The sequence below is a fragment of the Pseudophryne corroboree genome, assembly GCF_028390025.1.
Source record: "Pseudophryne corroboree isolate aPseCor3 chromosome 3 unlocalized genomic scaffold, aPseCor3.hap2 SUPER_3_unloc_9, whole genome shotgun sequence".
Taxonomy (NCBI): domain Eukaryota; kingdom Metazoa; phylum Chordata; class Amphibia; order Anura; family Myobatrachidae; genus Pseudophryne; species Pseudophryne corroboree.
The window spans coordinates 1,901,830-2,046,008 of record NW_026967585.1 but is presented as its reverse complement, the minus strand read 5'-3'; the positions used below and the strand labels follow the sequence as shown (position 1 = coordinate 2,046,008).

Sequence of the window (144,179 nt, the reverse complement as noted above, 5' to 3'; positions counted from 1 at the left end):
CATTTCCCCTTCTGTATATGTAATGTATGGTGTAACTAGATCTGACTCCTGTCACTCTCACCAGTAATAATGTTACTTATACATTTCCCCTTCTGTATATGTAACGTATGGTGTAACTAGATCTGACTCCTGTCACTCTCACCAGTAATAATGTTACTTATACATTTCCCCTTCTGTATATGTAACGTATGGTGTAACTAGATCTGACTCCTGTCATTCTCACCAGTAATAATGTTACTTATACATTTCCCCTTCTGTATATGTAATGTATGGTGTAGCTAGATCTGACTCCTGTCATTCTCACCAGTAATAATGTTACTTATACATTTCCCCTTCTGTAAATGTAATGTATGGTGTAACTAGATCTGACTCCTGTCATTCTCACTAGTAATAATGTTACTTATACATTTCCCCTTCTGTATATGTAACGTATGGTGTAACTAGATCTGACTCCTGTCATTCTCACCAGTAATCATGTTATTTATACATTTCCCCTTCTGTCTATGGAACGTATGGTGTAACTAGATCTGACTCCTGTCATTCTCACCAGTAATAATGTTACTTATACATTTCCCCTTCTGTCTATGGAACGTATGGTGTAACTAGATCTGACTCCTGTCATTCTCACCAGTAATAATGTTACTTATACATATCCCCTTCTGTATATGTAACGTATGGTGTAACTAGATCTGACTCCTGTCATTCTCACCAGTAATAATGTTACTTATACATTTCCCCTTCTGTATATGTAACGTATGGTGTAACTAGATCTGACTCCTGTCATTCTCACCAGTAATAATGTTACTTATACATTTCCCCTTCTGTATATGTAACGTATGGTGTAACTAGATCTGACTCCTGTCACTCTCACCGGTAATAATGTTACTTATACATTTCCCCTTCTGTATATGTAATGTATGGTGTAACTAGATCTGACTCCTGTCATTCTCACCAGTAATAATGTTACTTATACATTTCCCCTTCTGTATATGTAATGTATAGTGTAACTAGATCTGACTCCTGGTATTCTCACCAGTAATAATGTTACTTATACATTTCCCCTTCTGTATATGTAATGTATGGTGTAACTAGATCTGACTCCTGTCATTCTCACCAGTAATAATGTTACTTATACATATCCCCTTCTGTATATGTAATGTATGGTGTAACTAGATCTGACTCCTGTCACTCTCACCAGTAATAATGTTACTTATACATTTCCCCTTCTGTATATGTAACGTATGGTGTAACTAGATCTGACTCCTGTCACTCTCACCAGTAATAATGTTACTTATACATTTCCCCTTCTGTATATGTAATGTATGGTGTAACTAGATCTGACTCCTGTCACTCTCACCAGTAATAATGTTACTTATACATTTCCCCTTCTGTATATGTAACGTATGGTGTAACTAGATCTGACTCCTGTCACTCTCACCAGTAATAATGTTACTTATACATTTCCCCTTCTGTATATGTAACGTATGGTGTAACTAGATCTGACTCCTGTCATTCTCACCAGTAATAATGTTACTTATACATTTCCCCTTCTGTATATGTAATGTATGGTGTAGCTAGATCTGACTCCTGTCATTCTCACCAGTAATAATGTTACTTATACATTTCCCCTTCTGTATATGTAATGTATGGTGTAACTAGATCTGACTCCTGTCATTCTCACTAGTAATAATGTTACTTATACATTTCCCCTTCTGTATATGTAACGTATGGTGTAACTAGATCTGACTCCTGTCATTCTCACCAGTAATCATGTTATTTATACATTTCCCCTTCTGTCTATGGAACGTATGGTGTAACTAGATCTGACTCCTGTCATTCTCACCAGTAATAATGTTACTTATACATATCCCCTTCTGTATATGTAACGTATGGTGTAACTAGATCTGACTCCTGTCATTCTCACCAGTAATAATGTTACTTATACATTTGCCCTTCTGTATATGTAACGTATGGTGTAACTAGATCTGACTTCTGTCATTCTCACCAGTAATAATGTTACTTATACATATCCCCTTCTGTATATGTAATGTATGGTGTAACTAGATCTGACTCCTGTCACTCTCACCAGTAATAATGTTACTTATACATTTCCCCTTCTGTATATGTAACGTATGGTGTAACTAGATCTGACTTCTGTCATTCTCACCAGTAATAATGTTACTTATACATATCCCCTTCTTTATATGTAATGTATGGTGTAACTAGATCTGACTCCTCTCACTCTCACCAGTAATAATGTTACTTATACATTTCCCCTTCTGTATATGTAACGTATGGTGTAACTAGATCTGACTCCTGTCACTCTCACCAGTAATAATGTTACTTATACATTTCCCCTTCTGTATATGTAACGTATGGTGTAACTAGATCTGACTCCTGTCATTCTCACCAGTAATAATGTTACTTATACATTTCCCCTTCTGTATATGTAATGTATGGTGTAGCTAGATCTGACTCCTGTCATTCTCACCAGTAATAATGTTACTTATACATTTCCCCTTCTGTATATGTAATGTATGGTGTAACTAGATCTGACTCCTGTCATTCTCACTAGTAATAATGTTACTTATACATTTCCCCTTCTGTATATGTAACGTATGGTGTAACTAGATCTGACTCCTGTCATTCTCACCAGTAATCATGTTATTTATACATTTCCCCTTCTGTCTATGGAACGTATGGTGTAACTAGATCTGACTCCTGTCATTCTCACCAGTAATAATGTTACTTATACATATCCCCTTCTGTATATGTAACGTATGGTGTAACTAGATCTGACTCCTGTCATTCTCACCAGTAATAATGTTACTTATACATTTGCCCTTCTGTATATGTAACGTATGGTGTAACTAGATCTGACTCCTGTCATTCTCACCAGTAATAATGTTACTTATACATTTCCCCGTCTGTATATGTGACGTATGGTGTAACTAGATCTGACTCCTGTCACTCTCACCAGCAATAATGTTACTTATATATTTCCCCTTCTGTATATGTAACGTATGGTGTAACTAGATCTGACTCCTGTCATTCTCACCAGTAATAATGTTACTTATACATTTGCCCTTCTGTATATGTAACGTATGGTGTAACTAGATCTGACTTCTGTCATTCTCACCAGTAATAATGTTACTTATACATTTCCCCTTCTGTATATGTAACGTATGGTGTAACTAGATCTGACTCCTGTCATTCTCACCAGTAATAATGTTACTTATACATTTCCCCTTCTGTATATGTAATGTATGGTGTAGCTAGATCTGACTCCTGTCATTCTCACCAGTAATAATGTTACTTATACATTTGCCCTTCTGTATATGTAACGTATGGTGTAACTAGATCTGACTTCTGTCATTCTCACCAGTAATAATGTTACTTATACATATCCCCTTCTGTATATGTAATGTATGGTGTAACTAGATCTGACTCCTGTCACTCTCACCAGTAATAATGTTACTTATACATTTCCCCTTCTGTATATGTAACGTATGGTGTAACTAGATCTGACTCCTGTCATTCTCACCAGTAATAATGTTACTTATACATTTCCCCTTCTGTATATGTAACGTATGGTGTAACTAGATCTGACTCCTGTCATTCTCACCAGTAATAATGTTACTTATACATTTCCCCTTCTGTATATGTAACGTATGGTGTAACTAGATCTGACTCCTGTCACTCTCACCGGTAATAATGTTACTTATACATTTCCCCTTCTGTATATGTAATGTATGGTGTAACTAGATCTGACTCCTGTCATTCTCACCAGTAATAATGTTACTTATACATTTCCCCTTCTGTATATGTAATGTATAGTGTAACTAGATCTGACTCCTGGTATTCTCACCAGTAATAATGTTACTTATACATTTCCCCTTCTGTATATGTAATGTATGGTGTAACTAGATCTGACTCCTGTCATTCTCACCAGTAATAATGTTACTTATACATATCCCCTTCTGTATATGTAATGTATGGTGTAACTAGATCTGACTCCTGTCACTCTCACCAGTAATAATGTTACTTATACATTTCCCCTTCTGTATATGTAACGTATGGTGTAACTAGATCTGACTCCTGTCATTCTCACCAGTAATAATGTTACTTATACATTTCCCCTTCTGTATATGTAATGTATGGTGTAACTAGATCTGACTCCTGTCATTCTCACTAGTAATAATGTTACTTATACATTTCCCCTTCTGTATATGTAACGTATGGTGTAACTAGATCTGACTCCTGTCATTCTCACCAGTAATCATGTTATTTATACATTTCCCCTTCTGTCTATGGAACGTATGGTGTAACTAGATCTGACTCCTGTCATTCTCACCAGTAATAATGTTACTTATACATATCCCCTTCTGTATATGTAACGTATGGTGTAACTAGATCTGACTCCTGTCATTCTCACCAGTAATAATGTTACTTATACATTTGCCCTTCTGTATATGTAACGTATGGTGTAACTAGATCTGACTTCTGTCATTCTCACCAGTAATAATGTTACTTATACATATCCCCTTCTGTATATGTAATGTATGGTGTAACTAGATCTGACTCCTGTCACTCTCACCAGTAATAATGTTACTTATACATTTCCCCTTCTGTATATGTAACGTATGGTGTAACTAGATCTGACTTCTGTCATTCTCACCAGTAATAATGTTACTTATACATATCCCCTTCTGTATATGTAATGTATGGTGTAACTAGATCTGACTCCTCTCACTCTCACCAGTAATAATGTTACTTATACATTTCCCCTTCTGTATATGTAACGTATGGTGTAACTAGATCTGACTCCTGTCACTCTCACCAGTAATAATGTTACTTATACATTTCCCCTTCTGTATATGTAACGTATGGTGTAACTAGATCTGACTCCTGTCATTCTCACCAGTAATAATGTTACTTATACATTTCCCCTTCTGTATATGTAATGTATGGTGTAGCTAGATCTGACTCCTGTCATTCTCACCAGTAATAATGTTACTTATACATTTCCCCTTCTGTATATGTAATGTATGGTGTAACTAGATCTGACTCCTGTCATTCTCACTAGTAATAATGTTACTTATACATTTCCCCTTCTGTATATGTAACGTATGGTGTAACTAGATCTGACTCCTGTCATTCTCACCAGTAATCATGTTATTTATACATTTCCCCTTCTGTATATGTAACGTATGGTGTAACTAGATCTGACTCCTGTCATTCTCACCAGTAATCATGTTATTTATACATTTCCCCTTCTGTCTATGGAACGTATGGTGTAACTAGATCTGACTCCTGTCATTCTCACCAGTAATAATGTTACTTATACATATCCCCTTCTGTATATGTAACGTATGGTGTAACTAGATCTGACTCCTGTCATTCTCACCAGTAATAATGTTACTTATACATTTGCCCTTCTGTATATGTAACGTATGGTGTAACTAGATCTGACTCCTGTCATTCTCACCAGTAATAATGTTACTTATACATTTCCCCGTCTGTATATGTGACGTATGGTGTAACTAGATCTGACTCCTGTCACTCTCACCAGCAATAATGTTACTTATATATTTCCCCTTCTGTATATGTAACGTATGGTGTAACTAGATCTGACTCCTGTCATTCTCACCAGTAATAATGTTACTTATACATTTGCCCTTCTGTATATGTAACGTATGGTGTAACTAGATCTGACTTCTGTCATTCTCACCAGTAATAATGTTACTTATACATTTCCCCTTCTGTATATGTAACGTATGGTGTAACTAGATCTGACTCCTGTCACTCTCACCGGTAATAATGTTACTTATACATTTCCCCTTCTGTATATGTAATGTATGGTGTAACTAGATCTGACTCCTGTCATTCTCACCAGTAATAATGTTACTTATACATTTCCCCTTCTGTATATGTAATGTATAGTGTAACTAGATCTGACTCCTGGTATTCTCACCAGTAATAATGTTACTTATACATTTCCCCTTCTGTATATGTAATGTATGGTGTAACTAGATCTGACTCCTGTCATTCTCACCAGTAATAATGTTACTTATACATATCCCCTTCTGTATATGTAACGTATGGTGTAACTAGATCTGACTCCTGTCATTCTCACCAGTAATAATGTTACTTATACATTTGCCCTTCTGTATATGTAACGTATGGTGTAACTAGATCTGACTCCTGTCATTCTCACCAGTAATAATGTTACTTATACATTTCCCCGTCTGTATATGTGACGTATGGTGTAACTAGATCTGACTCCTGTCACTCTCACCAGCAATAATGTTACTTATATATTTCCCCTTCTGTATATGTAACGTATGGTGTAACTAGATCTGACTCCTGTCATTCTCACCAGTAATAATGTTACTTATACATTTGCCCTTCTGTATATGTAACGTATGGTGTAACTAGATCTGACTTCTGTCATTCTCACCAGTAATAATGTTACTTATACATTTCCCCTTCTGTATATGTAACGTATGGTGTAACTAGATCTGACTCCTGTCACTCTCACCGGTAATAATGTTACTTATACATTTCCCCTTCTGTATATGTAATGTATGGTGTAACTAGATCTGACTCCTGTCATTCTCACCAGTAATAATGTTACTTATACATTTCCCCTTCTGTATATGTAATGTATAGTGTAACTAGATCTGACTCCTGGTATTCTCACCAGTAATAATGTTACTTATACATTTCCCCTTCTGTATATGTAATGTATGGTGTAACTAGATCTGACTCCTGTCATTCTCACCAGTAATAATGTTACTTATACATATCCCCTTCTGTATATGTAATGTATGGTGTAACTAGATCTGACTCCTGTCACTCTCACCAGTAATAATGTTACTTATACATATCCCCTTCTGTATATGTAATGTATGGTGTAACTAGATCTGACTCCTCTCACTCTCACCAGTAATAATGTTACTTATACATTTCCCCTTCTGTATATGTAACGTATGGTGTAACTAGATCTGACTCCTGTCACTCTCACCAGTAATAATGTTACTTATACATTTCCCCTTCTGTATATGTAACGTATGGTGTAACTAGATCTGACTCCTGTCATTCTCACCAGTAATAATGTTACTTATACATTTCCCCTTCTGTATATGTAATGTATGGTGTAGCTAGATCTGACTCCTGTCATTCTCACCAGTAATAATGTTACTTATACATTTCCCCTTCTGTATATGTAATGTATGGTGTAACTAGATCTGACTCCTGTCATTCTCACTAGTAATAATGTTACTTATACATTTCCCCTTCTGTATATGTAACGTATGGTGTAACTAGATCTGACTCCTGTCATTCTCACCAGTAATCATGTTATTTATACATTTCCCCTTCTGTATATGTAACGTATGGTGTAACTAGATCTGACTCCTGTCATTCTCACCAGTAATCATGTTATTTATACATTTCCCCTTCTGTCTATGGAACGTATGGTGTAACTAGATCTGACTCCTGTCATTCTCACCAGTAATAATGTTACTTATACATATCCCCTTCTGTATATGTAACGTATGGTGTAACTAGATCTGACTCCTGTCATTCTCACCAGTAATAATGTTACTTATACATTTCCCCGTCTGTATATGTGACGTATGGTGTAACTAGATCTGACTCCTGTCACTCTCACCAGCAATAATGTTACTTATATATTTCCCCTTCTGTATATGTAACGTATGGTGTAACTAGATCTGACTCCTGTCATTCTCACCAGTAATAATGTTACTTATACATATCCCCTTCTGTATATGTATTGTATGGTGTAACTAGATCTGACTCCTGTCACTCTCACCAGTAATCATGTTATTTATACATTTCCCCTTCTGTATATGTAACGTATGGTGTAACTAGATCTGACTCCTGTCATTCTCACCAGTAATCATGTTATTTATACATTTCCCCTTCTGTCTATGGAACGTATGGTGTAACTAGATCTGACTCCTGTCATTCTCACCAGTAATAATGTTACTTATACATATCCCCTTCTGTATATGTAACGTATGGTGTAACTAGATCTGACTCCTGTCATTCTCACCAGTAATAATGTTACTTATACATTTGCCCTTCTGTATATGTAACGTATGGTGTAACTAGATCTGACTTCTGTCATTCTCACCAGTAATAATGTTACTTATACATATCCCCTTCTGTATATGTATTGTATGGTGTAACTAGATCTGACTCCTGTCACTCTCACCAGTAATAATGTTACTTATACATTTCCCCTTCTGTATATGTAACGTATGGTGTAACTAGATCTGACTTCTGTCATTCTCACCAGTAATAATGTTACTTATACATATCCCCTTCTGTATATGTAATGTATGGTGTAACTAGATCTGACTCCTGTCACTCTCACCAGTAATAATGTTACTTATACATTTCCCCTTCTGTATATGTAACGTATGGTGTAACTAGATCTGACTCCTGTCACTCTCACCAGTAATAATGTTACTTATACATTTCCCCTTCTGTATATGTAACGTATGGTGTAACTAGATCTGACTCCTGTCATTCTCACCAGTAATAATGTTACTTATACATTTCCCCTTCTGTATATGTAATGTATGGTGTAGCTAGATCTGACTCCTGTCATTCTCACCAGTAATAATGTTACTTATACATTTCCCCTTCTGTATATGTAATGTATGGTGTAACTAGATCTGACTCCTGTCATTCTCACTAGTAATAATGTTACTTATACATTTCCCCTTCTGTATATGTAACGTATGGTGTAACTAGATCTGACTCCTGTCATTCTCACCAGTAATCATGTTATTTATACATTTCCCCTTCTGTATATGTAACGTATGGTGTAACTAGATCTGACTCCTGTCATTCTCACCAGTAATCATGTTATTTATACATTTCCCCTTCTGTCTATGGAACGTATGGTGTAACTAGATCTGACTCCTGTCATTCTCACCAGTAATAATGTTACTTATACATATCCCCTTCTGTATATGTAACGTATGGTGTAACTAGATCTGACTCCTGTCATTCTCACCAGTAATAATGTTACTTATACATTTCCCCTTCTGTATATGGAACATATGGTGTAACTAGATCTGACTCCTGTCATTCTCACCAGTAATAATGTTACTTATACATTTCCCCTTCTGTATATGTAACGTATGGTGTAACTAGATCTGACTCCTGTCATTCTCACCAGTAATAATGTTACTTATACATTTCCCCGTCTGTATATGTGACGTATGGTGTAACTAGATCTGACTCCTGTCACTCTCACCAGCAATAATGTTACTTATATATTTCCCCTTCTGTATATGTAACGTATGGTGTAACTAGATCTGACTCCTGTCACTCTCACCAGTAATAATGTTACTTATACATTTCCCCTTCTGTATATGTAACGTATGGTGTAACTAGATCTGACTCCTGTCATTCTCACCAGTAATAATGTTACTTATACATTTCCCCTTCTGTATATGTAACGTATGGTGTAACTAGATCTGACTCCTGTCATTCTCACCAGTAATAATGTTACTTATATAATTTCCCTTCTGTATATGTAACGTATGGTGTAACTAGATCTGACTCCTGTCACTCTCACCAGTAATAATGTTACTTATACATTTCCCCTTCTGTATATGGAACGTATGGTGTAACTAGATCTGACTCCTGTCATTCTCACCAGTAATAATGTTACTTATACATTTGCCCTTCTGTATATGTAACGTATGGTGTAACTAGATCTGACTCCTGTCATTCTCACCAGTAATAATGTTACTTATACATTTCCCCTTCTGTATATGTAACTTATGGTGTAACTATATCTGACTCCTTTCATTCTCACCAGTAATAATGTTACTTATACATTTCCCCTTCTGTATATGTAACGCATGGTGTAACTAGATCAGACTCCTGTCATTCTCACCAGTAATAATGTTACTTATACATTTCCCCTTCTGTACATGTAACGTATGGTGTAACTAGATCTGACTCCTGTCATTCTAACCAGTAATAATGTTACTTATACATTTCCCCTTCTGTATATGTAACGTATGGTGTAACTAGATCTGACTCCTGTCAGTCTCGCTGGTAATAATGAGGCAGATGTATTAACCTGGAGAAGGCATTAGGAAGTGATAAACCAGTGATATGTGCAATGTGATAAAGGCACCAGCCAATCAGATCCTAACTGTTAATTTACATATTGGAGCCGATTGGCTGGTGCCTTTATCACCTTACACATATCACTGGTTTATCACTTCCTTATGCCTTCTCCAAGTTAATACATCTGCCCCCCTGTTACTTATACATTTCCCTTTCTGTATATATAATGTATGGTGTAACTAGATTTGACTGCTGTCATTCTCACCGGTAATAATGTTACTTATACATTTCCCCCTCTACATATGGAATATATGGTGTAAACTAGATCTGACTCCTGTCATTCTCACTGGTAATAATGTTACTTATACATTTCCCCTTCTGTATATGAAACGTATGGTGTAACTAGATCTGACTCCTGTCATTCTCACCAGTAATAATGTTACTTATACATTTCCCCTTCTGTATATGTAACGTATGGTGTAACTAGATCTGACTCCTGTCATTCTCACCAGGAATATTGTTACTTATACATTTCCCCTTCTGTATATGTGACGTATGATGTAACTAGATCTGACTCCTGTCATTCTCATCAGTAATGATACTTATACATTTCCCCTTCTGTATATGTAACGTATAGTGTAACTAGATCTGACTCCTGTCATTCCCACCAGTAATGATACTTATACATTTCCTTTTCTGTATATGTAACGTATAGTGTAACTACATCTGACTACTGTCATTCTCACCAGTAATGTTACTTATACATTTCCTTTTCTGTATATGAAACGTATGGTGTAACTAGATCTGACTCCTGTCATTCTCATCAGTAATAATGTTACTTATACATTTCCCCTTCTGTATATGGAGTGTATGGTGTAACTAGATCTCACTTCTGTCATTCTCACCCATAATAATGTTACTTACACATTTCCCCTTCTGTATATGGAACATATGGTGTAACTAGATCTGACTCCTGTCATTCTCACCAGTAATGTTACTTATACATTTCCCCTTCTGTATATGTAACGTATGGTGTAACTAGATCTGACTCCTGTCATTCTCACCAGTAATAATGTTACTTATACATTTCCCCTTCTGTATATGTAACGTATGGTGTAACTAGATCTGACTTCTGTCATTCTCACCAGTAATAATGTTACTTATACATTTCCCCTTCTGTATATGTAACGTATGGTGTAACTAGATCTGACTCCTGTCATTCTCACCAGTAATAATGTTACTTATACATTTCCCCTTCTGTATATGTAACGTATGGTGTAACTAGATCTGACTCCTGTCACTCTCACCGGTAATAATGTTACTTATACATTTCCCCTTCTGTATATGTAATGTATGGTGTAACTAGATCTGACTCCTGTCATTCTCACCAGTAATAATGTTACTTATACATTTCCCCTTCTGTATATGTAATGTATAGTTTAACTAGATCTGACTCCTGGTATTCTCACCAGTAATAATGTTACTTATACATTTCCCCTTCTGTATATGTAATGTATGGTGTAACTAGATCTGACTCCTGTCATTCTCACCAGTAATAATGTTACTTATACATATCCCCTTCTGTATATGTAATGTATGGTGTAACTAGATCTGACTCCTGTCATTCTCACCAGTAATAATGTTACTTATACATATCCCCTTCTGTATATGTAATGTATGGTGTAACTAGATCTGACTCCTGTCACTCTCACCAGTAATAATGTTACTTATACATTTCCCCTTCTGTATATGTAATGTATGGTGTAACTAGATCTGACTCCTGTCATTCTCACTAGTAATAATGTTACTTATACATTTCCCCTTCTGTATATGTAACGTATGGTGTAACTAGATCTGACTCCTGTCATTCTCACCAGTAATAATGTTACTTATACATTTCCCCGTCTGTATATGTGACGTATGGTGTAACTAGATCTGACTCCTGTCACTCTCACCAGCAATAATGTTACTTATATATTTCCCCTTCTGTATATGTAACGTATGGTGTAACTAGATCTGACTCCTGTCACTCTCACCAGTAATAATGTTACTTATACATTTCCCCTTCTGTATATGTAACGTATGGTGTAACTAGATCTGACTCCTGTCATTCTCACCAGTAATAATGTTACTTATACATTTCCCCTTCTGTATATGTAACGTATGGTGTAACTAGATCTGACTCCTGTCATTCTCACCAGTAATAATGTTACTTATATAATTTCCCTTCTGTATATGTAACGTATGGTGTAACTAGATCTGACTCCTGTCACTCTCACCAGTAATAATGTTACTTATACATTTCCCCTTCTGTATATGGAACGTATGGTGTAACTAGATCTGACTCCTGTCATTCTCACCAGTAATAATGTTACTTATACATTTGCCCTTCTGTATATGTAACGTATGGTGTAACTAGATCTGACTCCTGTCATTCTCACCAGTAATAATGTTACTTATACATTTCCCCTTCTGTATATGTAACTTATGGTGTAACTATATCTGACTCCTTTCATTCTCACCAGTAATAATGTTACTTATACATTTCCCCTTCTGTATATGTAACGCATGGTGTAACTAGATCAGACTCCTGTCATTCTCACCAGTAATAATGTTACTTATACATTTCCCCTTCTGTACATGTAACGTATGGTGTAACTAGATCTGACTCCTGTCATTCTAACCAGTAATAATGTTACTTATACATTTCCCCTTCTGTATATGTAACGTATGGTGTAACTAGATCTGACTCCTGTCAGTCTCGCTGGTAATAATGAGGCAGATGTATTAACCTGGAGAAGGCATTAGGAAGTGATAAACCAGTGATATGTGCAATGTGATAAAGGCACCAGCCAATCAGATCCTAACTGTTAATTTACATATTGGAGCCGATTGGCTGGTGCCTTTATCACCTTACACATATCACTGGTTTATCACTTCCTTATGCCTTCTCCAAGTTAATACATCTGCCCCCCTGTTACTTATACATTTCCCTTTCTGTATATATAATGTATGGTGTAACTAGATTTGACTGCTGTCATTCTCACCGGTAATAATGTTACTTATACATTTCCCCCTCTACATATGGAATATATGGTGTAAACTAGATCTGACTCCTGTCATTCTCACTGGTAATAATGTTACTTATACATTTCCCCTTCTGTATATGAAACGTATGGTGTAACTAGATCTGACTCCTGTCATTCTCACCAGTAATAATGTTACTTATACATTTCCCCTTCTGTATATGTAACGTATGGTGTAACTAGATCTGACTCCTGTCATTCTCACCAGGAATATTGTTACTTATACATTTCCCCTTCTGTATATGTGACGTATGATGTAACTAGATCTGACTCCTGTCATTCTCATCAGTAATGATACTTATACATTTCCCCTTCTGTATATGTAACGTATAGTGTAACTAGATCTGACTCCTGTCATTCCCACCAGTAATGATACTTATACATTTCCTTTTCTGTATATGTAACGTATAGTGTAACTACATCTGACTACTGTCATTCTCACCAGTAATGTTACTTATACATTTCCTTTTCTGTATATGAAACGTATGGTGTAACTAGATCTGACTCCTGTCATTCTCATCAGTAATAATGTTACTTATACATTTCCCCTTCTGTATATGGAGTGTATGGTGTAACTAGATCTCACTTCTGTCATTCTCACCCATAATAATGTTACTTACACATTTCCCCTTCTGTATATGGAACATATGGTGTAACTAGATCTGACTCCTGTCATTCTCACCAGTAATGTTACTTATACATTTCCCCTTCTGTATATGTAACGTATGGTGTAACTAGATCTGACTCCTGTCATTCTCACCAGTAATAATGTTACTTATACATTTCCCCTTCTGTATATGTAACGTATGGTGTAACTAGATCTGACTTCTGTCATTCTCACCAGTAATAATGTTACTTATACATTTCCCCTTCTGTATATGTAACGTATGGTGTAACTAGATCTGACTCCTGTCATTCTCACCAGTAATAATGTTACTTATACATTTCCCCTTCTGTATATGTAACGTATGGTGTAACTAGATCTGACTCCTGTCACTCTCACCGGTAATAATGTTACTTATACATTTCCCCTTCTGTATATGTAATGTATGGTGTAACTAGATCTGACTCCTGTCATTCTCACCAGTAATAATGTTACTTATACATTTCCCCTTCTGTATATGTAATGTATAGTTTAACTAGATCTGACTCCTGGTATTCTCACCAGTAATAATGTTACTTATACATTTCCCCTTCTGTATATGTAATGTATGGTGTAACTAGATCTGACTCCTGTCATTCTCACCAGTAATAATGTTACTTATACATATCCCCTTCTGTATATGTAATGTATGGTGTAACTAGATCTGACTCCTGTCATTCTCACCAGTAATAATGTTACTTATACATATCCCCTTCTGTATATGTAATGTATGGTGTAACTAGATCTGACTCCTGTCACTCTCACCAGTAATAATGTTACTTATACATTTCCCCTTCTGTATATGTAATGTATGGTGTAACTAGATCTGACTCCTGTCATTCTCACTAGTAATAATGTTACTTATACATTTCCCCTTCTGTATATGTAACGTATGGTGTAACTAGATCTGACTCCTGTCATTCTCACCAGTAATCATGTTATTTATACATTTCCCCTTCTGTATATGTAACGCATTGTGTAACTAGATCTGACTCCTGTCATTCTCACCAGTAATCATGTTATTTATACATATCCCCTTCTGTATATGTAACGTATGGTGTAACTAGATCTGACTCCTGTCATTCTCACCAGTAATAATGTTACTTATACATTTGCCCTTCTGTATATGTAACGTATGGTGTAACTAGATCTGACTTCTGTCATTCTCACCAGTAATAATGTTACTTATACATATCCCCTTCTGTATATGTAATGTATGGTGTAACTAGATCTGACTCCTGTCACTCTCACCAGTAATAATGTTACTTATACATTTTCCCTTCTGTATATGTAACGTATGGTGTAACTAGATCTGACTTCTGTCATTCTCACCAGTAATAATGTTACTTATACATATCCCCTTCTGTATATGTAATGTATGGTGTAACTAGATCTGACTCCTGTCACTCTCACCAGTAATAATGTTACTTATACATTTCCCCTTCTGTATATGTAACGTATGGTGTAACTAGATCTGACTCCTGTCACTCTCACCAGTAATAATGTTACTTATACATTTCCCCTTCTGTATATGTAACGTATGGTGTAACTAGATCTGACTCCTGTCATTCTCACCAGTAATAATGTTACTTATACATTTCCCCTTCTGTATATGTAATGTATGGTGTAGCTAGATCTGACTCCTGTCATTCTCACCAGTAATAATGTTACTTATACATTTCCCCTTCTGTATATGTAATGTATGGTGTAACTAGATCTGACTCCTGTCATTCTCACTAGTAATAATGTTACTTATACATTTCCCCTTCTGTATATGTAACGTATGGTGTAACTAGATCTGACTCCTGTCATTCTCACCAGTAATCATGTTATTTATACATTTCCCCTTCTGTATATGTAACGTATGGTGTAACTAGATCTGACTCCTGTCATTCTCACCAGTAATCATGTTATTTATACATTTCCCCTTCTGTCTATGGAACGTATGGTGTAACTAGATCTGACTCCTGTCATTCTCACCAGTAATAATGTTACTTATACATATCCCCTTCTGTATATGTAACGTATGGTGTAACTAGATCTGACTCCTGTCATTCTCACCAGTAATAATGTTACTTATACATTTGCCCTTCTGTATATGTAACGTATGGTGTAACTAGATCTGACTCCTGTCATTCTCACCAGTAATAATGTTACTTATACATTTCCCCGTCTGTATATGTGACGTATGGTGTAACTAGATCTGACTCCTGTCACTCTCACCAGCAATAATGTTACTTATATATTTCCCCTTCTGTATATGTAACGTATGGTGTAACTAGATCTGACTCCTGTCATTCTCACCAGTAATAATGTTACTTATACATTTGCCCTTCTGTATATGTAACGTATGGTGTAACTAGATCTGACTTCTGTCATTCTCACCAGTAATAATGTTACTTATACATTTCCCCTTCTGTATATGTAACGTATGGTGTAACTAGATCTGACTCCTGTCACTCTCACCGGTAATAATGTTACTTATACATTTCCCCTTCTGTATATGTAATGTATGGTGTAACTAGATCTGACTCCTGTCATTCTCACCAGTAATAATGTTACTTATACATTTCCCCTTCTGTATATGTAATGTATAGTGTAACTAGATCTGACTCCTGGTATTCTCACCAGTAATAATGTTACTTATACATTTCCCCTTCTGTATATGTAATGTATGGTGTAACTAGATCTGACTCCTGTCATTCTCACCAGTAATAATGTTACTTATACATATCCCCTTCTGTATATGTAATGTATGGTGTAACTAGATCTGACTCCTGTCATTCTCACCAGTAATAATGTTACTTATACATATCCCCTTCTGTATATGTAATGTATGGTGTAACTAGATCTGACTCCTGTCACTCTCACCAGTAATAATGTTACTTATACATTTCCCCTTCTGTATATGTAACGTATGGTGTAACTAGATCTGACTCCTGTCACTCTCACCAGTAATAATGTTACTTATACATTTCCCCTTCTGTATATGTAACGTATGGTGTAACTAGATCTGACTCCTGTCACTCTCACCACTAATAATGTTACTTATACATTTCCCCTTCTGTATATGTAACGTATGGTGTAACTAGATCTGACTCCTGTCATTCTCACCAGTAATAATGTTACTTATACATTTCCCCTTCTGTATATGTAATGTATGGTGTAGCTAGATCTGACTCCTGTCATTCTCACCAGTAATAATGTTACTTATACATTTCCCCTTCTGTATATGTAATGTATGGTGTAACTAGATCTGACTCCTGTCATTCTCACTAGTAATAATGTTACTTATACATTTCCCCTTCTGTATATGTAACGTATGGTGTAACTAGATCTGACTCCTGTCATTCTCACCAGTAATCATGTTATTTATACATTTCCCCTTCTGTATATGTAACGTATGGTGTAACTAGATCTGACTCCTGTCATTCTCACCAGTAATCATGTTATTTATACATTTCCCCTTCTGTCAATGGAACGTATGGTGTAACTAGATCTGACTCCTGTCATTCTCACCAGTAATAATGTTACTTATACATATCCCCTTCTGTATATGTAACGTATGGTGTAACTAGATCTGACTCCTGTCATTCTCACCAGTAATAATGTTACTTATACATTTGCCCTTCTGTATATGTAACGTATGGTGTAACTAGATCTGACTTCTGTCATTCTCACCAGTAATAATGTTACTTATACATATCCCCTTCTGTATATGTAATGTATGGTGTAACTAGATCTGACTCCTGTCACTCTCACCAGTAATAATGTTACTTATACATTTCCCCTTCTGTATATGTAACGTATGGTGTAACTAGATCTGACTTCTGTCATTCTCACCAGTAATAATGTTACTTATACATATCCCCTTCTGTATATGTAATGTATGGTGTAACTAGATCTGACTCCTGTCACTCTCACCAGTAATAATGTTACTTATACATTTCCCCTTCTGTATATGTAACGTATGGTGTAACTAGATCTGACTCCTGTCACTCTCACCAGTAATAATGTTACTTATACATTTCCCCTTCTGTATATGTAACGTATGGTGTAACTAGATCTGACTCCTGTCATTCTCACCAGTAATAATGTTACTTATACATTTCCCCTTCTGTATATGTAATGTATGGTGTAGCTAGATCTGACTCCTGTCATTCTCACCAGTAATAATGTTACTTATACATTTCCCCTTCTGTATATGTAACGTATGGTGTAACTAGATCTGACTCCTGTCATTCTCACCAGTAATCATGTTATTTATACATTTCCCCTTCTGTATATGTAACGTATGGTGTAACTAGATCTGACTCCTGTCATTCTCACCAGTAATCATGTTATTTATACATTTCCCCTTCTGTCTATGGAACGTATGGTGTAACTAGATCTGACTCCTGTCATTCTCACCAGTAATAATGTTACTTATACATATCCCCTTCTGTATATGTAACGTATGGTGTAACTAGATCTGACTCCTGTCATTCTCACCAGTAATAATGTTACTTATACATTTCCCCTTCTGTATATGGAACATATGGTGTAACTAGATCTGACTCCTGTCATTCTCACCAGTAATAATGTTACTTATACATTTCCCCTTCTGTATATGTAACGTATGGTGTAACTAGATCTGACTCCTGTCATTCTCACCAGTAATAATGTTACTTATACATTTCCCCGTCTGTATATGTGACGTATGGTGTAACTAGATCTGACTCCTGTCACTCTCACCAGCAATAATGTTACTTATATATTTCCCCTTCTGTATATGTAACGTATGGTGTAACTAGATCTGACTCCTGTCACTCTCACCAGTAATAATGTTACTTATACATTTCCCCTTCTGTATATGTAACGTATGGTGTAACTAGATCTGACTCCTGTCATTCTCATCAGTAATAATGTTACTTATACATTTCCCCTTCTGTATATGTAACGTATGGTGTAACTAGATCTGACTCCTGTCATTCTCACCAGTAATAATGTTACTTATACATTTCCCCTTCTGTATATGTAACGTATGGTGTAACTAGATCTGACTCCTGTCATTCTCACCAGTAATAATGTTACTTATATAATTTCCCTTCTGTATATGTAACGTATGGTGTAACTAGATCTGACTCCTGTCACTCTCACCAGTAATAATGTTACTTATATATTTCCCCTTCTGTATATGGAACGTATGGTGTAACTAGATCTGACTCCTGTCATTCTCACCAGTAATAATGTTACTTATACATTTGCCCTTCTGTATATGTAACGTATGGTGTAACTAGATCTGACTCCTGTCATTCTCACCAGTAATAATGTTACTTATATAATTTCCCTTCTGTATATGTAATGTATGGTGTAACTAGATCTGACTCCTGTCATTCTCACCAGTAATAATGTTACTTATATAATTTCCCTTCTGTATATGTAACGTATGGTGTAACTAGATCTTACTCCTGTCATTCTCACCAGTAATAATGTTACTTATATAATTCACCTTCTGTATATGTAACGTATGGTGTAACTAGATCTGACTCCTGTCACTCTCACCAGTAATAATGTTACTTATACATTTCCCCTTCTGTATATGTAACGTATGGTGTAACTAGATCTGACTCCTGTCATTCTCACCAGTAATAATGTTACTTATACATTTCCCCTTCTGTATATGTAACGTATGGTGTAACTAGATCTGACACCTGTAACGCTCACCAGTAATAATGTTACTTATACATTTCCCCTTCTGTATATGTAATGTATGGTGTAACTAGATCTGACTCCTGTCATTCTCACCAGTAATAATGTTACTTATACATTTCCCCTTCTGTATATGTAACGTATGGTGTAACTAGATCTGACTCCTGTCATTCTCACCAGTAATAATGTTACTTATACAATTCCCCTTCTGTATATGTAACGTATGGTGTAACTAGATCTGACTCCTGTCATTCTCACCAGTAATAACGTTACTTATACATTTCCCCTACTGTATATGTAACGTATGGTGTAACTAGATCTGACACCTGTAACGCTCACCAGTAATAATGTTACTTATACATTTCCCCTTCTGTATATGTAATGTATGGTGTAACTAGATCTGACTCCTGTCACTCTCACCAGTAATAATGTTACTTATACATTTCCCCTTCTGTATATGTAATGTATGGTGTAACTAGATCTGACTCCTGTCACTCTCACCAGTAATCATGTTACTTATACATTTCCCCTTCTGTATATGTAACGTATGGTGTAACTAGATCTGACTCCTGTCATTCTCACCAGTAATACTGTTACTTATACATTTCCCCTACTGTATATGTAACGTATGGTGTAACTAGATCTGACACCTGTAACGCTCACCAGTAATAATGTTACTTATACATTTCCCCTTCTGTATATGTAACGTATGGTGTAACTAGATCTGACACCTGTAACGCTCACCAGTAATAATGTTACTTATACATATCCCCTTCTGTATATGTAATGTATGGTGTAACTAGATCTGACTCCTGTCACTCTCACCAGTAATAATGTTACTTATACATTTCCCCTTCTGTATATGTAACGTATGATGTAACTAGATATGACTCCTGTCATTCTCACCAGTAAAAATGTTACTTATACATTTCCCCTTCTGTATATGTAATGTATGGTGTAACTAGATCTGACTCCTGTCACTCTCACCAGTAATAATGTTACTTATACATTTCCCCTTCTGTATATGTAACGTATGGTGTAACTAGATCTGACACCTGTAACGCTCACCAGTAATAATGTTACTTATACATTTCCCCTTCTGTATATGTAATGTATGGTGTAACTAGATCTGACTCCTGTCATTCTCACCAGTAATAATGTTACTTATACATTTCCCCTTCTGTATATGGAACGTATGGTGTAACTAGATCTGACTCCTGTCACTCTCACCAGTAATAATGTTACTTATACATTTCCCCTTCTGTATATGTAATGTATGGTGTAACTAGATCTGACTCCTGTCATTCTCACCAGTAATAATGTTACTTATACATTTCCCCTTCTGTATATGTAATGTATGCTGTAACTAGATCTGACTCCTGTCATTCTCACCAGTAATAATGTTACTTATACATTTCCCCTCTGTATATGTAACGTATGGTGTAACTAGATCTGACTCCTGTCATTATCACCAGTAATAATGTTACTTATACATTTCCCCTTCTGTATATGTAACGTATGGTGTAACTAGATCTGACTCCTGTCATTCTCACCAGTAATAATGTTACTTATACATTTCTCCTTCTGTATATGGAACGTATGGTGTAACTAGATCTGACTCCTGTCACTCTCCCCAGTAATAATGTTACTTATACATTTCCCCTTCTGTATATGTAACATATGGTGTAACTAGATCTGACTCCTGTCATTCTCACCAGTAATGATGATACTTATACATTTCCCCTTCTGTATATGTAATGTATGGTGTAACTAGATCTGACTCCTGTCATTATCACCAGTAATAATGTTACTTATACATTTCCCCTTCTGTATATGTAATGTATGGTGTAACTAGATCTGACTCCTGTCATTCTCACCAGTAATGATGATACTTATACATTTCCCCTTCTGTATATGTAATGTATGGTGTAACTAGATCTGACTCCTGTCATTATCACCAGTAATAATGTTACTTATACATTTCCCCTTCTGTATATGGAACGTATGGTGTAACTAGATCTGACTCCTGTCACTCTCACCAGTAATAATGTTACTTATACATTTCCCCTTCTGTATATGTAACGTATGGTGTAACTAGATCTGACTCCTGTCACTCTCACCAGTAATAATGTTACTTATACATTTCCCCTTCTGTATATGTAACGTATGGTGTAACTAGATCTGACTCCTGTCATTCTCACCAGTAATAATGTTACTTATACATTTCCCCTTCTGTATATGTAATGTATGGTGTAGCTAGATCTGACTCCTGTCATTCTCACCAGTAATAATGTTACTTATACATTTCCCCTTCTGTATATGTAATGTATGGTGTAACTAGATCTGACTCCTGTCATTCTCACTAGTAATAATGTTACTTATACATTTCCCCTTCTGTATATGTAACGTATGGTGTAACTAGATCTGACTTCTGTCATTCTCACCAGTAATAATGTTACTTATACATTTCCCCTTCTGTATATGTAACGTATGGTGTAACTAGATCTGACTCCTGTCATTCTCACCAGTAATCATGTTATTTATACATTTCCCCTTCTGTATATGTAACGTATGGTGTAACTAGATCTGACTCCTGTCATTCTCACCAGTAATCATGTTATTTATACATTTCCCCTTCTGTCTATGGAACGTATGGTGTAACTAGATCTGACTCCTGTCATTCTCACCAGTAATAATGTTACTTATACATATCCCCTTCTGTATATGTAACGTATGGTGTAACTAGATCTGACTCCTGTCATTCTCACCAGTAATAATGTTACTTATACATTTGCCCTTCTGTATATGTAATGTATGGTGTAACTAGATCTGACTCCTGTCACTCTCACCAGTAATAATGTTACTTATACATTTCCCCTTCTGTATATGTAACGTATGGTGTAACTAGATCTGACTTCTGTCATTCTCACCAGTAATAATGTTACTTATACATATCCCCTTCTGTATATGTAATGTATGGTGTAACTAGATCTGACTCCTGTCACTCTCACCAGTAATAATGTTACTTATACATTTCCCCTTCTGTATATGTAACGTATGGTGTAACTAGATCTGACTCCTGTCACTCTCACCAGTAATAATGTTACTTATACATTTCCCCTTCTGTATATGTAACGTATGGTGTAACTAGATCTGACTCCTGTCATTCTCACCAGTAATAATGTTACTTATACATTTCCCCTTCTGTATATGTAATGTATGGTGTAGCTAGATCTGACTCCTGTCATTCTCACCAGTAATAATGTTACTTATACATTTCCCCTTCTGTATATGTAATGTATGGTGTAACTAGATCTGACTCCTGTCATTCTCACTAGTAATAATGTTACTTATACATTTCCCCTTCTGTATATGTAACGTATGGTGTAACTAGATCTGACTCCTGTCATTCTCACCAGTAATCATGTTATTTATACATTTCCCCTTCTGTATATGTAACGTATGGTGTAACTAGATCTGACTCCTGTCATTCTCACCAGTAATCATGTTATTTATACATTTCCCCTTCTGTCTATGGAACGTATGGTGTAACTAGATCTGACTCCTGTCATTATCACCAGTAATAATGTTACTTATACATATCCCCTTCTGTATATGTAACGTATGGTGTAACTAGATCTGACTCCTGTCATTCTCACCAGTAATAATGTTACTTATACATTCCCCCTTCTGTATATGGAACATATGGTGTAACTAGATCTGACTCCTGTCATTCTCACCAGTAATAATGTTACTTATACATTTCCCCTTCTGTATATGTAACGTATGGTGTAACTAGATCTGACTCCTGTCATTCTCACCAGTAATAATGTTACTTATACATTTCCCCGTCTGTATATGTGACGTATGGTGTAACTAGATCTGACTCCTGTCACTCTCACCAGCAATAATGTTACTTATATATTTCCCCTTCTGTATATGTAACATATGGTGTAACTAGATCTGACTCCTGTCACTCTCACCAGTAATAATGTTACTTATACATTTCCCCTTCTGTATATGTAACGTATGGTGTAACTAGATCTGACTCCTGTCATTCTCATCAGTAATAATGTTACTTATACATTTCCCCTTCTGTATATGTAACGTATGGTGTAACTAGATCTGACTCCTGTCATTCTCACCAGTAATAATGTTACTTATACATTTCCCCTTCTGTATATGTAACGTATGGTGTAACTAGATCTGACTCCTGTCATTCTCACCAGTAATAATGTTACTTATATAATTTCCCTTCTGTATATGTAATGTATGGTGTAACTAGATCTGACTCCTGTCATTCTCACCAGTAATAATGTTACTTATATAATTTCCCTTCTGTATATGTAACGTATGGTGTAACTAGATCTTACTCCTGTCATTCTCACCAGTAATAATGTTACTTATATAATTCACCTTCTGTATATGTAACGTATGGTGTAACTAGATCTAACTCCTGTCACTCTCACCAGTAATAATGTTACTTATACATTTCCCCTTCTGTATATGTAACGTATGGTGTAACTAGATCTGACTCCTGTCATTCTCACCAGTAATAATGTTACTTATACATTTCCCCTTCTGTATATGTAACGTATGGTGTAACTAGATCTGACTCCTGTCATTCTCACCAGTAATAATGTTACTTATACATTTCCCCTTCTGTATATGTAATGTATGGTGTAACTAGATCTGACTCCTGTCACTCTCACCAGTAATAATGTTACTTATACATTTCCCCTTCTGTATATGTAACGTATGGTGTAACTAGATCTGACACCTGTAACGCTCACCAGTAATAATGTTACTTATACATTTCCCCTTCTGTATATGTAATGTATGGTGTAACTAGATCTGACTCCTGTCATTCTCACCAGTAATAATGTTACTTATACATTTCCCCTTCTGTATATGTAACGTATGGTGTAACTAGATCTGACTCCTGTCATTCTCACCAGTAATAATGTTACTTATACAATTCCCCTTCTGTATATGTAACGTATGGTGTAACTAGATCTGACTCCTGTCATTCTCACCAGTAATAACGTTACTTATACATTTCCCCTACTGTATATGTAACGTATGGTGTAACTAGATCTGACACCTGTAACGCTCACCAGTAATAATGTTACTTATACATTTCCCCTTCTGTATATGTAATGTATGGTGTAACTAGATCTGACTCCTGTCACTCTCACCAGTAATAATGTTACTTATACATTTCCCCTTCTGTATATGTAATGTATGGTGTAACTAGATCTGACTCCTGTCACTCTCACCAGTAATCATGTTACTTATACAATTCCCCTTCTGTATATGTAACGTATGGTGTAACTAGATCTGTCTTCTGTCACTCTCACCAGTAATACTGTTACTTATACATTTCCCCTACTGTATATGTAACGTATGGTGTAACTAGATCTGACACCTGTAACGCTCACCAGTAATAATGTTACTTATACATTTCCCCTTCTGTATATGTAACGTATGGTGTAACTAGATCTGACACCTGTAACGCTCACCAGTAATAATGTTACTTATACATTTCCCCTTCTGTATATGTAACGTATGGTGTAACTAGATCTGACACCTGTAACGCTCACCAGTAATAATGTTACTTATACATTTCCCCTTCTGTATATGTAATGTATGGTGTAACTAGATCTGACTCCGGTCACTCTCACCAGTAATAATGTTACTTATACATTTCCCCTTCTGTATATGTAACGTATGATGTAACTAGATATGACTCCTGTCATTCTCACCAGTAATAATGTTACTTATACATTTCCCCTTCTGTATATGTAATGTATGGTGTAACTAGATCTGACTCCTGTCACTCTCACCAGTAATAATGTTACTTATACATTTCCCCTTCTGTATATGTAACGTATGGTGTAACTAGATCTGACACCTGTAACGCTCACCAGTAATAATGTTACTTATACATTTCCCCTTCTGTATATGTAATGTATGGTGTAACTAGATCTGACTCCTGTCATTCTCACCAGTAATAATGTTACTTATACATTTCCCCTTCTGTATATGGAACGTATGGTGTAACTAGATCTGACTCCTGTCACTCTCACCAGTAATAATGTTACTTATACATTTCCCCTTCTGTATATGTAATGTATGGTGTAACTAGATCTGACTCCTGTCATTCTCACCAGTAATAATGTTACTTATACATTTCCCCTTCTGTATATGTAATGTATGGTGTAACTAGATCTGACTCCTGTCATTCTCACCAGTAATAATGTTACTTATACATTTCCCCTCTGTATATGTAATGTATGGTGTAACTAGATCTGACTCCTGTCATTATCACCAGTAATAATGTTACTTATACATTTCCCCTTCTGTATATGTAACGTATGGTGTAACTAGATCTGACTCCTGTCATTCTCACCAGTAATAATGTTACTTATACATTTCTCCTTCTGTATATGGAACGTATGGTGTAACTAGATCTGACTCCTGTCACTCTCCCCAGTAATAATGTTACTTATACATTTCCCCTTCTGTATATGTAACATATGGTGTAACTAGATCTGACTCCTGTCATTCTCACCAGTAATGATGATACTTATACATTTCCCCTTCTGTATATGTAATGTATGGTGTAACTAGATCTGACTCCTGTCATTATCACCAGTAATAATGTTACTTATACATTTCCCCTACTGTATATGTAACGTATGGTGTAACTAGATCTGACACCTGTAACGCTCACCAGTAATAATGTTACTTATACATTTCCCCTTCTGTATATGTAATGTATGGTGTAACTAGATCTGACTCCTGTCACTCTCACCAGTAATAATGTTACTTATACATTTCCCCTTCTGTATATGTAATGTATGGTGTAACTAGATCTGACTCCTGTCACTCTCACCAGTAATCATGTTACTTATACAATTCCCCTTCTGTATATGTAACGTATGGTGTAACTAGATCTGTCTTCTGTCACTCTCACCAGTAATACTGTTACTTATATATTTCCCCTACTGTATATGTAACGTATGGTGTAACTAGATCTGACACCTGTAACGCTCACCAGTAATAATGTTACTTATACATTTCCCCTTCTGTATATGTAACGTATGGTGTAACTAGATCTGACACCTGTAACGCTCACCAGTAATAATGTTACTTATACATTTCCCCTTCTGTATATGTAACGTATGGTGTAACTAGATCTGACACCTGTAACGCTCACCAGTAATAATGTTACTTATACATTTCCCCTTCTGTATATGTAATGTATGGTGTAACTAGATCTGACTCCTGTCACTCTCACCAGTAATAATGTTACTTATACATTTCCCCTTCTGTATATGTAACGTATGATGTAACTAGATATGACTCCTGTCATTCTCACCAGTAATAATGTTACTTATACATTTCCCCTTCTGTATATGTAATGTATGGTGTAACTAGATCTGACTCCTGTCACTCTCACCAGTAATAATGTTACTTATACATTTCCCCTTCTGTATATGTAACGTATGGTGTAACTAGATCTGACACCTGTAACGCTCACCAGTAATAATGTTACTTATACATTTCCCCTTCTGTATATGTAATGTATGGTGTAACTAGATCTGACTCCTGTCATTCTCACCAGTAATAATGTTACTTATACATTTCCCCTTCTGTATATGGAACGTATGGTGTAACTAGATCTGACTCCTGTCACTCTCACCAGTAATAATGTTACTTATACATTTCCCCTTCTGTATATGTAATGTATGGTGTAACTAGATCTGACTCCTGTCATTCTCACCAGTAATAATGTTACTTATACATTTCCCCTCTGTATATGTAACGTATGGTGTAACTAGATCTGACTCCTGTCATTATCACCAGTAATAATGTTACTTATACATTTCTCCTTCTGTATATGGAATGTATGGTGTAACTAGATCTGACTCCTGTCACTCTCCCCAGTAATAATGTTACTTATACATTTCCCCTTCTGTATATGTAACGTATGGTGTAACTAGATCTGACACCTGTCATTCTCACCAGTAATGATGATACTTATACATTTCCCCTTCTGTATATGTAATGTATGGTGTAACTAGATCTGACTCCTGTCACTCTCACCAGTAATAATGTTACTTATACATTTCCCCTTCTGTATATGTAACGTATGGTGTAACTAGATCTGACACCTGTAACGCTCACCAGTAATAATGTTACTTATACATTTCCCCTTCTGTATATGTAATGTATGGTGTAACTAGATCTGACTCCTGTCATTCTCACCAGTAATAATGTTACTTATACATTTCCCCTTCTGTATATGGAACGTATGGTGTAACTAGATCTGACTCCTGTCATTCTCACCAGTAATAATGTTACTTATACATTTCCCCTTCTGTATATGTAACGTATGGTGTAACTAGATCTGACTCCTGTCATTCTCACCAGTAATAATGTTACTTATACATTTCTCCTTCTGTATATGGAACGTATGGTGTAACTAGATCTGACTCCTGTCACTCTCCCCAGTAATAATGTTACTTATACATTTCTCCTTCTGTATATGGAACGTATGGTGTAACTAGATCTGACTCCTGTCACTCTCCCCAGTAATAATGTTACTTATACATTTCCCCTTCTGTATATGTAACATATGGTGTAACTAGATCTGACTCCTGTCATTCTCACCAGTAATGATGATACTTATACATTTCCCCTTCTGTATATGTAATGTATGGTGTAACTAGATCTGACTCCTGTCATTATCACCAGTAATAATGTTACTTATACATTTCCCCTTCTGTATATGTAATGTATGGTGTAACTAGATCTGACTCCTGTCATTCTCACCAGTAATGATGATACTTATACATTTCCCCTTCTGTATATGTAATGTATGGTGTAACTAGATCTGACTCCTGTCATTATCACCAGTAATAATGTTACTTATACATTTCCCCTTCTGTATATGTAACGTATGGTGTAACTAGATCTGACTCCTGTCATTCTCACCAGTAATAATGTTACTTATACATTTCTCCTTCTGTATATGGAACGTATGGTGTAACTAGATCTGACTCCTGTCACTCTCCCCAGTAATAATGTTACTTATACATTTCCCCTTCTGTATATGTAACATATGGTGTAACTAGATCTGACTCCTGTCATTCTCACCAGTAATGATGATACTTATACATTTCCCCTTCTGTATATGTAATGTATGGTGTAACTAGATCTGACTCCTGTCATTATCACCAGTAATAATGTTACTTATACATTTCCCCTACTGTATATGTAACGTATGGTGTAACTAGATCTGACACCTGTAACGCTCACCAGTAATAATGTTACTTATACATTTCCCCTTCTGTATATGTAATGTATGGTGTAACTAGATCTGACTCCTGTCACTCTCACCAGTAATAATGTTACTTATACATTTCCCCTTCTGTATATGTAATGTATGGTGTAACTAGATCTGACTCCTGTCACTCTCACCAGTAATCATGTTACTTATACAATTCCCCTTCTGTATATGTAACGTATGGTGTAACTAGATCTGTCTTCTGTCACTCTCACCAGTAATACTGTTACTTATACATTTCCCCTACTGTATATGTAACGTATGGTGTAACTAGATCTGACACCTGTAACGCTCACCAGTAATAATGTTACTTATACATTTCCCCTTCTGTATATGTAACGTATGGTGTAACTAGATCTGACACCTGTAACGCTCACCAGTAATAATGTTACTTATACATTTCCCCTTCTGTATATGTAACGTATGGTGTAACTAGATCTGACACCTGTAACGCTCACCAGTAATAATGTTACTTATACATTTCCCCTTCTGTATATGTAATGTATGGTGTAACTAGATCTGACTCCTGTCACTCTCACCAGTAATAATGTTACTTATACATTTCCCCTTCTGTATATGTAACGTATGATGTAACTAGATATGACTCCTGTCATTCTCACCAGTAATAATGTTACTTATACATTTCCCCTTCTGTATATGTAATGTATGGTGTAACTAGATCTGACTCCTGTCACTCTCACCAGTAATAATGTTACTTATACATTTCCCCTTCTGTATATGTAACGTATGGTGTAACTAGATCTGACACCTGTAATGCTCACCAGTAATAATGTTACTTATACATTTCCCCTTCTGTATATGTAATGTATGGTGTAACTAGATCTGACTCCTGTCATTCTCACCAGTAATAATGTTACTTATACATTTCCCCTTCTGTATATGGAACGTATGGTGTAACTAGATCTGACTCCTGTCACTCTCACCAGTAATAATGTTACTTATACATTTCCCCTTCTGTATATGTAACGTATGGTGTAACTAGATCTGACTCCTGTCATTCTCACCAGTAATAATGTTACTTATACATTTCCCCTTCTGTATATGGAACATATGGTGTAACTAGATCTGACTCCTGTCATTCTCACCAGTAATAATGTTACTTATACATTTCCCCTTCTGTATATGTAACGTATGATGTAACTAGATATGACTCCTGTCATTCTCACCAGTAATAATGTTACTTATACATTTCCCCTTCTGTATATGTAATGTATGGTGTAACTAGATCTGACTCCTGTCACTCTCACCAGTAATAATGTTACTTATACATTTCCCCTTCTGTATATGTAACGTATGGTGTAACTAGATCTGACACCTGTAACGCTCACCAGTAATAATGTTACTTATACATTTCCCCTTCTGTATATGTAATGTATGGTGTAACTAGATCTGACTCCTGTCATTCTCACCAGTAATAATGTTACTTATACATTTCCCCTTCTGTATATGGAACGTATGGTGTAACTAGATCTGACTCCTGTCACTCTCACCAGTAATAATGTTACTTATACATTTCCCCTTCTGTATATGTAATGTATGGTGTAACTAGATCTGACTCCTGTCATTCTCACCAGTAATAATGTTACTTATACATTTCCCCTTCTGTATATGTAATGTATGGTGTAACTAGATCTGACTCCTGTCATTCTCACCAGTAATAATGTTACTTATACATTTCCCCTCTGTATATGTAACGTATGGTGTAACTAGATCTGACTCCTGTCATTATCACCAGTAATAATGTTACTTATACATTTCTCCTTCTGTATATGGAACGTATGGTGTAACTAGATCTGACTCCTGTCATTCTCACCAGTAATAATGTTACTTATACATTTCCCCTTCTGTATATGGAACGTATGATGTAACTAGATCTGACTCCTGTCATTCTCACCAGTAATAATGTTACTTATACATTTCCCCTTCTGTATATGGAACGTATGGTGTAACTAGATCTGACTCCTGTCATTCTCACCAGTAATAATGTTACTTATACATTTCCCCTTCTGTATATGTAACGTATGGTGTAACTAGATCTGACTCCTGTCATTCTCACCAGTAATAATGTTACTTATACATTTTTTTTATTATTATTATTATTATTATTATTATCCTTTATTTATATGGCGCCACAAGGGTTCCGCAGCGCCCAATTACAGAGTACATGTGCACGTAATCAAAACAGGAAAACAGTGACTTACAGATGAAGGCAATAAAGGACAAGTACAGGGTAACTAAGCATAACTACACCAGTAAACGGCATACAGATAAATTCCAAGGTGACCAAAAAACTGCATGATTTGGGCAGTTGAGTATTAAAGTAAGAAAAGGATAAGCACATGAGGGAAGAGGGCCCTACTCGTGAGAGCTTACATTCTAAGGGGAGGGGTAGACAGACAGGGGTGACACAGATGGGGTACATAGAGAGCATGGAACAGGGGGTTAGGATGAGATTTGGCTGGGTTTGGTAAAGAAATGGGTCTTGAGAGCCCGTTTGAAGTTTTGTAGAGAGGTGGAGAGTCTGAGGGGGAGAGGTAAAGAATTCCAAAGGAAGGGAGCAGCACGTGAAAAATCTTGGAGATAGGAGTGGGAGGAAGTAATCAGGAGACAGTAGAGCCGGCGTGCATTAGCAGAGCGAAGAGGACGGGTGGGAGAGTAAAGGGAGATAAGGTCAGAGATGTAGATGGGAGAGGAGTGGGTGAGAGCTTTGTAAGTGAGAGTGAGAAGTTTGAATTGGATTCTGAAGGGGAAGGGAAGCCAGTGAAGGGCTAGTAGGAGAGGGGAGGTGGATGTAGTGCGTTTGGTGAGGAAGATGAGCCGAGGAGCAGCATTGAGGATAGACTGGAGTGGAGAGAGGTAATTGTCAGGGAGGCCAATTAGGAGGAGATTACAGTAGTCCAGTCTGTAAATAATTAGTGAGTGAATAATGATCTTAGTGGCATCCTGGGTGAGAAAAGGTCTGATCCTGGAAATGTTTTTGAGATGAAAATGACAGGTTTGTGAGAGGTGCTGAATGTGTGGTTTGAAGGAGAGGGAGGAGTCAAGGATTACACCAAGACAGCGTACTTGGGGGCTAGAGGAGATAGTCGTGCCATCAATGGATAATGAGATTGTGGAAGGAAGGCAAGCAGGTAGGTTCGCTTCTTCTCCCCTTAGTCCCTCGTGGCAGTGAGTCTGTTGCCAGCAGATCTCACTGAAAATAAAAAACCTAAAATAATACTTTCTTTTCTAGGAGCTCAGGAGAGCCCCTAGTGTGCATCCAGCTCAGCCGGGCACAAGATTCTAACTGAGGTCTGGAGGAGGGTCATAGTGGGAGGAGCCAGTGCACACCAGGTAGTCCTAAAGCTTTCTTTAGTTGTGCCCAGTCTCCTGCGGAGCCGCTATTCCCCATGGTCCTTACGGAGTCCCAGCATCCACTTAGGACGTCAGAGAAATCTTGGATAGGAGTGGGAGGAAGTAATCAGAAGACAGGCGAGTTGGCGTGCATTAGGATATGGACCTGTTTCACTAGGACATGGTATCATGGCCAACTGGCATCACCCACACCTGGAGCTCAGCTAGACATTTAGTATTGGTATTGTTTTCAGTACCCGGAGCAAAGACTGTATATCTGTATAGCAGAGGTAAAGGAGGACATGATGTCTTATTATTTCACCCAATAGCAGCATGTATATTGAAAAAAAAAACAAAAAAACACAGGACATAGGATAAAACCTGAAGGAACAATGCAGGAAAATGGTGAAGATGAATATACTCCAGCACAGGAGTTCTCAAACTCGGTTCTCAGGGGCGCACACAGTGCATGTTTTGCAGGTAACCCAGCAAGTACACAGGTGTATTAACTACTCACTGAAACATTTTAAAAGGTCCCCAGGTGGAGCTAATTATTTCACTTGTGATTCTGTGAGGAGACCTGCAAAACATGCACTATGTGGGCCCCTGAGGACCGAGTTTGAGAACCCCTGCTCCAGCAGATTAAAATGGTTCCCCACATGTGTGATGTCTACTGTGTCCAACAAGAGCTGATTTATTAATCACTCAGAGCATGCAAATGACTTCACACCTCTATGAGTTCTCTCATGTCTAACAAGATGTGATTTCCGTGTAAAACCTTTCCTACACTCAGAACATGAAAATGGCTTCTCACTTGTGTGACTTCTCTCATGTCTAACAAGACAGGACTTGTGTGAAAAACCTTTTCCACACTCAGAACATGAAAATGGCTTCTCTCCGGTGTGACTTCTCTCATGTATAACAAGATATGACTTGTGTGAAAAACCTTTTCCACACTCAGAACATGAAAATGGCTTCTCTCCGGTGTGACTTCTCTCATGTATAACAAGATTCGATTTCAGTGAAAAACATTTCCCACACTCAGAACATGTAAATGGCTTCTCTCCGGTGTGACTTCTCTCATGTCTAACAAGAGTTGATTTCTGTGCAAAACATTTCCCACACTCAGAACATGAAAATGTCCCCTCTCCGATGTGATTTCTCTCATGTATAACAAGACATGACTTGTGTGAAAAACGTTTTCCACACTCAGAACATGAAAATGGCTTCTCTCCGGTGTGACTTATCTCATGTTGAACAAGATGTGATTTCCGTGTAAAACATATCCCACACTCAGAACATGAAAATGGCTTCTCTCCGGTGTGACTTCTCTCATGTTGAACAAGTTGTGATTTCCGTGTAAAACATTTCCCACACTCAGAACATGAAAATGGCTTCTCTCCGGTGTGACTTGTCTCATGTTGAACAAGATGTGATTTCCGTGTAAAACATTTCCCACACTCAGAACATGTAAATGGCTTCTCTCCGGTGTGACTTGTCTCATGTTGAACAAGATGTGATTTCCGTGTAAAACATTTCCCACACTCAGAACATGAAAATGGCTTCTCTCCGGTGTGACTTCTCTCATGTATAACAAGATATGACTTGTGTGAAAAACCTTTTCCACACTCAGAACATGGAAATTGCATCTCACCTACCTTAGCTGGCTGATGTGCAATAAGCTTTGTGTTCTGTGTAAAACATGGTGCATCTATAGAACAGGAAAACACTGTATCTACTGTCAGAGCTGTAACAGATGCACCAATATCAGAGTGATCAGGAGAACATTTCCCAGGATCAGAGGGATCAGCTGATAGAGCTGGATGTATAATTGGGGTAATGGGGTTATCTCCTGGAGAATCCTGTCTACTGTCATTATCTTTTATGTCACAATCCGGGGATAACATTAGATGTCCTTCTGAGATGTTCCTGCTTGTGTGTCCATCTGCTGGAAATAAAATACATTTTGGAAATGTGAATTTTCATAAAACAATTAAAATCTTGTAAAGATTATGATCAAAACTGGAAAATTACTATAAAATAGTGATGAGCGGATTCGGTTTTACTCGGTTTTCAAAACGGCATCTTATTGGCTATCCAAAACACGTGACAGCCGTGAGCCAATAAGATGCCGTTTTGAGAACAGAGTAAAACCAAATCCGCTCATCACTACTATAAAATGAGTAGACAAGACCCAGGGTGTTACATGGTACAATATATAATTCTGTAACAGACATTTTATCCAGTACTGTATTTCTGGCATTGCTTTTATGTTTATCTTTAAAAGAATACTAGGAAGCTTGGACAGGAGTGTTACGAACACTGAGAGAACATGTGGGATTACTAGAGGTGACATGGGCTGTGCAGTAATATAACATCTCCTGTGCATACATTTAGGTAACACTGAGATCATGTGGGATTACTAGAGGTGGCATGGGCTGTGCAGTAATATAACATCGCCTGTGCATACATTTAGGTAACACTGAGATCATGTGGGATTACTAGAGGTGACATGGGCTGTGCAGTAATATAACATCGCCTGTGCATACATGTAGGTAACACTGAGAGATCATGTGGGATTACTAGAGGTGACATGGGCTGTGTAGTAATATAACATCGCCTGTGCATACATTTAGGTAACACTGAGATCATGTGGGATTACTAGAGGTGATATGGGCTGTGCAGTAATATGACATCGCCTGTGCATACATTTAGGTAACACTGAGATCATATGGGATTACTAGAGGTGACATGGGCTGTGCAGTAATATAACATCGCCTGTGCATACATTTAGGTAACACTGAGAGATCATGTGGGATTACTAGAGGTGACATGGGCTGTGCAGTAATATAATATCGCCTGTGCATACATTTAGGTAACACTGAGATCATGTGGGATGACTAGAGGTGACAAGGGCTGTGCAGTAATATAACATTGCCTGTGCATACATTTAGGTAACACTGAGATCATGTGGGATTACTAGAGGTGACATGGGCTGTGCAGTAATATAACATCGCCTGTGCATACATTGAGGTAACACAGAGATCATGTGGGATTACTAGAGGTGACATGGGCTGTGCAGTAATATAACATCTCCTGTGCATACATTTAGGTAACACTGAGAGATCATGTGGGATTACTAGAGGAGACATGGGCTGTGCAGTAATATAACATCGCCTGTGCATACATGTAGGAAACACTGAGATCATGTGGGATTACTAGAGGTGACATGGGCTGTGCAGTAATATAACATCGCCTGTGCATACATTTAGGTAAAACTGAGAGATCATGTGGGATTACTAGAGGTGACACGGGCTGTGCAGTAATATAACATCGCCTGTGCATACATTGAGGTAACACAGAGATCATGTGGGATTACTAGAGGTGACATGGGCTGTGCAGTAATATAACATCTCCTGTGCATACATTTAGGTAACACTGAGAGATCATGTGGGATTACTAGAGGAGACATGGGCTGTGCAGTAATATAACATCGCCTGTGCATACATGTAGGAAACACTGAGATCATGTGGGATTACTAGAGGTGACATGGGCTGTGCAGTAATATAACATCGCCTGTGCATACATTTAGGTAAAACTGAGAGATCATGTGGGATTACTAGAGGTGACACGGGCTGTGCAGTAATATAACATCACCTGTGCATACATTTAGGTAACACTGAGATCATGTGGGATTACTAGAGGTGACATGGGCTGTGCAGTAATATAACATCGCCTATGCATACATTTAGGTAACACTGAGATGATGTGGGATTACTAGAGGTGACATGGGCTGTGCAGTAATATAACATCGCCTGTGCATACATTTAGGTAATACTGAGATCATGTGGGATTACTAGAGGTGACATGGGCTGTGTAGTAATATAACATTGCCTGTGCATACATTTAGGTAACACAGAGATCATGTGGGATTACTAGAGGTGACATGGACTGTGCAGTAATATAACATCGCCTGTGCATACATTTAGGTAACACTGAGAGATCATGTGGGATTACTAGAGGTGACACGGGCAGTGCAGTAATATAACATCGCCTGTGCATACATTTAGGTAACACAGAGATCATGTGGCATTACTAGAGGTGACATGGGCTGTGCAGTAATATAACATCGCCTGTGCATACATTTAGGTAACACTGAGATCATTTGGGATTACTAGAGGTGACATGGGCTGTGCAGTAATATAACATCGCCTGTGCATACATTTAGGTAACACTGAGATCATGTGGGATTACTAGAGGTGACATAGGCTGTGCAGTAATATAACATTGCCTGTGCATACATTTTAGGTAACACTGAGAGATCATGTGGGGTTACTAGAGGTGACATGGGCTGTGCAGTAATATAACATCTCCTGTGCATACATTTAGGTAACACTGAGATCATGTGGGATTACTAGAGGTGACATGGGCTGTGCAGTAATATAACATCGCCTGTGCATACATGTAGGTAACACAGAGATCATGTGGGATTACTAGAGGTGACATGGGCTGTGCAGTAATATAACATTGCCTGTGCATACATTTAGGTAACACTGAGATCATGTGGGATTATGTTAGGGTCTCCTGCCCTGTGCTGCCACGTCGTCATGGCAACCGGGAGACAAGTGCTAGCGGAGTAACCTGAGCGCAGCTGATACTCCGGTTCGGGTCTTTTGCTGTGCAGTGGTTACAGGCTCTGTGCACGGCAGGGGATCCGGTGCTGGTTTTTGTGCTCACAGTCTGTGAGGTCTGAGTGGGGCGTGGACAGCACCTGCTTTATAAGGCCTCTTCTCAGGTTAAGCAGATGCTGCTGAATCTTTGTTGGTTAGTCAGTTCCTGAAAGTTAGCCAGTACTGTGTAGCTTTGTATTTGTTGTTGCTTACTGCAAATAGGCCTGGGGATTTGGTACTACACTCTGCCAATCCAGACCTAGCAGTAAGACTGGAGTCAGTCGTTTAACCTGCTGGGGTTCTTTTGCTACTCTGAACTTAGCAGGTTTGCGGCTGTATTCTCAGACTGCCTGCCTAAATCCTGTCTCACTGTGCAAGGTGTTCAGGTATTCAGTTTAGTGGCAGTAAGCTGAACCTGTGCACTGCAAGTGAGGATTAGGATTGTGGAGACTCTCCTTGTGTCTATCATTCCATCTCTGACCAAGGAGTTTACTGCCACACCCGTTGGTAACCCTTTAGGGTTTTGCTGTTGCCCTTAGCAACAGCATTTCGGGTTCTCTTCGGGTATTAAAACACAACATCTTGCTTTTTTCATCTGAGCATTCCTAATAATAGGGAGACACCCAGTTTCTTAGCCTCTGGGCTTCTCTGTTCACTTTGTGTTTATTTTGTTACCCTATCACCTTCTGTGTACGTAATGTCATATTCCCCAGTCTGTCTGTGAGTTCATTTGTTTTGCATCCCTATCCGTTCAGACACCAGTACATTCCTGCAGGCACTGGTGTGCATAACAGTTCAGACACCAGTACATTCCTGCAGGCACTGGTGTGCATAACAGTTCAGACACCAGTACATTCCTGCAGGCACTGGTGTGCATAGCCTAATACTCCTGTTGAAATTTTGTGGGAATATGGAGCATACCCCTCAAAATACGTTGCAACAGGTGGTCGATCAGGTGCAGGTCCTGACTCGACAATTTAATGATTTGTCCATTAAAATGCACACCTCCCAGGCCGCTGGCGGAACTCCCGCAGCAGCAGCACCTTCAGGGGTTAAGGAACCGAAAGTAAATCTCCTGGATTGTTTTTCTGGAGATCGCTCGCAGTTCTTTTGTTTCAAGGAGAGCTGCAAGCTGTACTTCCGGCTTAGGCCTCAGTCTTCAGGGTCGGAGATTCAGCGAGTGGGCATAGTGATTTCCTTGCTACAAGGAGACCCACAGGTCTGGGCATATGGGTTGCAGCCTGACTGTCCGTCGCTTAAAAGTGTTGATGCTTTTTTTACGGCACTGGGCATGTTGTATGATGACCCTGACAAGACGGCCTCAGCCGAAGCTCAGATTTCGATCCTTAAGCAAGGGCGAAGGCCAGTTGAGGTTTACTGTACGGAGTTTCGGAGGTTGGCCCATGATACCCAGTGGAATGACCCAGCCCTGAGACACCAGTACCGAAGAGGTCTTTCTAACCAGATAAAAGACCAACTGGTACAATATCCCTTGCCTGATAGCTTGGATCAGCTCATGCAGTTATCTATCCGGGTGGATAGACGGCTGAGAGAGCGTAGGTTTGAAAGGGAGACCGAGGCTTCCTTCTTTCCCAAAGGAACCTCAGACTCTGAGGAATTTTCCGAGGAGCCTATGCAGATTGGGGCTACCCGCCTCTCCTCGCGTGAGAAGACGCGGAGGAGACAGCAGGGGTTGTGTTTGTACTGTGGGAATAAAGGTCATGTGGTAGTATCATGCCCAGAAAAGCCGGAAAACTTCAGGGCCTGAGGGTGATGGGAAATATCCTGTCAGGCCAGAAGTCAGAATTTCCCAAGAAGACTTTTATCATTCCGGTGACCTTGAAGATCCTCGGTCAAACTGTCAAGACTGAGGCCTTTGTGGACAGTGGGGCCGACGGGCTTTTTATGGACCGCCAATTCGCCCTGAAACACTCTGTTCCCTTAGTACCCTTGGCATCGGAAACTGAGATTTGTGGGTTAAACGGGGAACCATTATCCCAAGGTAAAATTACCTCTTGCACTAGCCAGATTTCTTTGTTTATTGGAGCCACACACTCTGAAAAATTGTCCTTTTATGTGACTGTCTGTACTTTTGCCCCATTGGTGTTGGGGTTACCCTGGTTAAGGACCCACAATCCTCAATTTGACTGGGTCTCTGGGGAGATTCTTAGTTGGGGTACTGATTGCTTCAGGAGTTGCTTGAGCCTTCCAGTCAGGCTCTCGCAGCTAAGTTTGCCAGGATTGCCAGGGTGTTATGCAGATTTTGCGGACGTGTTCTCCAAAAAAGTTGCAGAGGTACTACCTCCCCATCGCCCCTATGACTGTGCCATTGATTTGTTGCCAAATGCTAAGCTTCCCAAGAGCAGGTTGTACTCCCTGTCACGTCCTGAGACTCAGGCTATGGCAGAGTACATTCAGGAGAACTTGGCTAAGGGATTTATCAGACCTTCACAGTCTCCAGTTGGGTCGGGGTTCTTCTTCGTGGGTAAAAAGGACGGTTCGTTGCGACCCTGCATCGACTTCAGGGAATTGAACCGTATCACGATTAAAAACTCATACCCACTGCCTCTCATTTCGGTCTTGTTTGACCAGCTTCGTACTGCCACCATTTTTTCTAAGATTGACCTACGCGGGGCGTACAATCTAATCCGAATAAGAGAGGGGGATGAATGGAAGACTGCCTTTAATACCCACTCAGGGCATTATGAATATTTGGTGATGCCTTTTGGGCTCTGTAATGCCCCGGCAGTCTTCCAGGATTTCATGAACGATGTACTCAGGGAATATTTGGATAGATTCTTAGTTGTATACTTAGATGACATCCTAATCTTCTCCCATTCCCTGGAGGAACATCGGAAGCATGTACTCTTAGTCCTCCAGAAACTCAGAGACCACCGGCTTGGGGCGAAGCTGGAGAAGTGCGAATTTGAAGTTCAGCAAATCGCATTTCTAGGATATATTATCTCCCCAGAAGGTTTCCAAATGGAGGGTTCCAAGGTACAGGCAGTCCTGGATTGTGTGCAGCCCACTAGTTTGAAGGCGCTTCAGCGTTTCCTGGGCTTTGCGAATTTTTATAGACGATTTATCGCTGGATTTTCGTCTATAGTGGCGCCCTTGGTGGCACTCACTAAGAAAGGGGTGGATGTTGCTCACTGGTCTTGTGAGGCTAAAGCGGCTTTTGCCCGTCTCAAAAGGGCATTTGTCTCGGCCAAGGTGCTGCGACACCCAGATCCAGAGCGTCCTTTTGTGGTGGAGGTGGATGCCTCTGAGATGGGTATTGGGGCAGTGCTCTCTCAGATGGGAGTGTCTGATAATCGCCTTCATCCCTGTGCTTACTTTTCCCGTAAATTTTCGCCTGCCGAGATGAATTATGACGTGGGTAACCGGGAATTGTTGGCTATTAAGGATGCACTCGAGGAGTGGAGACACTGGCTTGTGGGGGCTAAGTTTGTGGTCTCAATTCTCACCGACAATAAGAATCTGGCATATTTAGAGTCAGCGAAGCGTCTCAATGCCAGGCAGGCACGATGGGCTTTGTTTTTTGCTCGCTTTAATTTTTTGATAACATATCGCCCTGGGTCAAAAAACATCAAGGCTGATGCGCTCTCGCGGAGTTTTGCTCCAATCCAGGAGACCACCGAGGAGCCGTTGCCCATTGTGTCCCCATCATGTATTAAAGTGGGCATTACCCAGGACCTCTTGTCATTAGTCCTTAGAGCACAGGAGCAGGCTCCTCCAGACCTTCCGGTAGGTCTTTTGTTTGTGCCTCCTAGGTTAAGACAGCGAGTGTTCCTGGAATTCCATGCCAAGAAGTCGGCAGGTCACCCGGGTATTGCCAGAACTCGGGAGTTGATATCTAGGGCGGTGTGGTGGCCCTCGGTGGCTAAGGATGTGGATCAGTGGGTTCGGGCATGTGACATCTGTGCCCGAAATAAGACTCCTAGAGGGGTTCCTGTTGGCCCATTACATCCACTCTCTATCCCATCTAAGCCATGGACCCACATTTCAATGGATTTTGTGGTGGACTTGCCCAAATCCTCGGGGATGACAGCCATCTGGGTTGTCGCTGACAGGTTTTCGAAGATGGCGCACTTCGTTCCACTGGTTGGGCTGCCATCGGCCAGACGCCTGTCTGAATTATTTATGCTGCATGTTGTGCGTCTCCACGGGTTGCCACTTGATGTGGTCTCTGACCGCGGATCCCAGTTTGTGGCCAAATTCTGGAGGGCATTTTGTTCCGATCTCCAGATTTCTGTCAGCTTGTCGTCAGGCTACCATCCGCAGTCTAATGGGCAGACTGAAAGGGTGAACCAGTCCTTGGAGCAGTTCCTCAGGTGTTATGTCTCCAAGTGTCAGACTGACTGGGTTGCTCATCTGTCCATGGCGGAGTTTGCCTATAACAACGCGGCTCACTCTGCTACAGGGATTTCTCCCTTCCTTTGTGTGTATGGGCATCATCCTAAGGCCAATTCTTTTGACCCCCTGGACTCCACGCCTGGTGGTTCCTCTGTGGTTTCTGTCCTTAGAGGTATTTGGAGGAAAGTGAAGAAAGCCCTTGTGTCTGTGTCATTAGTGACCAAAAGGGTTTTTGATAAGCGGAAAAGACCCTGCAGCTTCAAATTAGGAGACTTCGTCTGGTTGTCTACCAAGAATTTGAAGTTGAGACAGCCATCTCATAAGTTAGGCCCCCGGTTCATCGGCCCTTATAAGATCACCAGGGTAATCAATCCGGTGGCATTTCAGTTAGACCTGCCCCGTTCTTTGGGTATCAATAAAACATTTCATTGTTCCCTTTTAAAACGGGCGATTAGTAATCCTTCTTCCAGTGGAAGACCTTCTCCTCTTCTGATACGTGGCCAGGAGTTTGTTGTTGAAAGGATTCTTGACTCCAAGATGGTTCGGGGTTGGCTGTCATTTTTGGTGCACTGGAAGGGGTATGGCCCGGAGGAGCGGTCGTGGGTGCGCAGTTGTGATCTTCATGCCCCCAGACTGATACGCTCTTTCTTCTCGCAGTTCCCCGATAAACCCAGTGGTAGGGGTTCTTTGACCCCTCGTCAGAGGGGGGGGACTGTTAGGGTCTCCTGCCCTGTGCTACCACGTCGTCATGGCAACCGGGAGACAAGTGCTAGCGGAGTAACCTGAGCGCAGCTGATACTCCGGTTCGGGTCTTTTGCTGTGCAGTGGTTACAGGCTCTGTGCACGGCAGGGGATCCGGTGCTGGTTTTTGTGCTCACAGTCTGTGAGGTCTGAGTGGGGCGTGGACAGCACCTGCTTTATAAGGCCTCTTCTCAGGTTAAGCAGATGCTGCTGAATCTTTGTTGGTTAGTCAGTTCCTGAAAGTTAGCCAGTACTGTGTAGCTTTGTATTTGTTGTTGCTTACTGCAAATAGGCCTGGGGATTTGGTACTACACTCTGCCAATCCAGACCTAGCAGTAAGACTGGAGTCAGTCGTTTAACCTGCTGGGGTTCTTTTGCTACTCTGAACTTAGCAGGTTTGCGGCTGTATTCTCAGACTGCCTGCCTAAATCCTGTCTCACTGTGCAAGGTGTTCAGGTATTCAGTTTAGTGGCAGTAAGCTGAACCTGTGCACTGCAAGTGAGGATTAGGATTGTGGAGACTCTCCTTGTGTCTATCATTCCATCTCTGACCAAGGAGTTTACTGCCACACCCGTTGGTAACCCTTTAGGGTTTTGCTGTTGCCCTTAGCAACAGCATTTCGGGTTCTCTTCGGGTATTAAAACACAACATCTTGCTTTTTTCATCTGAGCATTCCTAATAATAGGGAGACAACCAGTTTCTTAGCCTCTGGGCTTCTCTGTTCACTTTGTGTTTATTTTGTTACCCTATCACCTTCTGTGTACGTAATGTCATATTCACCAGTCTGTCTGTGAGTTCATTTGTTTTGCATCCCTATCCGTTCAGACACCAGTACATTCCTGCAGGCACTGGTGTGCATAACAGTTCAGACACCAGTACATTCCTGCAGGCACTGGTGTGCATAACAGTTCAGACACCAGTACATTCCTGCAGGCACTGGTGTGCATAACAGATTACTAGAGGTGACACGGGCTGTGCAGTAATATAACATCTCCTGTGCATACATTTAGGTAATACTGAGATCATGTGGGATTACTAGAGGTGACATGGGCTGTGCAGTAATATAACATCGCCTGTGTATACATGTAGGTAATACTGAGATCATGTGGGATTACTAGAGGTGACATGGGCTGTGCAGTAATATAACATCGCCTGTGCATACATTTAGGTAACACTGAGAGATCATGTGGGATTACTAGAGGTGACATGGGCTGTGCAGTAATATAACATCGCCTGTGCATACATTTAGGTAACACAGAGATCATGTGGGATTACTAGAGGTGACATGGGCTGTGCAGTAATATAACATCGCCTGTGCATACATTTAGGTAACACTGAGAGATCATGTGGGATTACTAGAGGTGACATGGGCTGTGCAGTAATATAACATCGCCTGTGCATACATTTAGGGAACACTGAGAGATCATGTGGGATTACTAGAGGTGACATAGGCTGTGCAGTAATATAACATCACCTGTGCATACATTTAGGTAACACTGAGATCATGTGGGATTACTAGAGGTGACATAGGCTGTGCAGTAATATAACATTGCCTGTGCATACATTTAGGTAACACTGAGATCATGTGGGATTAATAGAGGTGACATGGGCTGTGCAGTAATATAACATCGCCTGTGCATACATTTAGGTAACAGAGATCATGTGGGATTACTAGAAGTGACATTGGCTGTGCAGTAATATAACATCGCCTGTGCATACATTTAGGTAACACTGAGAGATCATATGGGATTACTAGAGGTGACATGGGCTGTGCAGTAATATAACATCGCCTGTGCATACATGTAGGTAACACTGAGAGATCATGTGGGATTACTAGAGGTGACATGGGCTGTGCAGTAATATAACATCGCCTGTGCATACATTTAGGTAACACTGAGAGATCATGTGGTATTACTAGAGGTGACATGGGCTGTGCAGTAATATAACATCGCCTGTGCATACATTTAGGTAACACTGAGAGATCATGTGGGATTACTAGAGCTGACATGGGCTGTGCAGTAATATAACATCACCTGTGCATACATTTAGGCAACACTGAGATCATGTGGGATTACTAGAGTTGACATGGGCTGTGCAGTAATATAACATCGCCTGTGCATACATTTAGGTAACACTGAGAGATCATGTGGGATTACTAGAGGTGACATGGGCTGTGCAGTAATAGAACAGTCATACTAGTGGCGCCTCATTGGCCTCGGAGAGCTTGGTTCTCAGATCTCCGCGGATTACTCACAGACAATCCTTGGCCGCTCCCGCTACGTCCGGACCTGCTATAACAGGGTCCGTTCTTTTACCCCGATTTAGCGCTGCTGCGTTTGACGGGGTGGCTGTTGAGACCGCCCTCGTAAGAAGAGAGGGCATTCCAGAATCGGTTATACCAACCATGTTACGAGCTAGGAAGCCAGTTACGGCAGCTCATTATTACAGAATTTGGCGTGCCTATATAGGTTGGTGTGAAGCTCGGAAGTTTCCGACATCATCTTTCAAGTTATCCCGTCTTTTTTGTTATTTCTACAGACGGGGTTAGATGGAGGACTGCGTTTATCTACACTAACGGTGCAGGTATCTGCTTTGTCAATTTACTTTCAAAGACGATTGGCTCTATTGCCGTCTGTACACCTTTCTGCAAGGTTTCCTCAGAGTACAGCCTCCATTCATTCCACCTACAGCACCATGGGACTTGAATCTGGTTTTAGATTTCTTACAGTCTTCATATTTTGAACCCTTACAACAAGTGGATATTGAGTTTCTCACTTGGAAAACAATTTTTCTCCTAGCCGTAGCTTCGGCAAGGCGTGTTTCAGATGTGGGTGCCTTGTCATGCAAGCCACTGTATTTGGTGTTTCCTGATGACAGAGCAGAACTTCGGACGAAACCCGCTTTCTTGCCAAAGGTAGTGTCATCTTTTCACATCAATCAACCAATAGTAGTTCCTGTGTTAACAGAAGATTCCGGAACTTTGGATGTGGTACGCGTTTATGTATCCCGAACATCTACATTTCGTAAGACGGATACGTTGTTTGTTCTCTATGATGCTGCCAAGATGGGTTGGCCAGCTTCTAAGCAGACCTTATCCAGATGGATTAAACTGACCATACGTCAGGCTTACCTTCATGCTAGGTTACAGCCGCCTACATCAGTAGCAGCTCATTCCACACGTTCTGTGGGAAATTCATGGGCAGCTGGTCGTGGGGCTTCTACGACGCAGCTTTGCCGTGCGGCTACATGGTCATCAGTGCACACGTTTGTGCGTTTTTACAAGTTTGATACGTTTGCGCCATCAGCATCTGGCTTTGGCCGCCTAGTGTTACAGGTGCCAAACAACTCTCCCGCCCATGTGGGAAGCTTTGGTAAGTCCCAAGAGTACTCCAGTGACCCCTAGTGGATGATAAAGAAAATAGGATTTTGGTACTTACCAGGTAAATCCTTTTCTTTGAATCCATAGGGGGCACTGGACGCCCACCCAGAGCAGTTTTACCTGGTTTGTGGTAAGTTCAGGGGATGTTATGGTAACACATTCTCACCGACTAGTTCAAAGTTCTATCGGTTATGGTGTCAACTGTTTGTCAGTAACGTTATGTGTCAACTTTATTGTTGTCCGTTATGTTATATGTAATTCTCCATTGTCAACCCCTCTATAGCTCCTGTCCGGCTCAGTAAAAAACATTGAGGTACTCTGGGATATGGAGGGGAGTTCTAAATTTAAATATTCAGTGCCCTGTTCTTGCTAAAGCCATCCATATCCCAATAGTACTCCAGTGACCCCTAGTGGATGAAAAAGAAAAAGGCCTCCTCTACCTGCTCAGGAGGAGTGTCCGAAATACGTAACAAATCCCGTATGGCCTCAATCATCAACTGCACCCCCTTAGCCAGTGATGCCGTCCCCCATGACACATCCCCGTCACCGTTTGCAGTGTCAGAATCTGTGTCCGTGTCATCCTGCATAATCTTGGGAAGCGCACGTTTGTGAGAATGAACAGCAGGGGACCCCGAGGGAGCAGTATCAGACTATACCACCATAGAGGATTGCAATACCTGAGTTGCATGCTCAGTTCTTGTAAGCCTTTCAGAAATCTGAGAAATAGTCCCGCTAAGAGAGGCTAACCACTCCGGTTCTCTAGCTGGGATCTGTGCTACAGCAGTGCAATCCTGATTACATGGGATGGGATCTTCCTGAGAAGATAAATCCTCTGCAGCATATGAAACAGAGTCTCTAGACACCACTCACCCCACATACAAACAGGGTACTGGGCAGACAGTCCCCCCCCCCCCCCCAAGAATGGCAAAGAGACACAGAGATTGGAGCCAACCCACACACAGCGCTATTACAGGTATAGGGAGACCCTAAACCAACGCTGACTGTGTCCCTTGAAAGGTGAAACAGTCTTACACAGCCTCCCCTCCCTTCTACAACCCGCTTGTACTGTACAGATAGCTGGAGTTGCACTGGAGGGACTGCTCTTCCACTTGCATCCGACTGCAGGCAGGAAAATGGCACTGAAACGCTGCTGGGTCCGCTCTGAGAAGCTCCGCCCCCTTAATGGCGCTGTCTTCCCGCTCTTCATAGATTATACTGGCTTGAGGTTGTGTGTGCTGGCTGAGTTCCGCAGACCCCAACAGGCTGTAATGGTCAGTGTAGGGTCAGGCGCTGGCTCAGGGTGCCCCTCACAGCGTCACACCTAGGTAACGCTGAGCCATCTGGGAGCACAGTTAATACTGCGCTCATACCCTGTAGCCGCCATCTTCACACCGACCCCCCTGCTTGTTAGGGGGGGGGGTGATTCACTCGTCACACTTCAGATCTGCAAGGGGGTGGCGGCATGCTGCTGGGGTGAGCGTTCCCCTGCGGCTGGCAGCGATCTATCCCCTCTGGAGCTCAGAGTCCAGTCAGCGGAGACAGTGGCTCAGACCCCGCAGGGAAGACACTGCTCCCCCCTCAGTCCCTCGATGCAGGTAGACTGTTGCCAGCAGCCTCCTTGTAAAATAAAAACTCTAAGAAAAACTTTTACTAAGAAAGCTCTGTAGAGCTCCCCTAGCTGTGACCGGCTCCTTTGGGTACATTTTCTAAACTGAGTCTGGTAGGAGAGGCATAGAGGGAGGAGCCAGCCCACTCTATTAAACTTTTAAAGTGCCAATGGCTCCTGGTGGACCCTTCTATACCCCATGGTACTAATATGGACCCCATCATCCTCTAGGACGTTAGCGAAAAGACAATTTGTCCATCGAGTTCAACCTATTTGTGGTTTCCTGTGCAGTATTATTTTTTAACTAAATTTTGTCTGATGCTGATGTCAGCCGTTGTGTTTATTCCTTTTTTTTAATAACTATAGTGCGTGACTACGCACCATAACCCTGGATATACTTATCCATTAGGAATTTATCCAACCCATTCTTAAAGGTGTTGACCGAGTCCGCCATTATAACTCTCAGGCAGGGAATTCCAAACACGTATTGTCCTTACTGTGAAAAAAACATTTCCCCGCTTTGTGCGTAATCTTCTCTCCTCTAACCTAAGAAAGTGTCCATGTGTCCTCTGTGCTGATCTTACCAAAAACAGGTCCCGCGCAAGCTCTGTGTATTGTCCCCTTATATATTTGTAGATATTGATCATGTCCCCTCTTAGTCTCCTCTTTTCCAGTGTAAACATGCCTAGCCTAGCAAGCCTTTCCTCGTATTCCAGAGTCTCCATGCCCTTAATTAGTTTGGTCGCCCGCCTCTGAACCTTTTCTAGTTCCAGGATATCCTTTTTGTAGTATGGTGCCCAAAATTGTACACAGTATTCAAGATGTGGCCTCACTAGTGATTTATATAATGGGAGTATAATACTCTCGTTCCTTGCATCAATTTCCCGTTTTATACATGCTAATATCTTTTTAGCTTTCTTTGCTGCAATCCTACTTTGGGTACTACTGCTTAGTTTGCTATCTATGTGAACACCTAAGTCTTTTTCCAGTACAGAATCCCCTAATATTACCCCATTTAGTATGTATGTGTTATTTTTGTTCTTGCTACCACAGTGCATTACTTTACACTTGTCTGTGTTGACGCTCATTCTCGATTTGGCTGCCCATGCTTCTAGTTTAACCAAGTCGTTCTGAAGACTCAGCATCCCCCTCCGTATTTATAACCTTACACAATTTGGTATCGTCTGCAAAAATTTACACCATGCTCCATAGACCTTCTGACAGGTCGTGAACAATAGTGGTCCTGGTACAGACCCTTGTGGCACACCACTTAGCACTTCAGTCCAATTTGAAAATGATCCATTGACCACAACGCGCTGCTCCCTATTATCTAACCAATTTCTGACCCAAGTGCATATTGTGCTCCCTAGCCCCATTTCTTGTAGCTTGTAGATAAGTCGCATGTGTGGTACTGTGTCGAAAGCTTTGGCAAAGTCTAAAAAGATTACATCCCCCTCCTTACCCTGATCAAGGTTCGCACTTATGGTTTCATAAAAGGCAAGTAAGTTGGTCTGACATGATCTGTCCTTCACAAATCCATGTTGATTCCTTTTTTTTTTTTTTTTACTTCAAGAATTTTATTGAGAAAAAATATAAATTTTTATGGGGTACAGAAAAGGAAAGAGGGGATGAGTAGTACATCATACAACATGGTATATAGGTATACAATAAAACATAAATCAAACGGAGGGGTACAGGAGGGGGGAGGGTAGGGAGCATCCAGTAAATCCAGAGTGCTTGTACTCTCACGGGCTAGAGAGGAATCAAGTGAACCTTCTCGAGAAATAGAGGGACAGAATACGCCCAACAGTTATAGATGTAATACTAGAGATCCTAAAGCGATAGTACGAGGAGGGAGAGAGAACCAATAGCGTTACAAAGAGAAACCTAGAATCCAACATAGTGAATAGAGGCTATTGAAGAGAAAGAAAAAGGAGGAAGGTATGTAGGAATGTGCAGAGGGCCCATCGATACATTTATAGGAGAAAGTGTTGGCTGGAATAATTGGAGGAGGAATCTCAGTAAGCTGGTACAGCAACTCTTTACTCACTGTCCGGTTGTTCAATTAAACTAGTCTGAGGAGGGTCGCTTGGAGAGGGGTTGCGAAAGTAATGGGAGCCCTCGCCAGCCGTAACAAACTGCTGCCACAGAGACCAATTTTTTCTTGGAGAGGGTAAACTGTCGGGAGGGGGGAAATATTCAGTTTCCATAAGAAAGTGGTGATTCGTTTTGTGGATTACCTTTAGTAAAGTAGGGGGCGCAGGTTGTTTCCAGAGTTGGGCCAAGTTAGAGCGAGCGGCAATTAAAATATGACCTAGTACATATCTGCTAGATGGGGGGACCGACGAGGGAACAATATGTAATAACGCGAGGGCAGGGTCCGGGGTTAGGTGAGTATCGAGAACTCTATTAATCAGGTCAAAAACTTCAGACCAATAATTAAGAAGGTGTGGGCAGGACCAAAATTTGTGGAAGATGTGTCCCACAGAGCCACAAAGCCTCCAACATTTATTACTGCAGGAGGGCCAAAATCTGTGCAGTCGGTCGGGGGTCAAATATATTCTATGGATTAGTTTTATGTGCATCTCAGTGTGGTTCAGGCATCGGGACATGGAGTGGGAGGCTAAGCAAACTTTTCGCCAGTCAATCGGAGATAGCGTCCTGCCTAAATCTGATTCCCATTTCAATTGTGCATTAGATTTGGAAGGGGAAATAGGAGTAATCAGTAGTTTATACCAGAATGGGATATCACCTCTAGATTTATTTAAGGAGAGACAAGACAAAAGCAGTTGTGAGGTCATGTCCGATGACAGCGAGATATTGGGAATCGATCTCCACCAGTGTGCGATTTGCAAGTAGTGAAACAGTTCTGAAGTGGGTAGAGAGAACTTAAGTTGAAGGGCTGGAAAAGGCAATAGAGAGAGTCCGTCGAGAAGAGCACTTAAACATGATATACCTGCGTGTTTCCATTTAGAGAGATTCAGATGGGGTATCATCTTTGTGAGTGTAGTGATGGAGATCTGGGTGAGACAACTGGTAGGGGTCTGTAGAGTGGCAGATAGTTTGTCCCAGGATGTTAGCGCAGCTTGTGTGGAAAGGCAGGCCGGAGCCTATTGGGAATGCAGAATAAATCTGCAATGGGCAGCGGGAGGGCTCGAGTCTGTTCAAGGTCCACCCAACCTATCTGGGTGTTGACATCGAAATAGTGTTTATGAGAAGCCAGAAGACAGGCTTCCTGATATAGGAGGATATTAGGTAGATATAGACCTCCTAGTGCTTTAGGTAGAACTAATTTAGAATGTGCCAGGGAAGGCGGCTTCAAGGACCAAACATATCTAGTCACTATAGAGGAACAGGTCCGGAGGGCCTTCTTTGGAAAGTTATATGGAATCGTGCGGAACAGGTACATTAATTTGGGGAGAAGAGACATTTTAAAAGCAGCCATACGGCCTAGCCAGGAGACCTCATAGGAGGCCCAGGATTTCGCCAGGGCCTCAAGCGTCTCTATTAGAGGGGAGAGATTGGAAGTGAAAACATCGGGAGTATGGGTCGGGATGTTAATACCAAGGTATTTTATCATGAGGTTCTGCCAATTATAGGGGTAAGATGATTGGAGGGCTGGCAAGGAGTGGTAAAGGTTGATGGGTAAGGCGTCTGTCTTAGTGGTGTTGAGGTTATAATAAGAAGCCTGGCTATATGCATCTAAAGTAGAGTGTAAGAGAGGAAGAGTGTGGATGGGATCAGAAATAAACAGGAGAACATCATCCGCAAAGAGACTTAGTTTGTGTCGGGAAGATCCAAATTGCAATGCTGGAAAATGGGGATTATTCCGGGTTGAGATGACTAGAGGTTCAATTGAGAGGACAAATATTAGGGGAGAGAGGGGACACCCTTGTCTAGTACCATTGGTGATTGGAAAGGAGTCGGAGAGGAATCCATTGCTGAGCACCCGGGCCGTGGGGGAGCTATATAGCGCCAAAACAGAAGTCAAGATACGATCTCTAAAGCCAAAACGAAGAACTTCACGCATATACGTCCAGTTCAGTCTATCGAAGGCCTTCTTGGCGTCTAAGGACAGAAAGAGAAGGCCTTGGTCATTTGAGAGTGAGTCAATCAAGTTAAAGACCCTGCGCGTATTATCTGACACTTGTCTCCCAGGCACAAAACCAGTTTGGTCCGGGTGCACCAGCAATGGAAGGAATTGGTTAACGCGTGTCGCAATCAGCTTGGCATATAGTTTAATGTCACAATTGAGCAGTGCTATAGGACGATAGTTGTGTACGTAAGCCAGGTCTTTGCCAGGCTTGGGGATGGTGACTATACGTGCTTTCAACAGTTCTGGTGGGAGGGTGCCTAGACTCGAGAACGCGTTGAATAGGGCAGTCAAATGGGGGGTAAGAATATCGTGGAAAGCAATATAGAAATCAGCAATAAACCCGTCAGGGCCAGGGGCCTTATTTCGGGGAGAGGTTTTAATAGCTTTAGAGATTTCAGCAGGGGACCAAGGGGCATTAAGTGATGACAACTGCTCCTGGGTAAGAGTGGGAAAGGGAAGATCATCTAGAAAAGAAAGAAGAAATAGAGAGAGGAGTGGGTTGGGGAGTTGAGGAGTCATCCAGCAAGTTGTAGAGTTTGGCATAGTATTGTGCAAAGAGGTTTGTTATGTCCTTAGGGTTTAAGACTTTTTGTTTTGAGGGGGAGTAGAGAAATTTAATTTTGTTTCTAGCTTGTTGGGCTCGTAGTTTGCGGGCTAGCAGTCTACCAGATTTGTTACCTAGGAGATAAAATTTTTGCCTCATCCTATGCAATGCCGCTTCTGTACGAGCAAGCAGCAGTTGTTGGAGACGGCTACGTACATTAGATATTTCTTTTTTAAGAAGTCTGGAGGGATTAGCTATATTCTCTGCTTCGAGAGCAATCAGTTCATCTTCTAGTTGTTTCGACTGCAATTGGAGGGCTTGTTTTTTGAGGGTGGCACCAGCCTGGATAGCCGCGCCACGAGTAACTGCTTTAAAGGCGCACCAGTGGTTCACAGTAGAGGTGTCTAGAGGGGAATTAGTAGCTAGATAGGAGTTTATGGAGTCAAGGATAAGTTTCTTGGACAAACGGTTATTCAGGAGGTAAGGGTAGAGGCGCCACTGTCATAAAGGGTGCTGGGTGTCATGAAAGTTCCATTTCCAGAGGACTGGGGCATGATCAGACCAGGTGATTGGAAGGATATCTATATCCCTAGTTCTCTGTAGAGACCATTTGTCACACAGAATCAGATCTATTCTGGAATAGGAGTTGTGAACCGAGGAATGGAATGTATATTCCCGTCCCGTGGGATTACGGGTTCTCCATATATCGCATAGATCAAATTCTGTGAGCAAATTGCGGAAGGCTAGGGAGGGGCCGGATTGGGCAGATGGGATGGGATGAGAGGGATAGCGAGATTTATCTAATTTCGGGTCTAAAACTAAGTTATGATCCCCCAATATGACCAGAGAGCCTTTAAGCGATTTACGTATCGTGAGGAAAAGTTTACGTAAAAACGGTACTTGGTTAGAGTTGGGGGCTGTGACCGGAGAGACTAACCAGCCACATGTGTAATGGCAGCCGCGGCACTGAAGGGATTAACCCCTAGTGCCCGGCGCCATTAGGAGGACACTGGGCTCTTGGTGCCACTTTTAAACTGTGCACTGGCGCTAGTTGCCATCTTTAAATGTAGTGTGGGTGCTAGGCACCGGGTATTTAAAAATATATTTAATACTGTGTTTTCACCAATGTTATATTTAAGGCAATAGGCACAGTTGTAAGATTGCACATTTACATTGCATGCAAATGCCAGCACTTAGAAGGAATGTGTAAGCTGTGTTGGTTTTAAAATGCATTTACATTTGTGGACAAATGGCTTGGAAGCTTCTCACCTAGGAAGTGGCATGCTAATGGGCCTGTCCTATCAGAGAGGTGTGAAGGACAATACCTTTTGATGTGTAAGTTCCTTAGAGAGAGATGCTAATCACTGGGTCTATAGGCTTGGAACTTGTTTCATGTAGGCGATTTGATATACGATCCCTGAATGGCAGATACAGGAAGGAAGACTGTTTGTTTGTATTGTAGCCATTCCTGTTGTAATCTCAAAGACTGGGATTGCCTGGAGATGTGAATGACCAGAAACATCTGTATTTTGAAGATGTGATAAATGTATCAATAGTGAATGCTAATCTGATACCAAACGTTGTCTGGGTGACAGGAAGGAGGATATTGTTTTATTGCACTTACCTCCTTTTGAAATGTAATTTATTTATTGGTATTTTGTAAAATAACCTGATTGGTTGGAGAAGACAGGGAGGGCTTACCCCCCTGTGGTACTGTGTGGAAAACTGACATAAAAAGGAGACCTGCGTGCCTCCAGAGTAGTAGTTATTATACCATCTTATTCTGCTGAAAACATCTGATTGTATGCTGTTGCCCCTAGCAATAGGGAGGAGCCTTTTTAAAGGTTATTGAGCAATAAACATCATTGCCTCAAGAAGACTGCTTCATCTTGTGACCAACAGGGTTAGGCCAAACCTAGCTCCGTTCTCCGGCTGTCCAGGGAAGCACCTAACGTCTCCAAGTTCCGCCCTCCGCCAGCTACCGGTAGAGGCCTAGCAAGTGGCTAGTGGGGATTCGTCAACACCACACAGGTGTGGTAAGGCAGTGCGTCGGCACATACAGAGTAGAACCGTGGTTCCAAACGCCACGGCAGGTTAGGAGTTTGGTGGTGGCAGCAAAAACCCGCCCACAACGCAGTGGGTGGAGTCAGTAACAGGCGGTTACTGACGGTAAGCGGGAATCCCCTATGTGGTCAGGCCTCGTGTGACTTGACCTTCCAGTCTGTGCGCAGTCAACGGGACGCGAAAGCGGCAAGTGCTTTCATACGGTACCGTCCTGTCACAGAAATTGGTGGCATAGTGGTGGGATATTCCCAGGCGGCTTTTCATCACCCGATTGGAGAAGCCGAGTTACTCAGGAGAGGAGTAACTGCAGCGCAGGAGAACGCACAAGATGGCAGAATTCAGCGGAATGTCCAAGGAGGATCTGGAGATCGTATGCCAGGGGAAGGGTGTGGATATCCCTTCCAACGCGTCCAGAAGCGCCATGAAGGCGGCGCTCAGGAGCGTGGAGGAGTCTCATCGGGCGGAGGTGAAAAGCACTGACGGCGTCAGCATCGCAGAGGACGGCCCAACAGTGGACCTTCGTAAGGAACCGGTGAGAACCACAAGCCCCGCCCTCTCTCACAGCAGCAATGTTTCCCAGCAATCCCTAGCAGGGCCAGGATCCCAACGTCCCGGGGGGGCGGCCTGGATACCCTAGCAGATCGGCTAGCGGAATTGGGGGAAAGGGCAACGGAGAACGCATGCTTGTCATTCGGATGTGGCATGCGGAGCGGGCACCACAGGCCGTGTAGCTGGTTTATCGACAAGGAGGCCCGTTAAAATCAGGTATCGGCCATTTTTGTCCGAGATCTGAGAATGGAGGACAAAGGAAACATGTTTGCTAAACAGGATAGCCACCCCGTTGCGTTTGAACGGGCCGTTTGCAAAGTATCCTACAGGGAAGTTGCTGTTTTTAAAAAGGGAGGGTAAGCAGAGGAGAAATGGGTTTCTTGTAGTGCGATGACATCAGATTTTTGTTGTTGGAAAAAAGAGAGTGCCAATCTGCGTTTGTTAGGTGAGTTCAGTCCTTTAACATTAAGAGAGAGAAGATTCAACATTGGAAATACATGTCAGAAATGAAATGAAGAAATCTAGACAGAGCATTGTAGGTGGGAACATGTAAAAAATCAGAGTACCACAGTAAATGTAGAACAAAGAGGAGTCTGGAGCTCGGTAGGGAAAGGGGCAGGTGTCTGAACCAGGGAGTGGGGAAACAAAAAAAAAAAAAGGTCCGGTATATTGGACCTGCATGACTACTGCAGGGGAGGGGGAACAAAAATACGGGAACTTGCAGTAGTATAGAAAGAGTTGGAGGCGGGCTGGCGGAGCAGACACCGCCACTTCAACATAACAACCTGAAAAAATGCAAACATGTATAATAAATCACGTGGAAAAACATGGATAAAAACAGAAGGGGCGAGAGCACAGGGTCGTCTGTAAGTATTACTAAGACAGAATAGCGCCCCTTAACAAATAAGACAAATCTAGACGACAACTAATAACATTGTAGAAGAAGCACCAATGAAAAATAAGAGTGAACCTGTAACACATAAACCTGGATAAGAATAGGCAAATGAACTGAGCAGCAACGTCAGTAGGGCCTTCCATCTCAGTAGAGGGAAAGGTGTCTAAAGCCTCAGAGGGCCAAAGTACAATTGGAAGGACCTAACATAACTATCACATAGCTCAGGTATTAGACCAGTCGTGGCGAACAGCAGAAGTACGCGGCGGTGCAGCCGACTTCTGAACGGTAATGTCCCAGTCCATCAACAATTTAACTCCCGCATCTAGGGAGGATACGATGAAGGTAGAATCCTCGTAGGTAATTATCAATTTAACAGGGAATCCCCAACGGTACATGATGTCATGTGATCTGAGGGCGAGAGTGATGGGTGCAAGGGCCCGCCTCTTTGCGATGGTGACAGCAGAGAAGTCCTGAAAAATTTGAAGACCCCCTAAGGTATCTGAATTTTTGGATTCTCTAGCAGCTCTCATGATACGTTCCTTAACGGGAAAGAAATGGACACGGAGGAGGGTGTCTTTAGGGAGGTCAGAAGAGACGGTGCGAGGTCTGGGAAGGCGGTGGATGCGGTCAATCAAAAGCTCTGCAGAGTCCGCAGCAGGGAGTAATTTTTTGAATAAGGCTGTGGCATAGGGTTCTAGCTCAGAGTTGGTGACCGAGTCCGGTATGCCCCGGATCTTGATGTTGTTTCGTCGCGACCTGTCCTCCATATCTGCCATCTTTGATTTGAACTGGTCCAGCTCCCGTTGCTGGAGGTCATGGGAGGAGACTAGTTCGTTATGGGATGTAACAAGTTCTTCAACCTTGCGTTCCAGGTGGTCAGTTCTGTTCCCTATTGCTACCAGCTCGGTCTTGACCTCACGGACAGCATGTGGGCGTGTGGGAAAAAACGCTACCGTTTCTGGGAAAAACGCGGGAGTGGCTGGAGAAACGGGGGAGTGTCTGGGCGAACGCTGGGTGTGTTTGTGACGTCAAACCAGGAACGACAAGCACTGAACTGATCGCAGATGCCGAGTAAGTCTCGAGCTACTCCGAAACTGCACAGAGATGTCTTTTCGCAATATTGCGAATCTTTCGTTCGCAATTTTAAGAAGCTAAGATTCACTCCCAGTAGGCGGCGGCTTAGCGTGTGTAAAGCTGCTAAAAGCAGCTTGCGAGCGAACAACTCGGAATGAGGGCCATTGTGTTAGTCTCTGTGTTTGGTCTTCTCTTGTACATACAGTTGAAAAAAAAACTAATTTAGTTTGTCCGCTATGTCATTATCATTTTTGATTAAGACTCCCAATTTGTCTTTTAAAGGGTCTATATCAGGCATTCCCAAACGCGATCCTCAAGGCACACCAACAGTGCAGGTTTTAGTGATATCCAGGCTTCAGCACAGATGGTTAAATCAAAATAACTGAGGTACTAATTAAGTCACCTGTGTTCAAGCCTAGATATCACTAAAACCATGACGGTTAGTGTGCCTTGAGGACCGTGGTTGGGAAACACTGGTCTATACTCTCCTTTAATCTCTTGCTGTTGATATATTTAAAAAAATTGGGATTTGCTTGGCTTTCCTTTGCTACTAGTTTTTCAGTTTCTACTTTAGCCGCTCTTATTTCTTTTTTGCATATTTTATTACAATCCTTGAGTCAGTATAGGACTGCTTATGAAAACTGATATTGAATGAGACCATATTGTGGTCGCTGTTTCCTATGGGCTCCCCTACTATAATATTTGATACCAATTCCCCATTGTTAATACCAGGTCTAAGATTGCATTGTACCAGTTGGTTCCTCGATTAATTGAATGAAGTAGATATAATTTAGTATGTATAAAAACATATTACCCCTAGCAGTATCACATGAACGGATTTTCCAATTTATCTCTGGATAGTTAAAGTCTCCCATCACTACTATGTCTCCTACTCCTGCTGCTCTTTCAATTTGCTTCAGTAACAATTCCTCATCAGACACATTAATACCAGGCGTCCTGTAGCATAACCCCAATAACATTTTTATTGCTTTACCCCCGCATGCAATTTCTACCCATAACATCTCAATAGTATTTACAGTCCCCTCTTGAATATCCTCCCGTATATGAGGTTTTAATAACGGCTTTACATAAAGACATACCCCTCCACTCCGTTTATTTAAGTGGTCTCTCCTGAACAGCGTATAACCCTCTAGATTGACTGTCCAATCATGAGATTCATCCCACCAAGTTTCAGTAATGCCTATAGTATCATACTGTTTGCTTGCTGCAAGGATTTCTAGTTCCCCCTCTTTTCCTGTAAGGCTTCTAGCGTTTACATACATACAACGAAGATCAGTATTTCCCCTTGTGCTAGGGGCATCATTCTCTTTATGCAGCAACGGTGACCCATAATCGTTATTACTTAGTGTTTTGGTAAAAACTTTAATACCCATGTTAATACTCTTGCTGGCTGCTCTTTCCCTACCCCCTACTCGTCCCCCCTTACGTTCACTACCGCCACCCCACTATTCTCACTGCATGGCCTTACTGACCTATAGTTTCCTTCTTTATTGTCTTACTGACCTATAGTTTACTACAGTATTGTTTTACTGACCTATAGTTTCCGACTGTATTGTCTTACTGACCTATAGTTTCCTACACTATTGTTTTACTGACCTATAGTTTCCTACTGTATTTTTGTACTGACCTATAGTTTGCTTCCGTATTGTCTTACTGACCTATAGTGTCCTTCCATATTGTCTTACTGACCTATAGCTTCTTACTGTATTCTCTTACTAACCTATAGTTTCCTACTGTATTGTCTTACTGACCTATAGTTTTTTTCTGTATTGTCTTACTGACCTATAGTTTCCTACTGTATTGTTTACTGACCTATAGTTTCCTACTGTAATGTCTTACTGACCTATAGTTCCTACTGTATTGTCTTACTGACCTATAGTTTCCTACTGTATTGTCTTACTGACATATAGTGGCTTCTGTATTATTTTACTGACCTAGTTTCCTTCTGTAATGTCTTACTGACCTATAGTTTCTTCTGTATTGTCTTACTGACCTAGTTGCCTTCTGTATTGTTTTACTGACCTATAGTCTCCTTCTGTATTGTCTTACTGACCTATAGTTTCCTACTGTATTACTGTCTTACTGACCTATAGTTTCCTACTGTCTTACTGACCTAGTTTCCTACTGTATTGTCTTACTGACCTATAGTTTCCTTCTGTGTTGTCTTATTGACCTATAGTTTCCTTCCATATTGTCTTACTGACCTACAGTTTCCTACTGTATTGGCTTACTGACCTATAGTTTCCTACTGTATTGACTTACAGACCTAAAGTTTCTTCTGTAATGTCTTACTGACCTATAGTTTCTTCTGTATTGTCTTACTGACCTAGTTGCCTTCTGTATTGTCTTACTGACCTATAGTCTCCTTCTGTATTGTCTTACTGACCTATAGTTTCCTACTGTATTACTGTCTTACTGACCTATAGTTTCCTACTGTCTTACTGACCTAGTTTCCTACTGTATTGTCTTACTGACCTATAGTTTCCTTCTGTGTTGTCTTATTGACCTATAGTTTCCTTCCATATTGTCTTACTGACCTACAGTTTCCTACTGTATTGGCTTACTGACCTATAGTTTCCTACTGTATTGACTTACAGACCTAAAGTTTCTTCTGTAATGTCTTACTGACCTATAGTTTCTTCTGTATTGTTTTACTGACCTATAGTCTCCTTCTGTATTGTCTTACTGACCTATAGTTTCCTACTGTATTACTGACCTATAGTTTCCTACTGTCTTACTGACCTAGTTTCCTACTGTATTGTCTTACTGACATATAGTTTCCTTCTGTGTTGTCTCATTGACCTATAGTTTCCTTCCATATTGTCTTACTGACCTATAGTTTCCTACTGTATTGTCTTACTGACCTATAGTTTCCTACTGTATTGACTTACTGACCTAAAGTTTCTTCTGTATTGTCTTACTGACCTATAGTTGCTTACTGTATTGTCTTACTGACGTATAGTGGCTTACTGTAGTCTTACTGACCTATAGTTTCCTTCTGTATTGTCTTATTGACCTATAGTTTCTTCTGTATTGTTTTACTGACCTACAGTTTATTTCTGTATTGTCTTACTGACCTATAGTTTCTTTCTGTATTGTCTTACAGACCTATAGTTTCCTATATATCTGTTATGATTCCAGCACTCTGGTCTGAGGAGATTTGATGACAAGGACCTGAGCACTGGAATGTAATGCTGGGAAAGGAAGCGGGAATGGAAAATAGCCCCTGGCCCCCTAACTCCGTTGTCTCGCCCGTGCTGTCAGAAATCCCTTGCGAGACTATGGTTGCTTGAGCCCATGGCAGCCGCGTTTGAAGGGCAGATTACGTCTGCCCAACTCCGATGCCCCCTCAGGTCTTAATGGGAGACAAAGGGAAATCCGAGACAGGGTGATAACAAGGGGCCCTCTAACTCAGCAACAAGGCCAGGGGCTACAAGGTAACTTAAAACTAAAGTATGTGCGGAAATACCGCCAGGGAAAAGGACAACCAAAATACCACTTGTCCACTCTCCTACCCGGCACCGCCGAGTTCCGGAGAGGACTTGTGGAAGCGGAACCCTCCGCAAATGCTCCGAAACAGAATACAAAAAATATAGCGGGCTGAGCCACAGCACACGGCAGAGCCGCAACTCACGAACACCACACGAGATTCTCTGGCGACCGTGGCGGACAATAGAGGACCAGAGACTTCTTAGGATAAGATGATAACTCCAAGATTCGGGAACTCTGGAAACAGGAATGACCGGACACAGCAGGACAGGAACGGACGTTCAGCAAACCTAAGCAGCATACAGGAAGCTATAACCGGCGTCTGTGTGAGGCACTGGGAAGGCTTAAAACCTTGACTCCTCCAATCAGAGTTCCAGAGCCTGATTAACATAAATGTTGTGCAGCTGCCTTGCTGCACGACCAGGAAACATGTGCTATAATTAAACTAGATCGACCCTGCAACGGGGAACGCGGTCCGCCCGTGGCGTCCCCGTTGCTAGGGTCCTGGCGGCTCGGCGCGCCCGGCGTTCAAGCGTTGCTAGGGAGCAAGCGGCTCAGCGCGCACGGCGTCCTAGCGTTGCTAGGGACCCGGCGGCTCAGCGCGCTCGGTGTCCCTAGTTGCTAGGCGCCGGGCCGCGAAGGGAACCCGGACCGCGGCGCCTAACAGTACCCCCCCCTTGAGGAGGGGTCAATGAACCCCTAAAGCCAGGTTTCTGAGGAAATTCCAGAAAAAATGATCTCTTGAATTTAGGGGCATGAAGATCCTTATCCAGGACCCAAGACCTTTCCTCCGGACCATAGCCTTTCCAGTGGACCAAAAAATAAAGCCGACCCCGGGACACTTTAGAATCAAGAACCTTCTCCACCAAGAACTCCTGTTGTCCCTGTACATCCACCGGAGATTTACCTTGAGGGGTCCTCCGAGGAAATCTACTGGAAGAAACATATTGTTTCAACAGGGAACAGTGAAAGGTATTTCCAATTCTGAGAGATCTAGGTAAACGTAGCCGAAAGGCAACTGGGTTGACCTTCTTAGTGATAAGAAACGGTCCAATAAATTTGGGTCCCAGTCTAGCCGAGGATTGTCGAAGCTTGATGTTGCGAGTTGACAACCACACCTTATCTCCCACCTTAAAAGTGCAAGGACGTCGGAGCCTATCAGAAAATTTCTTTTCTCGGAAGGCCGCTTTTCTGAGAGCAAAGTGCACTTTTCTCCAAATTGCTCTGAGATGGGAGGTTAAGGACAACGAGGAAACTGGAGAATGATGAAAAAAAGAGTTGGCTCTAGGGTGAAAACCAAAAACTGAAAAGAACGGAGACTCTTTGGTGGAGGAATGACAAGAGTTATTATAAGAAAATTCAGCCAAAGGGAGAAACTCGGACCAATCATTCTGGAGTTTGGCCGAATACAAACGTAAATACTGTTTTAGTGACTGGTTGACTCGTTCGGTTTGCCCGTTAGACTGTGGGTGGTAACCAGATGTTAAAGACAGTTTCATCTTCAATGAGACACAAAACCGTTTCCAGAATCGTGCGATGAATTGTGGACCCCAATCAGAAACAATATCAGTGGGCAAACCATGAAGCCTGAACACATGGCGGAGGAACAAAACTGCCAACCCTTGAGCAGAAGGCAATCGGGGAAGAGCAATAAAATGAGCCATTTTGCTAAAACGGTCCACTACCACCCAAATGACTCGGAATCCGGCTGAAAGGGGAAGGTCAACCACAAAATCCATGGAAATATGAGACCATGGCCTGAGAGGAACAGTTAAAGGCATGAGTTGCCCGATAGGCAACGAACGAGGAACCTTATGCTGTGCACAAACCTGACAGGAATGGACGAATTCCTTAACGTCTTTAGGAAGACTAGGCCACCACACTGAGCGAGAGACTAACTCCAAGGTCTTAGTGATACCCGGATGCCCTGAGACTTTGTTGTCATGAAACTCAGCTAAAACAGTGCCTCTCAAAAATTCAGGGACATAAAGACGACCAGCAGGAGTAAGTCTAGGAGCTTGGTGTTGAAGCTGGTTTAACTGAGTAAATAAATCTTGTGTGAGGCCTGCCCGGATGACCGAAGATGGAACTATGGGGGTAACAACAGGATTGCTATTGTGAACCGGAAGAAAGCTACGTGAGAGGGCATCAGCTTTCGTATTCTTGGAACCAGGCCTGACGGTGATTATAAACCTGAAACGAGTAAAAAAGAATGCCCAACGTGCCTGCCGAGCATTAAGCCGTTTAGCTCATTCAATATACTGCAGGTTTTTATGGTCAGTAAAAACTGAAATAGTATGTCTAGCTCCCTCCAGCCAATGCCTCCACTCCTCGAAAGCCCATTTAACTGCCAGTAACTCCCGATTACCAACGTCATAGTTGGATTCAGCGGAGGAGAATTTCCTGGACATGAAGGCACAAGGATGTAACTCCAGAGACTCCGGATCTTCCTGAGAAAGGACAGCCCCCACTCCAACCTCTGAGGCATCAACCTCCACAATAAAGGGCAGTTCCGGATTAGGATGTCTGAGGACAGGAGCCGAGACAAAGGCTTGTTTCAAGGCCCGGAAGGACAACTCAGCTTCATGCGACCAATTGGAGGGATCCGCTCCTTTTTTTAGTCAGCGCTACTATGGGAGCGACCAGGTCAGAAAAAGTATGAATGAACCGCCTATAATAATTCGCAAACCCTAAAAAGCGCTGAATTGCTTTTAAATTAGTGGGTTGCGCCCAATTAAGGATGGCCTGGAGCTTCTTCGGTTCCATGGAAAATCCCTGGGGAGAAATTATGTACCATAAAAAAGATACCTCTGTCATGTGAAAATCACACTTCTCCAGCTTGGCATATAAATGATTCTCACGTAACTTTTGAAGAACCAGACGCACCTGGGTAACATGTTCCATCGACTCAGAATATATCAAGATGTCGTCTAAATAAACGACCACGAATTTCCCAAGGAAGTCACGGAGAACATCGTTAATGAGGTCTTGAAAAACCGCCGGAGCATTTGACAGGCCGAACGGCATCACCAGGTATTCATAGTGACCCGACTGAGTGCTGAAAGCCGTCTTCCACTCATCCCCAGATTTAATTCGGATGAGGTTGTAAGCTTTTTAGAGAAAATCACGGCGGAACGTAACTGATCAAAGAGTACAGAAATTAACGGCAAGGGATAGGTATTTTTAACAGAGATCTTATTCAGAGCCCTAAAATCAATGCATGGTCTTAGCGAGCCATCTTTTTTCTCCACAAAGAAAAAACCAGCACTTAAGGGAGATTTTGATGGTCTAATAAATCCCTTCTTTAGGCTTTCCTGAATATAATTATTCATGGCCGTGGTTTCTGGCCCGGACAAGGCATATAATCTCCCCTTAGGCAAAGTGGCCCCTGGAACTAGTTCAATTGCGCAATCATAGGACCGATGGGGAGGCAGAATGTCCGCATTGCCTTTGGAGAACACATCAGCAAAATCCTGGTATTCCACAGGAATGAGCTCAGGGACGACTGCTGCAACCCTGACTGGATAAGAAATACATTCTTTAGCACAAAAAGTACCCCATTGGGAAATCTCCCCGGACCGCCAATCAATGGTGGGATTATAAAAGGCCAGCCAGGGGTGACCCAGAACAACAGGAACTGCCGGGCAATGTGTAAGGTAAAATTCAATATTTTCGGAATGTAATGCTCCTACGGTAAGTACTACTGGAGGTGTACGGTGAGTAATTATCCCATTAGAAAGCGGACCCCCATCTAAGCCGTGCATGGTGATACATCTATCTAATGGTAACTGCGGAATACCTAAGGCCTTAGCCCAAGTTAAATCCATAAAGTTTCCTGCAGCTCCACTGTCGACAAAAGCCGACACCAAAGAACTGAGGCTGCCAAAGGAAACCTTAACGGGGACTAAGAGAGAGTTGTTCGAGGAGATAAGCTGCAGACCTAAGTGAACCCCCTCACAATTCACTTGGTCAAAGCGTTTCCCGACTTGTTCGGGCAATTACGAGCAAAATGTCCCTTACAACCACAGTATAAACAAAGACCGGAATTTTGTCTTCTGGTTTTTTCTTCAGGAGACAGCCGGGAGAGACCCATCTGCATGGGCTCCTCGACGTCCTCTGGAATGGAATATACACAAGGACTAGACCTTACAGATGCTCCTCTTTCAGCCCTCCGCTCACGGAGACGACGATCAATCTTTATAGCAAGCTCCATAAGTTTATCGAGAGTCTCAGGAGCGGGGTACTGGAGGAGACTGTCTTTTATAGATTCAGATAAACCGAGGCGAAACTGACTGCGCAGGGCAGGGTCATTCCAGCCACAGTCGTTCGACCAACGGCGAAATTCGGTACAATAAACCTCCGCAGGATTTTTTCCTTGTTTGAGAGCGCGCAGCTGACTCTCAGCGGACGCCTCTCTATCTGGGTCATCATACAAGACCCCTAAAGACTTAAAAAAGGCGTCTACAGATAACAACGCAGGATCCTCTGCTCTTAAACCAAATGCCCAGGTCTGAGGATCCCCCTGGAGTAAAGAAATAATAATCCCAACCCGCTGAGATTCATTACCAGAGGATGTTGGTCTTAAACGAAAATAAAGTTTACAGGATTCTTTAAAATGAAAAAATTATTTTCTATCACCGGAAAAACGGTCGGGCAAATGCATCTTTGGTTCAGAGACTACCTTCGGGGAGGCTCGCAAAAGATCTTCCTGCGATCTCACCCGAAGAGAAAGATCCTGAACCATCTGAGTAAGTTCTTGAATCTGGTTTACTAAGAGCTGACCGGGATTCGGCCCTAAACCTGACGGATTCATGAGGCCGATAAACTCTCACAAAAACTGAATGAGAAAAAATTAAACCCCGTTTAATTTTAAGTTTTGGTTATGGCCGGTTATAATGTTATGATTCCAGCACTCTGGTCTGAGGAGATTTGATGACAAGGACCTGAGCACTGGAACGTAATGCTGGGAAAGGAAGCGGGAATGGAAAATAGCCCCTGGCGCCCTAACTCCGTTGTCTCGCCCGTGCTGTCAGAAATCCCTTGCGAGACTATGGTTGCTTGAGCCCATGGCAGCCGCATTTGAAGGGCGGATTACGTCTGCCCAACTCCGATGCCCCCTCAGGTCTTAATGGGAGACAAAGGGAAATCCGAGACAGGGTGATAACAAGGGGCCCTCTAACTCAGCAACAAGGCCAGGGGCTACAAGGTAACTTAAAACTAAAGTATGTGCGGAAATACCGCCAGGGAAAAGGACAACCAAAATACCACTTGTCCACTCTCCTACCCGGCACCGCCGAGTTCCGGAGAGGACTTGTGGAAGCGGAACCCTCCGCAAATGCTCCGAAACAGAATACAAAAAAATATAGCGGGCTGAGCCGCAGCACACGGCAGAGCCGCAACTCACGAACACCACACGAGATTCTCTGGCGACCGTGGCGGACAATAGAGGACCAGAGACTTCTTAGGATGAGATGATAACTCCAAGATTCGGGAACTCTGGAAACAGGAATGACCGGACACAGCAGGACAGGAACTGACGTTCAGCAAACCTAAGCAGCATGCAGGAAGCTATAACCGGCGCCTGTGTGAGGCACTGGGAAGGCTTAAAACCTTGACTCCTCCAATCAGAGTTCCAGAGCCTGATTAACATAAATGTCGTGCAGCTGCCTTGCTGCACGACCAGGAAACATGTGCTATAATTAAACTAGATCGACCCTGCAACGGGGAACGCGGTCCGCCCATGGCGTCCCCGTTGCTAGGGTCCTGGCGGTTCGGCGCGCCCGGCGTCCTAGCGTTGCTAGGGAGCCGGCGGCTCAGCGCGCACGGCGTCCTAGCGTTGCTAGGGACCCGGCGGCTCAGCACGCTCGGCGTCCCTAGTTGCTAGGCGCCGGGCTGCGAAGGGAACCCGGACCGCGGCGCCTAACAATATCCCTCAGTTTGGAAAATTTGACCGAGAGAACAGGACATGATACTATAGCACATGGCGAGGAACCGAACCGTACAACATATCAAACAGCATCCAAGAAACTCTTAACAGAAAAACTAATGCTGTTTGCACGAACTGTTTGAACAAGAACCTTGAACACAGCAGGTTGACAGCACCGATGTGGGCATCCAGTGTCCCCTTGAGGATTCAGAGAAATGGATTTATCGGTAAGTACCAAAATCCTCTTTTCTCTTTCATCCACTAGAGGACACTGGAGTCCTACACAGTAGGGGACATCCCAAAGTTATCCCCCAGGGAGGGAGTGCTGTCGGTGGCCTGCAAAACTAAACGTCCGAACTTAGAGTCTCAGGACGAAAAGGTATCAAACTTGTAAAATTTTGCGAACGTGTGGGCTGAGGACCACGTCGCCGCTCTGCAAAGTTGAGTAGTGGAAACACCTCTTGCAGCCACCCATGAGGCACCCACTGATCGTGTAGTATGAGCACCCGTCTGAACCGGAACCTGTTTGCCACAGGAAATATAAGCTTGCTGAATGGGCAAGTCGAATCCATCTAGACAAAGGCTGCTTAGATGCTGGCCAGCCCTTCTTTGGCTTATCATAAAGAACAAACAATAGTCCGACTTTCTGAAGGACGACATAACTTGTACGTATACCCGTAAAGTTCGGACAACATCCAAGGACACTTCCCCATCTGCGAGATCCTGAAAAGATGGGACCACAATTGGCTGGTTTACGTGAAATCCCGAAACCAACCTTAGGAAGGAAATCTGCTTTTGTAAGGAGTTCTGCCCTAACCTCATGAAACATGATAAGGCTCCCAACTCAGAAACATGCCTGGCCGAAACCAAGGCAAGCAATAATGTGACCTTCCAAAATAAATATTTCAGGTCTGTTCTGCCTAAAGGCTCAAAAGTTGGAGATCTCAAACATTCCAACACCAAATTTAAGTCCCATGGCGCAGTGTTAGGACGAAAAGGGGGTTGTATCCTCAGAACCTCCTGTAAAAAGTAGTGATGAGCACCGGAAATTTTTCGGGTTTTGTGTTTTGGTTTTGGGTTCGGTTCCGCGGCCGTGTTTTGGGTTCGAACGCGTTTTGGCAAAACCTCACCGAAATTTTTTTGTCGGATTCGGGTGTGTTTTGGATTCGGGTGTTTTTTTCAAAAAACCCTAAAAAACAACAGCTTAAATCATAGAATTTGGGGGTCATTTTGATCCCAAAGTATTATTAACCTCAATAACCATAATTTCCACTCATTTTCAGTCTATTCTGAACACCTCACACCTCACAATATTATTTTTAGTCCTAAAATTTGCACCGAGGTCGCTGGATGACTAAGCTCAGCGACCCAAGTGGCCGACACAAACACCTGGCCCATCTAGGAGTGGCACTGCAGTGTCACGCAGGATGACCCTTCCAAAAAACACCCCCCAAACAGCACATGACGCAAAGAAAAAAAGAGGCGCAATGAGGTAGCTGTGTGAGTAAGCTAAGCGACCCTAGTGGCCGACACAAACACCTGGCCCATCTAGGAGTGGCACTGCAGTGTCACGCAGGATGGCCCTTCCAAAAAACACCCCCCAAACAGCACATGACGCAAAGAAAAAAAGAGGCGCAATGAGGTAGCTGTGTGACTAAGATAAGCGACCCAAGTGGCCGACACAAACACCTGGCCCATCTAGGAGTGGCACTGCAGTGTCACGCAGGATGGCCCTTCCAAAAACTACTCCCCAAACAGCACATGACGCAAAGAAAAATGAAAGAAAAAAGAGGTGCAAGATGGAATTGTCCTTGGGCCCTCCCACCTACCCTTATGTTGTATAAACAGGACATGCACACTTTAACCAACCCATCATTTCAGTGACAGGGTCTGCCACACGACTGTGACTGAAATGACGGGTTGGTTTGGACCCCCACCAAAAAAGAAGCAATTAATCTCTCCTTGCACAAACTGGCTCTACAGAGGCAAGATGTCCACCTCATCATCATCCTCCGATATATCACCGTGTACATCCCCCTCCTCACAGATTATCAATTCGTCCCCACTGGAATCCACCATCTCAGCTCCCTGTGTACTTTGTGGAGGCAATTGCTGCTGGTGAATGTCTCCAAGGAGGAATTGATTATAATTCATTTTAATGAACATCATCTTCTCCACATTTTCTGGATGTAACCTCGTACGCCGATTGCTGACAAGGTGAGCGGCGGCACTAAACACTCATTCGGAGTACACACTTGTGGGAGGGCAACTTAGGTAGAATAAAGCCAGTTTGTGCAAGGGCCTCCAAATTGCCTCTTTTTCCTGCCAGTATAAGTACGGACTGTCTGACGTGCCTACTTGGATGCGGTCACTCATATAATCCTCCACCATTCTTTCAATGGGGAGAGAATCATATGCAGTGACAGTAGACGACATGTCCGTAATGGTTGTCAGGTCCTTCAGTCCGGACCAGATGTCAGCATCAGCAGTCGCTCCAGACTGCCCTGCATCACCGCCAGCGGGTGGGCTCGGAATTCTGAGCCTTTTCCTCGCACCCCCAGTTGCGGGAGAATGTGAAGGAGGAGATGTTGACAGGTCGCGTTGCGCTTGACTTGACAATTTTCTCACCAGCAGTTCTTTGAACCCCAGCAGACTTGTGTCTGCCGGAAAGAGAGATCCAAGGTAGGTTTTAAATCTAGGATCGAGCACGGTGGCCAAAATGTAGTGCTCTGATTTCAACAGATTGACCACCCGTGAATCCTTGTTAAGCGAATTAAGGGCTCCATCCACAAGTCCCACATGCCTAGCGGAATCGCTCTGTGTTAGCTCCTCCTTCAATGTCTCCAGCTTCTTCTGCAAAAGCCTGATGAGGGGAATGACCTGACTCAGGCTGGCAGTGTCTGAACTGACTTCACGTGTGGCAAGTTCAAAAGGTTGCAGAACCTTGCACAACGTTGAAATCATTCTCCACTGCGCTTGAGACAGGTGCATTCCACCTCCTATATCGTGCTCAGTTGTATAGGCTTGAATGGCCTTTTGCTGCTCCTCCAACCTCTGAAGCATATAGAGGGTTGAATTCCACCTCGTTACCACTTCTTGCTTCAGATGATGGCAGGGCAGGTTCAGGCGTTTTTGGTGGTGCTCCAGTCTTCTGTACGTGGTGCCTGTACGCCGAAAGTGTGCCGCAATTCTTCTGGCCACCGAGAGCATCTCTTGCACGCCCCTCTCGTTTTTTAAATAATTCTGCACCACCAAATTCAAGGTATGTGCAAAACATGGGACGTGCTGGAATTTGCCCAGATTTAATGCACACACAATATTGCTGGCGTTGTCCGATGCCACAAATCCACAGGAGAGTCCAATTGGGGTTAGCCATTCTGCGATGATCTTCCTCAGTTGCCGTAAGAGGTTTTCAGCTGTGTGCGTATTCTGGAAAGCGGTGATACAAAGCGTAGCCTGCCTAGGAAAGAGTTGGCGTTTGCGAGATGCTGCTACTGGTGCCGCCGCTGCTGTTCTTGCGGCGGGAGTCCATACATCTACCCAGTGGGCTGTCACAGTCATATAGTCCTGAGTCTGCCCTGCTCCACTTGTCCACATGTCCGTGGTTAAGTGGACATTGGGTACAACTGCATTTTTTAGGACACTGGTGAGTCTTTTTCTGAGGTCTGTGTACATTTTCGGTATCGCCTGCCTAGAGAAATGGAACCTAGATGGTATTTGGTACCGGGGACACAGTACCTCCAACAAGTCTCTAGTTGGCTCTGCAGTAATGATGGATACCGGAACCACGTTTCTCACCGCCCAGGATGCCAAGGCCTCAGTTATCCGCTTTGCAGCAGGATGACTGCTGTGATATTTCATCTTCCTCGCAAAGGACTGTTGGACAGTCAATTGCTTGGTGGAAGTAGTAAAAGTGGTCTTACGACTTCCCCTCTGGGATGACGATCGACTCCCAGCAGCAACAACAGCAGCGCCAGCAGCAGTAGGCGTTACACGCAAGGATGCATCGGAGGAATCCCAGGTAGGAGAGGACTCATCAGAATTGCCAGTGACATGGCCTGCAGGACTATTGGCATTCCTGGGGAAGGAGGAAATTGACACTGAGGGAGTTGGTGGGGTGGTTTGCGTGAGCTTGGTTACAAGAGGAAGGGATTTACTGGTCAGTGGACTGCTTCCGCTGTCGCCCAAAGTTTTTGAACTTGTCACTGACTTATTATGAATGCGCTGCAGGTGACGTATAAGGGAGGATGTTCCGAGGTGGTTAACGTCCTTACCCCTACTTATTACAGCTTGACAAAGGCAACACACGGCTTGACAAATGTTGTCCGCATTTCTGTTGAAATACTTCCACACTGAAGAGCTGATTTTTTTGGTATTTTCACCAGGCATGTCAATGGCCATATTCCTCCCACGGACAACAGGTGTCTCCCCGGGTGCCTGACTTGAACAAACCACCTCACCATCAGAATCCTCCTGGTCAATTTCCTCCCCAGCGCCAGCAACACCCATATCCTCCTCATCCTGGTGTACTTCAACACTGACATCTTCAATCTGACTATCAGGAACTGGACTGCGGGTGCTCCTTCCAGCACTTGCAGGGGGCGTGCAAATGGTGGAAGGCGCATGCTCTTCACGTCCAGTGTTGGGAAGGTCAGGCATCGCAACCGACACAATTGGACTCTCCTTGTGGATTTGTGATTTCGAAGAACGCACAGTTCTTTGCTGTGCTTTTGCCAGCTTAAGTCTTTTCATTTTTCTAGCGAGAGGCTGAGTGCTTCCATCCTCATGTGAAGCTGAACCACTAGCCATGAACATAGGCCAGGGCCTCAGCCGTTCCTTGCCACTCCGTGTGGTAAATGGCATATTGGCAAGTTTACGCTTCTCCTCCGACGATTTTATTTTAGATTTTTGAGTCCTTTTTTTACTGATATTTGGTGTTTTGGATTTTACATGCTCTGTACTATGACATTGGGCATCGGCCTTGGCAGACGACATTGATGGCATTTCATCGTCTCGGCCATGACTAGTGGCAGCAGCTTCAGCACGAGGTGGAAGTGGATCTTGATCTTTCCCTATTTTTGGAACCTCAACATTTTTGTTCTCCATATTTTAATAGGCACAACTAAAAGGCACCTCAGGTAAACAATGGAGATGGATGGATACTAGTATACTCATGGATGACGAGCGACTGCCGACACAGAGGTAGCTACAGCCGTGGACTACCGTACTGCGTCTGCTAGTATAGACTGGATGATAATGATATAAAAAATATATATATATCACTACTGCAGGACAGGTATATATTGTATAATGACGGACCTGCTGGACACTGTCAGCACTGCAGACTCCTAAACTACTAGTATGAAGAAGATAGAAAAAAAAAAAAAAACACCACAGGTAGGTATACAATTATGGACGAGCGACTGCCGACACAGAGGTAGCTACAGCCGTGGACTACCGTACTGCGTCTGCTAGTATAGACTGGATGATAATGATATAAAAAATATATATATATATATAATCACTACTGCAGGACAGGTATATATTATATAATGACGGACCTGCTGGACACTGTCAGCACTGCAGACTCCTAAACTACTAGTATGAAGAAGATAGAAAAAAAAAAAAACCACCACAGATAGGTATACAATTATGGACGAGCGACTGCCAGTGCCGACACAGAGGTAGCTACAGCTGTGGACTACCGTACTGCGTCTGCTAGTATAGACTGGATGATAATGATATAAAAAATATATATATATCACTACTGCAGGACAGGTATATATTGTATAATGACGGACCTGCTGGACACTGTCAGCACTGCAGACTCCTAAACTACTAGTATGAAGAAGATAGAAAAACAAAAACCACCACAGGTAGGTATACAATTATGGACGAGCGACTGCCGACACAGAGGTAGCTACAGCCGTGGACTACCGTACTGCGTCTGCTAGTATAGACTGGATGATAATGATATAAAAAATATATATATATCACTACTGCAGTACAGGTATATATTGTATAATGATGGACCTGCTGGACACTGTCAGCACTGCAGACTCCTAAACTACTAGTATGAAGAAGATAGAAAAAAAAAAACCCACCACAGGTAGGTATACAATTATGGACGAGCGACTGCCGACACAGAGGTAGCTACAGCCGTGGACTACCGTACTGCGTCTGCTAGTATAGACTGGATGATAATGATATAAAAAAATATATATATATATCACTACTGCAGGACAGGTATATATTGTATAATGACGGACCTGCTGGACACTGTCAGCACTGCAGACTCCTAAACTACTAGTATGAAGAAGATAGAAAAAAAAAAACCACCACAGGTAGGTATACAATTATGGACGAGCGACTGCCGACACAGAGGTAGCTACAGCCGTGGACTACCGTACTGCGTCTGCTAGTATAGACTGGATGATAATGATATAAAAAATATATATATATATCACTACTGCAGGACAGGTATATATTATATAATGACGGACCTGCTGGACACTGTCAGCACTGCAGACTCCTAAACTACTAGCATGAAGAAGATAGAAATATAATGAATGACGGACCTGCTGGACACTGTCAGCAGAATGCGTTTATAGAATAAAAAAAAAAAACACCACACGAGTGTTTAACTTTTTCAGGCAGACAATATACTGGTGGTCACTGCTGGTCAGTCACACTGGCACTCTGGCAGCAAAAGTGTGCACTGTTAAATATGTACTCCTGCTATAACTGCTCCCCAGTCTCCCCCACAATTAAGCTGTGTGAGCAGTGAGCACTACTCAGCACAGTCAGATATACATAGATGATATTATCATGCAGCACACTGAGGCTGAGCACAGATATGGTATGTGACTGTGTATCGTTTTTTTTCAGGCAGAGAACGGATTATATTAAATAATAAATAAAACTGGTGGTCACTAGTATAACTATCAGCAAAACTCTGCACTCTCTGAGTACTCCTAATGCTCCAGTAAATCAAGTGTCTCACTCTCTATCTAAATGGAGAGGACGCCAGCCACGTCCTCTCCCTATCAATCTCAATGCACGTGTGAAAATGGCGGCGACGCGTGGCTCCTTATATAGAATCCGAGTCTCGCGATAGAATACGAGCCTTGCGAGAATCCGACAGCGGGATGATGACGTTCGGGCGCGCTCGGGTTAGCCGAGCAAGGCGGGAAGATCCGAGTCTGCCTCGGACCCGTGTAAAAAGCGTGAAGTTCGGGGGGGGTTCGGTTTCCGAGAAACCGAACCCGCTCATCACTAGTAAAAAGGTTTGAACCTCTGACAAGAATGCTAACCGCTTGTTGAAATAGGATGGAGAGAGACGAAATTTGAACCTTCAGAGAGCCCAGCCTCAGTCCTACATCTAGACCGGCCTGATGGAAAAGTAGAAGTCTGGATAAGTGGAAGTTCGTCGAATTCCACCAATGTTCTTGACACGAGTCCATGTACCTCTTCCAAATCCTGTAGTAGTGCATGGCTGTGACCGGCTTCCAAGCGGCAAACATCATAGGAATGGCCGTTCTTCGTATCCCTCTATTTCTTAAGATCCGGGTTTCAATAGCCACGCCGTTAAACGCAGCCTGTGCAGGTGTGGGTGTTGGAACAGTCCCTGAGATAGCAGGTCCTCCCTCTAAGGTAACCGCCAAAGATCTTCCACTAGTAACCCTCGCAGGTCTGAGTAACAACCCCTGCGGGGCCAATCTAGTGCGATTAGAAATGCCCACACTCGTTCTCGTTTCAACCGTTTCAGAACCCTGGGTATGAGTGGGAAAGGTGGAAAAATGTAAACCCTCCTGTAACACCAAGGAAGTGTTAATGCGTCCACTCCTTCTGCTGCTGGATCTTTTGTCCTGGACACATATCTGGGCAGCTGATGGTTTTGCCAAGACGCCATTAGATCGACTTGAGGTAGACCCCATCTCCTCACCACCATGTCGAAAATCCGTGAATGTAGACACCACTCTCCCGGATGCATGTCCTGGCGGCTGAGATAATCTGCTTCCCAGTTTTCCACACCTGGAATGAACACTGCCGAGAGGATGATGTTTCGCCTTTCTGTCCACAACAAGATCTTTGTGGCTTCCTTTAACGCCATCCTGCTCCTTGTTCCTACTTGATGGTTTATGTAAGCCGTCATCGTGACATTGTCCGACTGTATCTTTAAGTGTTGACCCATGACTAGGTCTGCGGCTAAGAGAAGCGCATTGTAAACTGCTCTCAGTTGGAGAATGTTTATGGGTAGGCTGCTCTCCTGTAACGTCCATCCTTTATGTCCATGGATACCATGACCCCTCCATGTTCTAAACCCACAATAACTGACTGGATTTATTCCATCTTGAATCTGCAAACCGTTAGGAATTTGTTCCACTAGGACGGCACCCCAACCTCTGAGACTGGCGTCCGTTGTCAGGATCCTCCAATCCCAAATGCCGAATCTCTTGCCTGCTGCGAGATTCTTGTGCAACGACCACTAAATCAAGTAGGTTCGTATGCGCGGTGGAAGCTGGATTCTTCGATGTAGAAGCCAGTGCGAACCTGCTCCCTGAGCAATGAGTTTCATCTGCAATTGTCAGGAATGAAGTCCCCCGTACCGGAGAGCTGCGAATGACGCCACCCTCTTCTCGAGAAGTAGCACAGAGGTGTAGAGAACCCGTCTGTGTCCTTAGTACCTGAGCCACTAACCTCTGTGGGTCCTAGATCTAGTTCTCTGGTAGGAATACTCTTAATTGTATCGTGTCCAAGATGAGACCGAGGAATTGAATCCGTTGAGTTGGCATGAGGTTGGATTTCTGGAAGTTCACAATCCACCCATGTTGAATGAGAAATTGATGAGATGTCTGAGCATCCTTTATCAGCTGTTTCTGAGATGAGGCCTTGATCAGTAGATCGTCTAGATAAGGTATGATCGTGACCCCTGTCTCAATCCTGTCACCACTATTGCTATGATCTTTATAAAGATTCTTGGAGCTGATGATAGACTGAATGGCAGGGCCCTGATTCGGTAGTGATCCCACACCGGTGCAAATCTTAACTAAGCTTGGTGATGGGTCCAAATCGGGATATGAAGGTATTTTGCACTACCAAAAGTTTTGAATAAAATCCCGTTCCTCATTGAGAATCCGGGACTGGCGACTTAACCCTTTGTATGCAGGAGTCTTTGAAGTTGCCTCCTGTAACGCTCCTGCTCACAATGGGCACCTAGGCCCTCGCGCTGCAAATAAATGGACTGTGCGGACGCTCTTGTAACTATCCTGTAACCCTGGGAAATATTGTTGACCCAGACGTCCGGTGATGTTTTGGCCCAGGCGTCCCGAAAACCTTCCAACTCTGCGCCCCCCAAGGGGGACCCCAGGTGAGCAGGAAAACCGCCATGCCACGGGTTTGTCAGCAGGTCTGTCCTGCTTTTCTTTATTTTCTTTATTTTATTTACTTTGATTTAGACCGTTTGTTCTGTCACAGCGCCAGCAGAAGGAGGGGGGCGGCGGGGAAGCTGCGCAGCTGAGACCCAGGGCTTAGAGCCAGAAAGTAGCAGCGTTGTGTGCGGTCCGCGGGAGGAAGTCTGTCAAACTGCCTCCTGGATCCATGAAGAAGCTATGGTTACCATAAGTGTAACTGTAACTAGGGCCCCTTTACAACCAGTACTCACTGCTGACTCTGTGCTCCGGATTCTGAGGAGAGATGCAGATCCCCTGTAGTAGGTTGCTAAACTGAGAAATTTCGATCCCATACAAATTAGACGCTCCACAAAAAACACACTACTACTTATATATGATCCCTAAAAATAAACTTCTGCTTGTTACTTTTAATAACACTATAGTGATGTGTGTAATAACTCTCTTCATGTGATGTTTGTCATGGATAACCTTGTGTTATAAACACCCAACTGAGAACAGGGCAGATGGCGGAGGAGGGTGTAGGATAAAAGATTGCTGTAGTGACTGAGCAAGGAGAATATGTGACTTCTGTAATAAGTGTTTATTACTCACCTGTGCTGATATCTTTAGGGATCTCCTCCTCCTTACACTGCAGATCACCCCTCACATACGTCTCTTCTTCTCCCTCTATATCTTCTGCCTTTATATCAGTGACATACGTCTCTTCTTCTCCCTCTATATCTTCTGCCTTTATATCAGTCACATACGTCTCTTCTTCTCCCGCTATATCTTCTGTCTGTATATCAGTCACATATGTCTCTTCTTCTCCTTCTATATCTTCTGCCTTTATATCAGTCACATACGTCTCTTCTTCTCCCTCTATATCTTCTGCCTTTATATCAGTCACATACGTCTCTTCTTCTCCCTCTGCATCTTCTGCCTTCATATCAGTCACATACGTCTCTTCTTCTCCCTCTGTATCTTCTGCCTTCATATCAGTCACATACGTCTCTTCTTCTCCCTCTATATCTTCTGCCTTTATATCAGTCACATACGTCTCTTCTTCTCCCTCTGTATCTTCTGCCTTCATATCAGTCACATACGTCTCTTCTTCTCCCTCTGTATCTTCTGCCTTCAAATCAGTCACATACGTCTCTTCTTCTCCCTCTATATCTTCTGCCTTTATATCAGTCACATACGTCTCTTCTTCTCCCTCTATATCTTCTGCCTTTATATCAGTCACATACGTCTCTTCTTCTCCCTCTATATCTTCTGCCTTTATATCAGTCACATACGTCTCTTCTTCTCCCTCTATATCTTCTGCCTTTATATCAGTCACATACGTCTCTTCTTCTCTCTCTATATCTTCTGCCTTTATATCAGTCACATACGTCTCTTCTTCTCCCGCTATATCTTCTGCCTTCATATCAGTCACATACGTCTCTTCTTCTCCCTCTATATCTTCTGCCTTTATATCAGTCACATACGTCTCTTCTTCTCCTTCTATATCTTCTGCCTTTATATCAGTCACATACGTCTCTTCTTCTCTCTCTATATCTTCTGCCTTTATACCAGTCACATACGTCTCTTCTTCTCCCGCTATATCTTCTGCCTTCATATCAGTCACATACGTCTCTTCTTCTCCCTCTATATCTTCTGCCTTTATATCAGTCACATACGTCTCTTCTTCTCTCTCTGTATCTTCTGCCTTTATATCAGTCACATACGTCTCTTCTTCTCCCTCTGTATCTTCTGCCTTTATATCAGTCACATACGTCTCTTCTTCTCCCTCTGTATCTTTTATTTTAATATTATTTAATTGGGCTTCACGCTATGTAAACAAGACAAATATAATGACACACAGCTTCTCTAAACATCATATAGTGACAGTCACTTCGGTATATTGGGGAGACCCTAAATCCCACCTACCTGATCCTCCTGTGGGATCCTGTGATTCTCCTCTGTACATTCCTGGGAATACAGAGGACGGGGACATCTCTCTGGGGTATCTCTGTTACTGGGCCCATCTGTAGGAGACACACAGTGACTGAGTACAGTGTATATATGTGATTATCAGGTGATGTGTGTATATAGGGGTCCCCATACCTGCTCTCCCCTGTACAATACATGACAGTCTCCTCTTACCTAGTGATGTGAGGGGCCGGTGATTCTCCATCATCACGTCCTTGTACAGAACCCTGTGTTCCTCTATATACTCCCCCTCCTGCATGGAGACATAGACAGTGACATCCTGACACCTTATAGGAACCTGACACACACAGTGATACAGTCATCACCCAGACACATCCCCTGGTGTTACTGTATAATGTCCCATTCCCAGCAGTCACCTCTCCAGTCATCACCCAGACACCTCCCCTGGTGTTATTGTATAATGTCCCATTCCCAGCAGTCACCTCTCCAGTCATCACCCAGACACGTCCCCTGGTGTTACTGTATAATGTCCCATTACTAGCAGTCACCTCTCCAGCCATCACCCAGACACATCCCCCAGTGTTACTGTATATTGCCCTATTCCCAGCAGTCACCTCTCCAGTCATCACCCAGACACGTCCCCTGGTGTTACTGTATAATGCCCCATTCCCAGCAGTCACCTCTCCAGTCATCACCCAGACACATCCCCTGGTGTTACTGTATAATGTCCCATTCCCAACAGTCACCTCTCCAGTCATCACCCGGAAACATCCACCGGTGTTACTGTATAATGTCCCATTCCCAGCAGTCACCTCTCCAGTCATCACCCACACACGTCCCCTGGTGTTACTATATAATGCCCCATTTCCAGCAGTCACCTCTCCAGTCATCACCCAGACACATCCCCCGGTGTTACTGTATAATGTCCCATTCTCAGCAGTCACCTCTCCAGTCATCACCCAGACACGTCCCCTGGTGTTACTGTATAATGTCCCATTCCCAGCAGTCACCTCTCCAGTCATCACCCAGACACGTCCCCTGGTGTTACTGTATAATGCCCCATTCCCAGCAGTCACCTCTCCAGTCATCACCCAGACACATCCCCTGGTGTTACTGCATAATGTCCCATTCCCAACAGTCACCTCTCCAGTCATCACCCAGAAACATCCACTGGTGTTACTGTATAATGTCCCATTCCCAGCAGTCACCTCTCCAGTCATCACCCAGACACGTCCCCCGGTGTTACTGTATAATGTCCCATTTCCGGCAGTCACCTCTCCAGCCATCACCCAGACACGTCCCCCGGTGTTACTGTATAAAGTCCCATTCCCAGCAGTCACCTCCCCAGTCATCACCCAGACACGTTCCCTGGTGTTACTGTATAATGTCCCATTCCCAGCAGTCACCTCTCCAGTCATCACCCAGAAACATCCACTGGTGTTACTGTATAATGTCCCATTCCCAGCAGTCACCTCTCCAGTCATCACCCACACACGTCCCCTGGTGTTACTATATAATGCCCCATTTCCAGCAGTCACCTCTCCAGTCATCACCCAGACACATCCCCCGGTGCTACTTTATAATGTCCCATTCTCAGCAGTCACCTCTCCAGTCATCACCCAGACACGTCCCCTGGTGTTACTGTATAATGTCCCATTCCCAGCAGTCACCTCTCCAGTCATCACCCAGACACGTCCCCTGGTGTTACTGTATAATGCCCCATTCCCAGCAGTCACCTCTCCAGTCATCACCCAGACACATCCCCTGGTGTTACTGTATAATGTCCCATTCCCAGCAGTCACCTCTCCAGTCATCACTGTCATGAATCTGCATTCTCCATCGCATCACTACTGTGGAACTACAGGTTCCAGCAGTTCATTTCTGTTCCAGTTCTAGTTTTCAGTCTACTGCAGCCTGGAGTACACAGTGCTTCAGCTAACTCACAGCTGATCTGAACACCTAATCCAGCGGGGTGTGCTCTCACAGAGATGCCACACCCAATCATCACAGACCAAGGGGTATAAACTCCAGTTCCTGGCTCAGTCTCATCGCCTTGGACAACACGTCACATTCTGTGAACAGGCGTCTCCTGTTTGCAGTCCTCTGTCTGCAGAGATACCCCTGTGTATTGGACCTGTGGAACTACAGGTCCCAGCAGTTCCAGTTCAGTTCCAGTTTCCAGTTCCAGGTTCCAGTCTTCAATTCTTTGTTTCCAGCAATCTCCTATTTCTGGCATCTCCAAGTTGTTTCCCTGTTCCAGTGTTCCTGTGGAACTACAAGTAGCAGCTACCACTCCAGCTCTCCTGCGAGTCACATTCAGTGTGCAAGTTCCTGTGTTCCAGTCTCCAGTCTTCATTGTTCCAGTTTGCTACAAACTCTAGCCACAGTCTGCTACACCAATCTGCAGTAAGAGACTTTCCTCAGGTGTTTTCTCAGTTCTCAGCACTTAACATCTTGCTGTGTTGGGACTGTCTCCTGCTAGGGCCTTGCTTGGCTTAAAGACGTATGCTTCTACAGAGACTGTGTGCTTTGATGGCTATTCGTTATATACCAGAGTTTTGTTTGCTGCATCTGATTTCATTATTGCCTTATCATTTATTTCAAGTTTCAAGCTCATCTTCATTGCTTATTTGTTACCAGTGACTTTTGAAATATTCATTTATCGGATTAAGTTATTATTCATTGTTCCTGTCATCGGTTATCCCTGTGTGATAATAAATATCAAGCGCACATGCGCTGAACTTTTGTCCGTTTCCCAGTTTCCTCTATCACTCCTACACTGACCCACTAGTGCCCCTCCGGGGACATACTAAATTAGAATCCTGACAATCACCCAGAAACATCCACTGGTGTTACTGTATAATGTCCCATTCCCAGCAGTCACCTCTCCAGTCATCACCCAGACACGTCCCCCGGTGTTACTGTATAATGTCCCATTTCCGGCAGTCACCTCTCCAGCCATCACCCAGACACGTCCCCCGGTGTTACTGTATAAAGTCCCATTCCCAGCAGTCACCTCCCCAGTCATCACCCAGACACGTTCCCTGGTGTTACTGTATAAAGTCCCATTCCCAGCAGTCACTTCTCCAGTCATCACCCAGACACGTTCCCTGGTGTTACTGTATAATGTCCCATTCCCAGCAGTCACCTCTCCAGTCATCACCCAGACACATCCCCTGGTGCTACTGTACTCCTAAGTCTCCTCAGACCCCAGTCACTTCCCTGTAATATAACTATAGAGATATAAGTGACGTCACTGTGGCGCTCCCAGATCCCCTCACCTCCCCAGTCATGTCCCTGTGTTCTTACTATAGATATAAGTGACGTTATTGTGACGCTCCCAGATCCCCTCACCTCCCCAGTCATGTCCCTGTATTATTACTATAGATATAAGTGATGTCACTGTGACACTCCCAGATCCCCTCACCTCCCCAGTCATGTCCCTGTATTATTACTATAGATATAAGTGACGTTATTGTGACACTTCCAGATCCCCTCACCTCCCCAGTCATTTTCCTGTATTATTACTATAGATAGAAGTGATGGCACTGTGACGCTCCCAGATCCCCTCACCTCCCCAGTCATGTCCCGGTATTATTACTATAGATATAAGTGATGTCACTGTGACACTCCCAGATCTCCTCACCTACCCAGTCATGTCCCTGTTTTATTACTATAGATATAAGTGACATTATTGTGACGCTCCCAGATCCCCTCACCTCCCCAGTCATGTCCCTGTATTATTACTATACATATAAGTGACGTTATTGTGACATTCCCAGATCCCCTCACTTCCCCAGTCATGTCCCTGTATTATTACTATAGATATAAGTGACGTTATTGTGACGCTCCCAGATCCCCTCACCTCCCCAGTCATGTCCCTGTACTATTACTATAGTACCCTAGTGATCTGAAGGCCTTGGGACACTATGAGGGGGCAAATCAATGAATGAATGTGTAGATCTATAAGGTAATAGAGATGCTGCCAACTGATGTACACCATATATGTGATAATAACTTGGATCTTTCTAGTGATCCAATAATGTATAGTGTGTTTATGCATGTTAATATTCTGTGCCTGCTGAAGGTGAGGGGACTCTGGCAAGCGCAGCGGAGATCGTGGAGAAGCTTCCAGAGATCCCGTGTGCTAAGAGAGGTGGCTGGGCGCGTGTAGTGGCGGTTTTGTTGGTGGGCTGACTAAGGGGAGAGAAAAAGGCTGGCGGCTGAGACATGGGAGCTTACAGGAAGGCGGTTCCCTGCGAGTGAGAGAGCCCCTGTGGGGGAAAGGAATTGGATGTCTCCCGCTGCTGGTGAGAAGCGCTGTGTTAGTTTCCCCTGGTGGACGCCGAGCAGGGACGTCCCGGTACCTGGTTGTCATGGAGAGTGCTGGGAGGCGGAGCGCTGGCGGGGCAGGCAGTACATGGGAGGAGACCGCAGTGCGGGCAGCAGCTACCAGGAGTCCAACTGTAGCAGACAGTCCCCCCCCCCGAGGCAGAGCTGTGTCCCTCATCCCATCCAACCTGCAGGAAGAGCCCGGTTGTTGGTGGAGGTGGAGTCGGGGGGAGGACCATACCGGGCACACTATCATTGTAAGTGCAGGATGCCCCCATATAAATCCTGCTAGTCTGCATACTCCCCTATCATCCTTTAACTATTAAAGTACCAGTCCCCAGCACAGTAGCACAGGGACCAGCAGCATTGGTGGATCTGAGGAGTATAAATATCACCTCTAGAGACTCCATATCCATTAGATAATGCCCAGCCGGGTAGCAGTCATACAGAGTGCGGTGGTGTATAATGATGAAAGCAGCTCGGAGAGAGCGCAGGGTCACCTAAACTTGGAAATTATACACTAGGGAGACTAAGCACCACTCACCTATCAGAGACAGGTGCCAATAACAGGGACTTCTGTATGTTCTGGAGCCACCCCCACGGATCTACAGTGGGGCTATGCTTATCCTGGGACAGGTAACACAGATCATCACCCCACTATATGTAACGAGCAGACCACGGGTGTCAGGGATTCCAGGGTGGAGAGCTCCACGTACTACCTTCCTGTTTCAGGTTGTCTAGGAGCGCTACAATTAGATCTTCCATGGAAACCATGCTATTCATTGCCGTGAAGTAGGGATTGCTCAACAATCGTGAGGACAATTGCTCCAAGTGGAGACCCATATAACCCAGAGTACTTCTTATACACAGACACGAAAGGGCCCCAACCGTGCACGATTATAGGAAGAGAACCCGGGTGGTTTTTCAAACGCAGTCCTACAACTTTCTTGTGGAATCGTATTTTCTGTATTGCATGCATTACCTTATGTATAGGTGGGGTATATTATTATGTATAGGTGGGGTATATTATTATGTATAGGTGGGGTATATTATTATGTATAGGTGGGGTATATTATTATGTATAGGTGGGGTATATTATTATGTATAGGTGGGGTATATTATTATGTATAGGTGGGGTATATTATTATGTATAGGTGGGGTATATTATTATGTATAGGTGGGGTATATTATTATGTATAGGTGGGGTATACTATTATGTATAGGTGGGGTATATTATTATGTATAGGTGGGGTATATTATTATGTATAGGTGGGGTATATTATTATGTATAGGTGGGGTATATTATTATGTATAGGTGGGGTATATTATTATGTATAGGTGGGGTATATTAGTAGAACGGTTCATGGTTTGAGTATTATATGATATAACTGTATAAGGTGGCCTATAACTTCTTGCATATTAAAACTAGTATACTTACCGGTGGAACTGTCTCCGTATCTGTGGAAGAGCCTGAAATCACAAAGGAAAGGTACGATAGGTAAATGTGCATAGTCCTATCTGGTTACATCACATACTAATGTTATAGGCGACCACTACAGGGGTAGGGTATTTCCTAAGCGATTAGAGTATTGGGCTCTAAATAGCTTGGGTGGAGGCACATTGCACATATAAACTATACCCCCAGGTAAAAAAGGGGTTACATTACTATAGATATGTGATGTCACTGTGACACTCCCAGATCCCCTCACCTCCCCAGTCATGTCCCTGTATTATTACTATAGATATGTGATGTCACTGTGACACTCCCAGTTCCACTCACCTCGCCAGTCATGTCCCTATATTATTACTATAGCTATAAGTGACGTCACTGTGACACTCCCAGATCCCCTCAACTCCCCAGTCAGGTCCCTGAATTATTACTAGAGATATAAGTGATGCCACTGTGATGCTCTCAGATCTCGTCACCTCCCCAGTCATGTCCCTGTATTATTACTATAAATATAAGTGAAGTTATTGTGACGCTCCCAGATCCCCTCTCCTCCCCAGTCATGTTCCTGTATTATTACTAGTGTTATAAGTGAAGTCACTGTAACACTCCAAGATACCCTCACCTCCCCAGTCATGTCCCTGTATTATTACTATAGATATAAGTGATGTCACTGTGACAGTCCCAGATCCCCTCACCTCCCCAGTAATGTCCCTATATTATTACTATAGATATAAGTGATGTCACTGTGACACTCCCAGATCCCCTCACCGCCCCAGTCATGTCCCTGTATTATTACTATAAATATAAGTGAAGTTATTGTGACGCTCCCAGATCCCCTCACCTCCCAAGTCATGTCCCTGTATTATTACTAGTGTTATAAGTGAAGTCACTGTAACACTCCCAGATACCCTCACCTCCCCAGTCATGTCCCTATATTATTACTATAGATATAAGTGATGTCACTGTGACACTCCCAGATCCCCTCACCTCCCCAGTCATGTCCCTATATTATTACTATAGATATAAGTGATGTCACTGTGACACTCCCAGATCCCCTCACCTCCCCAGTCATGTCCCTGTATTATTACTATAGATATAAGTGATATCACAGTGACGCTCCCAGGTGTGTGATATACATTTGCTTCATACTGAGCAATATTTTCAATCCCCACAATTATATATAATAAAATTAATAATAATAACAACAACAACAACAACAACACTAAAGGCTGCACCCCAGTATAAAAATAATAACAGATGTCTTTAAAAGCAGGACACCTCAGGCCATTCCTCCAGTATTGTAGGACATCACCACCACTCCCAATGTATAATAATAATACCAGGACACCACAAGCTGCTGTCCCTGTATAATAATAACAGTACACAAAAACCTGCTCCCGCTGTATAACACTAATAACAACAGGACACCACAGGCCGATCTCTGTGTATAATAATAATAATAATAATAATAATAACAACTGGACACCACAGGCTGCTCCCTCTATGGGGGTCATTCCGAGTTGTTCGCTCGCAAGCTGCTTTTAGCAGCTTTGCACACGCTAAGCCGCCGCCTACTGGGAGTGAATCTTAGCATAGTAAAATTGCGAACGAAAGATTCTCAATATTGCGATTAGACCTCTCTTAGCAGTTTCTGAGTAGCTTCAAACTTACTCGGCATCTGCGATCAGTTCAGTGCTTGTCGTTCCTGGTTTGACGTCACAAACACACCCAGCGTTCGCCCAGACACTCCTCCGTTTCTCCAGCCACTCCCGCGTTTTTCCCAGAAACGGTAGCGTTTTTTCGCACACACCCATAAAACGGCCAGTTTCCGCCCAGAAACACCCACTTCCTGTCAGTCACATTACGATCACCAGAACAAAGAAAAAAAACGTGAGTAAAATTCCTAACTGCATAGCAAATTTACTTGGCGCAGTCGCACTGCGGACATTGCGCATGTGCATTCGCGACTAATCGCTCCGTTGCGCGAAAAAAATAACAAGCGAACAACTCGGAATGACCCCCTATATAATAACAATAACAACAACAGGACACCACAGGCTGCTCCCCCTTTATAATAACAATAACAGGACACCACAGATTGCTCCCCCTGTATAAGAAGAAGAAGAAGAAGAAGAAGAAGAAGAAGAAGAAGAAGAAGAAGAAGAAGAAGAAGAAGAAGAACAACAGGACACCACAGGCCGCTCCCCCTGTATTATAATAATAATAATAATAATAATAATACTAACAGGACACCACAGGCCGCTCCCTCAGTATAATAATGACAGGACACCATAGGCTGCAGCCCCTGTATAATAATAACAACAACAACAACAGGACACCACAGGCTGCTCCCCCTGTATAGTAATAATAACAGGACACCACATGCTGCTCCCCGTGTAATAATAATAATAATAATAAGAACAACAGGACACCACAGGCCGCTCCCCCTGTATTATAATAATAATAATAATAATAATAATAATACTAACAGGACACCACAGGCCGCTCCCTCAGTATAATAATGACAGGACACCATAGGCTGCAGCCCCTGTATAATAATAACAACAACAGGACACCACAGGCTGCTCCCCCTGTATAGTAATAATAACAGGACACCACATGCTGCTCCCCCTGTGTAATAATAATAATAACAGGACACCACAGGCTGCTCCCCCTGTATAATAATAAGAACAGGACACCACAGGCTGCTCCCCCTGTATAGTAATAATAACAGGACACCACAGGCTGCTCCCACTGTGTAATAATAATAATAACTGGACACCACAGGCTGCTCCCCCTGTATAATAATAATATCAGGACACCACAGGCTGCTCCCCCTGTATAGTAAGACGCCATTACCTGATCTGCACGGACACTGGGAGGCTGCAGCAGTCGTTGAAAACTCACTTCCTGTATGTGGAACGCCCAGTCCGGAAGTAAGGTGGAACGCACAGGTCGGAAGTAGGGCATGATTGGCAAAGGCTGCTTACGGGTAACTAGCCCCTCCCCTCCTTCACCCCGCCCTCTGTAATTACTATTAAAATAAATGTCCTCAGTGCAGGAGGCCGGCGGCCATTTTCTTGTAGACCAGTCAGGCAGCAGCAATAGGTTCCCTGGCCGTGTAGGGACGTCAGGAGCGGCGGCCATTTTCCCCTGGTCTGAGCTCTGCCTTCCTTCTATCATTCCCACAAGGCAGCAGGAGCAGAGAGCAGCCATTGCTGTGTCTGGCAGCAGGTAATGATATTATTATTATTATTATTATTATTATTCTATAGGCTGAGCAGCTCTGGTGTCAGGTTCTGTACTACAGGGGGAGCAGCCTCTGGTGCCTTGTTATAGTGCAGCTGGAGCAGCCTCTGGTGCTGCATTATCCCTATACAGGTGGCTGACACTCTAGTGTCCTATTACTGTAATACAGGTGGCGCAGACCCCGCCGTTACCGTAATTCAGGTGGTGCAGTCCCCGCCGTTACCGTAATACAGGTGGCGCACACCCCGCCGTTACCGTAATGCAGGTGGCGCAGACCCCGCCGTTACCGTGACAGGTGGCGCGGACCCCGCCGTCACCGTGATACAGGTGGCGCGGACCCCGCCATTACTGTGATACAGGTGGCGCGGACCCCGCCGTTACCGTAATACAGGTGACACGGACCCTACCGTTACAGTAATACAGGTGGCGCAGACCCCGTCGTTACCGTAATACAGGAGGCACAAGACCCCGCCGTTACCATAATACAGGTGACGCAGCCCCCGCCGTTACCGTAAAACAGGTGGCGCTGACCCCGCCGTTACCGTAATACAGGTGGCGCATACCCCGCCGTTACCGTAATACAGGTGGCGCAGACCCCGCCATTACCGTAATACAGGTGGCGCAGACCCCGCCGTTACCGTAATACAGGTGGCGCAGGCCCCGCCGTTACCATAATACAGGTGGCGCAGACCCCGCCGTTACTGTAATACAGGTGGTGCAGACCCCGCCGTTACCGTAATACAGGTGGCACACACCCCACCGTTACCGTAATACAGGTGGCGCAGATCCCGCCGTTACCATAATACAGGTGGCGCAAACCCTGCCATTATCGTAATACAGGTGGCTCAGACCCCGCCGTTACCGTAATGCAGGTGGTGCAAACCCCGCCGTTACCGTAATACAGGTGGCGCAGACCCCACCGTTACCGTAATACAGGTGGCGCAGACCCCGCCATTACCGTAGTACAGATAGCGCAAACCCCGCCGTTACCATTATACAGGTGGCGCACACCCCGCAGTTACCGTAATACAGGTGGCGCAGGTCTCGCTGTTACTGTAATACAGGTGGCACAGACATCGCCATTACCGTAATACAGATGGCGCACACCCCGCCATTACCATAATAAGGGTGATGCAGACCTCGCCATTACCGTAATAAGGGTGGTGCAGACCACACCGTTACCGTACTAACGGTGGCACAGACCTCGACGTTACTGTAATACGGGTGGCGCAGACCACACCGTTACCGTAATACGGGTGGCACAGACCTTGCCGTTACCATAATACAGGTGGCACAGACCCCGCCGTTACTTTAATACAGGTGGCACATACCCCACCATTACCATAATACAGGTGGTGCAGACCTCGCCGTTACCCTAATACAGGTGGCGCAGACCCCGGCGTTACCCTAATACGGGTGGCGCAGACACCGCCGTTACCGTAATACAGAGGGCGCAGCCCCCGCCGTTACCGTAATACAGGTGGAGCAGACCCCACCGTTACCGTAATACAGGTGGTCAGAACCCGTCATTATCGTAACTGTATACACAAGACATTACAGGTGTTCTGTCCTGTGGCATTGTACTATACAGGGGTAGCGGCCTGTATTGTCTTGCTATACAGAGATAGAGGCCTGTGGTTTAATACTATGCAGAGGGAGTGCATTAATATATAGGGGGAGCGGCCTGTGTTGTCATAATATACAGGGGGAGCGACCTGTGTTGTCATAGTATACAGGGGGAGTGGCCTGTGTTGTCATGATATACAGGGGTAGCATCCTGTGTTGTCATAATATACAGGGGGAGCGGCCTGTGTTGTCATAATATACAGGGGAGCGGCCTGTGTTGTCATAGTATACAGGGGGAGTGGCCTGTGTTGTCATGATATACAGGGGTAGCATCCTGTGTTCTCATAATATACAGGGGTAGCATCCTGTGTTGTCATAATATACAGGGGTAGCATCCTGTGTTGTCATAATATACAGGGGTAGTATCCTGTGTTGTCATAGTGTACAGGGGGAGCGGCCCCTGTTGTTATATACAGGGGTAGCGGCCTGTGGTGTCATAGTATACAGGGGTAGCATCCCGTGTTGTCATAATATACAGGGGTAGCATCATGTGTTGTCATAATATACAAGGGTAGCATCCTGTGCTGTCATAGTATAGAGGGAGAGTGGACTGTGTTGTCATAAAATACAGGGGGAGCAACCTGTGCTGTCATAGTATACAGGAGGAGCTGCCTGTGTTGTCATAATATACAGGGGGAGTGGCCTGTGTTGTCATAGTATACAGGGGGAGCATCCTGTGTTGTCATAATATACTGGGGAAGGGGCATGTGTTGTCATAATATACAGGGGTAGCATCCTGTGCTGTCATAGTATACAGGGGGAGCGGCCTGTGTTGTCATAATATACAGGGGTAGCATCCTGTGCTGTCATCGTATAGAGGGAGAGTGGCCTGTGTTGTCATAATATACTGGGGAAGGAGCATGTGTTGTCATAATATACAGGGGTAGCATCCTGTGCTGTCATAGTATACAGGGGGAGTGGCCTGTGTTGTCATAATATACAGGGGTAGCATCCTGTGCCATCATAATATACAGGAGTAGCATTCTGTGCTGTCATAGTATACAGGGGGAGCGGCATGTGTTGTCATAATATACAGGGGGAGCGGCATGTGTTGTCATAATATACAGGGGAGTGGCCTGTGTTGTCATAATATACAGGGGTAGCATCCTGTGTTGTCATAATATACAGGGTGAGCGGCCTGTGTTGTCATAGTATACAGGGGGAGCGGCATGTATTGTCATAATATACAGGGGGAGCGGCCTGTGTTGTCATAGTATACAGGGGGAGCTGCCTGTGTTGTCATAATATACAGGGGGAGTGGCCTGTGTTGTCATAATATACAGGGGTAGCATCCTGTGCTGTCATAGTATACAGGAGTAGCGGCCTGTGTTGTTATAATATACAGGGGTATCATCCTGTGCTGTTATAGTATACAGGGGAAGTGGCCTGTGTTATCATAATATACAGGGGTAGCATCCTGTGCTGTCATCGTATAGAGGGGGAGCGGCCTGTGTTGTCATAATATACAGGGGTAGCATCCTGTGCTGTCATAATATACAGGGGTAGCATCCTGTGCTGTCATAATATACAGGGGTAGCATCCTGTGCTGTCATAATATACAGGGGTAGCATCCTGTGCTGTCATAGTATACAGGAGGAGCGGCCTGTGTTGTCATAATATACAGGGGTAGCATCCTGTGCTGTCATAATATACAGGGGTAGCATCCTGTGCTATCATAATATACAGGGGTAGCATCCTGTGCTGTCATAATATACAGGGGGAGTGGCCTGTGTTGTCATAATATACAGGGGTAGCATCCTGTGCTGTCATAGTATACAGGGGGGCGGCCTGTGTTGTTATATACAGGGGTACCATCCTGTGCTGTCATCTTATAGAGGGAGAGTGGCCTCTGTTGTCATAATATACAGGGATAGCAGATTGTGCTGTCATAGTATACAGGGGGAGCAGCCTGTGTTGTCATAATATACTGGGGTAGCATCCTGTACTGTCATAGTATACTGGGGGAGTGGCCTATGTTGTCATAGTATACAGGTGTAGCCTCCTGTGCTGTCATAGTATACAGGAGGAGCGGCCTGCGCTGTCATAATATACAGGGGTAGCATCCTGTGTTGTCATAATATACAGGGGGAGCGACCTGTGTTGTCATAGTATACAGGGGAGCGGCCATTGCCATCCTACTCTACAGGGGGAGCGGCCTGTGTTATAATATTTACTTCCTTTCGTTCCTCACACTCACTGCTTGACCCATTCCAGTCTGGCTTCCGTCCTCCCCACTCCAGTGAACTGCCCTTACAAAAGTCTGCAATGACCTCCATGCTGCTAAATTCTACTCTCTACTTGTTCTTCTTGACCTCTCTGCTGCTTTTGACACTGTGGACCACACTATCCTACTGCAAATCCTTCACTCCATTGGTCTGCGTGATACTGCCCTCTCTTCCTACCTCTCTGGCCGTTGCTTCTCTGTCTCCTCTCATGATTCCACCTCCCCCCACTTCCACTAACTGTAGGTGTCCCCCAAGGTTCTGTCCTTAGTCCTCTTCTTTTCTCTCTCTATACGTCCTCACAAGGTTAGCTCATTAGTGCTTTTGATTTCCTATTTCATCTCTATGCTGATAAATCTATCTTTCCTGTCTCCGGACCTCTCTCCTGCTCTCCTCACTCGTATTTCCAACTGTTTCTCTGCTGTCTCTGTTTGGATGTCCCAGCACTTTATTACACCTAACATGTCTAAGACCGAGCTGATCATCTGCCCTCCCTCCCGCATAACCTCACCTCCCACAATGTCATTATTGATGGCACTACTATCTCCTTTAGCCTCCAAATGCGCAGTCTTGGAGTAATGCTTCCCTCCTCCCTCTCCATCACAGCACACATTTAGCACCTCTCACAGTGCTGTCGTTTTCATCTAAAAAATATTTCCAGGATCAGACCCTTTCTCACCCAGAATTCCACCAAGACCCTGATCCACTCACTGGTCATCTCCAGACTGGACTACTGTAATCTCCTGCTGACTGGCACCCCTAACACATACCTATCTCCACTCCAATCTACCCTCAGTGCTGCTGACCTACTCATCTTCCTTACCAAATGTACTACGTCCACCTCCCCTCTCCTACAAGCCCTTCACTGGCTCCCCTTCCCCTTCAGAATCCAATTCAAACTTCTCACACTCACTTACAAAGCCCTCGCCCACTCCTCTCCCTCTTACATCTCTGACCTTATCTCCCTTTACACCACCACCCGTCCTCTTCACTACTAATGCACGCCGCCTCTCCTGCCAACAGATTACCTCCTCCCACTCCTTCCTACAAGATTTCTCACGTGCTGCTCCCTATCTCTGGAATTCTCTACCTCTTCCCATCCGACTCTCCTCCTCTCTACAAAACGTCATTTGGGCTTTCAAGACCCACTTCTTCACCAACCTCAGCCAACTGTCCTCCTAACCTTCTTGTCCATGCTCATAGTCTACCCCTTCTATGTCACCATGGTCTGTTAGCCTTTCACCTTTTAGATTGTATGCTCGCAAGAGCAGGGCCTTCTCCATCATGTGCCTTGCCCTTCTCTTACTTACACTATCTTATACTCCATACTCCCTTTGATGGCACCTAACCCCTGGTTTTCTGTATAAACCTTGTATTTGTCCTATATTGTCTGACAATGCTAAATTCCTTTGTCGTATAAACAACCCTTTATGAAGCTAAGAACACTGTACGCTGTTTACTTAAGAAGTACCGTAATGGTACGCTATTGGCGTAGCGATCGCTCAGCCGTAGGCGAGACGCTCAAGCGTCACGTTCGCTCACGGCCCAGTGATCACAGGACACGTTATTGGCTATGTCTAGGGGAATGATCCGCTGTAGCGTAGCGTACGCTCGAGACCACGAGGAGGTCACCAGCGATGCAGACGCTCACAACACTATACCTTTATGTTAAAACCTTATACCAATGAAATACACTGAATACCTTAATGTGAGTACAGGGTGTAAGTGCAACCTTGTGTAGCCTGACTAACTACAAAGCTGCTTGAGCGTCACCGACGCTCAAGTGAACACTTATCACTATAGAAAATACACAGATACTGGTTTAGGTTCCAAGGCCTATTAACTGTATTATGTCTAATATACTTGTAAAAGGGGATAACAGTACATATGATACACTACAATATAACAGAGACTTCCTAACCACAGAACTAAACAATAAATACAAAAAGACAATACTACACTGACCTAAATGCAATACAATACAATACTATCTAATACAATACAATACTAGCCTAGTCTAGGGGAGATATGAGAGAACAGAACAGAGAGAGAGAGAGAGAGGGAGAGATGAGATGAGAGAAATTGGCTCACAGAAAGACAATGATAACGGAGAGAAACTTACGCACAAAGGGTATGATCGCCTGCGCCTCGATATCCAGCTCCCGGCTATCAGCAGATAACCGTTGATGAGAGAGTGAGAGCTGGATGTGGTCGGCCTGCCTATTTATGCCCCACACACAATGCAATCTCCTGGTCCTACAATCCCATTGTCCATTGGCCGAAGGAATTCGGCCCTGTATCATAACAAAAGGTCATAGGGTGATTCATACAGGTGGGCTGTGACGATTTCCAACAGCTCAGGTGGGTGGGAAACTGGGTTTCCCGCCGCATACCTGAGTATGTGTAATTAATAGAAATGGACATAAACTTCTTATGTCCATAACTATTCGCACGAGCGATTAATACGCTCCAAACCAACACCGGAATATTGCTAATTAAATACTCTTCCGATGGGTACCAAACACTGCTGTATGATTCCTGTTAGACCCTTCGTACGATATAAAGAGGGATTCCTCAGCTCTGGGACATTGTATTTTAACCAAACTTTCAGAATCTATCAAAGGGACCATGATCTATAAACTACATTAATTGTGAAAATATGTAACGAATGAGTCGCACGCTACGACCACATAAACTCTACCGTAAATACGCATACCGCGCCTGCGTGTGCACGCTATTGCGGGTATGCGCTTCCACGGGAGAGCGTACGCACGCGCAGCGCGGACCAGTGTGCGGTGCAAATATGGCAACGTGCATTGGGACATTTTTCTGACTTTGACAGTCCACCCTTTGGCAGTCAATAATAACTGCCACAAAACATTTAAGGAGAAAAAATGTAAGTCAGGGGTTAATTGATTTCCATGGTTGGGTAGGGGAGAAGAGTGGAGTAGGTGTGAAGAGGGTATGACCTAGTGAGAAAGTAGAAGCATGTGTGTATGAGTCCATGTCTGGATGGTCATGTATCATCGTGCCGTACGTGTGGTAAATCAAGCTTCGAGGTATTGCGAAGTATACATTTGAATTCCTTCTTGTCCTGTGGTACAGGTCTGTGGATGGGCTGTCAAACTCTACCGAGCTCATTTCGGCTGTGGTTGTAACAAAATGGGGATGCACATTTTAGTTGATGATACATGAATGGGGGAGGTATGTGGTTGCTGATATCTGTGCCTGTATTCCCTATCGTCTATGTGTGTCGTTACCTGAGGGTTGTAGAGATGAAGATACAGAACACTTACGAAAAATGCAATGATATTCTATGTCAGGGAAATGTACATCTGTCGTCGAAGTTGTTTTCGGTATCTGTTGAGAGTCGTCTTCTTTGCGCTGTATTGCTCCTTAGGCATGAGCAAATAGCTTTGTCTGAGCCATCAGATTTACAAAAATGTTGGGCTAGCGTGAGTTTAAAGATACTAGGGAAACTGGGGATCCATGGCAAAGTTCATCAAGTGTCCATATTTAAAGTTGTCAAATCTTCTTCTTTGGTCAATCCGTTGTCTGTATACATCTCGTCTCGTCAGCTTCCTCGTCCAAGGGGGTCTTTGTATCTGGGAGAAAAGCAGAAAAACAGGTGAAAGAAACGGACCGTATAATCGCATTTTCATCACATTCTGGTTTCTATCATTGGGTCATAAATCAAATCCAGGTTAATTACGGTTTCCTCACTCCTCAAGCTCATCACTTTTGTACTTTGTTTGCACCTCATTAAAACCTGCCCGCATCTAAATATCAATCCAATCGATATAACGACACCCAAGATACATAGTAGAAACTTTCCAACATCCATTATGACTCCTTGAGCCCAGTCTCCTAAACCGGAGAACCAATTTCGCGGGTTCAACCATGACACCCAACCAGTCAGCTCATTACCTACAGCAGCAAGGGTGAGATTGTGTTTTCGACGAAATTCCCACTTTAGTTGGAGAATATCGTCCATCTTTTGGTCTATGACCTCTACCGGATCCTCGGTGCTATTTGTGATATACGTGCAACACTTTATGCCGTACTGTGTTGCCAATGTAACACAATATCCGCCTGTTACTGCTGTAAGATAATTAAGAACCATCCTATGCTGAACTAGTTCTGTTTTGTAAGCTTGAAGTTCTCTTCCAGTGTATCTAAACGTGTCATCATACATTTCAGTGATATTATCTAACAAATTGGCGAGTGCGGAAATGTATCTATAATTCATCACACCTCGAGCGGTGCGAGTGAAATCTAACGCTACCAGAACCTGAATCCCGGTGGATTCATGGATAAGATCAGAGGCCGGATGCTCTAACCTTTCTGACAGTTGTCTTTTAACTCGGTGCTCGTAATGAGTGTGAGTATAAGGAGCTTGGGCACCACGGTGTATGTCCTTCATTTTGTCATGTGTAACAGTCATCACTTCAGGCAATACTTTTCCAATATAACACAATCCTTCAGAGTTTGGGGCAAGCCACTTGTACGCCTTTCTCCCGCATATGAAATATGCATCATCGGGGAGAACATATGGGACGGAGAAGGACATGACCATGTTACAAACCTTCCAGGTGAAATCTCCTGACCCTAATTCTTCCATCTGCCTAATGCACGTATCGGTTTGTACGATATGTGCACAGTATCCTGGTGATACCTCTCCAACTCTAGTAATCCTATTTCCTAAGGTATATCGATATCGGAAAGATTTTCCTCTACTGGCTATGTGGCGTACGAGCTCTGTATCTGTAGGCATTCTATCTGCTCTATGTGAAAAGGTCATGGTAAGGTTGCTCCATGACACTTCCCAATTTCCCGGTTTTCTAGGATTGGAGATGTTAAAACATATGAGGGACCTATCCACATGGTATTGGTGGAGCTTCAAACTAGGAGGGCTGGAGATGTTAAACCTCCGATCCACCGGTCTCCCACCACTTAGCTCAAGTACCTCCCCTAACGTTAAAGGGAATGGTACTAGCCCTGATTTACTGTGACCCTGAGGTACTTGAGAGCATACCCAACAATCTGTTTGGTTTAACACGTTACCCACTAGAGAGTGATAGTCACTCAATGGATGCCGGTCCATATGGATATTAAAACTAGATTGGCATTTCTTTATGCATCCATCTTCAACCAGATTATCACAGAGCCTACAGATACAATTTTCTTCAGCTAACAATCCATCACAATTTCTTCTATCGGATCGTTTTCTGATACTCGCCTTTGCTTGTTGGTTTGGTTGATCTTGGAAAACTACGCCTCCATCATCATAATCGGAACCCATTCCAGAACCTCTTTCGACCTCTATGGTACTCTCGCCGGAACAGACTGCTCTGGTCAACATCATGGTTAACATCAAAATCCGGATCACAGTCTCTTGGGGCAAGTCCATCTTTGAGGAGGAAATAGAGAAGAATGAGAAGGGGGAAAAAGAAATTTTAAGGGAGAGGGGCTGGGAAGTGGAGAAAAACAATAAAAGGGAGAGGGGAGTCGACAGCTGCTTTCGATCTTCAAGGCTCAGGTGCCGCCTCAGTCCTCCTGGAACAGACACTCCAGTGATACAACCTCTACCGTCTGTTCCTTATCACGGGACTTCTCGGGATCAACAACCTTCTTGCAGTGGGATGAATGGACCCAAGTCTCTCTCTCAGCAACCTTCAATGCTGTGGTGCTAGTCAATAAGACCTGGTATGGTCCTTCCCATCTATCAATAAGACAACCTGAGCGTAGGAAATTTCGTATCATTACATAATCCCCAGGTTCAATGTCATGACAATTACTATCTGGTAAATCAGGAATCACCAACTTCAGATTATCATTTTGATTCCTCAACTGTTTACTCATGTTAATCAAGTATTTTACAGTTACTTCATTGTTACATTTCAAATCATCCTGAGGGTTAATCATGACATGCGGTTGTCGACCAAACAAGATTTCAAAAGGAGACAGATTAAGAGGGGACCTGGGAGTGGTTCTGATGCTATACAAAACAATGGGTAAAGCTTCTGGCCACGTCAATCCTGTCTCTGCCATTACTTTACTCAATTTATTTTTAATAGTGCTGTTCACTCTTTCGACCTTCGCACTCGCCTGTGGACGGTACGGAGTGTGCAGCTTGCTATCAATTCCCATCAATTTACACATTCCTTGAAAGACATCACCTGTAAAATGGGTACCCCTATCACTTTCAATGATTCTAGGGATACCATATCTACATACAAATTCCTGCACAATTTTCTTAGCTGTAAACATAGCGGTATTTGTAGCTGCTGGAAAAGCTTCGACCCAATTCGAGAAAACATCTATACAAACAAGTACATATTTCAAATTTCTACATGGGGGTAATTGAATGAAGTCAATTTGTATTACTTGGAAAGGGCCGCCGGCAGGTGGGATATGGGATGGTTCTGTAGGTATTGCTTTTCCAATATTCCTTCTCAGACAGGTAAGGCATGACATTGCTCTTTTACTCGCATGAGAGGAGAATCCTGGGGCGCACCAGTATGCTCTTACCAATTTGCACATCCCCTCCTTGCCTAGATGAGTCAGCCCGTGAGCTGCTTCAGCCAGACATGGAAGGTATGCCCTGGGGGCCACTGGTTTACCATGTCCATCCGTCCAGAGCCCTGAGGACTCCTGGCCATATCCCTTTGCCTTCCAGACTGCTCCTTCCTGTGTGGAACACAAATTCTGCATCTCACACAACTTCTGTGTGTTGATGGTATTAAATACCATCAACTGTGTGGTGTCTGTCCGTGTGGGGGTAGCAGCTGCAAGCTTTGCGGCTTCGTCTGCTCGGCTGTTACCAAGGGATACTGGGTCTTGACTATATATATGTGCTTTACATTTGATAACAGCCACTCTGTCGGGTTCCTGTATCGCTGTTAGAAGCCTTTTTATATGAGCTGCATGCGCTATCGGTGTACCAGCCGCCGTCATGAAATTTCTGAGCCGCCATAGCGCTCCGAAATCATGGACTACCCCGAACGCGTATCTGGAATCGGTGTAGATATTGGCTGACTTACCCTTAGCCAATTCACATGCTCTGGTTAGGGCGACCAGTTCAGCAACCTGGGCTGAGTGAGGTGGGCCTAGCGGTTCCGCTTCTATGGTGTCTTGGTCATCTACGACTGCGTATCCAGTACACAAGTCTCCCGAGTCTGACTGTCTGTGACAACTACCGTCCGTGTAGAACGTGAGTTCTGCATCTTCTAGTGGATTGTCACTGATGTCAGGCCTTGCGGTAAAATTTTGGGTCAAATATTCCATACAATCATGTGTATCTTCCTTTGCATTAAATCCTCCTTCCCCATCACTCTCACCTTCCACCCTTTGTGTCTGACCAGGCACACCTGGGAGAAATGTTGCAGGATTTAATGCGCTGCATCTCCTTATGGTGATGTTTACGGGGGCCATTAATGCCAATTCCCATCTTGTAAACCTTGCTGATGAGACGTGTCTGGTTTGGGCAGAATTCAATAAGGCAGATACCGCATGCGGTGTATGGATTGTGAGGTTGTGGCCTAGCACAACATCTTCGCTTTTTGTCACTAGCAATGCTATCGCCGCAACGCTACGCAAGCATGTGGGGAGGGATCGCGCTACCGTGTCTAGCTGAGCGCTGTAGTATGCAATTGGCCTGCTGGCATCACCGTGTTTTTGTGTTAGTACACCTGCTGCGCACCCAGCACTTTCTGTTCCGTATAGTTCAAAGGGTTTCCCATAGTCTGGCATACCTAGTGCTGGTGCCTGCGTTAGGCACTGTTTGAGTCTCTCAAATGCTGTTTTGGATTCGTCTGTATGCGAAATCCGATCAGGTTTGTTTGAAGAGACCATTTCCTGCAAAGGTAGCGCCAATATGGAAAACCCTGGGATCCAATTACGGCAATACCCACACATTCCTAAAAACGTCCTGATCTGTTGCTGGGTTTGTGGCAGTGTCATGTCTCTAATGGCTTGGATTCTATCAGCGGTCAGGTGTCTCAGTCCTTGTGTTAGACAGTGTCCCAAGTATTTTACCTTAGCTTGGCATAATTGCAACTTGTCTTTGGAGACCTTGTGACCTGTGTCTGAAAGATGAAACAGGAGCTGTTTCGTATCCTTCAGGGATGCCTCCAATGAATCAGAACACAGTAGTAGATCATCCACGTACTGTATCAACACTGATCCACTTTCCGGTTGGAAAGACTGTAAACAATCATGCAAAGCCTGAGAAAATATACTTGGACTATCTATGAAACCTTGGGGTAACCGAGTCCACGTGTATTGGACTCCTCTGTATGTAAATGCAAACAAATATTGGCTGTCAGGGTGCAGAGGTACCGAAAAGAAAGCGGAGCAGAGGTCAATAACAGTGAAAAATTTGGCAGTGGGAGGAATTTGCATTAGGATGACAGCTGGATTAGGCACTACGGGGAACTGACTCTCAACTATTTTGTTAATCCCCCTTAGATCCTGCACTAGCCTGTAACCCCTCCCCCCACTCTTTTTAACAGGGAAGATGGGACTATTTGCTGTGCTGGACGTTCTTACTAGAATGCCCTGTTGTAGCAAGCGCTCTATTACGGGAAAAACTCCTAACTCCACCTCTGGCTTTAGAGGATACTGTGGGATTTTTGGAGCTATCCTACCATCTTTTACTTGCACAACTACTGGAGCTACATTTGCCATTAATCCAGTGTCCTGTCCATCTTTTGTCCAAAGCGACTCTGGTATCTGAGATATCATCTCTTCTACTTGGGATGGATTCCTATTTGTCATAATGGAATGTGACATTAATTTTGATGGGGAGTCTAACATGTCTCGTACTTCCTGAGCGTGATTCTCAGGAATGTCCAAGAATACACCTTCAGGGGTACAATAAATGACGCAACCCATTTTACATAGTAAGTCTCTCCCCAGGAGATTAGTTGGTGCCGATGCAGCCAGCAAAAAGGAATGCTTGGTATGCAAAGGCCCTATTGTAATCTCGGCTGGTTTGCTAACAGGGTAGTGCTGGACTACTCCTGTTACTCCCATGGCTGGAATTGTCCTACCAGTGGTTCTCATGCCCACTGTCGAATTTATCACTGACTTGGCCGCCCCTGTGTCTACAAGAAAGTTTAAAGTTTTACCAGCTACATTGATTGCAATCTCTGGTTCGCTTCCAAGACTGGCAATCAACTTAACTGGCTGCAGATTACAGGTATGGCCACACCCCTATTGGGTATGCTGACCTCCCTGAATCCCATTGGCAGCAACTACTTGTGGGGGAGTTAGCTGGGAACTACCAGAGGCATGCCAATCTCTGTTCGGGGGATATCTTTTTGTTTCCCCTGTATGTGGCTCAAAACTCCGCCTCTGTGGACCCTGCTCCCAATGTCGTGTGTTGTGTTGTTGTCTAGGGGGTTGAAAAGACCTTTGTACATTCTTTGTTCTACATTCTCGTGCAAAGTGTCCCGGTCTGTTACAAGAAAAACATGTTATTACACTTGCCTTACCCACAGGATTCGGTGGTACATACGCAGGCTGCCTTGTGGTCAGCGCCTGTATACTTACGGACATCAACTTATCACTTTGCGACTCCCTGTGCCTAGTGATGTTTCTGTCATGATCAATAGCAGCCTCTCTCAAGCCGGACACTGACAGACCTCGCCAGCACGGTTGCGTGGTCTGAACCCTAGTCTTTAATGTTTCCTTTAAACCATCCATCAGTACGGATACTGCTACTTCCCGATGGTTTGGGTTGGTCTTAATGTCTTCTATACCAGTGTACTTTGCCATTTCTAATAGTGCCCGGTGAAAATATTCTGTTGCCGTTTCGGACTCCTTTTGCTTAATGGAAAATATTTTATTCCATTTAACAACGGCTGGGAAATACTCTTTTAGCTGTAAATTTATCCTTTTTACATTATCCTTGTTGTACACGTCTGTAAGCGGTACATCTTTATCCAATGCACAATCAGCTAAAAACTGAGTTGCATCAACATTGGAAGGTAAACAAGCTCTTAGCAGTATCTGCCAATCCTTGTTGTTGGGTTCTACAGTGTTACCTAGATCCCTGATGTATTTTTGGCTAGCAACTAAATCCTTCCTGGGGTCAGGAAATTCGGACACTATTGTTCTTAATTCCATTCTGGAAAATGGAGTGTACATGGCAATGTTCCGTATGGGAGTGGCTCCAGACACATCTGTTTTTCCATTGGGAACTGCTATTACCCTTACAGGAGCAATTCTAACAGCCTCTTCCTGTGTAGATTCTACTGCTTGTTGTGGTACAATTGTTTCAGTGTAGTGCATGGTGCCGTACTTACCCGTTGACACGACCTCACCTATCCCTCCGCTAGGGGCTTTCACTAATCTCGTGGGTGTCGCTGTGCCTACTGTGGTCTCTGCTATGGTGGCTGCAAGAGAGAGAGCTGAAATTGTTGCTGAATCGTCTTCTTGATCACACTCCTGAGGAAGGTTCAAAACAGGGTACATCTTGCACGGGTTAATACTTGCATGAGTTATTTGGTTAACATCATTAACATTTACAGTGTTACTAAGAGTTTGTGTTTTACAACCCAGTGCGTTTCTCTCCGCAATCAACTTCTCTCCTGCAATGTATGGTGGAGGAGGAGCTGTGGCAATCAACTTCCTGACTGCCCCAGATCCCGCCGCCAGAGCCAAACCTCTCTGTATCTCACCTTCCTGGTGCCATAACTGTAAACAATCATGATGTTGAATTCGTCTCTTTGTTGATTTTACGAGACATATCCTCCTCCTTAAATTTTGTAACACTTCTGGACTAAAGCTACCTATTCTTGGGAATTTGTCCCTGTCTTGTACAGTCATTCTCTCCCATTCATCACATAAAACCTCTGTGTGACTACCGTATTTTTCACACATTACATATCGTGCCGACCCAACTGGTCGGTTCACAGAATCAACCTGAACCAGGGTTGATCGCCCCCTACCTGAGCAACTGGCCCCCATAGTCTGCAGGTGTTGCTTAGTCCTCCTTGGATCTCTGTATCAAGGTTTTCAGCAAGCCTTTACAGACAACCAAATTACTCCACAGTAGGCCGGCGGTGGCGGTTTACCGAGTACCCCACTCACTCGCCCACCTCGACCAATACGACCTGATCACACCGACGTGGTGCTGGCGTACTCGATACAGGGCCCCTATGGAACCTTCAGTTTACTGGAACATATGAGGGTTACCCGCAGGACACTTACTCTTTCCAGTAAAGGTGGGGTTGTTAGATAGTTCCTGAGTGACCAGCGAACTTCCCTTCCAAAAATAAAAAATTACACAAATCACGTCAGAATGTACAAATAGCGTTTGTGACCACTTTACTCTAATGGTATTAGGTCAGATCACTAACTACTGCACACAATTACGTGCGGTCCAATCGTTCAGTACACGAGCACTACTTGTCATGTACTGAAAGACCAATGGAATCGATGTTTCCGGCCGCGATTCCTTCAGCAAGAGCTTATGGCCTATATGGGTTCTGCACCAACACCCCAGGCGTTGTGCCACTGGACTTTTATAGCGGACCTTTTACCTTACGACCTCCTGGTCTTGTTCCCTTATGACCTCCTGGTCTTGTTCCCTTATGACCTCCTGGTCTTGTTACCTTATGGTCCGCTATACTCTAATGCTCAAATATTATTTAACCAGGGATGCCTCCCTAGCCACCGTATATGTCACTTACACGTATGTCCCTTGACGAGTACCCGGCTTTCCTTTTGGTTCCACCTTAAAGTTATATAAACTTTTGTATACAAAACACACTCACTCAACACATGTACACTTTGTTTCTATATCTATTTCTGCGCAGAAATTGTCTTTAGGCCAAAAGTGTTACCAATTAGGAGCAGGATCTGTTAAACTAAATTTCAGATTTTTCCAAAAATAGATTTGCGTTATTTACCGCGTCGCGTTATCTACCGCTGTGCGTTAATTATCGCCTTTGCGTTAATTATCGCTTTGCGCTAATTCAACTTTTCGTGACGAGCTACGTGGGCGTAACCAGACGCTACGTTGCGTAATGTACGCTGCGTGCGTCTGCCTTTGGATTGCGTACGCTAGTCTTTGTTAGCGACACGTGTACGAAATGCAAAGATCCACCGTAACACAATATATTTTTATCAATGTAAATGATCCCTGATCATCTACCGCAATCCACACTGACTGCCTTGTATCTCAGACAAACCGTGTGTTTGTTCTATACTTTAACTATTACCTTTACTATGAAATAACAGCAAATCTCCTTTTAGCACTTTCTATCAACTATAAAATTTGGCAAACAGGAATAGTGATATACGAAAAATGAAATACACAAGTGAAAAGAAATGCAGGTATGTATGCGTACGCAAGACAAAAGAAAAATAAACAGTTTTAAAAAGACACAAGCGTTTTGTTCTTACTTCCGGTTACCGGGTTCCTTCAGCACTCTTTATCTAAGCGAAGCAGACGCTTATCCCGCCAGCACTATGAGACAATCTCCCACCCTTTGCTGGGGGATAATGTCTGCTGATCTACCTAGTGCAGATGTGAGAAGTATAGGACGAGCCCGCAATTGACAATGCTAAATTCCTTTGTCGTATAAACAACCCTTTATGAAGCTAAGAACACTGTACGCTGTTTACTTAAGAAGTACCGTAATGGTACGCTATTGGCGTAGCGATCGCTCAGCCGTAGGCGAGACGCTCAAGCGTCACGTTCGCTCACGGCCCAGTGATCACAGGACACGTTATTGGCTATGTCTAGGGGAATGATCCGCTGTAGCGTAGCGTACGCTCGAGACCACGAGGAGGTCACCAGCGATGCAGACGCTCACAACACTATACCTTTATGTTAAAACCTTATACCAATGAAATACACTGAATACCTTAATGTGAGTACAGGGTGTAAGTGCAACCTTGTGTAGCCTGACTAACTACAAAGCTGCTTGAGCGTCACCGACGCTCAAGTGAACACTTATCACTATAGAAAATACACAGATACTGGTTTAGGTTCCAAGGCCTATTAACTGTATTATGTCTAATATACTTGTAAAAGGGGATAACAGTACATATGATACACTACAATATAACAGAGACTTCCTAACCACAGAACTAAACAATAAATACAAAAAGACAATACTACACTGACCTAAATGCAATACAATACAATACTATCTAATACAATACAATACTAGCCTAGTCTAGGGGAGATATGAGAGAACAGAACAGAGAGAGAGAGAGAGAGAGAGGGAGAGATGAGATGAGAGAAATTGGCTCACAGAAAGACAATGATAACGGAGAGAAACTTACGCACAAAGGGTATGATCGCCTGCGCCTCGATATCCAGCTCCCGGCTATCAGCAGATAACCGTTGATGAGAGAGTGAGAGCTGGATGTGGTCGGCCTGCCTATTTATGCCCCACACACAATGCAATCTCCTGGTCCTACAATCCCATTGTCCATTGGCCGAAGGAATTCGGCCCTGTATCATAACAAAAGGTCATAGGGTGATTCATACAGGTGGGCTGTGACGATTTCCAACAGCTCAGGTGGGTGGGAAACTGGGTTTCCCGCCGCATACCTGAGTATGTGTAATTAATAGAAATGGACATAAACTTCTTATGTCCATAACTATTCGCACGAGCGATTAATACGCTCCAAACCAACACCGGAATATTGCTAATTAAATACTCTTCCGATGGGTACCAAACACTGCTGTATGATTCCTGTTAGACCCTTCGTACGATATAAAGAGGGATTCCTCAGCTCTGGGACATTGTATTTTAACCAAACTTTCAGAATCTATCAAAGGGACCATGATCTATAAACTACATTAATTGTGAAAATATGTAACGAATGAGTCGCACGCTACGACCACATAAACTCTACCGTAAATACGCATACCGCGCCTGCGTGTGCACGCTATTGCGGGTATGCGCTTCCACGGGAGAGCGTACGCACGCGCAGCGCGGACCAGTGTGCGGTGCAAATATGGCAACGTGCATTGGGACATTTTTCTGACTTTGACATGTCTCACGCTGTAAGTGTTTTTTTAATTTTGCTCATTTGTTTATGTACTGTGTAAGGGGCTGACAATGCCTATTCTATACCTTGTATAAAACACTCTAAAAGGTTAAAGAACACAGTACGCAATTGGCGTATGGAATACCGTAAGAGTACGCACGTAGCGTAACGAACGCTTAGCCGTGGACGAGACGCACGAGCGGCACGTTCGCTCACGGCTTAGAGCGTAAAGGCAAGCACGCTATAGGCTGCCGACTAACGTAATGATACGCTATCAGCGTAGCGGACGCTCGGGACCACGAGGAGATCACAAGCGGCGCTGACGCTCACGATGTTAAACCTTTAAAACAATACCATAAACAATGTACTTATACTGTAAACCCTTGTGCAGTGATAAGGTGTAAATGCAACACAGTGTAACCTTGTTAGTTTAAAAGCTGTATGAGCGTATGTGACGCTCTGAGAACCCCTTAGCAATATAATAAACACTCAAATACCGGTCTAAGGGTCTAACGCCTTTTAAGAAAATTAATGAACGTTCAATTGCAAAAGAATAATACAATACAAGTTATACACTACCAAGATAACATAAAATACCTAACCGAATCACTACACATAAAATACAATACAGATACAGTTACATTTAAAGGGGGGGGAAAGGAGAGAGAGAATGGATTATAACATTAAACAAGAGACAATATGGTTGCAGAGAACTTACGCACCAGGGGAAACAATCGCAAGCGCCTTTCTGGATATCCAGCTCCCGATTATCAGCAATGAGAACCGTTGAAGAGAGTAGAGAGCTGGCCCAGATCGGCTTGTCCTTTTATACACTACACACAATACAGTACAATGGTCCCTACATTCTTATTGTTCATTGGACACAGGAATTCGTCTTCGCATTATAACAAAAGGTCATAGGTTGGTTCATACAGGTGGGCTGTGACTATTCCTAAATGCTCAGGTGGGTGGGAAACTGGGTTTCCCGCCGCATGGGTAATAAAGTGCAAATATAGTAAATGTCCATAAACTTCTTATGTCCATAACTATACGCACGAGCGATTAATCCGCTTCAAACCAACACCGGAATATTGCTAATTATATTCTCTTCCGATGGATACTAAACACCACTGTGTAACACCTGTCTGACCCTTCGTATCAAACAAAGAGGGATCTTTTTGTCCCCGAACATACTACATTAACTAAACTTTCAGATTCTAGCAAAGGGACCATAATCTACAAAATACATTATATGAATAAAATATGTTACGATTGAGTCGCCCGCTAGACGAACACAATCTCTACCGTAAATGCGCATACCGCGCGTCCGCGAGTGCACGCGACCGCGAGTATACGCACGCACGGGAGGGCTCATGCACGTGCAGCGGGCACACGCATGAGGTGCATATATGGCAGTGTGCAGCGTGATATTTTTCTGACTTTGACAGGGCGCTGCAGATCTCTTATGGCACCATATAAATAAAGGATAATATTACATTGTTTTCTTTAACTGATACAATTCACCATTATTGTTTCTTCTAAATACTTTGTATCCATTTATTGTTGAAACATTAGTATCCAAGATTTATAGTATGATCGTATCATTACAGTGACATGACCGGGGAGGTGAGGGGATCTGGGAGTATCACTGTGACGTCACTTATATCTACAGTAATAATAAAGGGACATGACTGGTAAGGTGAGGAGATCTGGGAGCATCACAGTGACATCAGTTATATCTATAGTAATAATACAGGGACATGACTGGGGAGGTGAAGGGATCTGGGAGTGTCACAGTGATGTTACTTATATCTATAGTACTAATACAGGGACATGACTGGGGAGGTGAAGGGATCTGGGAGTCTCACAGTGACATTACTTATATCTATAATAATAATACAGGGACATGACTGGGAAGGTGAAGGGATCTGGGAGCGTCACAGTGACATAACATATCTATAGTAATAATACAGGGACATGACTTGGGAGGTGAAGGGATCTGGGAGTGTCACAGTGATGTTACTTATATGTATAGTACTAATACAGGGACATGACTGGTAAGGTGAGGAGATCTGGGAGCGTCACAGTGACATCACTTATATCTATAGTAATAAAACATGGACATGACTGGGGAGGTGAGGTGATCTGGGAGTGTCACAGTGACGTTACTTATATCTATAGTACTAATACAGGGACATGACTGGGGAGGTGAAGGGATCTGGGAGTCTCACAGTGACATTACTTATATCTATAATAATAATACAGGAACATGACTGGGAAGGTGAAGGGATCTGGGAGCGTCACAGTGACATCACATATCTATAGTAATAATAAAGGGACATGACTGGGGAGGTGAAGGGATCTGGGAGTGTCACAGTGACGTTACTTATATCTATAATAATAATACATGAACATGACTGGGGAGGTGAGGGGATCTGGGAGAGTCACAGTGACGTTACTTATATCTATAGTACTAATACAGAGACATAACTGGGGAGGTGAAGGGGTCTGGGAGTGTCACAGTGACGTTACTTATATCTATAATAATAATACAGGGACATAACTGGGGAGGTGAAGGGATCTGGGAGCGTCACAGTGACATCGCATATCTATAGTAATAATACAGGGACATTACTGGGGATGTGAAGGTATCTGGGAGTGTCACAGTGACGTCACTTATATCTATAGTAATAATTACAGGGGCATGACTGGGGAGGTGAGGGGATCTAGGAGTGTCACAGTGACATCACTTATATCTATAGAAGATATGACTGGGGAGGTGAGGGGATCTGGGATTGTCACAGTGACGTTACTTATATCTATAGTAATAATACAGGGACATGACTGGGAGGGAATCTAGGAGTGTCACAGTAACCACGTATATCTATAGTAATAATACAGGGACATGACTGGGGAGGTGACGGGATCTGGGAGCATCACAGTGATCAGCAATCGCAAAATACACGCTATAGCGCATTTTTACATGCTACAGCGCACAAGGGACTCACTTTTTAAATATGATCGGGTCCTGCAGGACGCGCTGTGAATCACAGCCCTGTGTGCGCCTCAGCCAATACTAAAATGCTATTGGCTGAGGTGCACACAGAACGAGTGACTCACAGCACATCCTGCAGCACACGATCATTCCCCATTGCCCGCCTCCCCTGTTAGTCACCGCCGGCATGTTCCGAAGGCGCCTCCTACGTCCATCCTCCTTGCCCGCCAGCACGCTATTGCTTTATGGAATCATATTTATGAATATTAATATTTAATATAACATATATGGTTATTAATATATGGATATATTTAAATTAATATGCGTTATCATATATATCTGCAAATATATTATGTCAGGCTTACAAATTAATTGGCTGATAAATATATGCAGTCCTTATACATATGACTTATGAAGTTATTAAGTTAAGATTCCTTAAAGAGAGTTCAAGCTTGAATATTACCGCTCTTTTTATATGATTCTTTATTTACAGGCAGATCAAATCGTACAGAATAAGATATACACAGTAGTGATATATATACTAATTATAATTATATATGCTTCCTTCGTTACATAACATAAAACAACATGACATAAGTTTCACAAACAGTTTCAATTGCTAACATAAAATGTATACTTGCAAGTTAAAGATTGCCATCCCAAGAATCATTCCTTCTGCATGTTCTCCATGACTTCTCCTCCTGACTGACTTCCTTCCTTCTGTCCTTCTCCTCCTTCCTTCTCCCTCCTCTCCTTACTAACTCCTAACTACAAGTCTGGTCCTTTTATCTCATATTTTACCAATTCAAACTATCATATTCTCATAGTTTCCAATGGAATAGGTAATTATAGGTTTGTCAGATTCCAAGGTGTAATAAAACAAACATTGAACTGGGCTGTCGTGTCCTGTTCACGGAGGCATGGTGTCATAAAAGTGTGGTGTCCACACTGCCTTAAGCAAGTATAGTATTGTAAAATCTGGAATGTCTTTTCATCCAAAGTTCTGTTGTATTGACAAGTTTTCCTGGGGTCGGTTACACAATGTTTTATCAATGGATGTGATCTCTTTTCATAGTAGTTAATTTATACTCCCTAGCTTTTAACCTTCACTGGACAATAGACAAACCAGTAGATTCTGATCTACTGTAAGCACACCTGTGAATTCCAATGACCAACAGAGCTCTGTCACATACCTATTATCATTTATGGCCTAATACCTTTTCTCTACAATGACTCTTGATCTTACTGTAACCTCTCTGGCCTTATTTATGACTAGAGCAGAATAAACCTGTTCCCTACACTAATATACAGTATATCTATATAAACACATACACAAACCTAATTTCTTAAATCAGCTAAACATTACCTCATACATTCAAACTTATTTCATATCTATTCCTTACTATATATATCCACTATACTGTCCACTATGGTAACATCGCCTATTTATAATGAATTATATTTTGATTCAGACAATATCCATTGCCCTAATATTATACTAAGTGCAGACAATTACCTATAAGGCAACAGTCGCCCCCTTGTGGCCATGAGAAATTCTTTTGATTGGCCACACATTAAACTAGCGTAATTGCTTCCAAATACATTTCAAAATATTCCTTCAAACATAACTTTCGTTGTAACCATAATATATACCATAAGTGTAATAATAATAACCATTATGATTTTAAAAATCTCTAAAAATTCTTAGCTTACCTAACCTTATTCTACTTTTTAACTAAAGCAGACAAAACTGAGGTTTTTATTCAGTATTCATGAGGAAAACTAATTTCTACAGACATTTGGAATACCATAGCCCAATTGTAGACCTTTTTTCTGTATCTGGATCAGTACGTTTGGACATTTTTGCTGTTCTTGTATGTAGCAATTTACTGGGATAAGACTGTCATCTGCGTGGTTTGCTTGCAATTGGAGATGCCTTGCGTTTGCATTATGGCCTTGCGTTTGCAACATTTGCACCATTACTAGAAGTAGAATTCTTCGTAGCAGCTGCTCCTTTGCTTGCCATTTCGCTGTTTGAGGCAGAGGGCTGTGTACGTCGAGTGCTGTGTCTTGAACATTCAGTACTTGTGACGACCCTCAGTAATAGTAATAGTCTTTATACAGTCTTTAGCAGTTCTGTTTCCTTTGCGTTTATCCAATGCCGCAGTTGTGACCAGTGTCCATATTGCTTTTGCACAAACAGGTTGTGATTTTGAATAGAACAGGCATATATGAAACAGTCTTTTTTTTTTTCTTTCTTTCTTTCTTTCCTTGCTTGTTAATAGTAGGTCTTAATTGTCTTCGGGCAATAGTACCACAAATGGCTGTGAGTAGTACACCTACTCTGTTCTGTATTTCCTCACTGAATAAATTACCATGCAGTCTTAAATCTCCTTATTCTACCTTGTACCTATTTATACATCTCAATCTTACATAAACTTATACCAGTTTAACCCATATAAAGGCGTTTTCTATCCTACCTATATTTTGACTAATAATTATTTAAAATGCTTTTGATGTGTATATAGTAACATCCTATCAATACAATAAATGAATATAATTTTGCTTCAAACAGATATTAAATATCATTTAGGAATGGCTTTAAATATATCTAATTCCATCCAATATTATTTTATATGCAGCCATGTGCATATACAGTGACCCTGTTATGCTACAAATAATTATCTTGTACTTGTGACAGTCTTTATTAAGAGAATTATTCATCCCACTTAATAATCTCGGCCCAATTTGTTATAACGCGGTATACCATCCTGTATTAGATATTTAATTACTTTTGAAGCTTTTACGAAGGAAGCATAGGTAGTATCTACTGTGTAATATTAAAAAAAACATAAAATATTTACAAGGTATATAATACAATTACATAATATATATATATATATCAGACAAATGTTTACATATATGTGATTAAGGTATATGAAGGGATGAGACAGTTCTGTATAATCACAGTGATGAGATGTGCTGTACACTGTTGTGGGAGTGTACATGTAGTTTGAAAGACAAGTAATGATTACTTGTGATGAAAGGGTTAATGAAAACCTTCCCCTTTCTTGAATCTTGTGAAACTGGAAAACTCCTTGAGGATTTGTCCATATATCAGTCTTTAGGGATGCTATGTAGATTTTGCTGGATAGCAGCGATGAAAGGGTTAATGAAGACCTTTTCCCTTGTAAATTGGAGTCTTTTTGGAGTCTTGCACCATTCTGTATACAGGTTGCCAGGATTACTATGAATCAAACAAAAATACATACAATGACTATCACAGATATTTATACAGTGATTTAACATAGCTTGCTATGCATTCTGTCCTATCTGCTGCATGTTATCAGGTACAGAATTTACAAATGTGTCTTTTAACGATTGAATAACAAACAAACAATTGTTTCTGGCCTGTGCCAATCTTTCCTGTCACATTGTGTGTCAATGACAGCACAATTGTCGCTGCAGATATGATGCTGGTTTAATTTGGAAACTGTGGCTGTTGGAACATCAAAGCAAACAATGGCTACATTGGATCTAACAAGTAAAGGAATGATACTACCGTATTCACTTGTGACCATACTCCCTTGTGATGCAGCCTGGGCCCAGACTGTCTTCAACCATAGCGTTTGCTGCTTGGCATGGCTCCTTAGTCTGGAAGAATCTTGGAGCTTCTGAAAAAACCTACTTTTGTGGGGAGAGAAACTTGTTAGACTTTGCCAAATATGTATTGCAGGTCCCAGGGCTTTCTGTCTTTCCACACCTGTAATAAAATGGTTATGGCACCAGGGCATAAAAACATTTTCATCCTGGTGATCCTTTTTGTCATTGTTAATTGGTGTGTGGTTTGCAGAATGACACTCTGCATGTGGTCTCTCTGAGAGCATGCAAACATTTGCACCATCACTAGAAGTCTCTGAGTGCTCTGTGGGGGTTACATAAGTTTGGGAACTTTGTTTGTAAACATGCATTCCTGAATTAATTTCATGGATTTTCCCTTTAAACATGTTTCCAGGTGAATACATTTCAAGGTTTGCAACTCTGGTTGCCATGGGAGTTTTCACCATGGGGAACTTCCCCACCCCTGTGTGCACTGTACTGCTGCTATCAGTGTTTAAATCTGCTGACAATTCACCTTTGCCTAAGGGCATAACAAATTCTTCATTTACATTGGGAACTCTGAGAGTGTATTCAGCAGAATACTCATAATCTGAGTTACAATGATCTTCCCCCTTACTAGACACAGTATAGGGGACATCTCCTATTGCTGCTACCTCCTTTACATTAATGTGCTGTCTGATGATAGACACATCCGGCACATTGCTACTTTCTTCCTTTACCACAGAGGCTGTTCTGCTGGTGGTCTGTGTGACCATAGCAGACTCCATGCGCTGCACATTGATGCAGTCCTGCAACATGTAACTTTCCTTAATTTTAGGATCTTGACTGATTAAGTCATTTCTGACTCCTGTAGACTCTGTGTACAGAGTTTCACATACCTCAACACTATTCCTGTTTGGTGTTTCTATCTCAGCTTGCTTGCTGGATGTTATCTCTTCATCAGAGATCTTGACAATTTGATTACAAACTGTCAGGCTTTTCGCTTCTGCCCCAAACTTTTTCTGTTTATTTTTCTGTTTAAGGGACTTAAATAACGAATGCATTTTTGCATTAATGGTCAGGCACGCCTTACGAAGACGTGAACCTGATTCTTCTTTACATTTCTGTTTGGCTTCTAGAGCCGCAGTTCTGCGCATTTTTCTAAATGCTACAGAAAACTTTTGCATTTTTAACATTTCAATGCTAAATTTATATATTCTTTGTTTTTAGTACTGAAGGTATCCTCTCCTTAAGATTGACCGGTGTCTTAAGGTTAAACTCTAATACCTGGTACATTTATACATTTATTTGGAAATACTCTTTTCCACTGTGCACATTTTCTATTCTAGGCCTTTAAATTCTTTATTCTCATTTGTAACCTATTCCACTGTGATCTTGTATTTTGCCAGCAGGCTTATAGCCTTTGGTGCTGCTTCCTAATAGATATTATGTTAGTTAAAATAACGTATATTGCACTAACACATTTATCCTAGGTTATACAGAATACAAAATTGACATTACACAATGGTAATAAATTTTCATAGATACATCCCCACCGTGATTCTGCAGATTTGGTAGCCAGCTTATAGCATTTGCTACTCCTCATAAATATTATAAATCAGATAATCAGATTCAGTAATAACAAGTCCAATTCGTGGTCGCCAATATTGCTTTATGGAATCATATTTATGAATATTAATATTTAATATAACATATATGGTTATTAATATATGGATATATTTAAATTAATATGCGTTATCATATATATCTGCAAATATATTATGTCAGGCTTACAAATTAATTGGCTGATAAATATATGCAGTCCTTATACATATGACTTATGAAGTTATTAAGTTAAGATTCCTTAAAGAGAGTTCAAGCTTGAATATTACCGCTCTTTTTATATGATTCTTTATTTACAGGCAGATCAAATCGTACAGAATAAGATATACACAGTAGTGATATATATACTAATTATAATTATATATGCTTCCTTCGTTACATAACATAAAACAACATGACATAAGTTTCACAAACAGTTTCAATTGCTAACATAAAATGTATACTTGCAAGTTAAAGATTGCCATCCCAAGAATCATTCCTTCTGCATGTTCTCCATGACTTCTCCTCCTGACTGACTTCCTTCCTTCTGTCCTTCTCCTCCTTCCTTCTCCCTCCTCTCCTTACTAACTCCTAACTACAAGTCTGGTCCTTTTATCTCATATTTTACCAATTCAAACTATCATATTCTCATAGTTTCCAATGGAATAGGTAATTATAGGTTTGTCAGATTCCAAGGTGTAATAAAACAAACATTGAACTGGGCTGTCGTGTCCTGTTCACGGAGGCATGGTGTCATAAAAGTGTGGTGTCCACACTGCCTTAAGCAAGTATAGTATTGTAAAATCTGGAATGTCTTTTCATCCAAAGTTCTGTTGTATTGACAAGTTTTCCTGGGGTCGGTTACACAATGTTTTATCAATGGATGTGATCTCTTTTCATAGTAGTTAATTTATACTCCCTAGCTTTTAACCTTCACTGGACAATAGACAAACCAGTAGATTCTGATCTACTGTAAGCACACCTGTGAATTCCAATGACCAACAGAGCTCTGTCACATACCTATTATCATTTATGGCCTAATACCTTTTCTCTACAATGACTCTTGATCTTACTGTAACCTCTCTGGCCTTATTTATGACTAGAGCAGAATAAACCTGTTCCCTACACTAATATACAGTATATCTATATAAACACATACACAAACCTAATTTCTTAAATCAGCTAAACATTACCTCATACATTCAAACTTATTTCATATCTATTCCTTACTATATATATCCACTATACTGTCCACTATGGTAACATCGCCTATTTATAATGAATTATATTTTGATTCAGACAATATCCATTGCCCTAATATTATACTAAGTGCAGACAATTACCTATAAGGCAACAACGCCGCTCAACACTCTGCTGTGTGTGTGCACTGTACAACGGTTGTTTTACGATGGCGTGATGTACTAATGCTTACCGCCACGGTAAGCATTAGTACTGTTTACTGCAGAGGCCATTTACCAAGGCCTATGTATTAAACCTCAGGCACTGAGATGCCCTTCTCACCGTACAACTGTGTGGCCGAGCCGGGCGGGGGGACAGCCAGCAGCAGCATGCCTTTATAAGCAGCCGAGGTTGCAAGCTGTACATACCTGAGGCAGCTGGATATTCAACAGTGCAGAGAGCCACCGGAGCCCCCACCCCCTGGAGCTACAGTACTTCAGCAGAGGACACCCATCTCCCAAACCCTGCGTAGCCCAAAGCCGGAGATCGGCAGCATGTTGAACGCGGTAGCAGAAGCCGCTTGTTGTCGGTCAACATGCTGCTGATCTCTGTCTTCGGGCTCCGCACCGCTCCGTACGTCCCTTACAGCCCACACCCTCGGTTGCTGATATCCGGCATGCTGCTCCTGCTGCTGGCTGTCCCCCCGCCTGGCTCGGCCACCCAGTGGGATGTTGAGTGAGATGGGCATCTCAGTGCCCGTGGTTTAATACATATCCCTCTTCAGTAAATGGCCTCTGTGGTAAACGGTACGAGACCCAGGTTCAATCGTCTCTTGACAATGCCAAGCGATTATCTCCTAAAATGACACTGGGCTGGATCCGGTGCACTCAAGACCCTTCTTATTCAGGTCTTATAATTCCCGTCTCAACATCAGGTAATATCAGTAAATCAGTTAAAAATGAAGGGTTAATTTCATACTGCATAAAACCACAAATTTATTAGGACAACCACATACACTCACGTACCAACGGTGATGGTATAAACCACTGAAAGTAACATCAGCATGAAACAAATGGGGTATATTCAGCAGTCCACCACGGCAGAAAAGGGTGTTCCATGAAAACGCCAGGCCACAGTATGTACAGTGCACTAAATGCCGTGTTTTGAAAATGAGCGTCCGAGTCCCCTAACAGCTTAAACCAATGGGAAGGAATCGCTGCTTGCATTACTGTTACACGTGAACTTGTGTAACTTCCATACAGGGACGTCGGCAAGCGGTGAAGACTCCCGTCTCCCACGCCGAGAGTCCCGGGTTCGATTCCTAAAGTGGCAATCTATTATTTTTTCCCCTGACATTCACTTTATTTATTTTTTTGTAATCCATTGTAATACATTCAATGGAAGGGTGCACACAGGTTTCACATAAATCAGGTTACATCTGCATGAGCGTCTGATTCCGCTATCTAAAATACACAGTGGTAATGAGTACCCGTAGGCATACCAATAAATATAAATGAGTGTATCCTGACACAATTAACTATTCGAGCAACACAGTATCACACCTATCAATGCAACTGCAGTTCTCTATGTGATTATCATATACAGTATGCTGTAGTATTGTGTTGCACATTTATTGTAACCTGACCTCCCTCCCTGTCTATTGTATGAACTGTGTAGGCTGCCAGGGGAGAAGTGGGATGGGGTAGGGGGAGGCGGCGGAAAATACAGTGTTTTGCACTATGTGCGTCCGAGTTCCCTAACAGCAGAAAAACAAACCCCAATGAGAAAGAATTGCTGCTTGCATTACTTTTACACATGAACTTGTGTAACTTCCATGCAGCAACGTGGGCAAGCGGTGAAGGATCCCGCCTCCCACGCTGAGAGTCCCGGTTCCATTCCTAAAGTGCCAATCTATATTTTTTTTGCCCCTGACATTCTCTTTATTAATTTTTTTTCTTTGTAATCCATTGTAATACATTCAATGGAAGGGTGCACACAGGTTTCACATAAATCAGAGTACATCTGCATGAGCGACTCATTCCGCTATCTAAAATACACAGCGGTAATGAACACCCGTAGACTTACCAGTAAATATAAATTAGTGTATTCTGACACAACTAACTGTTCGAGCAACACAGTACTGTACATCGTCGGCATTAGAGAATCTGTGTTGTACTTTATGAGAATGAATCACTGCTACTGTACCATTTGCACATCTAGCAAAGCGACTGCAGTTCTCTATCTGATTTTCATATACAGTACAGTATTGTGTTGTACATTTATTGTAACCTGACCTCCCTCCCTGTCTACTGTATGAACTATGCAGGCTCCCAGGGGGGAAGTGGGATGGGGGTAGGGCGAGATGGTGGCTTAAAACTGTGTTCTGCGGTATGAGCGTCCAAGTCCCTTAACGGCATAAAGTGGAGGGGGAAGGGGGAGGTGGGGATTAACCAGCGGAGTTTAGAGACGCTGTCGAAAATATTAATGGTCTGTCGGGACCCAAAAAAGAAACCAATAAATAAAAAAATAAAAGTAGTGTGTACAGACACAAACGAACGTGTTAATCTGAACGTCAATGGACCATTGCTTTATGTGAGCTATTAAATTAAATTCAATTAAAATGGGCTTAAAGCTTAATATCTTCGGTTCTGAGGGTCCAATCGGCACAGAAACAGGTTGGTATGGAAGGGGAGATGATTAGCTACCGGAGGATACCAACCCCAAGTTTCTGGCAAGCTCATGCAAGCATCGGAACCCATGGTGGGTCTAAATTAACGGTCCCATTATAGTTTATGGGGAAATGGGTCCACTTTGCATACTGATATCTCTGGTTCTGGGTGTCCCAGAGACTTGGGACCAGTACTATACAAAAGAGGAGACTGTTGGCTTTCAGAGCAGGTCAATCACTAGTTTATGTGGTACTGCAAAGGGAAACTGCAAGCAACCGTGTGTCGGGACCCCTCCAGTTGTCCGCCCAGCTTGCACGGGATGCAGGGTTTCTGGCTAGATAGAAAATACTGTACAGAAATACTAAGCACGGTGATTTGGCATCCAGGAACTTAAGGGTGTGCTTTTATCTCTCCCCATTATACTTATAAGTGAACACTTGCCTCTGTAGCCTTTACAGCAGAGTATGTTACAAACTGTTCGTGCTATTCAGTACTCAAATGCTAAATACTGTACAGAGACGCTAAGCACAGTGATTTGGCATCCAGGAACTTAGGGAGGAGCTTTTATCTCTCCCCATTATACTTAATACTACGGGATTTGGACACTCTCATATCCCTAATATCAATAGACCATACTGTATCTGTAACACGTTCGTTTGCATATGTATACGCTGTACTATTTGCGTCTGTACTGTATATACTGTTATCCTGTATGACATACTGTAGCGTAATGTAGTGTAATGAGACGCACCAGTAAAGTAGTTCTTACGCTGTAGTTCAGTATTTTATTTTAATGGAGACCACACGCTTGCGCATTGGTTATTTTAAAAAGCGACATCTAGTGGATGATCGCAGGTATTACACTCAAAGGTAACACCAAATGCTCTGTGCGCCTCCCTGCGACTAGGCACGCCTCCTTGTGCCCAGGCATGCTGCGACTGCCCAATCGCAACTAACGCCTCAGCCAGCCAAGATAACGGATAGCCCATCTGTATATCTATAGTAATAATACAGGGACATGACTGGGGATCTGGACATGTCACAGTGACGTCACTTATATCTATAGTAATAATACAGGGACATGACTGGGGAGGTGAGGGGATCTGGGAGTGTCACAGTGACATCACCTATATCTATAATAATAGTAGTAAAATGGACATGACTGGGGAGGTGAGGGGATTTGGGAGTATCACAGTGATGGTACTTATATCTATAGTAATAATACAAGGACATGACTGGGGAGGTGAGGGGATCTGGGAGCTTCACAGTGTCATCACTTCTATATATAGTAATGATACAGGGACATGACTGGGGATTTAAGGGGATCTGGGGGTCTCACAGTGTCATATATCTATAGTAGTAATACAGGGACATGACTGGGGAGGTGAGGAGGTCTGGGAACGTCACAGTAACCACTTATATCTATAATAATAATAATAATACAGGGACATGATTGGTGAGGTGAGGGGATCTGGGAGAGTCACAGGGACATCACTTATATCTACAATAATAATACAGAGACATGACTGGGGAGGGGAGGGGGTCTGGGAGTGTCACATTGACATCACATATCTATAGTAATAATACAGGGACATGACTGGGGAGGGGGTCTGGGAGCGACACAGTGACATATCTTAAATGTATAGTTATAATACAGGGACATGAATGGGGAGGTGAGGGGGATCTGAGAGTGCCACAGTGACATCACATATCTATAGTAATAATACAGTGACATGACTGGGGAGGTAAAAGGATCTGGGAGCGTCACAGTGAAATCACTTATATTTATAGTAATAATACAGGGACATGACTGGGGAGGTAAGGGGATTTCGGAGCATCACAGAGGTGTCACTTATATTTATAGTAATAATTCAAGGACATAACTGGGGAGGTAAGGGGATCTGGGAATGTCACAGTGACATCACTTATATCTATAGTAATAATACAGGGACATGACTGGGGAGGTAAGGGGATCTGGGAATGTCAACGTGACATCACTTATATCTATAGTAATAACACAGGGACATGACTAGGGAGGTTAAGGGATCTGGGAGCATCACAGTGACATAATTTATATCTATAGTAATAATACAAGGACATGAATGGGGACGTGAGGGGGATCTGGACGCATCACAGTGACATCACTTATGTCTATAATAATAATAATAAAGGGACATGACTGGGGATTTGAGGGGATCTGGGAGTATCAGTGACGTCACCTATATCTATAGTAATAATACAGTGACATGACTGGTGAGATTAGGGGATCTGGGGGTGTCACAGTGACCTCACTTATATCTATAGTAATAATACAGGGACATGACTGGTGAGCGGATGTCGGAATGACACAGTGATTTCACTTATATCTACAGTAATAATACAGGGACATGACTGGGGAGGTGATGGGGTCTGGGACTGTCACTGTGACATCACTTGTATCTAGTAATAATACAAGGTCATGAATGGGGAGGTGAGAAAATCTGTGAGAGTCACAGTGACCACTTATATCTATAGTAATTATACAGGGACATGACTGTGGAGGTGAGGGGATCTGGAAGCATCACTGTGACATCACTTATATCTATAGTAATAATACAGGGACATGAATAGGGAGGTGAGGGGGTCTGGGAGCTTCACAGTGACACCACTTATATCTATAGTAATACTACAGGGACATGACTGGGGGGTGAGGGGGTCTGGGAGTGTTACAGTGACATCACATATGTATAGTAATAATACAGGGGCATGAGTGGGGAGGTGAGGGTATCTGGGAGAGGAACAGTGACATCACTTATATCTATTATAATAATACAGGGACATGACTGGGGAGGTGAGGGGATCTGGGAGTGTCACAGTGACATCTCTAATATCTATAGTAATAATTCAGGGACATGGCTGGGGAGGTGAGGGGATCTGGGAGCGTCACAGTAACATCACTTTTATCTATAGTAATAATACAGGGACGTGAGTGGGAGGTGAGAGGATCTGGGAGCGTTACAGTGACATCACTTACGTCTATAGTAATAATACAGGGATATGACTGGGGAGGTGAGCGGATCTGGGTGTGTCACAGTGACATCACTTATTTCTTTTTCATCCACTAGGGGGCACTGTAGTACTCTTGGGATATGGACGGTGCGATAGCAGGGATAGGCACATTGAAATATTTAAATGTGTAACCCTCTTCCCACCTCCATACTCCCAAGATGCCTCAGTGTTTTTTGTGCCTTCACCAGGAAAGGTCGCATCCTGGAGTCATTCCAGGGTTTACTTTTAATTTTTCTAAATATTTCCACTCCATGTGTGGGGAATGTGTTTTGCACGAGTTGCTTACGAAGGTATAGCTTTACTGGCTCAAACTTCCCCGCTTCCTGGCTCCCACCAGCGGTCAGACACATACTGCCACTGGGCGCCTGTGTCGCGCCACACCTGCCCGTTCGCCGGCACCCGGCAGCGCAGCTCCAAACAGCGCTGCTGCTGGCCTCTACAATCTGCCCCTCTAGACAACTGGGAAGCGGCTTCCAGCAGCGGTCACATAATGCTCCCGCTGGGCACCTGTCAGGCTACACCTCGTGGCTCCAGAGAAGTGGCTCCTGGCAGCGCGGCTCCCAGCAGCGGACAGATCACACTGCCGCCGCTGGACGCCCGTCATATAACACATCTACTCGCTCTCCGGCTTCCACAAGCGCACAGACCACGGTAGGTAGCTGCTGCTGCAGGGCACCGTCACTCAGAGCCGGCGCTTGGTATACAATGCGGGGGGTATGGGTGAAAGAAGCTAGGTGTGGCTCACTGCTTTAAGCATTGGGGGAGGTCATGGCGGTCCCTAGTTCAGCGGTTCCCTTAAATATAAGGGATGGTAGCCAGGGCTATAAGGGACATGACAGGCTATTAAGCCTAGGTTATTAGTGCTTATGGGGGTACATAGGTTATAGTCAGATGCACATGCTGGGATGCCGTTTTCACACAAAGGTTACACACCTACTTCTTCCTACAGCAATATGTCAGTCCTACAACACACGGCTACTGGAGGGGGCAGGGGTGTTTAGTAGGTGGCACAGTGACCATCATAGATTTCCTCTATAACACAGTGCGGTGCACGTGGTATTATAGACACTACAGTTATTTTCACTGAGCTGTGCGGACGTTGTCTCACTGTATTATTGTCTGTCTGCATGACAATATGAGAAACAGCAGCTTGTCTGTGATAACTGTGAGAATGCCTGATTTGCAGTCAGAGTTGTCCGCTGCATGAAAAGACCGTGAGGCGGCTAAGTCTGATTCACAGATAATACCGTGTGAGCAGCCAATGTGGGCTCAGGATGTTTCTAGAACTTTGCTGGGTTACAAAGTCCATGTATAGTCCAATTTCTAAGAATGGTCATCGTTTGTCTCATAATTACATTCTGATGATTCAGTGCCACATCTGATATCTCAGCATTGGGTCAGGAGTCAGATAGTGAGGTCACTAATAGCCCGAGCTATGATGATCTCATTAGAGCGGTACGCCAGCTGCTAGGTTGCACTGAAACATATGAGGTTTTATTGCTAGCAGAGTATGGGCGACTGTGTGTTTTTCTTATTCATATCTCTTAATAAGCATTTAATAGAAGCATGGCTAAATACAGTTAAACACTTTTCTGGGACAACACGATTTCTGTCTAAATATCTTTTCCCACAGGCTATGACCACTAAATCACCATCGGTGGAGTCTTCAGTTCCTAAACTTTCACTAAAATTTACTATTCCAGTCCCAGGTGCAGCCACGCTTAAAGACCCCTCGGAGAGTAAGCTGGAGGCCAAGCTAAAGTCCATGTATACAGCAACAGGGGTGATGCTTACACCTGTTTGAGTTGGAGTTTGGGTTAAAAAGGCTGTAGTTGCATGGGCGAAACAGCTCAGGTTAGGCCTACAACAGGGTTTTCCCTCAGACCAGCTTATATTTCTTGCCGATCACATTTGTGAATTGGTTGAGTATTTAGGTACGGCCTCGTTGGATGTTGGACAAGTTTGTTCTTGGTTTGCGGCCCAACAGCCGCTGTGGTTGCATTCTTGACAGGCCGAGGCAGAGTCAAAACGAGGAATAGAGGTGTTGCCTTCTACTGATGTCATTTGGTCCTGATTTGAACAAATAGATTCTCAGTCAATGGGGGATGGGGGGGGGGGATCTGTTTTCCTGCCATTGCCTGCACCGGTTCCTAAAAGGAAATACGATGGACCAGCTTACAAATCTTTTAGACCTCGGTCCTTTCGAGGCTGGGCTAGAGGAACAACCATGCAGAGGGACGTGGTTTTCAACAAACCACTAATCGTCGTCAGGACACAAAGGCCGCTGACAAGCCAGTGGCATGACGTGCTTCCAGCCCATCTTGGCTCTTCAGTTGTGGGAGCACGCCTTCAGAAGTTTCACTTTGCGTGGCTTCAGATATCACAGACAGGTGGATCCGCAATTTTGTTTTCAAAGGTTTCAAAATTGAGTTCGATTGTCTACCACCGCTGCGGTTTTTCAAGATGTCTGCCTGTGTCAGCAGACAAGTGAGCAGGTCTGCAGACCGCTATTCAGTCTCTCGTACAGAGTTTTGGTTCTGGTTCCAGTACACCAACTAGGTCAAGGGTTTTATTCCAATCTTTTTGTAGTACCAAAACCGGATGGCTCGGTCACACAAATATGGAACCTAAAGGGTACCAATCGGTACATCACTTACTACACATTCAAGATGGAATCCCTACGGTCAGTGATTGCAGGTTTAGAACCACAGCAATTCATGATTTCGTGGGATCTCAAGGATGCGTACTTACACATTCCAATTTGGCCACCGCATCAGGCGTACTTAAGTTTGCAGTACAACAAGCGCCTCGGGTATTCACAAAGGTGATGTCTGTGATGATAGTTCATCTCAGATCCCTGGGAGTGATAATCGTTCCGTACTTAGATGACCTTCTCATCAAGGCTTCATCTCAACAAATACTTCTTAAGCATGCCTTACTGTTGTACAGTGTACTAGTTCAGTACGGTTGGATTGTCAACTTAAAAATAAAAATCAAGTGTGAATGGGCCTTACATCCAGAAGTGTTCCAGATGTTAGTCCAGCAGTGGAGTTACCGAAAGGTGGATCTAATGGCTTCTCGCCATAATCATCAGACAGTTATGTGTCCAGAACAAGAGATCCAAAGACAGTGGCAGTGGATGCCCTCAGCATATACAGCCTCGTGTATCTATTTCCGTTTCCGTTGCTTCCTCGGTTGCTAAAGCGAATCAAACGAGAGTCCACGACCGTCATACTAGTGGCGCCTCATTGGCCTCGGAGAGTGTGGTTCTCGGATCTCCATGGTCTACTCGCAGATGATTCCCGGCTGATTCCGCTACGTCCAGACCTACTACAGCAGGGGTCGTTCCTTTACCCCAATTTAGCGTTGCTGCGTTTTACGGGGTGGCTGTTGAGACCACTCTCAAGACGAGAGGGCATTCCACAGTTTGTTATACCAACCATGTTACGTGCTAGGAAGCCAGTTTCAGCAGCTCATTATCACAGGATTTAGCGAGCTTATATAGGTTGGTGTGAAGCTAGGATGTTTCCGACATATTCTTTCAAGTTATCCCATCTTTTGCTCTTTTTACAGACGGGGTTAGATGGAGGACTACGTTTAGCAACACTAACTGTGCAGGTCTCTGCCTTGTCAGTTTTCTTTCAAAGGCGTTTGGCTCTTTTGCCAACAGTTCACAATTTCCTGCAAGGTGTCCTTAGAGTGCAACCTCCATTCATTCCACCTACAGCTCCATGGGACTTGAATCTAGTTTTGCATGTTTTTGCAGTCAAGTTTTGAACCCTTCCAACACGTGGATGTTAAGTTTATAACTAGGAAAAATGTGATTCTCCTAACCTTAGCTTCGGCAAGGCGTGTTGCACAATTGGGTGCCTTGTCATGCAAGCCACCGTATCTGGTATTTCATACTGACAGAGCGGAGCTTTGGACAAATCCCGCTTTTCTACCACAGGTAGTATCTTCTTTCACATCAATCAACCAATCATAGTTCCTGTTTTTCAGAAGATTCAGGAACTCCGGTTACTTTGGATGTGGTATGTGCACTCTGCGTTAATGTATCCCGAACATCAACAGTACATAAAATGGATACTTTGTCCTCTATTATGCAGTCAAGAATGGTTGGCCAGCTTCCAAACAGACCTTGGCCAGATAGATTAACCTGACCATTCGTCCGGTGTACTTTCATGCTAGTCTAACACCGACTGCATCTGTTTCAGCACATTCCACGTGTTCTGTGGGAACGTCATGGGCAGCAGATCGTGGAGCTTCTACGACGCAACCTTGCCATGCAGTTACATGGACATCAGTGCACATGTTTGTGCGCTTTTACAAGTTTGATAATTCTGTGGCATCAACTTCTAGCTTTGACCATCTAGTGTTACGGTGCCTACCAGATCTCCCACCCAAGGGGGAAACTTTGGTACGTGCCAAGTGTACTCCAGTGACCCCTAGTGGATGAAAAAAATAGGATTTTGGTACTTACCAGATAAATCCTTTACTTTGAATCCATAGGGGGCACTGGATACCCACCCAGAGCAGTTTCACCTGGCTGGTAGTAAGTTCAGTAGTTCTTATGGTAACACATTTTCACCGACTTGTTCAAATGTTAATGTGATTGTTATCTATTGTCGTGTTACCTTTCTAATTGTCCATTATGTTATGTGTCACCTTTATAGTTGTCCGTTATGTTATATGTAATTCTCCATTGTTCATCCTCTCTTTCACTCCTATTTGGCTCAGCAAAAAAACACTAAGGCATCTTGGGAGTATGGAAGGGGAAGGAATGTTACACATTAAAATTTTTAAATGTGCCTATCCCTGCTATCGCACCGTCCATATCCCAAGAGTACTCCAGTGCCCCCTGTGGATTCAAAGAAAAGGATTTATCTGATAAGTACCAAACTCCTATTAGCTATAGTAATAATACAGGGACATGACTGTGGAGGTGAGGGGATCTGGGCGTATTTACAGTGATATTGATGTCTTCCCCATTTCACAGAGTTGTGAATAAGACATCTGGTGAGCGTGAGACACCCAGCAGCCATCCTCGTGTGTCAGGAGGACTGAGCAGGTCCCAGAGCCCCATCACGGTGCCTCCACCTCACTCACTGATACATGAGAGACACAGTGACCAGAAGTTCCAGGAACTCACCAACAAGATCATTCAGCTGCTGACTGGAGAGGTGACTGCTGGGAATGGGGCTGTCAGGAATCGACTTACCAGGCTGACATCTGTCCGCCGCTGCGGACTCCGTCCTGGCTCCCTGCGGTCACCTGTCATCTGTGTCCCTGTCATGGGACATCATCGCGGGCCTAGGAGCGCTCCTGTAACAGCGGGCGTGTAGCGCGCCGCGTTCCCGCTGGGCCGCGGCGTGGGCGCCGCCATGACAGTTTGCAAACAGCCAGTATACAGCGGCCAATCCGGTGCTTGGCCGCACCCACTTTTCCTCACTCATCCAATCCCTGTGAACCAAGGGGTATATATGTAGCTGCAGGTCCAGTCTGCAGGCATCCTGGACTTTGTGTCACTCCTGCGACCCATGTGAAAGGATCTGTTCCTGTTCCTTCCGTGTTCCTGGCTCTCTGGTTAAAGACTTGTACTCCTGGTTATCTGCACAGCTCCGTGGAACTTCAAGGCTCAGCAATACCTGCAACTTCCAAACAGGCTTCACACTCATCACCACCTAGTGTGCTTCAGCCTGCAGTTGAGACTGACTCCAGGTGTGTTCCATTCTTCCACCTGTGAATACAGCTTGCTGCTGTCAGTGCTTCATCACCTGCACTGTGAAGTCAGACTCCTGCTTCTGCTCAGGTTTGCCATTCTACACCTTGCTGCCTAAAGTTTCCTGTTTTAAAACCTGCACTGGTTTCCAAACCAGAACTATTTCACAAGCACCTGTTCTTCTGTTTATTATATACCGGTTATTATTTCTTCAAGTCATCTGTCATCCAGTGCCATAGACTTTCAGTTATTATGCTGAGTGATTGACTTTTTCATCTGTTATTATTATTTCTGCTACCACTCTGTTATTATCATCTGTTAATAAATATCATTGCGCTCATGCGCAGGAACGTTATCCAGCCTCCTCGTTTTCTCCCATCTACCTCCACTGACCCACTAGCGCCCCCTCCGGGGACACAACCTAAACACAATCTGACAGGGGCATTATACAGTAACACTTGGGGACGTGTCTGGGTGATGACTGGAGAGGTGACTGCTGGGAATGGGACATTCTACAATAACACCAGGGGTCATGTCTGGGTGATGACTGCTGGGAATGGGGCATTATACAGTAACACCAGGGGACGTGTCCGAGTAATGACTGGAGAGGTGACTGCTGGGAATGGGGCATTATACAGTAACACCAGGGGATGTGTCTGGGTGATGACTGGAGAGGTGACTGCTGGGAATGGGGCATTATACAGTAACACCGGGGGACGTGTCTGGGTGATGACTGGAGAGGTGACTGCTGGGAACGGGAGATTATACAGTAACACCAGGGGGCGTGTCTGGGTGATGACTGGAGAGGTGACATTATACAGTAACACCAGGGGATGTGTCTGGGTGATGACTGGAGAGGCTACTGCTGGGAATGGGGCATTATACAGTAACACCGGGGGATGTGTCTGGGTGATGACAGGAGAGGTGACTGCTGGGAATGGGGCATTATACAGTAACACCAGGGGATGTGTCTGGGTGATGACTGGAGAGGTGACTACTGGGAATGGGACATTATATAGTAACACAAGGGGTCATGTCTGGGTGATAACTGCTGCGAATGGGACATTATACAGTAACACCAGGGCACGTGTCTGGGTGATGAGTGGAGAGGTGACTGCTGGGAATGGGGCATTATAGAGTAACACCAGGGGTCGTGTCTGGGTGATGACTGGAGAGGTGACTGCTGGGAATAGGACATTATATACAGTAACACCAGGGGACGTGTCTGGGTGATGACTGGAGAGGTGACTGCTCGGAATGGGACATTATACAGTAACACCAGGGTAAGTGTCTGAGTGATGACTGGAGAGGTGACTGCTGGGAATGGGACATTATATACAATAACACCAGGGGACGTGTCCGAGTAATTACTGGAGAGGTGACTGCTGAGAATGGGGCATTATACAGTATCACCAGCGGATGTGTCTGGGTGATGGCTGGAGAGGTGACTGCTGGGAATGGGGCATTATAGAGTAACACCAGGGGTCGTGTCTGGGTGATGACTGGAGAGGTGACTAGTGGGAATGGGACATTATACAGTAACACCTGGGGTCGTGTCTGGGTGATGACTGAAGAGGTGACTGCTGGGAATGGGACATTATACAGTAACACCAGGGGATGTGTCTGGGTGATGACTGGAGAGGTGACTGCTGGGAACGGGACATTATACAGTAACACCAGGGGTCGTGTCTGGGTGATGACTGGAGAGGTGACTGCTGGGAATGGGACATTATACAGTAACACCAGGGGTCATGTCTGGGTGATGACTGGAGAGGTGACTGCTGGGAATGGGACATTATACAGTAACACCAGGGGACGTGTCCGAGTAATGACTGGAGAGGTGACTGCTGGGAATGGGGCATTATACAGGATCACCAGCGGATGTGTCTGGGTGATGGCTGGAGAGGTGACTGCTGGGAATGGGACATTATACAATAACACCAGGGGACGTGTCCGAGTAATGACTGGAGAGGTGACTGCTGGGAATGGGGCAATATAAAGTAACACCAGGGGACGTGTCCGAGTAATGACTGGAGAGGTGACTGCTGGGAATGGGGCATTATACAGTATCACCAGGGGATGTGTCTGGGTGATGGCTGGAGAGGTGACTGCTGGGAATGGGGCATTATAGAGTAACACCAGGGGTCGTGTCTGGGTGATGACTGGAGAGGTGACTAGTGGGAATGGGACATAATACAGTAACACCAGGGGTCCTGTCTGGGTGATGACTGAAGAGGTGACTGCTGGGAATGGGACATTATACAGTAACACGAGGGGATGTGTCTGGGTGATGACTGGAGAGGTGACTGCTGGGAACGCGACATTATACAGTAACACCAGGGGTCGTGTCTGGGTGATGACTGGAGAGGTGACTGCTGGGAATTGGACATTATACAGTAACACCAGGGTTATTGTCTGGGTGATGACTGGAGAGGTGACTGCTGGGAATGGGACATTATACAGTAACACCAGGGGTCATGTCTGGGTGATGACTGGAGAGGTGACTGCTGGAAATGGGACATTGTACAATAACACCAGGGGTCGTGTCTGGGTGATGACTGGAGAGGTGACTGCTGGGAATGGGACATTAAACAATAACACCAGGTAACGTGTCCGAGTAATGACTGGAGAGGTGACTGCTGGGAATGGGGCATTATACAGTAACACCGGGGCACGTGTCCGAGTAATGACTGGAGAGGTGACTGCTGGGAATGGGGCATTATACAGTATCACCAGGGGATGTGTCTGGGTGATGACTGGAGAGGTGACTGCTGGGAATGGGGCATTATACAGTAACACCGGGGGACGTGTCTGGGTGATGACTGGAGAGGTGACTGCTGGGAATAGGACATTATATACAGTAACACCAGGGGACGTGTCTGGGTGATGACTGGAGAGGTGACTGCTGGGAATGGGGCATTATAGAGTAACACCAGGGGTCGTGTCTGGGTGATGACTGGAGAGGTGACTGCTGGGAATAGGACATTATATACAGTAACACCAGGGGACGTGTCTGGGTGATGACTGGAGAGGTGACTGCTCGGAATGGGACATTATACAGTAACACCAGGGTAAGTGTCTGAGTGATGACTGGAGAGGTGACTGCTAGGATTGGGACATTATATACAATAACACCAGGGGACGTGTCCGAGTAATTACTGGAGAGGTGACTGCTGAGAATCGGGCATTATACAGTAACACCAGCGGATGTGTCTGGGTGATGGCTGGAGAGGTGACTGCTGGGAATGGGGCATTATAAAGTAACACCAGGGGTCGTGTCTGGGTGATGACTGGAGAGGTGACTAGTGGGAATGGGACATTATACAGTAACACCAGGGGTCGTGTCTGGGTGATGACTGAAGAGGTGACTGCTGGGAATGGGACATTATACAGTAACACCAGGGGATGTGTCTGGGTGATGACTGGAGAGGTGACTGCTGGGAACGGGACATTATACAGTAACACCAGGGGTCGTGTCTGGGTGATGACTGGAGAGGTGACTGCTGGGAATGGGACATTATACAGTAACACCAGGGGTCATGTCTGGGTGATGACTGGAGAGGTGACTGCTGGGAATGGGACATTATACAGTAACACCAGGGGACGTGTCCGAGTAATGACTGGAGAGGTGACTGCTGGGAATGGGGCATTATACAGGATCACCAGCGGATGTGTCTGGGTGATGGGAGAGGTGACTGCTGGGAATGGGACATTATACAATAACACCAGGGGATGTGTCCGAGTAATGACTGGAGAGGTGACTGCTGGGAATGGGGCATTATACAGTAACACCAGGGGACGTGTCCGATTAATGACTGGAGAGGTGACTGCTGGGAATGGGGCATTATACAGTATCACCAGGGGATGTGTCTGGGTGATGGCTGGAGAGGTGACTGCTGGGAATGGGGCATTATAGAGTAACACCAGGGGTCGTGTCTGGGTGATGACTGGAGAGGTGACTAGTGGGAAAGGGACATTATACAGTAACACCAGGGGTCGTGTCTGGGTGATGACTGAAGAGGTGACTGCTGGGAATGGGACATTATACAGTAACACCAGGGGATGTGTCTGGGTGATGACTGGAGAGGTGACTGCTGGGAACGGGACATTATACAGTAACACCAGGGGTCGTGTCTGGGTGATGACTGGAGAGGTGACTGCTGGGAATGGGACATTGTACAGTAACACCAGGGGTCGTGTCTGGGTGATGACTGGAGAGGTGACTGCTGGGAATGGGACATTAAACAATAACACCAGGGGACGAGTCCGAGTAATGACTGGAGAGGTGACTGCTGGGAATGGGGCATTATACAGTAACACCAGGGGACGTGTCCGGGTAATGACTGGAGAGGTGACTGCTGGGAATGGGGCATTATACAGTATCACCAGGGGATGTGTCTGGGTGATGACTGGAGAGGTGACTGCTGGGAATGGGGCATTATACAGTAACACCAGGGGTCGTGTCTGGGTGATGACTGGAGAGGTGACTGCTGGGAATGGGACATTATACAGTAACACCAGGGGTCATGTCTGGGTGATGACTGGAGAGGTGACTGCTGGGAATGGGACATTATACAGTAACACCAGGGGACGTGTCCGAGTAATGACTGGAGAGGTGACTGCTGGGAATGGGGCATTATACAGGATCACCAGCGGATGTGTCTGGGTGATGGGAGAGGTGACTGCTGGGAATGGGACATTATACAGTAACACCGGGGGACGTGTCTGGGTGATGACTGGAGAGGTGACTGCTGGGAATAGGACATTATATACAGTAACACCAGGGGACGTGTCTGGGTGATGACTGGAGAGGTGACAGCTGGGAATGGGACATTATACAGTAACACCAGGGGATGTGTCTGGGTGATGACTGGAGAGGTGACTGCTGGGAATAGGACATTATATACAGTAACACCAGGGGACGTGTCTGGGTGATGACTGGAGAGGTGACTGCTGGGAATGGGACATTATACAGTAACACCAGGGGTCATGTCTGGGTGATGACTGGAGAGGTGACTGCTGGGAATGGGACATTGTACAGTAACACCAGGGGTCGTGTCTGGGTGATGACTGGAGAGGTGACTGCTGGGAATGGGACATTAAACAATAACACCAGGGGTCGTGTCCGAGTAATGACTGGAGAGGTGACTGGTGGGAATGGGGCATTATACAGTAACACCAGGGGACGTGTCCGAGTAATGACTGGAGAGGTGACTGCTGGGAATGGGGCATTATACAGTATCACCAGGGGATGTGTCTGGGTGATGACTGGAGAGGTGACTGCTGGGAAAGGGGCATTATACAGTAACACCGGGGGACGTGTCTGGGTGATGACTGGAGAGGTGACTGCTGGGAATAGGACATTATATACAGTAACACCAGGGGACGTGTCTGGGTGATGACTGGAGAGGTGACAGCTGGGAATGGGACATTATACAGTAACACCAGGGGATGTGTCTGGGTGATGACTGGAGAGGTGACTGCTGGGAATGGGACATTATACAGCAACACAAGGGGACGTGTCTGGGTGATGACTGGAGAGGTGACTGCTGGGAATGGGACATTATACAGTAACACCAGGGGTCATGTCTGGGTGATGACTGCTGGGAAAGGGGCATTATACTGTAACACCAGGGGATGTGTCTGGGTGATGACTGGAGAGGTGACAGCTGGGAATGGGACATTATACAGTAACACCAGGGGATGTGTCTGGGTGATGACTGGAGAGGTGACTGCTGGGAATGGGGCATTATACAGTAACACCAGGGGATGTGTCTGGGTGATGACTGGAGAGGTGACTGCTGGGAATGGGGCATTATACAGTGTCACCGGGGGACGTGTCTGGGTGATGACTGGAGAGGTGACTGCTGGGAATAGGACATTATACAGTAACACCAGGGGTCATGTCTGGGTGATGACTGCTGGGAAAGGGGCATTATACAGTAACACCAGGGGACGTGTCTGGGTGATGACTGGAGAGGTGACTGCTGGGAATGGGACATTATACAGTAACACCAGGGGTCATGTCTGGGTGATGACTGCTGGGAAAGGGGCATTATACAGTAACACCAGGAGACGTGTCCGAGTAATGACTGGAGAGGTGACTGCTAAGAATGGGGCATTATACAGTAACACCAGGGGATGTGTCTGGGTGATGACTGGAGAGGTGACTGCTGGGAATGGGGCATTATACAGTGTCACCGGGGGACGTGTCTGGGTGATGACTGGAGAGGTGACAGTTGGGAATGGGACATTATACAGTAACACCAGGGGATGTGTCTGGGTGATGACTGGAGAGGTGACTGCTGGTAATGGGGCATTATACAGTAACACCAGGGGATGTGTCTGGGTGATGACTGGAGAGGTGACTGCTGGGAATGGGGCATTATACAGTAACACCATGGGATATGTCTGGGTGATGACTGGAGAGGTGACTGCTGGGAATGGGACATTATACAGTAACACAATGTGACGTGTCTGGGTGATGACTGGAGAGGTGACTGCTGGGAATGGGACATTATACAGTAACACAAGGTGACGTGTCTGGGTGATGACTGGAGAGGTGACTGCTGGGAATGGGACATTATACAGTAACACCAGGGGACGTGTCTGGGCGATGACTGCTGGGAATGGGATATTATACAGTAACACCAGGGGATATGTGTGGGTGATGACTGGTGAGGTGGCTGCTAGGAATGGGGCATTATACAGTAACACCAGGGGACGTGTCTGGGTGATGACTGGAGAGGTGACAGCTGGGAATGGGACATTATACAGTAACACCAGGGGATGTGTCTGGGTGATGACTGGAGAGGTGACTGCTGGGAATGGGACATTATACAGCAACACAAGGGGACGTGTCTGGGTGATGACTGGAGAGGTGACTGCTGGGAATGGGACATTATAAAGTAACACCAGGGGATGTGTCCGAGTAATGAATGGAGAGGTGACTGCTGAGAATGGGGCATTATACAGTAACACCAGGGGATGTGTCTGGGTGATGACTGGAGAGGTGACTGCTGGGAATGGGGCATTATACAGTGTCACCGGGGGACGTGTCTGGGTGATGACTGGAGAGGTGACTGCTGGGAATAGGACATTATATACAGTAACACCAGGGGACGTGTCTGGGTGATGACTGGAGAGGTGACAGTTGGGAATGGGACATTATACAGTAACACCAGGGGATGTGTCTGGGTGATGACTGGAGAGGTGACTGCTGGTAATGGGGCATTATACAGTAACACCAGGGGATGTGTCTGGGTGATGACTGGAGAGGTGACTGCTGGGAATGGGGCATTATACAGTAACACAATGTGACGTGTCTGGGTGATGACTGGAGAGGTGACTGCTGGGAATGGGACATTATACAGTAACACCAGGGGTCTTGTCTGGGTGATGACTGCTGGGAATGGGATATTATACAGTAACACCAGGGGATATGTGTGGGTGATGACTGGTGAGGTGGCTGCTAGGAATGGGGCATTATAGAGTAACACCAGGGTAAGTGTCTGGGTGATGACTGGAGAGGTGACTGCTGGGAATGGGACATTATACAGTAACACCAGGGGTCGTGTCTGGGTGATGACTGAAGAGGTGACTGCTGGGAATGGGACATTATACAGTAACACCAGGGTTCATGTCTGGGTGATGACTGGAGAGGTGACTGCTGGGAATAGGACATTAAATACAGTAACACCAGGGGACGTGTCTGGGTGATGACTGGAGAGGTGACAGCTGGGAATGGGACATTATACAGCAACACAAGGGGACGTGTCTGGGTGATGACTGGAGAGGTGACTGCTGGGAATGGGACATTATACAGTAACACCAGGGGTCATGTCTGGGTGATGACTGCTGGGAATGGGGCATTATACAGTAACACCAGGGGACGTGTCCGAGTAATGACTAGAGAGGTGACTGCTGAGAATGGGGCATTATACAGTAACACCAGGGGATGTGTCTGGGTGATGACTGGGGAGGTGACTGCTGGGAATGGGGCATTATACAGTGTCACCGGGGGACGTGTCTGGGTGATGACTGGAGAGGTGACTGCTGGGAATAGGACATTATATACAGTAACACCAGGGGACGTGTCTGGGTGATGACTGGAGAGGTGACAGCTGGGAATGGGACATTATACAGTAACACCAGGGGATGTGTCTGGGTGATGACTGGAGAGGTGACTGCTGGGAATGGGGCATTATACAGTAACACCAGGGGATGTGTCTGGGTGATGACTGCTTGGAATAGGATATTATACAGTAACACCAGGGGATATGTCTGGGTGATGTCTGGTGAGGTGGCTGCTGAGAATGGGGCATTATAGAGTAACACCAGGGTAAGTGTCTGGGTGATGACTGGAGAGGTGACTGCTGGGAATGGGACATTATACAGTAACACCAGGGGTCGTGTCTGGGTGATGACTGAAGAGGTGACTGCTGGGAATGGGACATTATACAGTAACACCAGGGTTCATGTCTGGGTGATGACTGGAGAGGTGACTGCTGGGAATAGAACATTATATACAGTAACACCAGGGGACGTTTCTGGGTGATGACTGGAGAGGTGACAGCTGGGAATGGGACATTATACAGTAACACCAGGGGATGTGTCTGGGTGATGACTGGAGAGGTGACAGCTGGGAATGGGGCATTATACAGTGTCACCGGGGGACGTGTCTGGGTGATGACTGGAGAGGTGACTGCTGGGAATAGGACATTATATACAGTAACACCAGGGGACGTGTCTGGGTGATGACTGGAGAGGTGACAGTTGGGAATGGGACATTATACAGTAACACCAGGGGATGTGTCTGGGTGATGACTGGAGAGGTGACTGCTGGTAATGGGGCATTATACAGTAACACCAGGGGATGTGTCTGGGTGATGACTGGAGAGGTGACTGCTGGGAATGGGGCATTATACAGTAACACAATGTGACGTGTCTGGGTGATGACTGGAGAGGTGACTGCTGGGAATGGGACATTATACAGTAACACCAGGGGTCTTGTCTGGGTGATGACTGCTGGGAATGGGATATTATACAGTAACACCAGGGGATATGTGTGGGTGATGACTGGTGAGGTGGCTGCTAGGAATGGGGCATTATAGAGTAACACCAGGGTAAGTGTCTGGGTGATGACTGGAGAGGTGACTGCTGGGAATGGGACATTATACAGTAACACCAGGGGTCGTGTCTGGGTGATGACTGAAGAGGTGACTGCTGGGAATGGGACATTATACAGTAACACCAGGGTTCATGTCTGGGTGATGACTGGAGAGGTGACTGCTGGGAATAGGACATTAAATACAGTAACACCAGGGGACGTGTCTGGGTGATGACTGGAGAGGTGACAGCTGGGAATGGGACATTATACAGCAACACAAGGGGACGTGTCTGGGTGATGACTGGAGAGGTGACTGCTGGGAATGGGACATTATACAGTAACACCAGGGGTCATGTCTGGGTGATGACTGCTGGGAATGGGGCATTATACAGTAACACCAGGGGACGTGTCCGAGTAATGACTAGAGAGGTGACTGCTGAGAATGGGGCATTATACAGTAACACCAGGGGATGTGTCTGGGTGATGACTGGGGAGGTGACTGCTGGGAATGGGGCATTATACAGTGTCACCGGGGGACGTGTCTGGGTGATGACTGGAGAGGTGACTGCTGGGAATAGGACATTATATACAGTAACACCAGGGGACGTGTCTGGGTGATGACTGGAGAGGTGACAGCTGGGAATGGGACATTATACAGTAACACCAGGGGATGTGTCTGGGTGATGACTGGAGAGGTGACTGCTGGGAATGGGGCATTATACAGTAACACCAGGGGATGTGTCTGGGTGATGACTGCTTGGAATGGGATATTATACAGTAACACCAGGGGATATGTCTGGGTGATGTCTGGTGAGGTGGCTGCTGAGAATGGGGCATTATAGAGTAACACCAGGGTAAGTGTCTGGGTGATGACTGGAGAGGTGACTGCTGGGAATGGGACATTATACAGTAACACCAGGGGTCGTGTCTGGGTGATGACTGAAGAGGTGACTGCTGGGAATGGGACATTATACAGTAACACCAGGGTTCATGTCTGGGTGATGACTGGAGAGGTGACTGCTGGGAATAGGACATTATATACAGTAACACCAGGGGACGTTTCTGGGTGATGACTGGAGAGGTGACAGCTGGGAATGGGACATTATACAGTAACACCAGGGGATGTGTCTGGGTGATGACTGGAGAGGTGACAGCTGGGAATGGGACATTATACAGCAACACAAGGGGACGTGTCTGGGTGATGACTGGAGAGGTGACTGCTGGGAATGGGACATTATACAGTAACACCAGGGGTCATGTCTGGGTGATGACTGCTGGGAATGGGGCATTATACAGTAACACCAGGGGACGTGTTCGAGTAATGACTGGAGAGGTGACTGCTGAGAATGGGGCATTATACAGTAACACCAGGGGATGTGTCTGGGTGGTGACTGGGGAGGTGACTGCTGGGAATGGGGCATTATACAGTGTCACCGGGGGACGTGTCTGGGTGATGACTGGAGAGGTGACTGCTGGGAATAAGACATTATATACAGTAACACCAGGGCACGTGTCTGGGTGATGACTGGAGAGGTGACTGCTGGGAATAGGACATTATATACAGTAACACCAGGGGACGTGTCTGGGTGATGACTGGAGAGGTGACTGCTCGGAATGGGACATTATACAGTAACACCAGGGTAAGTGTCTGGGTGATGACTGGAGAGGTGACTGCTGGGAATAGGACATTATATACAGTAACACCAGGGGATGTGTCTGGGTGATGACTGGAGAGGTGACTGCTGGGAATGGGGCATTATACAGTAACACAATGTGACGTGTCTGGGTGATGACTGGAGAGGTGACTGCTGGGAATGGGACATTATACAGTAACACCAGGGGTCTTGTCTGGGTGATGACTGCTGGGAATGGGATATTATACAGTAACACCAGGGGATATGTGTGGGTGATGACTGGTGAGGTGGCTGCTAGGAATGGGGCATTATAGAGTAACACCAGGGTAAGTGTCTGGGTGATGACTGGAGAGGTGACTGCTGGGAATGGGACATTATACAGTAACACCAGGGGTCGTGTCTGGGTGATGACTGAAGAGGTGACTGCTGGGAATGGGACATTATACAGTAACACCAGGGTTCATGTCTGGGTGATGACTGGAGAGGTGACTGCTGGGAATAGGACATTAAATACAGTAACACCAGGGGACGTGTCTGGGTGATGACTGGAGAGGTGACAGCTGGGAATGGGACATTATACAGCAACACAAGGGGACGTGTCTGGGTGATGACTGGAGAGGTGACTGCTGGGAATGGGACATTATACAGTAACACCAGGGGTCATGTCTGGGTGATGACTGCTGGGAATGGGGCATTATACAGTAACACCAGGGGACGTGTCCGAGTAATGACTAGAGAGGTGACTGCTGAGAATGGGGCATTATACAGTAACACCAGGGGATGTGTCTGGGTGATGACTGGGGAGGTGACTGCTGGGAATGGGGCATTATACAGTGTCACCGGGGGACGTGTCTGGGTGATGACTGGAGAGGTGACTGCTGGGAATAGGACATTATATACAGTAACACCAGGGGACGTGTCTGGGTGATGACTGGAGAGGTGACAGCTGGGAATGGGACATTATACAGTAACACCAGGGGATGTGTCTGGGTGATGACTGGAGAGGTGACTGCTGGGAATGGGGCATTATACAGTAACACCAGGGGATGTGTCTGGGTGATGACTGCTTGGAATAGGATATTATACAGTAACACCAGGGGATATGTCTGGGTGATGTCTGGTGAGGTGGCTGCTGAGAATGGGGCATTATAGAGTAACACCAGGGTAAGTGTCTGGGTGATGACTGGAGAGGTGACTGCTGGGAATGGGACATTATACAGTAACACCAGGGGTCGTGTCTGGGTGATGACTGAAGAGGTGACTGCTGGGAATGGGACATTATACAGTAACACCAGGGTTCATGTCTGGGTGATGACTGGAGAGGTGACTGCTGGGAATAGGACATTATATACAGTAACACCAGGGGACGTTTCTGGGTGATGACTGGAGAGGTGACAGCTGGGAATGGGACATTATACAGTAACACCAGGGGATGTGTCTGGGTGATGACTGGAGAGGTGACAGCTGGGAATGGGGCATTATACAGTGTCACCGGGGGACGTGTCTGGGTGATGACTGGAGAGGTGACTGCTGGGAATAGGACATTATATACAGTAACACCAGGGGACGTGTCTGGGTGATGACTGGAGAGGTGACAGTTGGGAATGGGACATTATACAGTAACACCAGGGGATGTGTCTGGGTGATGACTGGAGAGGTGACTGCTGGTAATGGGGCATTATACAGTAACACCAGGGGATGTGTCTGGGTGATGACTGGAGAGGTGACTGCTGGGAATGGGGCATTATACAGTAACACAATGTGACGTGTCTGGGTGATGACTGGAGAGGTGACTGCTGGGAATGGGACATTATACAGTAACACCAGGGGTCTTGTCTGGGTGATGACTGCTGGGAATGGGATATTATACAGTAACACCAGGGGATATGTGTGGGTGATGACTGGTGAGGTGGCTGCTAGGAATGGGGCATTATAGAGTAACACCAGGGTAAGTGTCTGGGTGATGACTGGAGAGGTGACTGCTGGGAATGGGACATTATACAGTAACACCAGGGGTCGTGTCTGGGTGATGACTGAAGAGGTGACTGCTGGGAATGGGACATTATACAGTAACACCAGGGTTCATGTCTGGGTGATGACTGGAGAGGTGACTGCTGGGAATAGGACATTAAATACAGTAACACCAGGGGACGTGTCTGGGTGATGACTGGAGAGGTGACAGCTGGGAATGGGACATTATACAGCAACACAAGGGGACGTGTCTGGGTGATGACTGGAGAGGTGACTGCTGGGAATGGGACATTATACAGTAACACCAGGGGTCATGTCTGGGTGATGACTGCTGGGAATGGGGCATTATACAGTAACACCAGGGGACGTGTCCGAGTAATGACTAGAGAGGTGACTGCTGAGAATGGGGCATTATACAGTAACACCAGGGGATGTGTCTGGGTGATGACTGGGGAGGTGACTGCTGGGAATGGGGCATTATACAGTGTCACCGGGGGACGTGTCTGGGTGATGACTGGAGAGGTGACTGCTGGGAATAGGACATTATATACAGTAACACCAGGGGACGTGTCTGGGTGATGACTGGAGAGGTGACAGCTGGGAATGGGACATTATACAGTAACACCAGGGGATGTGTCTGGGTGATGACTGGAGAGGTGACTGCTGGGAATGGGGCATTATACAGTAACACCAGGGGATGTGTCTGGGTGATGACTGCTTGGAATGGGATATTATACAGTAACACCAGGGGATATGTCTGGGTGATGTCTGGTGAGGTGGCTGCTGAGAATGGGGCATTATAGAGTAACACCAGGGTAAGTGTCTGGGTGATGACTGGAGAGGTGACTGCTGGGAATGGGACATTATACAGTAACACCAGGGGTCGTGTCTGGGTGATGACTGAAGAGGTGACTGCTGGGAATGGGACATTATACAGTAACACCAGGGTTAATGTCTGGGTGATGACTGGAGAGGTGACTGCTGGGAATAGGACATTATATACAGTAACACCAGGGGACGTTTCTGGGTGATGACTGGAGAGGTGACAGCTGGGAATGGGACATTATACAGTAACACCAGGGGATGTGTCTGGGTGATGACTGGAGAGGTGACAGCTGGGAATGGGACATTATACAGCAACACAAGGGGACGTGTCTGGGTGATGACTGGAGAGGTGACTGCTGGGAATGGGACATTATACAGTAACACCAGGGGTCATGTCTGGGTGATGACTGCTGGGAATGGGGCATTATACAGTAACACCAGGGGACGTGTTCGAGTAATGACTGGAGAGGTGACTGCTGAGAATGGGGCATTATACAGTAACACCAGGGGATGTGTCTGGGTGGTGACTGGGGAGGTGACTGCTGGGAATGGGGCATTATACAGTGTCACCGGGGGACGTGTCTGGGTGATGACTGGAGAGGTGACTGCTGGGAATAAGACATTATATACAGTAACACCAGGGCACGTGTCTGGGTGATGACTGGAGAGGTGACTGCTGGAAATAGGACATTATATACAGTAACACCAGGGGACGTGTCTGGGTGATGACTGGAGAGGTGACTGCTCGGAATGGGACATTATACAGTAACACCAGGGTAAGTGTCTGAGTGATGACTGGAGAGGTGACTGCTGGGAATGGGACATTATATACAATAACACCAGGGGACGTGTCCGAGTAATTACTGGAGAGGTGACTGCTGAGAATGGGGCATTATACAGTATCACCAGCGGATGTGTCTGGGTGATGGCTGGAGAGGTGACTGCTGGGAATGGGGCATTATAGAGTAACACCAGGGGTCGTGTCTGGGTGATGACTGGAGTGGTGACTAGTGGGAATGGGACATTATACAGTAACACCAGGGGTCGTGTCTGGGTGATGACTGAAGAGGTGACTGCTGGGAATGGGACATTATACAGTAACACCAGGGGATGTGTCTGGGTGATGACTGGAGAGGTGACTGCTGGGAACGGGACATTATACAGTAACACCAGGGGTCGTGTCTGGGTGATGACTGGAGAGGTGACTGCTGGGAATGGGACATTATACAGTAACACCAGGGGTCATGTCTGGGTGATGACTGGAGAGGTGACTGCTGGGAATGGGACATTATACAGTAACACCAGGGGACGTGTCCGAGTAATGACTGGAGAGGTGACTGCTGGGAATGGGGCATTATACAGGATCACCAGCGGATGTGTCTGGGTGATGGCTGGAGAGGTGACTGCTGGGAATGGGTCATTATACAATAACACCAGGGGACGTGTCCGAGTAATGACTGGAGAGGTGACTGCTGGGAATGGGGCAATATAAAGTAACACCAGGGGACGTGTCCGAGTAATGACTGGAGAGGTGACTGCTGGGAATGGGGCATTATACAGTATCACCAGGGGATGTGTCTGGGTGATGGCTGGAGAGGTGACTGCTGGGAATGGGGCATTATAGAGTAACACCAGGGGTCGTGTCTGGGTGATGACTGGAGAGGTGACTAGTGGGAATGGGACATAATACAGTAACACCAGGGGTCCTGTCTGGGTGATGACTGAAGAGGTGACTGCTGGGAATGGGACATTATACAGTAACACGAGGGGATGTGTCTGGGTGATGACTGGAGAGGTGACTGCTGGGAACGCGACATTATACAGTAACACCAGGGGTCGTGTCTGGGTGATGACTGGAGAGGTGACTGCTGGGAATTGGACATTATACAGTAACACCAGGGTTATTGTCTGGGTGATGACTGGAGAGGTGACTGCTGGGAATGGGACATTATACAGTAACACCAGGGGTCATGTCTGGGTGATGACTGGAGAGGTGACTGCTGGGAATGGGACATTGTACAATAACACCAGGGGTCGTGTCTGGGTGATGACTGGAGAGGTGACTGCTGGGAATGGGACATTAAACAATAACACCAGGTAACGTGTCCGAGTAATGACTGGAGAGGTGACTGCTGGGAATGGGGCATTATACAGTAACACCGGGGCACGTGTCCGAGTAATGACTGGAGAGGTGACTGCTGGGAATGGGGCATTATACATTATCACCAGGGGATGTGTCTGGGTGATGACTGGAGAGGTGACTGCTGGGAATGGGGCATTATACAGTAACACCGGGGGACGTGTCTGGGTGATGACTGGAGAGGTGACTGCTGGGAATAGGACATTATATACAGTAACACCAGGGGACGTGTCTGGGTGATGACTGGAGAGGTGACTGCTGGGAATGGGGCATTATAGAGTAACACCAGGGGTCGTGTCTGGGTGATGACTGGAGAGGTGACTGCTGGGAATAGGACATTATATACAGTAACACCAGGGGACGTGTCTGGGTGATGACTGGAGAGGTGACTGCTCGGAATGGGACATTATACAGTAACACCAGGGTAAGTGTCTGAGTGATGACTGGAGAGGTGACTGCTAGGAATGGGACATTATATACAATAACACCAGGGGACGTGTCCGAGTAATTACTGGAGAGGTGACTGCTGAGAATCGGGCATTATACAGTAACACCAGCGGATGTGTCTGGGTGATGGCTGGAGAGGTGACTGCTGGGAATGGGGCATTATAAAGTAACACCAGGGGTCGTGTCTGGGTGATGACTGGAGAGGTGACTAGTGGGAATGGGACATTATACAGTAACACCAGGGGTCGTGTCTGGGTGATGACTGAAGAGGTGACTGCTGGGAATGGGACATTATACAGTAACACCAGGGGATGTGTCTGGGTGATGACTGGAGAGGTGACTGCTGGGAACGGGACATTATACAGTAACACCAGGGGTCGTGTCTGGGTGATGACTGGAGAGGTGACTGCTGGGAATGGGACATTATACAGTAACACCAGGGGTCATGTCTGGGTGATGACTGGAGAGGTGACTGCTGGGAATGGGACATTATACAGTAACACCAGGGGACGTGTCCGAGTAATGACTGGAGAGGTGACTGCTGGGAATGGGGCATTATACAGGATCACCAGCGGATGTGTCTGGGTGATGGGAGAGGTGACTGCTGGGAATGGGACATTATACAATAACACCAGGGGATGTGTCCGAGTAATGACTGGAGAGGTGACTGCTGAGAATGGGGCATTATACAGTAACACCAGGGGACGTTTCCGATTAATGACTGGAGAGGTGACTGCTGGGAATGGGGCATTATACAGTATCACCAGGGGATGTGTCTGGGTGATGGCTGGAGAGGTGACTGCTGGGAATGGGGCATTATAGAGTAACACCAGGGGTCGTGTCTGGGTGATGACTGGAGAGGTGACTAGTGGGAAAGGGACATTATACAGTAACACCAGGGGTCGTGTCTGGGTGATGACTGAAGAGGTGACTGCTGGGAATGGGACATTATACAGTAACACCAGGGGATGTGTCTGGGTGATGACTGGAGAGGTGACTGCTGGGAACGGGACATTATACAGTAACACCAGGGGTCGTGTCTGGGTGATGACTGGAGAGGTGACTGCTGGGAATGGGACATTGTACAGTAACACCAGGGGTCGTGTCTGGGTGATGACTGGAGAGGTGACTGCTGGGAATGGGACATTAAACAATAACACCAGGGGACGAGTCCGAGTAATGACTGGAGAGGTGACTGCTGGGAATGGGGCATTATACAGTAACACCAGGGGACGTGTCCGGGTAATGACTGGAGAGGTGACTGCTGGGAATGGGGCATTATACAGTATCACCAGGGGATGTGTCTGGGTGATGACTGGAGAGGTGACTGCTGGGAATGGGGCATTATACAGTAACACCAGGGGTCGTGTCTGGGTGATGACTGGAGAGGTGACTGCTGGGAATGGGACATTATACAGTAACACCAGGGGTCATGTCTGGGTGATGACTGGAGAGGTGACTGCTGGGAATGGGACATTATACAGTAACACCAGGGGACGTGTCCGAGTAATGACTGGAGAGGTGACTGCTGGGAATGGGGCATTATACAGGATCACCAGCGGATGTGTCTGGGTGATGGGAGAGGTGACTGCTGGGAATGGGACATTATACAGTAACACGGGGGGACGTGTCTGGGTGATGACTGGAGAGGTGACTGCTGGGAATAGGACATTATATACAGTAACACCAGGGGACGTGTCTGGGTGATGACTGGAGAGGTGACAGCTGGGAATGGGACATTATACAGTAACACCAGGGGATGTGTCTGGGTGATGACTGGAGAGGTGACTGCTGGGAATAGGACATTATATACAGTAACACCAGGGGACGTGTCTGGGTGATGACTGGAGAGGTGACAGCTGGGAATGGGGCATTATACAGTAAAACCAGGGTAAGTGTCTGGGTGATGACTGGAGAGGTGACTGCTGGGAATGGGACATTATACAGTAACACCAGGGGTCATGTCTGGGTGATGACTGGAGAGGTGACTGCTGGGAATGGGACATTGTACAGTAACACCAGGGGTCGTGTCTGGGTGATGACTGGAGAGGTGACTGCTGGGAATGGGACATTAAACAATAACACTAGGGGTCGTGTCCGAGTAATGACTGGAGAGGTGACTGGTGGGAATGGGGCATTATACAGTAACACCAGGGGACGTGTCCGAGTAATGACTGGAGAGGTGACTGCTGGGAATGGGGCATTATACAGTATCACCAGGGGATGTGTCTGGGTGATGACTGGAGAGGTGACTGCTGGGAAAGGGGCATTATACAGTAACACCGGGGGACGTGTCTGGGTGATGACTGGAGAGGTGACTGCTGGGAATAGGACATTATATACAGTAACACCAGGGGACGTGTCTGGGTGATGACTGGAGAGGTGACAGCTGGGAATGGGACATTATACAGTAACACCAGGGGATGTGTCTGGGTGATGACTGGAGAGGTGACTGCTGGGAATGGGACATTATACAGCAACACAAGGGGACGTGTCTGGGTGATGACTGGAGAGGTGACTGCTGGGAATGGGACATTATACAGTAACACCAGGGGTCATGTCTGGGTGATGACTGCTGGGAAAGGGGCATTATACTGTAACACCAGGGGACGTGTCCGAGTAATGACTGGAGAGGTGACAGCTGGGAATGGGACATTATACAGTAACACCAGGGGATGTGTCTGGGTGATGACTGGAGAGGTGACTGCTGGGAATGGGGCATTATACAGTGTCACCGGGGGACGTGTCTGGGTGATGACTGGAGAGGTGACTGCTGGTAATAGGACATTATATACAGTAACACCAGGGGACGTGTCTGGGTGATGACTGGAGAGGTGACAGCTGGGAATGGGACATTATACAGTAACACCAGGGGATGTGTCTGGGTGATGACTGGAGAGGTGACTGCTGGTAATAGGACATTATATACAGTAACACCAGGGGACGTGTCTGGGTGATGACTGGAGAGGTGACTGCTGGGAACGGGACATTATACAGTAACACCAGGGGTCGTGTCCGAGTAATGACTGGAGAGGTGACTGCTGGGAATGGGGCATTATACAGGATCACCAGCGGATGTGTCTGGGTGATGGCTGGAGAGGTGACTGCTGGGAATGGGTCATTATACAATAACACCAGGGGACGTGTCCGAGTAATGACTGGAGAGGTGACTGCTGGGAATGGGGCAATATAAAGTAACACCAGGGGACGTGTCCGAGTAATGACTGGAGAGGTGACTGCTGGGAATGGGGCATTATACAGTATCACCAGGGGATGTGTCTGGGTGATGGCTGGAGAGGTGACTGCTGGGAATGGGGCATTATAGAGTAACACCAGGGGTCGTGTCTGGGTGATGACTGGA

At 44.1% G+C, this 144,179-nt stretch overlaps 1 protein-coding gene across 1 annotated transcript; it reads right to left on the bottom strand.

The window, feature by feature from the left end:
• Positions 1–32,364: 32,364 nt before the first annotated feature.
• LOC134984869 (zinc finger protein 135-like) lies at positions 32,365–85,703 on the bottom strand. The gene is made up of 6 exons (XM_063950348.1): positions 85,627–85,703; positions 82,756–82,787; positions 77,199–77,277; positions 76,983–77,080; positions 75,666–76,884; positions 32,365–34,199 (listed from the first exon to the last, which is right to left on the bottom strand). The coding sequence occupies exons 3-6, from the start codon at positions 77,230–77,232 to the stop codon at positions 32,953–32,955; spliced, it is 2,598 nt and encodes an 865-aa protein (XP_063806418.1). The 5' UTR covers positions 77,233–77,277; positions 82,756–82,787; positions 85,627–85,703; the 3' UTR covers positions 32,365–32,952.
• Between the last annotated feature and the right edge of the window lie 58,476 nt (positions 85,704–144,179).

Bases quoted from the DNA above. Each gene is read 5' to 3' on its own strand.
- LOC134984869 (XM_063950348.1), bottom strand. From the start codon at position 77,232: ATGATGGAGAATCACCGGCCCCTCACATCACTAG. The intron at 77,081-77,198 runs GTAAGAGGAGAC...TGTCTCCTACAG, and splicing joins CCGGCCCCTCACATCACTAG to ATGGGCCCAGTAACAGAGAT. The intron at 76,885-76,982 runs GTAGGTGGGATT...TTGTTTACATAG, and splicing joins GGATCCCACAGGAGGATCAG to CGTGAAGCCCAATTAAATAA.